Source organism: Aythya fuligula, chromosome 4 (genome assembly GCF_009819795.1).
Source record: "Aythya fuligula isolate bAytFul2 chromosome 4, bAytFul2.pri, whole genome shotgun sequence".
In the NCBI taxonomy this organism is placed as follows: Eukaryota; Metazoa; Chordata; class Aves; order Anseriformes; family Anatidae; genus Aythya; species Aythya fuligula.
The window spans coordinates 62,147,206-62,261,811 of NC_045562.1; the positions used below are offsets into that span (position 1 = coordinate 62,147,206).

At 41.7% G+C, this 114,606-nt stretch overlaps 2 protein-coding genes across 5 annotated transcripts; both read left to right on the plus strand.

Moving 5' to 3' along the window:
• Window positions 1–36,421: 36,421 nt before the first annotated feature.
• On the plus strand, window positions 36,422–71,484 carry BOD1L1 (biorientation of chromosomes in cell division 1 like 1). 4 transcript variants are annotated; one of them, XM_032187015.1, is made up of 25 exons: window positions 36,422–36,646; window positions 36,856–36,980; window positions 38,144–38,334; window positions 39,502–40,113; window positions 40,545–40,694; window positions 41,948–42,117; window positions 42,593–42,716; window positions 43,038–43,182; window positions 44,470–44,545; window positions 45,434–51,575; window positions 53,006–53,073; window positions 54,263–54,332; window positions 56,842–56,888; window positions 57,921–58,008; window positions 59,100–59,179; window positions 59,809–59,893; window positions 60,872–60,948; window positions 61,603–61,678; window positions 61,759–61,793; window positions 63,492–63,537; window positions 66,460–66,494; window positions 66,610–66,694; window positions 67,141–67,294; window positions 68,993–69,136; window positions 70,340–71,484. In XM_032187015.1, the coding sequence occupies exons 1-25, from the start codon at window positions 36,422–36,424 to the stop codon at window positions 70,446–70,448; spliced, it is 9,159 nt and encodes a 3,052-aa protein (XP_032042906.1). In that variant the 3' UTR covers window positions 70,449–71,484. The 4 variants fall into 4 exon arrangements, with proteins under 4 accessions (XP_032042906.1, XP_032042907.1, XP_032042908.1 ...); XM_032187016.1 differs by having other exon boundaries at window positions 60,875–60,948; XM_032187017.1 differs by having other exon boundaries at window positions 56,845–56,888.
• Window positions 71,485–88,514: 17,030 nt separating this feature from the next.
• Window positions 88,515–89,706, plus strand: NKX3-2 (NK3 homeobox 2). Its single transcript, XM_032185955.1, is given in 3 exon segments — window positions 88,515–88,832; window positions 88,835–88,882; window positions 89,143–89,706. Coding segments are annotated over 3 exon segments (930 nt in total).
• The last annotated feature ends 24,900 nt before the right edge of the window (window positions 89,707–114,606 follow it).

The following is a 114,606-nucleotide window of genomic DNA, read 5'->3' on the forward strand; positions in this document are numbered from 1 at the left end:
AATGGATTTATACCACAAAGCATAGTCCCACTTCCACTGCAGGCAACTGCAAAAGTACCTGGCTTGAGTAGGATGGCCATGTGTGGGAGGAATTAAGCTCACTGCAGCAGTGAAGTATCCCCCCCTCCTTCTCACTGAAGTGCAGGCGCAGAAGTTTCTCACTCAACCCCCCACACACCTCTGCTGGGCACCGAGCTTCGCATGCCTACCCTCCCCTACAATACCATGCCCTGGCTTATCCCAGGTACAAAGTGGAGAAAAAATACTTAGAGTGGGCTTTGGTTTCCTTAGTCTGTAGCTTCTGGATTGGGTGAGCTTTTCTGCTTGCAGTTGAGCTGACTTTCACAGCAAATAGCATAGATTAAGCTCTGTGCTCTGAGCAGGGATTTCTCATTTCATACATCATTTATAACTTTCTGCAGTGATTCCATAAAGTCAGTATCTCTCCATAACACAAAGATGAGAAGGATGGAAAATATAGCTGAAAAAGTGACAAACCTGCAAATTGCATTTATGTAGAGTTCCAGTGCCACAAAGCTTCTACAGCAATTTTATGGAAACCTAGCAAATTCAGTATAAATAAATTTGCAGTTTAGGAAAGTTATGCATTTATGGATTTCAGCACAGTGCCATATTACAGCTTAGCAAAGATGCTAAATGTCTCTCACACAAAATGGAAATTAAATCTGCTCTTCTATTTTGTCAGATCAGGTCTTTGCCTACAGTACGCTGGGCACAGATTTCACCACTTTTCCCTCACAGAAGTTGCAGTAGCAGTGAAAAATCACACAAACAAAACCCACTTTTGCAAAGGTTGCAAACACTAAGTACATCAGATTGCTCTATAACTGGCAAGAGATGTCTTTTTTCATTTTCTGTTTCTCTGTGATACTCCATCAATCACTGGTTACAAGAAAGCATACCGAGCTTACTATGGAAGAACCTCAGCTCATTTGGATGACATCCTGATTCCAGCGAAGCAAAAAAAATAAATAAAAATAAATCCCACAGTTTTTATCAGAGCCACAAACTACTCCTTTGCACTGAGCTCTTGTTTTCATAGTCAGAACTAGCTGCCAAAATGCTGGTCCTGATCATGCTTTCATAGCTGGATAATCAGGCTTTGCTATGATCTGAACTAACAAAGTCAGAGTGGTGCAAATGAGAAGAGAACTGGGGCAATCTGCTGTGAATTTCCAGACACCAAATAGGAACTGAAGAAGTGAGAGATTTTCTTTCCAGCCTTCAATTTCTAATGGGCAAATGTTTACAAAGAAGTATCCTATCATGCCTGCCACACATAATAATACCCACAAATATGGGCACATTTAACTGTATTTTAAGTCAATCAGAAATAACACCAGTAGTATGCACATGCTCACAAATACACATATGAAAACATAAAATTGAATTCAGGTTGAAATGCTTTTCATTTCAGCACAGTGTATTGCCATCAGATAAAGAAAAAATATATATTATTCTCTGTCTAGCTCTTCCAAAGGAAATAATACCAAAGGTTTAAGAACACGCATTGGCTTCCTTCCTGATAGTATTTAAAATGTTCTTTTCCAATGTAAGTGCAAAACCAAACATGTAGGTTGAAAATCAAGCACACCAGTCACGCACATTCAAAACTGACGTGAAAAACCTGGACCGGCTGAAGCCAGTGGCACAACTCCCATTGACTGCAGTGGGGCCAAGATTCCACCCAGTGCTCCAATGAGAACATTAAATTGGCCCCATCGTGTATCTCACTTGATGGACTACAGCAACGTACATGATTTATTAAGATCTATATTCAACAAGGAAATCAATTGAATTCTGGAAAGTATTTATATGAGTGTATCTGTAACAATTGGACCTCTAAGTTAAGGTAGTATTCAAAATCTTGGTTTTGGTGCTGCCTGACTTTTTGCTTTCCAAAGAAGTACTGCAGTAAGGGAATTTTAAACTCCATTTCCCACTTTATCTACACTAGAACAGTACAAGTATTACCTAATGTAGGAGCTTTTTCAAAGGCTCCTTAAAATAAGCAAATAAATCAGCCTTCAAATCTGAAGGTATTACAGCACAAAATGTACAGAGACGTGAGTAAATGATTCTGTTCTTATTTTTCTCAAACCAATTCCCTGTTTATTTTTAACCCAATTACAAGTGTACTGGCTGCCAGTAAAATTTGGATCCAGATTTTTCTGCTAACTAAATGAAATTGTTTGAATAGTAAAATCAGAATTTCTAACATCTCAATCATGTTGCTTTCTGACTTTTTTAATAACAAAAGTAATTGGGTACATTAAAACTGCAATTTTTTATAGTCTAAGGCAAACATTGTAATAAAATGCCTGTTTCTTTAGGGAAAATTCCAGTATAGGAGAATGAAAACAATAGGATTCTATTGAAATTATTTCAAAAACCTACATCAGTTAACAGCTTAATCTACTTTCTATACATTTTTTGGCATTTTAAGTAATTTCATAGAAGAACTGGAGTTTTTTATTCCATTATGTACTTGCTACACCTCTAATAAGGTTATAACTTTCTTGTCACTTCAAAGAGTTGTGGCCAATGCAGACAAAACAGATTTTTTAATTTGCTTTCCTATGTCAAAAAGCTGTAGCATTTTACTTATTGTGCTTTGCCCCATACCTTCAGTCACCCTCAAGTGTCTCACTAAGTGGGAGACAGCTGTTGTGCCCCATTGGGGTGGCCTCATTCTCCTGCAACCCTGCAAGGGCAGTGTATGACTGGCAAAGGGTGGGCAGAAGATACTGGCACCCTTTGTATTATCAATGGTGGGAGAAAACAGCCAAACCACAACACAAATCTGCAGATATCCCCTTGGGTGTCCTACTGAGGTCGCAATCCATGACTGTGCATCACCAGGGGGTGCAGGAGACCACCAGTGGCCATGAGGAGCTGGGATCAGGCCACCTGCACTTCTGAAGGCTTCTCTTCCCTAGAAGGGTGCATGGAAACCCTCCTAGCATGGGGTAAGGCTGCTCCAAGGTGGCTCCAGGCATGTACCATGCTCATGTCTGGGGGTGATGATTCAGGGTGCACCCAGGAGCTCGTACAGGAGGGAACCAGCCATGAACAGCAATGCATGGTGCATGAAGAGCCACAGTGGTGCACCACAACTCTCCGGAAGGCAGGACCTCCTTTCTGCCCCCTAAAGTGGCTGTCAGGCAGAGACAGAGTGTGTGGAAAGGATGGACAAAGCAACCACTGAGAAGGATTTCAACTTCTGAGAGAAAATACTTCTCACTCCCACCCACCCCCAGAACAGAATATTTCCAGGCAAATTGCTGCAGTTAGGGAATAAACTCTGACCACTGCAGGCAACTGTCAGAAATTCTAAGTAATGAGATTTGGTTATAGGCATTTCTTAATGTAGAACAGCAGTAGCAATGAATATGCTGGGACAATGCGGAGTTTTTTATTCTCTTTCTATGGAAGAAAATAAATGGGGAACTTCATATATTCACTGTCTCCAAAGCCAAGAAAAAATAATCATAACCACCCATCATAACCCCTTGCACAAGCAAGTTGTATAACTTCTTCTGAGTGCTTGATTAAATATTCTTCTAAAAGATGTGCTTTACTTTTTGCCATAAACACATCAAGAGATGCTGAATTTACCACATTCCTTGATAAATTATTCCTTTTCTCCCTGCTAAGAAACTGCATCTTCTTTCAGGATTCATTTTATCTAACTTCAATTTGCAGCCATCTTGTTATGCCTTTCTCAGCAAGATTGAAAAATCCCCAGCAAGACTCTTGCTGAAGAGCCAAGCTGCGGTTTTCTTATGCATTAAGCACCCCTACTCCAAGCCATCGCTCACCTTTCCCTTTGATAAGGAGTTCAATCTGTTCACAGCTCCTCACATCATGGCGCTTCACATTCGTGCCACGGCATCTTCTCTGCTGCCTCTCTTCACTGCCTAGCCCTTTCTGTCCTGCCCTTTAAATAATATTCCTGTTTTGCCTAGTGTGTGCTCTCTCGTTTGTGCAGCCGTCCTCCCAAACACCCCATCAGTATAATTTCTCAAGCAAAACTCACATGAAAACTCAGCTGTTAGCTGCTGAAATATGACCTTCTTCTGTGTCTTCCCTGCCTTCAGAAATGGCATTAAAGCAATAAACTTTTATAGCAATTTCAGTACTGAGGCCTATTTTAAAAAGCATCAACTTGTTTTAAATCTCACTGATGACTACGCCGTGCACTGGATCACCCCTTGAGGTACCACGGGAAATGCAGACCATTGCTATAATCACTTATATTCCTATTCCCTTCCCCTCCTTTTTCTGTTACTTTTCCCAACCGTGGCAACTTCCCACCAGTAAAGGGAAAGTTTTATCCATGGGGTGAACAAGTACTGCCCTCCCTTCCTCACCCACTTCCTCCCACCTTCATCCGCCTCACCTGGCAACAAATATTTAATGTGATACCTCACTCTGTAATATTTTTTCACCTGTGATTTTTTTTTTTCCACAGTGGAAAGAAAATAAAGTTTATTAGTTGGATCCGGTGGGTTTTTCTCAACATTACTAGAACAAGCCAATATTTTACTGACTAAAGGAAATTTATAAACAGCCAATTTCTAAATGAAGCAGATGGCTTATTAAAAATGAGCAGTCATTTCCTTGGCACACAACAACAGTTTTAACTTTTTGTATTATAATATTACTGGCTTTGTGTATGTTATGAGTGTAAAGAGTGACAGTTATCATAGACCTACCATGCTAAGCAAGGAAGAGAAAATATCAGTTTTGTCGTTCTGTTACAAAATGCAAAGATCCTATTACCTTCACTTATATGCATGTTACAGAACTAAGGAAAAGTTCAAGCTAGTATTGAATTCACAATCAAAAGTGGTTTCAATTACTGCCATATATTTGCAAAACTGGCTCAGACCTTCTGGACAGGAAAATCACACCTCTGGACTTCTGAAGTGTCCACTGCAGCCCCAGTGCTCCTTCTTCAGCTAACTCAGGGTGAGAACCCTCACCCAGGGAAACCTGACTTAGCCCGAGACACAGAGACTTTTTTTATGACTATAATTATGGCTTAGCAAGTGAACAAAAACCTCAGTAATTCTGACAGCCAAAACATACAGCCTAAACATGCAATCACGAATGAGACAGTCTTAACTTCATAATTGCAAAAATGAATAAAGACACATTTTCTTTTGTGAGGGACAAAAATCTGGAGGAATTTCTTTCACTTTTCATCAAAATGTTCCAAGAAAAGTATTTTTTCCTCTCCTGGCAAATGTATACATGCACATATACATATATACAGTTTAGAATGCTGTAGGTATGACATCAGAATACAGATTTCATTTCTAAAAGGCTGGGAGATTTGGTTTCTCTCCATTTATCACAACATCTTATCAGAATAATGGAAATGACACTCTAGTCTGCGTCAAAACTTCGCATGGCCAATATTTCCAAAGAGATTAAAACAAATTAGAAAACAAGCTTGCCTATTACTCATCCAAAGACTGTGGCTGTTTGTTTGAACCAAACTCCTGAGCTCAATCCTGAAATTTTTGAGATTTTCTTTTCTTCATCAGTGCACAGTATGAAACAAGCAGCTTTGAATACATTTGTTTTAAACTGTCACATAGAGAATATTAATACATCTATATCTAGATTAAAGGTATGATAATTCATCATCTGTAATCACTATTTGGATCTTCACAATTACAGAACAAGCAAGCATTAGCCTCTAGAAGTACATTTGGCAACAAGGTGATCATTGCAAAAACTACATGCACGCCAGCAAGCCAGCAGTGTTTTATGGCCAAGTATTTCCATGTTTGTTGATTATCTAACATTTAAAGCTTCCAGAGACTTTAATCAGCAACTTGCCAAGGCAGAGGAAAGAAGTATCACCTTAGTCACAAATCTATTTCCGTAACGGATAGCATACCCAATCTTCTCAGGTCATCCTACACCATACTTTTCTAGAACTACATTGCTGACACTATCATAAGATATTGGTATATTTAAGCTAAATCTGAGGATTTCAAAAGACTTGCAGAGAAAGAAACCCCAGGACTTTCTACAACTGGGTCTCTGCCTTGACACTATGAATAATGAATTTGCAGTAATTTCATTTAGAGAGAAGCAGAGAAAAAGGTCACTTCAAACATGGGAAATTAGGCAACGTGATTCTATGAGAAATTGTGTTGAAAGGATTTGTTTCTTCAAAAATAAAATAAGAGCAGCCAAAAATATTAATCTTGTTCCACAGATGTTTGATAAAGCAGAAGATATGAAAGGAGCAGCCGGCCTGTAATAGATACACTGCCACATCCAGCCCGTGATTCAGCTAGACAAAGACAACACATACACTTAGACTTCACTTTTCTTCAGCTGTTGCCTCCCTTCCGCAGGACGTTTCGGGTTGGCAAACACTGCAGCTCTCCAGTGCCACACCAAAGGAAACAGCGTGGGCTCCCACTGCTGTAGGATTGTGCCAAAAATAGCTGAAGACACTGGGGCATTAAATTGCCATGTTTTCCAGCAGAACAGCACGGAGCAACAGAGTACCAGGAGCTCCTGACACATCACTCATACCAGGATTTTATTTTTGGAGTGCCTTTAGCCAGCAGGACAGCACCTAAGGGCATTTCTAACATCCACATTTTCCCAGATCATCCTCTTTAACCAACAGTATTTTTAGAGGCCGATTTGTGCCTGCACTTCCTTTAGTAGCTAGCCTCTCCTGTGATAAAACATCATATTTTCTGTTTGCTAGCTACTCTCCACTCTAAATGTTGTGCATTGAACATGCTGGAAAATATTTGTCCACAGTAACAGCTATTGTCTTAAAATATTACCAATGTAGCAAGCACCTAATTGCTGTACTTGGTCTAAAAGCAGAAATAATATCCCGTCTGAGCTGAATTAGATGGCAAACAGTGACAAAACCAAGAGGGTCGGTGTGTGTGACAGTGCACTTGATTTATTGCCTCAGATTGTACTCAGTAAAAGGCAGTGTCAGTATTCATTTTCAGGTGACAAAACATATAAAGAGGTTATTATAAGGACTCCAACAAGCTTCTACATGCCTGATCTGTGAGAAGATAGCACTGTGAGGTGTCACACAGGAGCAGGGCAGACACACAGGAGATGGAGAATAACTGCCCACTGAGGAGCTTCCCAGCATGCAGCTGAGAGCTGCATCCCCCGAGAGCTGTGTACACCCAAAACACAGACTTTCAAAGCTATTATCTAGTCCTGAGGCATTTCAACTGCTGAGAATGAAGTCCCCAAGGCACGCAATATTTTGCTTCTAGGCAAAAAATAAATAAAATAAAATAAAATAAAATAAAATAAAATAAAATAAAATAAAATAAAATAAAATAAAATAAAATAAAATAAAATAAAATAAAATAAAATAAAATAAAATAAAATAAAATAAAATAAAATAAAATAAAATAAAATAAAATAAAATAAAATAATAAAACCATGTTCAGAAATGAAGAGCTCAGCACTGAGTGGATGCCTGATTCCCATCAGGACCAGCACGTTGTGCTCCCTTGTCTCCCCCTGTGAAGCCTGACCAGGTCATGCACACCCCAAGCAGAGCACAATGTGTACCGATCGGATCATTCACGCGGGCTGTCAAGGAAAGCACGCTCAGATCCCTGCCACTTACAGCAGCCATTGCTCAGAGCAGGACCCCCAGCAGCCCACTCCAGGATCCTCAGAGGTGATCCACAAGCAATAAAAGTCAACAGCAAAATCTCAGCAGAGTCACAGAGCTTCACATTTGTCTCTTTTATTCTCTCGGTGGGCCACTAAAAAGACACAGTTAGTCAGTGAGGTTGGATTTCTCCTTGCCTAATTCCAGATGCCTGAAGGTTAAGCACCTGTTCAAGAGGATGCTGTCAACACAAGGAGAGAGATGATTTCAGGGGACGACTTATCCCATGCAGGCAGCATCAGACAACTCATCGTCTCCTTCTCTGAGTGATTTGGGGTATGTCTGTACTGCAGAACAGCCTCTGGGAAGTGCTGAGGCACCTGGGGCTCTCTCCTAGCCCATGGGCTCAGGTTGTCCTGCAGAAGCAGCCAGAACACACAGAGGGACAGCAAAAAAGCTTCACCTGGAGATGTACTTGGGCTGCAGCTAGGGGAGACATCTGAAGATTGGGACTGCAGAGTGTATTGCAGTTTATATATCGTAACATAAACACAGACTGGATTAATAGCCTGCATGAGGACCCTTTCAGACAGATAATTAGGGGACATGAATCCAGAATTCAATGATACATAACTTCATGATACTTTTAATGGCAATTATGAAACAATGCCCCTGAAAAAACCTTGAGCAAATCTGTCCTCATCTTTCAGACTGAACTCATGCTAATGGCAAATACATGTTTGATTATGATGACATGTATGATTACTTTGTCTTTTAATTTAGTATACTACAGTAGCTTCTACACAAATACAGCACTTAAAATAGCTATATTACAATGTTAAAAATAGAGATGTACAGGAATGTGTGAAATGTGTGAAAGAGAGTATTTACTACTGTAAATATTTCCCAACTTCCAAATTGCTCCTCAAATTTCAGTATATTTTTGTTACAACATATTTATCTTTTTTAATTCAAGTTCCTAATTCATTTTCATTCAAATTTTACTTCATGGGAACTTAACATAATTAAGAAGAAAGCTCATCATAGTTGTCTCTCTCTTTTTTTTTTTTTTTTTTTTTTTTAACTAGATTTGGCCAAATTAGAGATGAAAAGAAGCAAAGAAGCTTCCTTACCATTCTGTTTTACCCCCTTTCCTAAAACTTTGGTCTTAAATGTCATTACTTTTCAGAACAGTTATATGAACCTATGTCAGAACTAGGAGCAAGCAAATGCTGCTTTCAGATTCATAGCATGAATTTAATATTACAGTGTTGTTACCTTTGTTAGTGCTTTGTTGCCAGGATTAAGTCTTTAACACTATGCTAACCTAACATTTTGAGAATTCTTCACAAAATGAATGGTAATTTGCATATTATAGACTTCACTGAGTATCACAAAGAGGTCTTGCTGTTTCTGCACTTGTCTCAAGTTTCTTGTTTATGAGGTTAAGCATGGAGCTATCTGCATTATATAAGGTAGGTTAGAGAGGAGATGTGCACCATCAAAAGGCGTATGTTCACTTGTAAATACTTGCTAAAGAAAAAAAATTCAAAATGTACTAGAATAGCTACTCTATTGTAAAAAGGGAATTTAATATGTTTTGCTTTATAAAAATATAAGATAAACTTAATAGATGTCTAACATACAACAAACGATGAAATATGGGCTGAAAACCAACTAATTTAAGCAAATACAAAATATTCTCCCAGAGCTCTCTTCTGTAATGCCAGTTTAGCTAAACAATTTATCTTAGTAAAGAGTGTTGGGACCTTCATGGCCTCTTAGAGAACAAAAGTATTTGTTCAGCTCCCTCATCCAGCCCATTTACCAGGTACAGCCCTGTCACTGAGCTTCTGGTCTCAGATAACCTCCATGTCCATACCACTGAAACACTGTCCTAACAGTCTTTTACCTAACCCTTGCCTGATATGAAACTCCTACAGGAGTGAGCCAAGAGAAATAGTGAGTTTCAAGATTCTTCTGTTAGTACCAAAGTTTGCCTTTTGAGGAAAGTTGGGCAGCAGTGGGAGACTCTTCCCCTTATCTCTGCCTATCTCTTGCTTATTTGGAGGCTGGATGACTCCTTGGTGAGCCTCTTCTCCAGGTTAGGTCCATTTCAGAGCTGTCAGTCTGGTGGCACCTTTGGACTCTATGGTCTCCTCCTCCCCAGAGATGCCTGCTCCCCAGTAAACAGGAGGGCCTTGGCAGAAAAATGATAGTTTGACAAAGTGCCTGGTCAGTTCTGTCAGTAGTGGTGGTGGTGGCTAATCCAGAACAAGCGCAAATTTCTGGTAATTGGATTGACTCTACAGAAAGGTAACACTCTGGCTTTGCTGCTTATATCCACCATCTTCACTGCATTGAACTTTATGCACAAGTGCTACACACACCTGGATTACAGTATTGCTGTCCTCAGCACATCAAGAGATATAAAAATCTCTCTCATTTTCCATAATCACTGTGTGTGTGCTGCATTCACCCAGGAGAAAAGCTGAAGCCCAACTGCTATGGAGCTGGGCCCCTTAGAAAATGTTGCCTACAGAACAATCCAAGTAGGAAGGCAATTGGTTCTAGCATGTAGGGAAACAAGCAATGCTGCATATGTTGCCTTTATAGCTTGAAGAGGACGTTTCCTTTTTGGGGAATGTAACCAGTACGAAGCCATGCAGGCCTGCCCCTGGGCTGGACCCACTATCATTTAATCTCTTTGAACCTTTGTCTGCCAGATGTTGTATGAAAAAAATAGGGTTGTACCATCTACCTACAGCATGTACCGTCTTGGGTTCACTGGAGCGGTGCTGATTTACTGTGTCTGGCCAGTGAATGGTACACGGAGCCAGGCAAGCTTTTGCAGCCACGCAAGAAGTGGGACGGGCAGGAACCCGGTGAGGCAGATCACTCTCAACAATAGCCTCTAATGCAGAATGAAGTGGCAGAAACAGTACATTATGGATATTATCGTCATTATCTCTTGCTACCTCTAATAGGTTTTTATATCATTTTGCGCATTTTTATGGCTTGCTGGCTCAGAATAGACATTCTTCGTAATTCACTGGAAGAAATGCTTGGTTTCAGCTCCCCTTGTTCTAACTGTCCACTGAATGGATGAAACAGGGCTGTGACTGCTGGGGTAGAACAACACTTTCTCGCTTGGTTCACACTAAGACATTTCTAAAGCATATTTTTTATATACAGAGGTATAAAGGAAGCTTCTTTTTACATTTCTTTTGGGCTACTTTTTTTTTTTTTAATTTCTTTATACTGATTAAAAAAAATGCAGCAAGGCATAAACTGGGCAAAGCCTGCTCCTCATGAAGCTGCAAGGAGAGATTCAGCAGTGAAAAATCTCAAAAGACTGTGTAAAATGGTTACACAACCCCCTGAACCAATACCTGTAGGGGTTTCCCAGAAGAGAGTTGATAGTATGCCTCTTACAAACTGCCTCAGGAAGTGGAACAGAATGGTACCTCATTACAGAAATATTATAAATTGTTCCAGCATTTTTTTATCATGTGAAAGTGAATCCTCTTCTATGCAAAGGCTCATAACAGGTTAGCAATCTGCATTATGATAGAACCCCCCCTGTAAACAGAAAATAATATAGCTGTCAGCGAAATCACCACTGCACTGGGGGGTGTGCCAAGAGCTGCACAGAGGCAGCTCCAAGGAGCAGGTAATGTGTGCTGCTTTCTAACATTTCCCTCAGTAGTTTATTGTCCTTCTTATGTATTTGCTGATACAAGCAATGTCCTGTGTTCCTGTGTGCTCTGCCGGGACACACACCCTGAGAAGGGTGCACAGGAAAGCAGGAGGGTTCCTCTCTGGGGATGCAGAAGGCCAAAGGGACCGTATCCTGGGCTGCACCAAAAGCTGTGTGGCCAGCAGGTCAAGGGAGGTGATTCTACCACTCTGCTCTGCTCCAGAGAGACCCCACCTGAGTGCCCACCTGAGTGTTTTATGCCATCTATTACTCACATTGTCCCTTGCTAACTAATGTAGTCCTGCTTCCAGCTGGGCTGAGCTGGGATTGCTCCAGCTTTTCCTGGTGAGGTCCAAGCAGAAGTGTCCTGGGTGATATGATAGGTGGCAGTCACACACCATTTGATCTCTCACTCCATCCCCTGAAGGACTGTATACGTGGACATGTGTATGTGTTCAGTGTTCAGCTTTGGTAGGAGTTTATACATCATCTCTAAATGTTATTATGCCACTTAGACAAGTACAAAGACTTGTACTCGAAGAGGAAGATAGTAGGCTTGGGATTATCCTCATTTCCTGTGGGTGTTCAGTCTAATCTTAGACAGGCTGTCAAGAAATCTCTATTTCCAACACAGTCAAATGTAACCTTTATCTGTAGGAAGTTCTGTTATGCCAGAGACACAGAATCCTTGAGCACAGCCTTTATCACGAAGCCTTAGCTAACACCATGTACAGGACGAATCCCAGCCATCAGAAGCCTGGAGGTCCAAAGCCTTGAATTTTATTTGGATTTCTACAGATTGGTTTGTGGAAGAGAAAAGCTATAGGTCATGCGGGTTCGTGTTGCTGTGGCAGAACGCTGTTTTCTGTGCTTGCTGGGGCATCCAGAGTGCCAAGCCTTCCCACGCAGGTTTACATGTGTCACTGCCTGCATGAAAGCTGATTCACAGGGAACGGGTTTTGAGGCTGAGGCAGTGTTCTCGGAATAACTGAAGATGGTAGAAAGCATTATATACTGCTTTGCTGCTATGCAAGAGCTTGTTTGAAGTATCTATTGTCTGTTGTCTAACCAGCCTCAATGGCTGCAAATGTAAGTTAAATAAGGCAGAAAAGAGAATTGATCCTTCAGGGACTATACAAGAGTGCCATGGGGAACACTGGCAGCTCCTTGATATACTCCTCAGGGCTTATGCTGTTAAATACTGCACACAATACAGGCTCACACTTTGCTGCTTTTTAAGGAGGACCAAAAGGTACACAGTTTGTTATCCCTCTTTGGCAATTGGTGTCACTATGATGCTTCCTACCCATTTCTCAGAGACAACATCCTGCTACACGGTGCTGCATTTATTCTGGACTGACTGTACATAAGTGAAACCATCAGCACCAAACAAGTAACAGATATATCAGTCAAATGCTGTTTTCTTCTCCAAGTTCTAGAAATTTGGTGGACATATACCTATATGATTATTTCTTTGGGATCTTTTATTTATTTTGAGAACTGTAAGCTTATGTGAGAGTTTGTTTTTCAGATCCATATTTGACTGCTTTGTTTTTTGTGGTGTTTTTTTTGTTGTTGTTGTTTTGTTTTGTTTTGTTTTCTATACATATTCATGTTTTGCAAAAAGAGATAGTGAAGAACCTCATTTTTTTTCTTTCAAGTTCCCCCTACCAGAGTGGATGCTGAAAGTTTGATTTCATCTGTTGAGACTGCTATTAACAATACATCAAGGCCACACACCACTGGTAGTTTGCTCATGAATACCACAAAAAGAGTAGAAGCACATTTTTAGACTGGTGGTTTCTCATACCACTGATTTTCTCTTCTAAAACTGAGACTAAATTCTGATGACAGGGATGTACATATGTAATTGCTAGACAACAGCTCACACGTACAAAGCGATGGATCTGTGCCCATAGATTTCTTCCAAATGCCAGTAAATGCACCAGCCTATGTGTATCTTTCTTAGACTTAGTGCTATAGTATTTTTCAGAAGTGAAAATACCCGTGAATGCTGTTCATAAATCAACCAGCTATAATTTTCAGCCTCAGTAGTGGTACAGAGTGATAGATACAATACGTTGCCAATCCAATTTCTTGATCACAGTTGACTGTCTTGGACAATGTTGTGAGTACTAAGAAAACAAAGCATTTCTGTTTCATAGTAATGCCATGGTACTTTAATGACAGTGAGGGTTGTTGCTGAGAATCCTGCTTATAAAACTGACTTCATACAGTTCCATCCTAGGATACATTTTTCACATTATAATTATCTAATCATGCATTCATTCAACATGAACTTTGCCTTCACATGAAAAGATACAATATTATACGGTTTAAAATAAAGGGTGGAACTGCAACCATGTATTTTAGTTTTGCTTGCAATACTAGAATACACACAGTCATGCCAGCTTTTGAGAGGAAGCAGGAATTAAAAATGTGTGTTATGAAATGCATTTCATGTGAATAAATGTCAGAACGGCATACAGTTTCACCCCTTGACTAAGCTAAAGAACTCATTTAATATAGTAATATGAAGCTATATATATTACAATAGAGAAAATATTAGGAGAGTATCAATTTCCGATTATTATTACCTGCTATCCTACAGAGACTGTCTAAAAATGAAGGCTTCCATTTTCTTGTTTTTCTATTTCAACCAACCATCCATTCAGTTTACTTTTAGAAATCATAGTTTGAGAAAGCTGTGCTGGGGTGGCAGATATAGCCCACGGATGCCTATGGGTGAGCTAGTAATGCAGAGTTGTTAAATCAAGAGAGCAGATCTTAGGAGCAACACTGCGCATTACAACCTCTGCATCACACAGCCCTGTGCCGTGACTGCAGAGATACTGCAGGGTGAGAGCGTACCAAAGGTACAGCCCTGTTTACAAGCCCTTCACAGTACTTTGCTAGTAAAAATTATGGCTAGATGACAAGGAAAATATATATATGCATATAATGTTGCACCATATTAACAAAATTTCCTGCAGCAGTGTATTTTTCCAAGGATTAGCAGACTCTGAAATCTGCTGTGCATTTTAAAGGTAAGGCATTTGAAGATGTACAGCAGGTAGCTAATTTGGGGGTCCTTTGCCTACATATATCTGGGAAAGACAAACATAAGTGCTTACAAGAAGCCCCATCTTGGAAGCTTTTTTCCACCAAAAGCAGGCATGTGACAAGACTATCTATGGACACTAAATGCATTTATGAGATGTGAAGAAGCTAGAGAAAATCGTTTGATTAGATAGGAAAGCACTCTGAGTTTAGCTGTTCCCTGCATGACCCTGAATCCTGTTAAATCTGCTAGGTAAGAGCACAAAGAGTTAAATAATCTCATTTACTGAAGCCTCAGGTGCTCAACTTGCTCAAGGGTGATACAAGAGAAACTGCCTAGCCAACGGCCATTTATGCTTACCTCCTCATCCACTTACACTGAAATGTTTTTTCCCCACTGCTGAAGGCAGTTAGGCATGATTTTCCATGCACCTGCTTTGGGGACTCGCACAGCTCTGTCACCAGTTCAGCTGCACAGGGGGAATGCTTTAAGAAACTTGGGTTTCATTGTTTAAATATTTTAAAGCGTTCATTCGTGTAGGTGAGATCAGATCTCATCCTCAGAGCGAGTGAGACCAAACAATGGCTGGTAAAAGATATGAGCATGTAGGAAGGAATGGACTTCTTCCCTACAAAGAGGAAACAATATAGACAGACACTGTTTTCTGCTGGAAAAAAAATGTGCCACATATGCAAAATTGGAAGATGCCTAGGGGAAAAGACAAAGTTGATATCAGTGTGAGTGGCATCTTGGGGAAAACCCCAGCTGACAGAAGGAGGCTGCATAGAGGGACAAGCGCTGGGAACTACTAGACAAGTGACTGGCACATATGTGGTTTCTGGTGATTAAAATGAGCCATTTAAAAACAGACCTGCTTGAAAAGCAAAAAAAAAAAGTAAATGACATTATACTGGATGGAACAGCTACCAGATGGTCCAGTTACCAGCAGCTACTAGATTTTGTTTTTGTTTTTTTAAATACACACATACACTCACACGAGCAAACGCTCATGGGCCAAACTGGACTATAAAAGCCATCTGGCACTGCTTGTGCAAGTTTACTACACTGCAAAACCTCATTCTCTCTGGCATTATTTGTGGTTAGAGGACTAATTCTAGTTTCAGCCAGGCAACTAGGCTGCAGTCTGGAGCAGGAGAATCAGAGGGCATGGAAACAAAGCAGGGAGCCATGCTCATCTGTGAAGAGGCAACTTCCAAAAGGAAAATGAACTTTACTTTCTCTGTTCCTAAAGTGAGTAATGGGATGGTAAAAAGAATATTCCCCTTATTCTTCACTGCAATTCAAGACCCATAAAAGCTCCCACCTTTTATATAAGGCAGAGCTCCACGATCCTTTTCCAGATAGGATTTTTTTTTTTCAGTTACCCACTACTTTCTTCTGTCTTCTCCAACTGCTATCCATTAAGACAGACATTACAGCACTTAATGAGCTCCTATTCTCCAGTCACTCATCTACCCCTAATTCAATTGCACTTCCCTGCTCTGGCACCTTAAGCAATGTGTGAGCATCTTCAGGTATACCCTAAAAACAAAGGAGACAGTATTTGCTACCCTGCAAAAATAGCATTTGATACATCATCACAAAGCATTAATAAAACATGCTTATACTACAACATCTCCTCTTATATCTTTTTTCTTAATTTTTAAGGAAGATTTTTAATGATGTATATTTCTCAAGGAGTTCTTTCTGGTAGTAACTGGGCATAAATTTTATAAAACAATCAAAGTGGTAAAAAAAGATGCTGAAAATCTTGTACATATCATTGTAGTAGAGAACACATCTTTGCCGTGGGGTCTAATCAGGCAAATGGCTCAACATTATCAGAATGCAGTTTCATGAAATAATTTCCTTAGCTGCAATGCAGAATTCTGGTATGGGCAGGTATTGTTTTTTGGTTTTTTTTTTTTTTGGTGGTGGTGATGGTTTTTTTTCAGTGGATGGTTGTTTGTTTGTTTTGATTTTGGTGCAAAGAAGAAAAAAAAAAAAAAAAAAACACAAGCAAACAACAAACTTCAAGTCTGTAAGTGTGCATCAACAATCAATAGAGAACTAGTTTTCCATCATGCTGTATGTCTGCATGACGTGAGGTGCCTATTCCCTCACAGACTAGACCTGTTTTTGAGGATGCAATAACTGTGCTCCAGCACTGCTGCTAGAGCAATGCCCTGGGCTCAAATCAAGGCTTAACACACAGTACAAACACAGCCCAAAGTAAATGTTTGGCCCACTTTACCTTACAGTCCCTGAAATTCACTGGCAAAGCTTTGAACTGCATGAGCACGCTATAGGTCTGAGGTACAGAGCATCCTGACAAAGCTTGGAGCATTGCAATCAATGTCCAAGGTACTAACATTGCCATACAACCCACTTGTGAGGGCAGAGAGTCCTGGTTTTATTGAATTTATCTATATAGACTTGCCCTTGCTGTACTTCACCAAGAAATTTCAAGTCACTTAAATTGCGGCTAAGGGCATTTACACAGGGGCTGCATGTGGTTCAGTTTGTTTTCAATATTCTGAGGTGGCAATGTAGAACTCTGAATTAGGAAGTTATAAAATTTATGAGTCTTCAATATAAGAAGAAAAAAGCTCGTGAAGAAGATAGTGGAAGCTGCAAATTCCCCTTTAAAAGGCTGCTAACAATTTGTAACCAATTCAACCCAAAATGTTCCTGGGAGAATACCACATCAGGTGAAGTGTTATAGAGGACCACTTATTGCTACATAAACCATTGTAAAATTAATTCAGGTTACAAATAAAACCCAGAAATGCTCTGATCACAAAAGATGACACCTGTAATGTATTTTAGCCATTTTCCCCACAAAAATACTCAGGAAAAGTAAACAAAGCTTTTATTCTAAGCCACTCTAAGCTTTCATTATGATAATTCTTTGGGATTTACGGAGACAGATATATCTCCAAAGGTCTGGGTATCGCTTCACCAAATTTTAGAGCAAAGCTCCGAATTCTACAGGACTATCTGAAACCCACAAAGACTTCACACTTATTTACAATGCCTTTGATGGAATTTCACTCATGGAAGATAGCTCTTCAAAACTTCTTGCTATAAGACTAGAGGATGACAAATGTATTTCTCTGCCTTAGTTCCCAAGAAGCTGCACACAAAAATGTTCATGAGTCACACTGGAATTTTTCAGCCCTTTCATGATTCAATTGCAATCAAAAAGCAGGCTGGACATCTCGGTTCTTGAACTTGTAGTAACCATTCTGCTTAAAAACAGTGGCACTAAAAATACACCTTGTAACAGATTTGATGTATTTTAATGATTTCTGGTTCACTGGGACTCAGATGGAAAACACAAATTTGCTGACAGCACTGTTGCATTTAGCTGGTCATAAGAATTAACAGACACTCTTTTTGATTTGCAAATTTTGGACAAAACTATCCATTGGGGTGTATTGCTAGAAACCCCAGTTATTAGCAAGCTCTACCAAAAATATGAAATCTCTCTTCCTAAAAAGGGTACAATCCAACACACCACAGTACTGCATGTGCTGTTCTTCTGCTCCTGAATTTCAGGTTACCCCATATGCCACCTCCCACTGGCCACCAAGTAGTGCTCCCCCTAAAAAAAAACAACATTCATACCCACAGTAACCCCCACAGTTCTGCAGTCATCTGTCTTGCCTTGTCTGCTTACAGTAATGGGGCATTCTGTGGAGAGGGAGAAAAGGGTTAAAAGAAAAACTACCTAATCTTCAGTCACACATTTGTCACCTTCCCCAAAATAGCTGTAGAATTTGAGCATAGTATGCCATTTGCTTCCCTGACAGGTTAATCCGTTTATTATTCATCCGTTCAATGAAAATACTGAGTCTCCATGCTAAGAACAAAACAAAACCTCCAAAAGCACTGGTTCTCTTTAAATCATATTCATAAACTTGTACAATTTGTCTTCAAATTCAGGTTTATTTTTGAACCCTAAGTTAGAAGCAGGACACCTATTCCTTCAGATTTAGCATTGTTGCCTCTAGCCACATTTATGGAATGTTTTCTGGGTTTTGCAAAATTATTAGCATTTCATTACCTGCTTCTGCAACAGCCATGTATCTACCGTGAAAATGTCACCCAAAAGTTAATGAACCTGATGCTTAGCCAAACTGCTTCTCTCCTGTGGGACAAGGATTTTCACAAAACTCTGCAAGGCTCATCTTGAAATGTTTCCTGAGCATGCTCCAAAACGAGAATGGATAGTAAGTCACTGAGCAACTCTGTTCCCTTTTCCCAGGCAACTGGTTCTATTGAGCCTTCTGCAACAACGTGTAGCTCAACTTCTCAATGGCAGCATTTCTAAATGAAAATCACAGCAGTGTTTCGAACCAGCCACACAAGTATTATGACCATATAGCTATTCAGAACAGTTACATTCCCTTCCTCTCTTCATTTCTTCATGAGAATCCACTGTCTACACTAAAAACACCTCTCTTGGTGCACAACATATTCTTTTCCTCACAGATTCATCATGTTAGGAGACTGGATTCATGATCCATCCAGGTAATATGCCTAGAACTTTCCCTTCCTCGGGCATTTCCCAATGATAACAACCTTGGATACAGAAGAATTGTACAACATCACAGTTGGAGCTATTGAATTTCATCCCATTCCTCTTACTCAGTCATCATTTCCATATTATTTCCCAGCCTTTTTCTCTATGAATGGTGTCTCCCAACTCTGGCTCATTAATGGAAAGTATTAATGAAGGCATGAAATGGGAAAAGCCCCATGAATAATATTTGATTCTCTCTCCTGATACTTCCTTTACCAGCACTGATGACTGTTGCCATGTTTACAGTATTGCATGTCCCTTAGGTAGTCACTACTCCACTGTTTTGCACTTTGGTACCGTGCTGAATGTTTGCTTTTATCAAGGGATGACATTAGAGAAGTCCAGAAGATTCTACTGCTAGTGAGCCTTTTTTTGTTATACCACACTTGGCCATTCTTAGGTCTGAATATCAGGAAAAAAAAAAAAAAAAGCCATTTATTGCACATTTAGTAGTAGCTCACAATATCCTTTGTGGAATCTGACAGTGACTCTAATGTAAAACACTGCAGGCAGATTCTGAATCTGATCTACTACCTAGACAGAATAACTGCATCAACAAAATGCTGGAGAAGGGTGACTAGATGATTATTTGTTTTTATTTTGTCTGTTGGTTGGTTGGTTGGTTGGTTGTCTTTTAAGAGATTGCAGTTGCACAAAGGAATATGTTCAAAAGGGAAGAAAAAGTTGCATGAAAGATGAGGGCAGTTGTTTGGGTGTTGTTTTGATTATAGAAAAATCACTCCATCTAGAAAAGGGATGTTCTGTGTTTTTACTCTTAGAGAAAGTGATTACAGCATTAAATGTCTGTAGGCTAGAAACTAGAAATAGCACAAGAGACTTGAGTTTAAGGGATGTTAATTCAACTGAATGCAAAATCTGCTAGACGATGGTGTCTGGATTTCATTTACTGATAACCAGTTGCTAGTTCAAGTGAGCTGTGATTACCATCTACATCAGGCACACGGTTCAAACAATATAATCCTTAAAAGAAAGAGACTATGTTCTCTGATGCTCTCAGCTCATGATTAGGAGTTGAGGTTGCCCATCTAAATGAGGTATGGAATTTAATAAAAGGTATTTTTCTGAAAAAAAGCCAGATTAACAACAAGGGAAAATTGTAATGGGACTATTGTTTTTGGGGAAGAGACCCAAACAAGTTTGTAGAAATGTCTGGTCACCACCAGAAAAGGACTAGGCAGCTCCAGAAAACCCCAAAGTCAAAAGGTCTGTGGTATGCCTCATTGGTCCAGAGATGTTAGTCTTGTCTCTTGTATACTCCACAAGTGTCCTTCCAAGGTGGTTGTTGGTTATTTGGGGTTCAGGAAAAAGTCTTTCTCTTTCCTTTGAAACATCCTGGTATCAACATAGGACAAAATAGGAAAGGAAAATGGGGTGGAAAAAAAGTTCCTCCTTCTGCATTACCAAATCCTGATCTCTGCCCTCGTAGATGCCTACCTGGGCCTACTTTCAGCTGGGGTAATCTTTTCCATGGTTTCCACAACATCAGTATGGGATAACAGCTCACAAAACTGCTGAAGGTTAATTGGTGTTTGAAATGCACCTTGGAAATATATTATATTTGCAGAGGTGTTGCTCTTAGGGCCAGGAATTGCAGAGGCCCTACAGGGCTTGATCAGGTTCAAGCCTTGAGGGACTGCACGGGCAACAGTCCATTTGTAGGATCATGACTATTCAGGCTCCTCCAGAGGGCTGTGATCCAACCTCTGCATCAAAGCAGGGTCAGCTGTGAGATCAGACCAGGTTGCTCAGGGTCTTATCTACTTGGGTCTTGAAAACCTCAGAGGATGGAGGCTGCACAAGATGTCTGGCCAAAATGAGCATTTTAAAACATCTGTTGTCTGAGTGCTGCCACAGAAGAGCAGTTTTCCTAGGCCTGAATATTGCACTGTTTTTAAGTCAGCAGGCATTCCTACTTATCTGTCTTGACAGAAGTCATCACCATGGCATCCAAGCACCTGGAACAATTACCTAAGGGACAATATGGAAATTGCAAGGCAGCTCCCAGCACAGCTGAGAGAATTCAAGGGCAACGCAATACCCAGTGCATCTGCAGGCTTGCAGGGCGTCCCTGGCTAGCAGCATGCTATTATCTCACCGTGAGTCAGGGTGATGCCACTCTGGTGTGAAACCTCCAGCTGCCTGCCTGCCTTGCACGCAGACTGCACTTCCCAGGCTGCACTTTTCTCTGTATCTGTCACTATAACTACACCATCTCCACAAGACCCTTACTGGACTTCCTTACCTGAGCAAAATTAATGTTTCATATTCTGCTTCCAACCAACAGGCATAATGAATCTGTGCAGGTTCATTTACTCCAGTGGACTGCATGCCCTTAGCATAATTGTTTAACTTAGCTGTAACTTAACTTAATTTTCTAATAATGCTCATCAAATTTCCTCAAATTGTCAGAATATGGACTATATTTAAACAGCAGATTTTAGGTATTAATATTCCAGAGCAAATGGCAGTTAAACAAAGAAAAAATATATATTATTTTCTTGCCACTGCCAACAGACAAGCAAGAAATGAGGTATTTTAGCTTCTTTGTGTCCCTCAGACTGCAAGGCTAAAATCCAAATACCTGTTGGGAAAAGACTTACTTATGTCTCTCACAATTTCAAAGAGAAATTCAAATTTCCCACAGAGCTTAGGCACAAGAATTCATTCATTTCATATGAAACCATGCTCTGCTGTACATTTTGGTATGCAAAAGAGGTCTCAGAATGGGGCAGGAGAAGGCAGTGTTGATACTGAAATAACTTATTGCTGCTTCGCAAGACTGGCACTTACACAGCAGAGAGCTCAAGGACTTGCTGACCTTGGGTATGTTGTTGGCCAATTGTTCCACAAGGAAGGGACATTAGATTGCTTGGACATAATAAGCAAGGCAGAGGCTTAACCACAGGCGTGCAAATACCTGTATTTTTTCTTGTTCGTATCATCTGTTTACAAGACTCATTTGAAATGTTAATGTCACATTCACTCCGGGTGCTAGAGCACAGAAATTTATGAGGTCTGAGCACTGGCATATTAAGTAATGTGTACAGTACACAGTAAAAAACTCTAATATACACAACTCAAATCACGTTTTGATTTTGAGGTTTGGGACTTCCTGCATGTAATTGAGAGCTAGGGATGAGAAAGGAACAACGATGGCTTGTGGAGCAATAGACTTCCTAAGCTGTGCTCTTAAAAATACTTTGATGACTAAGGAAGCACTTAAATGTTAGGGGAGATTTGGAAGGAGATCTTACCTAGCTTCCAGTCAGAACACCCGACGCAAAGCCGTAACAGCTTTCTGAATAAAGAGTTTATGTTTGCTCACAGAACTTTTCTGAAGTTCAGACGAAAAGTAGATATTGCCACCTGCTGACAAAACCGAGGGTAGCAACACAGGTCTGGAAAAGAAGCGTTTGCGGTGAAATTCAGGCTCTGCTGAAATCAACGGGAATTTTGCCATTGACTGCGGAAGAGTCCGGATGCCACCTGTGCTCTTAATTTGCCTGGCCAGCCAAACCAAGAAGTGCATTCATCAAAGCCCGAAGCTGAACACCTCTCCTGTGGAAGACAACAGCTGACAGAACGAGAAACATATTTGGCCAGCAGGTCTCAAGTTCTGTCAGCTTCAGTTCACAAGCTCATCTTGATCGAGTGATGGGGAGCACCTGATAAATGGGGCCATACAGCAGTGTGAGGACCCGTTCAAGGTCATTGTGCAGACACCTTGCAGCTCTGGACCGCAGCTGGAGGCACGCTGCTACTCCATCTCTGGTGGGCAGGGAGGCTCCTCTCCAAGCTTCAGAGAAAATAGAAATGCATCCAGTGTGGCCATAGCTGCTGGCACATGTAAGGCCTGAACTACAGCACACCTATTTCACTAGGCACAGAGGGCAAGAGCAGGGATTCAAGGACCCTTCAAGGACCCCCCCAGGGATTCAGCTCTAAGAGAGGTTGCAGCATTGCACAGCTCATTAGCTGCCAGAGGATCCACAGAGAAGGGGCCTTATAAATGCCTCCCCCACTGAAGCAGCTTCAAAACTCATCTAACATCTTAAACACCAAAGCTAACCATTTCTGTGTACATTTTAAGGAAAGCAGATTATATCCAAGAAGACAACAACTTATTTTACCAGGGCTATCAGGCAATCATTACTTTATGGTGCGAATTCCTTTCCATAATGACAAGAGAGAAAAATAAGCAATTAAATACTTGTTTTGTTTTCTCAAATCCAAATTTCAGGATTTTTTTTTCCATTCAGGATTGAACTGAAAGTGAAAATTCAATTCTCCACAAGACTGAAAGTCCAGCCTGATGTACTCAGCGGTTACTGCAAGAGTCCACTGGACAGACACAGGGTCAGGGCTATAGGAGTTTGCCTGTCTCACAGCTGATAACCAGAATCAACTACCACAAAAATAAAGTTACAGTCTGTCTAGGGAGACATGCCTGTTGCATGGCCCCACAAGCTCTTGTGTGGACTCATACCAAGCCATTAGCACCTAATTCCTTCATTAAACCATGCCACAGGAGCTATGGCCAACCTGTCCCAAGGTGTTCCTTCTGCTCTCCTGCCTCTCAGCCTTTTGTTCCTACCTCTGTGCCTGCAGCACAATGCAGTCTTTCCTTCTGGAGGTCTGCAATGTAAACTGAATCAATAAACTGATCTGGGCTTCTTTTCTGCAGAGAGTTCTGATCTGGTTTCTTTTCTGTTTCTTTTCTGCAGACTTTTTTTAACCCAGCTCTGTTCAGTGATTCGGCCCACTCCAGCAACCATCAGCAGATAGGATCACAGATAAAGTAGCAAAGCAGATGGAGGGATGGGCAACCTGAATTGGCAGGAACTCTGTAAATCCCATAGGCCAGCTTTAGTGCCAAAGCTAGAATATCATGAAACTGTGGGATCAAATATCTGGGGCTGTCAAATAGTCTAAAGCAATGCCATCAGATATGTCCCGCATTTCAATTAGGAATGCAGAGAGGTAGAGGCTACCAATAAACTCTTTCAGCAAGAATGTTTTTAGACTGCATATGAGGTAAATTGGAACAAATCCGTATCAGTTATATTACAATATACATCTCAAATCCAAAGGGAAGTGAATGAGGCATTGCAATGCCATGAGCTTCACACACATTAAGCAAAACCAGGAGTACCAAATTATCAGAAAATTTATTCTTGTTAGAAAAATGTTACTGCAATAATGCTCCAAGCAAAAAGAACTGTGCTCCAGGCATAAGTGTATGTACTGTACCTGAAGGCTTCCTACCACTGACTCTTTGTTCATGACATTTAAGCAAGTTATTTATTTTGGACGGGTATGTATTAGTCATTCATTCATCTGCTCTCTTGCTTCCTCCTGCCCTCCCGGCCAGTGGACTTATCACTCACTGGACAAGCTGGTGATGCTTGTGTCAGAATTGCCATTTTGCAGCAAGTGGCACACAAATCCCAAATCGGCTGTTGCATGTGTTTTTGATGATAGCCTAAAACCTCTGCCCACTTCAGAGAATCTAACCAAAATGCACAAGTCACACATCAGTGCACAAAGAGAGCACTTTGTCACGTAGGTGAATTTTGGGCTGAGGAAGGTTAGATGAGCTCTGGATTGCTGCCCACTTCATGTTGCGGGGAATATGGGAACACTTTCCTAAACAGTAAATTTTTCTGGCTCAAAAAACGTTCAGGCTACAGAAGTGAATGTGTTCTTTCATATAAATACAGGCAAGACTCTTCCTCTGAAGACCTGAAAAATAAGGTTAAAATATGCTTAGCTATTGAATTATAAAAGTATCCCAAAGGGAAGACTTCAATACAGCATCCTGGAAAAGTAAGGAAAACAACCACAAGGGAGCTATCACCCAGGGGGTGGGAAAAAAAAAAAAAAAAAAAAAAAAAATGATGACCATTGTTACAAATCTGGAAGGAATGAAATTGCATGGTCCTTGTTTGGAAAATTAAGGTCTTATATTGAAAAAATATATATACCAGGTGTAAGCATATATAATGGATCAAGAAATAAACATGTTTATAATAAACAGACATGTAAATGCTGTCAGTATAGGCAGTAGCATATCTGAACTGCTTAAACTTCATTTCTTTATGTCAAGCTGAAGGAACTGTGAAAGGAAGGTTAAATGTGAAAGCACAAGGAAATAAACAATTGCAAAGTTTTAATGAGTTTTGCGGTCCTCTAAAAAACATGAAAGACCACTGGAGATTTAAAAACGAACAAAGGCAAATAGAAAAGGAAATCAGGTGCATGTTAGTGGAGATAAGAGCAGCATGCAGCCAAATAGCACATACTTAACAAAAAAAATCATTTCATTATATTTAAACCTTGAAGACAAACTTTGCTCTTTTGCACTATCACAATATGAAGCCTAAAAGTAAAAATGTGCTTTGAGACTTTAAATAGATTGTGTCTCCCTGGCAATTTTAATTAGCATGCTTCTGTTTATACAAATGTGTCTGTGGGGAGCTGGTTTGAAGAATGAAAGAACAAGCCTAGATGAATATATTGAATAATTTTAGCATCCATAATTTTAGTTTCCTTTGTCTGCCTATGAGCAAAATGATCCAAAAATACATTAAATTAATATTTTAAAATTATCCAAAATCCCTGTTCATTTAATGTACTATTTACGTATTCCTAGTTTGCTCATATGCTAGTGCAAATAACCAGCTCAAATAGCATGGCAGTTGCACAGAGCAGTATTTCAATAAAATGTAATTGTAAGAAGCAAGTTCTAAGTGCAGCTAAACTAGAGTTAAAAAAAAAGGGGGGGGGGGGGCAGAGGGGAGAGAGAAAAAGAAAAAGGGAAAGGGAAAGAAAGAGAAAAAGAATAAGAAAGGGAAAATTGGTAAAAAAAAAAAAAAAAAAAAAAGAATAAAAGAGAAAGATAGAAAGATAGAAAGATAGAAAGAAAGAAAGAAAGAAAGAAAGAAAGAAAGAAAGAAAGAAAGAAAGAAAGAAAGAAAGAAAGAAAGAAAGAAAGAAAGAAAGAAAGAAAGAAAGAAAGAAAGAAAGAAAGAAAGAAAGAAAGAAAGAGAAGGAGAAAAAGGGAAGCAGGATGTAAGCAGGGCAGGAAGGAAGGAAGCCTGGTCAGAAAGAAGGGAGGAAGGAAGGAAGGAAGGAAGGAAGGAAGGAAGGAAGGAAGGAAGGAAGGAAGGAAGGAAGGAAGGAAGGAAGGAAGGAAGGAAGGAAGGAAGGAAGGAAGGAAGGAAGGAAGGCTCTTTGAAATAGCTAGTCAGAAGACTCTCTGCTGTTTTGTGGCAGGAAGAGAATTTGAGAATAGCTCTGTAGAAGAAACAGCTGTGGAAGCTCCCTCCCTCCCCTCATTTACTCTGTTTTAATATCAGAGGGGTAATCTATAATATATGTCCCAGGAGAATCTAGAAATTCTTTCACCTACCCTGGAGGTTTGGATTACTTGTCTAATAAATTATTTTAATCTGTCCCCTAGGCAAAGTGAGAAATTTGGCATATGGCAATTCTGTCCTTCCCTCTTCTGCTATATGTTAAGGTAAAGTCCCACTCTGATTTACATGTCATACTATACTGCTACAATTAATCGAACTGCAGCAGTCAAGGCATAATGTAGTGCTATATATATTTTTCAGGAATGGTTGATTTCCCAAAGTTTCAATATTAACAGCTTTGATTGAGTTCTGCAAGTTCATGTATCTTTCTCCTTACTCCCTGCCTCTCTTGAGATATTTTATTGCAGGCTTTCTTATAAGGAAAGTTCTGCTATGTTGTGTAGGATTTTAGTTCATGCAGAGTGTGCATACAACTTATTTGCAATAATCTTGTCTCTTTGGACTCTTTTTAACAAGCAGTAAATCGTGAAACTGTATCTCAAGACTACTCAGAATTTTGGCTGAAACCAGGAGGTACAGAAGGATATTTTGATTGAATGCCAATAAATAAATAAATAAATAAATAAAAATCCAGATCTTTCCAGGGAGATCTTTGTGCTAGCTTTTAAATAAAGTTGACTTTAACAATCCCTCATTATACACAGATAAAATAACCCAAGCTCATGCCATGAAAGGCACACAAACCAGAACACAGAGATGTTCTGCTCACATGAGCAGACCCTGTGGGACAATCTAACAGATTTGCTTGGAGGCAGAGACTCTGTGGTACCAGTCTGAGAAGCACTCTCAATGGCTACACAGCTTCATGGTCTTCTTTTTTACACAGCTTCTTTTTACTTTAGAAAAGAAGAAAAAGGCGACTAGAGTATTCTTGTCCAATGTGGGCAATTATTCATCCTATCCCAGTAGAGGGACGGAAGCGGGTGCTTTTTACATTAATGTACAGAAGCAGATACAAACAAAATTCTGGAAAACCGCAGACTTCTATTTCTCACACACGAAAACAAACAGAGCTGGGAAAGGACTTAAGACTTGCAGAGAGCCAAGGAAATAAATTTCCATCCATGCGTCATGTTCAGACTGGGAAAGCCATTTCATTTTAGATCATTTTCTTTGATATCAGCATCAAAAATGGAAGATGGAGAGTGGGCTCTTGCTCAACAGTCCTTAGGACACAGGAGCAAGGAGAACTCAAGCTGCAGAGGGGAGCAGAGGGTTACTGGCATATGGTTTCCGTTTAAATTCCCTGAACCTTTAGTTGTTTTTCTAAACTTGCCTTTCTTGAAGTTTGAACTTCTAAGATGTTTTGGAGATGTCTGAGCAAGCAGGTGCTTCTGCTGATCAGGTTTCCTCTCACTGATCCACTGTCACATAACACCATAGAGGAGAGGGGGGCCTTGCCCCTAATTTTCCCAGCACCTTACTGATAAAAACCTGAAGAATATGCCTTTTAACCTAATATATAATGAAGATGAAATTTAAACTGCCTTTATGTAAAACATACCATATAGCTGGTTAAAAGAGCCTGTGGCAAATGAAGATAACTTTAAGACATTTCTAGCTACAAAATAAATCAGCTGCAGTGCAACACTGCTCTCTTAACAATTACTCTTACAAAACAAGCTGTGGTTGGCATTAACAAAGGAACCCAGATGATGACCAACAGGCAGCTCCAAAAACCATGGGGTAAAACAAAACCAGAACAGGTCAGTGAGACAACACCTGCAGAGGAGGCTGCAGATGTAGCAATCTTGCTCTGTGTGCTTGGAAGGGGCTGCAGACAAGCCAGCCAGGTGCCAGCAGAGGGCTGTGCTTCAGCAGCCCATCCTTCCTCCAGCCAGCACTCTTAAAACAGGAGAAAAAGGCTCCTGCAAAGTTGTTTTCCTTCTTTACAGCCTTTATAGCTCCTTTTTAGTGAGCACAAAAATGCTTAATATATTTTTTGAATCCCACTCCTGGAGCAAACATCACACTTCTCTATTTGAAGAACGTTTCAAACCTTTTTAGGAGCAAATAAAAGCAACAAAATACCAATATATTCAGATTTCTTACTCCTGTACACATTCATGAGAGTAAACTTTAAAAATATTCACTTCCTACCCTAGGATCGAATTTGGAACACTTGAATGTTTGGGACTGCCATTCATAACACTAATAACACTTTTCCCTGACTTTCTATTTCCCTGCAGTTAAGTGAATGAAATAGAAAACCTTGCATTTCTCCCATGCTTTAGCATCGGTGAGCGGGTGCACTAGTCTGGGATTGTTTCCCCTTGTCTGCCTTCTACATCAGTACCTATTCAGAAAGCACCTGGTCTCTGAATGTATTCAGAGCCAGTTATCTCCATATACAATATATCCTAGCAGACCCAGGATTCCATTCTTTTTTTTTTTTTTTCTTTTCTACTCAGGAAACAATTATTTGACTATTTGTCTGTCTTTCTCCACTCCCTGCCCCATAACTTTTGAAACTGTTGGCCAATTTGAATGGAATCCAGAAGAAAAGCCCATATCTTAAAGACATTAAATTCCCATCACCTTTGTCAATAGGTGAGGAAGACAGATTTTGAACTAGTGCCTCTGCTGAAGGAAAGGTACTAGCCTCAGCAACAGCAGTCAGCCCGTCAGGATGCATGCCAGCACACAGATCCTTGCTAGACCTTTGGTCAGAAGAAAAATAAGTTCTGTAAGGGAGATAAAGGAGAGCCTTAGGGCTGTATGAAGCTGAGAGTACAGGGCTGTATGAAGCTGGGAGTACAGGAGAGACAAGGAGTGGAAAATTTAGGACTTAAACTTGATGTAAAAGAAACAATATTATTTCTGCTGTTTCACTCAAGACTTTTTTTGCCCATGTCCCACCTACTTCAGAATGAGTCCTGAGGGCTGCACATAGCCTTAAGGGTAACACCTAAGGGTATACCTCTGGAAGGCAGGTAATACCTGGCCCCCTGTCCAAGCACACTACCTGGGGAGGCCACCCTCAGATGGACAACTTGCTTCCCTCTCCCTGCTTGATGGAGAGCAAGGCAAGGATCCTAGGTTACGGTACCCAGCAGGGTCTGTATACCCAGTGGCTGGTGGGCTGGGAATAGGGACACACCACCCACTGCACCTGACCCACAGCCCCCACTGGCAGCCAGACCCAGCGTGTGTTCTACCTAACGCCTCGCTTCCTACCCGCCCTTTCTCTACGAGCTCCCATCTTACCAACAGTTTCGGCCAGAGCTCTCTTATTTGCACAGCTGCATAGTGAACCAAGCACAGAAAGTAGGCCAACAGCAACAAAATGACCTGTCTTATTCCTCCCCTCCAGCCCCATCTCTCCTAGCAGAATGCAGTTTGAAGATGACTCAAAGTCCCTTTCCATCTGAACGGGTGGCACCCCAACACAAAAGAGCAAGTCAGAAGTCAAAACTTCCATTTCCCATTTTTTTCCTTTTTTTTTAACTATTTTTTTCTAAGCATTTTCAATTTTCCACAGAAAATATTATTTTTGTACTAGATACAGTAACTCTAATTTTCCCTTGAGGATTACAACTAAGGTTGCAAAAAAGATGGCATGACCAATTTTGAGCACCCTATTATTTAGCAGCAAAGTCCTGCTTTGATCCATCTCCCTGCTGACTTCAATGGAGCAGCACTAGGTATAAATTAAAGCAAAATTCAGTCCATCAGCTCTACTTTAGGCTTCATGCATCCCATTTAAGCAGTGCCTCCACCTTGATTTCACCTTGCTGCAGTCAGCAAAGAATGCTGATATAAAAGGTGCCGTGCTTTTTTGTGTATCCACTCACTATGCTTTCATGTTTCAGCTGTACCATTTTACCTTACCATTAAAATTACATTTGGGCAAAAGTGAAAGAGTGTATAATCTCTTGTGCTCTCTCTGGAGGAAAAGCCTCCATTAACTTTTTCTTTGTCTCCCTGTACACAAATAGCAAAAACACGTATTTTCCAGTCAAAAACAAGCAGCAAAGTAAGAAACCCATTACAGGGAGTGCAGTCATTCAATCTAACATTTTTCATGTGAATGGAGAAATAAAGTAGGATTTCTTCAACAGGCAGGAACCTTGGTTTAAAAAAAAAAAAAAAAAAAAGATATATCAAGATCATCAATCAAGTTAGCAGAAGTTAGATGTCCAGTCCCTTAGATGCCAATAACAATCCCAACCATATTGCATCAATTAGTCACTGATTGTTTGTGAAGAAGAAAGCTTTAGTGCTTCTCTCCCTTCCCTCATTACCATGGAAGAGTGCACCACAAAGAGCCATATCACAAGTCGCAGCCACGGCCACGTGGATGTGTGCTCCCCTCACAGTCAGGTCAAGACTCCATCTGCCATTGAAGAGTTCTTTCATGTTACAGAAAAAAAAAATCAAATAACTCTGTGGGCTAAAGCTATTTGTGACAGTAATCTTTTTTTGCTCTCAAATGTCACCCACTAAGCATGCTTTATTCATCTCGTCACAAAACTTGGCGGCACAGGAACTCATTCTTTGGCCTTAACAGAGACACAAAATGAGAACAAATGGAAAAGAGGCCTAGCTGTACCTGCAAAATAATGTACTTTAAAAGCATCATGTGCAAACTGGATGTCACATTGAAGTTTTGAAATTGGAAAAAATAATCCTAACCTTTCAGATAAAGTTACAGTCAGAAGTGTAAATCACTTTTACGTGTTAGAGCTAGATAAAGATGAGCTCATTTCTCTACACGTCAATGAAGAAGTATTAGAAAATGTAGTTCCCTGAAATGTGACTTCGAATTTTTTTCAAACTTTAACCAGTCTACCTTTCCAGCAAATACAACCAAAAAGTACCAGTTACTGAATATGAAAGCCTTAGTATTTTTATAGTACATTTCAGCTTATCTATTGGAGTAGCCATGCCGTGGAGCTACAACGTGCTGTCTCTGTTGAACTGTCATTGACCTTTGTCAATCTGCTCAGCTCCAGTTTGAGGGCCAGGATTTCAATGTAGTTTTAGTTTTGTTCTAGGGATCTTTCACAAGTTACTGAAAAGTATGAAAGGTGTCATCACCAAGGTCATGACAGGCTAGTTTAAATAAATTCCACTGGATAATACACTTAACTCACTAAACTTCACCTTTTACAGAGGTCCTACTCATCAGTGCCACATGAAAAAGATAAATGTATTAATATGTTTATATATGTACTTGAACAAACACAAATAACACCTGGGAAGAAACATGTCTGTAAAGCAGGAAAGAGCATTTCAGTTATGCTTTATTAAACAACAGAGTTTATCCAAATGTATATTATTTATGCAGAAAAGATGACAAAATAATATCCTCCAGTCTTGGAGGTCCACAAGCACTTGACACACCAAAACTACTGCTGTATTAGGGGAAGGACATCTACCTGATCACATCACAGCTAGAGGTACAGAGCGTGTCTTGGCTACATTTTAGTCTTACAAGCAGAGCACTTCATGCTGCAGCTCAGCTGAGGCCACATTTGCTGTTATGTATCAAGCATAAAACCTCAGCAATGCTGGCAGCATTTCTCTGCTGTTTCAAAATAGGTCGGACTAGACTGTGATTACTAGTGTTGCTCGCAGGCATAATAATTTTGACTTTTTGGATAAAGTTCACCATCGGCAAGCATCAGAAAATGAGATTTTCTTTAACTAGAGAAAATCATGAAATACACTGTTTATGCGCAGGGAGAAGTAAATGTGAAATCTGCATCGGGAGTAATTTATCACTGTAGGTTCAGGGTTCCACTGTACCACAATAAACAATATATAAATTACACAGCAAAAGAAAATACGCCTCCCAAAATGGAGCAACAGTGGTAACACAGATGGTGCAAGGCACAGACATTACCACATACATCTAAGATGAACTGGGCAATTTAGCCAGGGCAGACCTCTGGTTGGTGTTAGACTGTTTTACAGGTTTTAATGTCCAAGAATCTTCTCAGGTATTTCAGTCATTCCTGATGAAAAAAGTCTTTACTTTTTCATAGAAAATCTGAATTCCTCTAAACAGCTCCCCTTTCTGCATACCCTCGTTCACACTACAGAGATTTAACAGGAACATTATTATCCTTATAAGATTTTCAGCCTCATAATTCAACACTGCCACCAACTCTTTATAGAGTACAGAACTTTGCAACATAAAGTTCTTCACATAGGAATGAAGTATCTTTGCAAAACCAAACTTGCTCAGATCAGTAGTTTGCTCCTATGTAAAGGAGAATTTTTACCATAAGGATTTTTACCTTTGAAACTTAGGTTCCTGTGCAGAGCCTTTACATGGACAGTTTAAGGTTATTTCTTCTGAGTTGAATTTCTGAGTCTCGGACAAAGCCTTTGGAAGGAAGGCTTTAAGATGCCCTCAGCTAACTACATCAGCAAAGAATTTTCTCATGTTAACAATGTATACAAGCAACAGCCACCTGGATTTCAGCTACTTCATAAAATTAGATTAATTATCTGCATATACTGCATAAGCAAAAATTTTTAGATGAACAAATTGCACAAAAAAAACTGTTTTACTGAAAAAAAATACCATCTAGCCTGCCAAGTTCTCTTATCACTTTTGTCAGATATGCTATGAACTGACTTCAGTAGTTTAATTTTATTAACTCGTGAATCAGTTTCAGATGTTGGCCATTGAATGCTTGTTAAAGTCATTCACAGAATAGCATTGTCAAAAAAAAAAAAAAAAAAAAAAAAAGATACCTATTGCGGACCTTTTATTTTGACATATACTAGTATGAAAAACAGTACTTCCAAACCCTACGCATTATTTTATTACTATTTAAGAGCAGATTTTCTGCTTCAGAGTTTGTGTACTTATTCTATTACTCTACTCCATTATTCTGAGCTGGAAGCACTTTCCATGGATTTTGTGACTTTCAACAAGTGGCTTTCATGCATTTGTCCAGTCTCCTCTTGCAGCCATGTAAACTTTTTACTCCCGCAATATCACACGCACCTCCTTGTCATTTTTCTTGAACCTCAGTATTTCTTCAACACTTAAATTTTGCCAGAACTTTATGAACCACAGCTGGAACTGAGAAATATTTGTTAAGTGGACTACTTTATTGAGTAAGGAGATATTAAGAAACTTGCTAGGACTTTTCATATGAAATACATGTAAAAAAAAAACATTTTAAAATGAGACTGTATGAGAAAGCACTTGTAGCCATTGCTGCTTTGTAAATTCCCACAATGGGGCTTGCATGTTGCAGGATATGTAAAAATTAGAAAGTAAAGTGATTTTTTCAAAGAAGAACAATTCACTAAAAGTTCAAAATAAGGTAAAATGTACTAGTCAGAACACAAAGCATAAAATGAAGATCTTCATACTGTGATTAGTGATCACAGATGTTAACATTATATATAATATTCCAAATTACTTTAGAAATAGACAGAAGTACAATTCAATGTACAGAAAAAATTACAGTGCAAGGCATAAGCCAAACACAACATTACATGTAATTAAACTTTTTAAACAAGTAAAAATATGAGGAATGAGGGGAATATGGAAAAATCAAAAGTTAAGGAGAGGTACTCTTATTCCAGAAAATAATTGTTCCAAGCATAAAGAAAGCACGTGGAAATTCATATGGTAATACAAACATATGTTAGGAACATTTGCTGGGACTTTGAAGGTAAACAAGATCATTCAACTCAGAACAACAAAATACTGGAGAAAAAAAAAAAATCCGCTTTTATCTTTCAGTTTCAGTCCAAACTGTTTTTGCTTAATTACCTGATGTTACCTGATCTTTTCCGATTTTCTCACAAATGAATTTTTTTTACTAGCACTGGATATCAGGAATCAGTAAGTGAGTAACCACAATAAACTACAAGAATAAATACGGAGTACAAAATAAACATCTACAAGTACTGGATAATACTGAACAATTGAAACAATTACACTTCAATACATAAGTTCCTTTGTGAGTCCACTGCAAATGGCAAGATGGCTTAACTTTTATTCATGCATTCATAAATAACGGTATGGCTATATTATAGCACAGACAACAAATAATGTACCTTTTCATTAGCATTCAAGACTTTATATAACCATTTTTCAGCTAATATAAGAACAAAAAGCATTCTTAAAACTAAGAGACAAATGAAGGCTAACTTCAGTTTAATTCAAATGACTTCTATTTTCAAGAGTCTTCCAGTTTCTTTTACAGCGTCTGCCCAAAGGACAACATACAATTGGACCCATACAACAACAACAACAAAGCCATTTAGGATTAAAGTTCTAGAGTGCTGGATTACCGAGGTTGGTAAATAACATATCTGAAAAGCCTGCAAAAGTCAGTAAGTTGCATGCAACCTGGGATAGTACTTAACTTATAGCACAGAACAATCTTTCACATTCAGCTATTGAGTCAGTTTGAGTATGGACTGCTTGTTGCAATAGTTTCAGACCACTGGGCATAACTGATCCCTAATAGCCCTTAAAGTCCCAAATCTTATTAATGGATTCCTGCTCTCTAGTATTCTTCACAGCACATTCCTTGACATAGCTGGAGACAAAGGCCACAGGTACTCCAGGCTGTCTGTGATGTATGTGTGAATGGTATGCTGTTCTAGGAAGCAAGAATCTTACTTGTGCTGTTAAAATACTTTTTTTTTTCTGCATTATACTTGAAAAATAAATAACTAAATGGAAGTTGCAGTGCTTTTTTCCTAACAACAACAACAAAAAAAAAGAACATGAAAATGTTGCTAACCTCCTGGTGATGTCTGAATTTTTCATCTACTCTCATGGTCACACACAATTTCTAAAATTAGTAATGCATTTACAAAAATGATACCCCTGACTTCTGCACTTTCTGGCTGACAACTACATGGCCTTTAGTCACCACTGACAAAACTTTACTGAGAAAAGATATAACAGGGCCAGCAGGCCTCACATAGGCATATGTGAGTAGGGACTGGACCAGGCGCCAAACTGCAGATTTCTGGACCCTCCTAAATTTTGGTGCTTTGATCCTTCCCGATGTCCATGTATGAAGCATGACACTAGAAAGAAAAGCCAGATTTTAATTACTCCAGCACCCATAGATAAAAGTCTCACAATACTCTTAAACATGTTAGATGGAGTTTGTTCTGTGGAGTTCTACAGCATCTAGAAGTATATATTTCACAGCAGGGAAGCTAGGGGCAAGTTTTATACTTCTGACATGTTTCTAAGTGTGCAGTAAGAGTCCTGAGGCTCTTGCTTTTACGGTCGGATTTATAACGATTATTACAGATGGCAATTTCTACCATTTGCACGAGATCTCCACTCCTCACACCACAAAACTTGTGTAAGCGAAGTATTAGTACTGCCGAGTCTCCTTTTTTTTAGGTTGCAAGCCGATCTCTGGTGTACTTTTATGTATTTTTTGTACTTTTCTTGCGTATCGTGGGGAGGACAGATTAGCCTCTTACGCAAAGAGTGAGGAACCAAAGCACACCCGGCACTCTCCCTCCGTTCCCACGTCAGGTACAAGGACGTCACCCTCCCCATCTCCGTATTTACTGCTCCCTCACAGAAAACCGCTAAAATCCATAATTTAAAACCCCTGGGCGCGGCGCGGAGCCCTCACGCGTCTCCCTCACCCCCTTCGCCCCGCCCCCTCCCCAACGGCCGCCCCCGCCATGATGGCGGCCGGCGCAGGAAGGGGCGGGGCGGGGCGGGGCACGGCCGGGAGCGCGCAGCGCGGCGCGGGGCGGGCGGCAGGGCCGGGGCGGCGGGGGGGCGGCGCACGCAGCGCCCGCCCGGGAATGGGGCGGGGGGGGCTGAGGGCCGCCGTTCCCCCCCCCCGCCCCGCCGTTGCCCGCCGGTGGCCCCGCCCCCTCCGAGGGCCCGGCGGCGGTCGCATGGCGCCGCCGCCGCTTCCCTTCCCTTCCCCTGCGGCCGCCTCTCGCTTCCTCCCTCCGTTCCCTTTCGCTTCCGGGGTCAAAGCCGCCGCGGCCGCCGCTCGGGAGCGAGCCCGGTCCCGCGGCCCGGCCGGCAGCGCCGGCAGCCGCCGCCATGGCCAGCAACCCGCAGCCGCAGCCCCCGCCGCCGCCGCCCCCGCCGCCGCCGCCGCCCCCTCAGCAGCCGCCGCCGCTGCCGGGGGCCGGGGCGGCGGCGGCGGCGGCGGCGGGGGGAGGCGCGGCGGAGCCCGAGCTGGTCTCCATGATCGTCAGCCACCTCAAGAGCCAGGGGCTCTTCGACCAGTTCCGCCGCGACTGCCTGGCCGACGTGGACACCAAGGTAACGGGGAGGCGGCTGAGGGGATCGCCGGGGCTCGGGGGGGGGTCAGGGGGAGCGAGCGAGGGGCGCTGCCCCGCCGCCGGGCTGCCCCCTCTGCTGATGTTCCCCTCAGCACACCGTGCTCGGGGCGGGGGCCGTGTGTCGGAGCCTCGTGTGCCAGCTCTCAGCTTTGTCTCTCCCGTCTTGTCGGGCCGTTTTCCCCCCCTCAGCCCGCCTACCAGAATCTGAGGCAGCGCGTGGACAACTTCGTTTCCAACCACCTGGCCACGCACACCTGGAGCCCGCACCTCAACAAGAACCAGCTGAGGAATAACATCAGGCAGCAGGTGCTCAAGTAAGTGGTGCCGCTCGGCCGGACACAAACGGTGCTCTGTGGTGGGTGGCTCAGGCGTTATGTCAGCTGTAAACTGTCCCCTTTCTTTGGAGGGACCCCCGAAGAAGGTTCTGTTGGTGTTCATTAAAGGTGGTGGTATTTCCGTTAACAGCTCACCATCAGCATTAGCCAGAGTTAGGCTGCAAATGTTACTTTGCCTGGTCCAAGTTGATCCAAGGATGGAAAGCTTCGTTTTGACTTGGGGTATAAGATCCTAGTTACAGATTAACTTCCCTGTCTCTTTTAAGTCAGAAATTAATAAAATTATTAGTGTCATCTGGTTTTGAGCGAAGGAGGTTAATAGGATTTGACTGATCAAGCTCTGCAGAGTGCAAAGTTAAATTCACGAAATAAGAAATGGGATGTAAATCTGTTACGAGAAGAGCTTTTGCAGAACGGCTGTCATATCAAACTGATGTCAAACGCTTACCTCATGTTTGATTATTTCATTAGAGTCCCTTTAGTTTTAATTGTTATAAAATAGTCATAAGAATCATCAGAAAGTTTCTTCAAGGAAGCATGAGTTTGGCCACTGAACTGGGTCAAATAAGGTCTTTCTGAACAAGTGTGTTCTGTTAGGTATAGTGATACCTTTGGTGACAGGTACAGAGGATCTGGGGATTTTTAAATAAACAATGAGTTTAAAAGGCAACATAGTCTTTCCTGGAACATACAGGGTTCTAGAGAAAACACTCAGGTAAAAAGTTCTCTGTTGTCATTTATTTTTTTACTTAGCATTAAGGGTGTTCTATAAAGCTGTAAAAACTCTGAGGTGTCACCTTGTATTGTGCAAAAGGTAAATTAGGGCAGTGATGACTGGTCTAGTATTCATCTGTCCCTCATGCCTTCTAGAATGTGTTTGTTTTATGCTAAGGGAGTTGATAAGATCAGGTTTCCTTTTTCCCACAAAAGTCACTTTTATAATTAGCTAATACCTGTAGGCATCACCTCTAGTGATGTAACCACGGGCCGTTTGTTATGTTAATTCCATGTGATTGGATCAAGCATTGATGCTTCTCTTGAAGTGTTTAAGAGCGTTTACATTATTTAAATGAGCATTTATCATTAAGATGTTCTCAAAAAAGTCATTTTTTTTATTAAGTATTAATGTAACTTTGTTCCAGGTCTGGAATGTTGGAATCTGGAATTGACAGAATTATTTCTCAGGTTGTGGACCCAAAGATCAACCATACATTCAGACCTCAGGTGGAAAAAGCTGTCCATGAATTTTTAGCTACACTGAATCATAAAGAGGAAGCAGGCCCCAGTACAACTCCAAGTGAGGACAAAGTAGATGCATCTGTTACAGTACAAGGTATTCTACCATTTCTCTTAGCAATCTATTACCAAAATATTTATTTTTTTCAGGAGAAGAAGCATTAGTTGGGTTTGCTGCTAGCACAGAATTGTTGTCATCCATGCTAGTAAGCTGAGCTCCAGACAGCATACCATAATACTTGTCTCTTGTTGTTTTTACAAAGTTAGAAGGCAAGAGAGGTGCCGTGTACTGCTCTGTCACTTCTATCTGAGATTACAAGGGATCAGTTTACTGTAAGAAGAAAAGTTGACCTCAGGGTTTAGCCCTGCATGTGTTATGTGATCAGATGAGACATGGGTGTAAAAGAAAAATGATTTATTTTTTTTTATGCATTCATAGATGAATAAAGCTTGTCTTTAAGATGTTTAATTGTCTTAATGCTGTTGCAGTGTACAGTGAAACTTTAATGGCTAAGATTCTCTCAGGAGCTTAGGTTCTGGTGTAAATCAGCCAATCCTTAGTTTGTTTATAAATGCAGTACTTCCTTTATGATTTTCATTTATGTTGCCTGGTATCAGCTTCTAAACACTCCTGCAGGTAATTGTCCATTCTTTCCCTTCCTAAGAGACTCCACAGCAGTCCATCTATTTGTAACCAGAGCCTTTATTTAAATCCTAGCCCTTTTCCTGTGAGGCCCACTTCCTTTAATGTAAGTGGGTTAACAAGCCAGCTGCAGCTCCCAGTACTAGTCTGTTTAACCCTTTCTCATCCATCTTCAAAGATGTTTCTAAGAGGATGGGAAAGTGATAGCTGGCATTTTGATAGCTCTGTTTTTATATAATCGATACACTGAGTTAATTTCTGATGTCATTTCTGAAGATACCAAGGGGTACAAATGTAGACTTCTTGCTGCAGTATTCAGTTTTGTGCTTGTCCAAGGCCTATTGATGGTAGAGTTGAGCATCCCTCCCGTAAACGACCCCTGCTTTCACTTGAAGAGTGTAACTGGTACTTTTTTTTCTGAACGACATTCTCCAGATGCAAAATTAGTTAAACCTTTTAGTTATTACTGTTTCAAATAAATAAAAATCACTCTTTTTCCATTTACTTGCTTAAAGTCATTCTGTCTAAATGTCCACTTCCTTTCAAATATTTCAAAAGCTTCCTTTGTGGAAAATCACAGAAACTGAGATGAACTAAAACTTTTATTTCTTACTCTTCAAGGTGTCTCTACTACAACTCCTAGTGGCAATGTAGCTAATGATGCAATGTCCATTTTGGAAACAATAACTTCTCTTAACCAAGAAGCAAGTGCTGCCAGGGCTTCAACAGAGAACTCAAATTCCAAGAACAATGACAAAGTTGCTAAAAGACTCTTATCTCAGCACAGTGTTGATGGTGGTGCTGAGAGAGAGAAAAACACAGAGGACTTGCAAGACAGAGAGAAAGCAACTTCTGATGTTTCTGGAGAAGGAACTGAAACACCTGCGAAGTGTGAAGATTCAAATGAGCTTCCCAGCCAAAGTGAAGAAATAAAAAATTCAGCAAAGGATACTAATAGTTTGACTAATACAAGTAAAGAAATACAACAGGAAAGTGAAGAGCAAAAGAGTAAATTAATAGATAAATGTGACAAGAAACCAGACAGCAGTGAAAAAGTTGAAAGAAGAAAAGAAAAGAAAGAGAAACCTGACAAGAAGTCTGACCATTCAAAGAAAAGTGATGATACTACCAAGGCAAAAGAAGAAAAGCAAGGGAGAGAGTTGGAACCAGCGAAACAGTCAGTCCCAGAAAAAAATAGCAATAAACATAAAACAACTGAAAGCAATAAGGAAGGTATGATGTGGACAATGCTCATTCTTAAAATATGAAGTTGTTTTTGTTATGTGTGTTTGTTTTGTTCTTTTCAAATGTATTCAGGAGCTGAATCAGAAGTGTGTGGGGAATGTATGTTCTCTGCTAGTTCTGGCAAACTTAACTAGCTAGCCACAGTTATCTCTTGGTTCATTACCCTTAACCAAGGTACCCAAATTAGCAATCTGATCATTTTTGATTCTTCAAGTGTGTGTATTATTGGTCATCTGTGTTATTCCAGTAAGATCTCTCAAATTTCCCAGTCTGCGTTTTAAGGTGTTTATTTATTTATTTATTATTTCTTAAGACAGCTTTGTTTTCAGTGGCAAAAAAAAACCTGTTTTGGTAAGAAAAGATTCTCAAATATAGTATGCTGTATTACAGCCTTTTCTCTCTATTCTTTCCTTTGCAAGAACATACATCAATAGATTCGGATTTGGATGTACTCAGTGACATCACTGTCAGCTCTGTCCATACCAGTGACCTTTCTTCCTTTGAAGAAGAGAGTGAAGAGGAAAATGTAATTTCTGACAGTACTGAAGAAGGGGAGATCACATCAGATGGTAAAACAATTAGAATGTTAATTTTGGTGGTAAAATGGCAAGAAAGAATATGCAATAATTCTGTTATTTGAGTGCATCCTATCCCAAATTTGACATTTTGCAATATTTTCTATTGTCTTTATTTTGAGGAAAGACTTTCAATGTGGAGTGGTAGTGTTTGTGCAATCATGAAAGATGAGCACTAAACATATTTTGAGTCCTTTTTTAACAGCATGATGTATTCTAAGGATTGTGAATCTTACTTGTACTACAGTATTCCAAAGGCAACAGAAACGCATAGCATTTGGATATGGATGGATATGTGGCTTTGCCATGAGCTTTTCACCCTCCCTTCTGCCACAAATTCAGTATATCATTGGAGTGTTTTGTTTGTGATCCTGCAGTAGTGGGTGTAGCAGACTTTGTCAATTTAGGTTGTTTTCAGAGCTTTAAGCGTTCTGGGATTTCTAAATTCTACCTGGCTACAGTAGAAGGAACATGAATGGATCTAACTTTTAAGAGTTTGGGAACACCAAACCTGTTCACTGGCTGCAGTTCATTTTTTGAGTTCTCCTTGAGCAGACCTCAGATTCTTTTGATTTCTGTAGATATGTGACTTCTGCGTTCATTAATAACTAACCACTTCATAAGACAGTGTCTTAGTACCTGAATGAGTTGTGTCTTGTATACTCTGAGCTTCTCTTCTGCTCTATATTACTTGGCAGTACTGTATTACTTGCATATTCTCTGGCTTTGGTGTTATCTGTAAATGTGACAGATTGCATGAAGTGAAATAAGCCTTAAGTATATTTCAAGCATACAAATACTTTGAATTGTTTGAAGTACAAATATTTTTGCTCTATTGCAAATCATCATGATAGAAATCAAACTATTTCAGTTTTACTTTAATTACATGTATAAACAAATGTGTTCCGTTTATATATTTCAATAAGCCTACTTATTTTTTAAGGTCTTAAACATTGTACACATTTTTGGTGTTAGAATGAAGCTTAGTTTAATACACAGAAGAAGGTATATTCTGACTTCTTATTTAGTATCTTGGATTTTTTCTTCGGCTGAATAATGTACACAAATACTCATTTCATGTTTTCATAATCTAGTGATACTTTGCACAATATTTGATTTTTTTTTTTGACTGCTTCCATGTTTAAAGAAAGTAAGTTACTAAATTTTGTGTCTTGCTTTTACAAAAATTATAGTGAAAGTACTGCCCTATTTTATCAGTATATCTCTACATTTCACCAACTTTCCAGATGAGGAGGCGAAAAACAATCAGAGTAAGACAAAGCCTCATTCTAATGAGATGAGTGATGGGAAAGCCAAGCCTGTTCGTCATGCTTATGTTCGAAAGCCTTTTTTGTACTCCAAGTACTTCAGTGACTCTGATGATGAGCGAACTGTAGAGCAACGTCGACAATCCATTGTAAGTGTGAGTTTTGTTACTGCTCGCTGTCATAAGTCCTTAAACTATTCAGCACAGAAATTTCACTTATAACCAGTGGTGGTTTGTGAGGGGGAGTTTCCTGCTTCTTTTCATTTTGTTTTTGTTGCTTGTGTCCCTCCTTCATCCTTCAATCAGTATTGCATGATCTGGAACACCACACTGCAGGGAAGTACTCTACTGGGTGAACCTAGAAGGCTTCTAGCAGTTGGGGAAAAAAGCACACTGCGGTTTTGACATCTTTTCCTTCACTCTCAAAGGAACGGTCTTTTGGTGTTGACAGGATTTACTAAGTGCATGCAGCCTCTTCACAGAATAGGTGATAGGTAGATTTTTCCTTAATTGAGTCATTCAGTGTGGAGAGTAAAAAAAGTGTAGGTTTTAGATGTATGTTTGTAGTCAAAGAACACTCTTTGACCTAATGATAATTTGTTTTCTCTTGTTTATATATCTCTAGGCCAAAGAAAAAGAAGAGAGACTCCTAAGAAGACGAATTAACAGAGAGAGACTCGAAGAAAAGCGTAAACAGAAAGCTGCAGAAAAAACAAAGTCACTAAAAAGTGGAAGTCAGAATGCTAAAGGTATGAAAATTACACATTAGCCTTTTATTTCTTTTATTTTAAGGGAAAATGATTTCAGAGTAAAATAATGTCAGTAGGTCTTTTGTCTTCTCCCTTGAAAGCCCATTGTTTTAATAGTAATGTGATAGGAAAATGGATAATGCAAATTATTAACACAAATGTCTCCAATTTTTCATATATCCGTGATTATTTTACTTGAATACCCATATACATTAGCATTCTCTGCTACACGTTAGTACTTCCCACTTTCAATCTCATTTATAGCTCAAACAGTGATATAAAGACGTACTTATGCCGTTCACCATTTGTGTATAATTTTAGGAAAAAGTGGCTTGAATGTAGAAGAACCTTCAGCAAGAAGTCTCGACACAAAAACTACTGGTACCAGCATTAAGGATGTGCTTAAGGAACAGAAATTCTTAGAAAAAAAAGTAGCCTTGAGCAGAAAAAGAAAAAGAGATTCAAGGTATTCATGTATTTGCTCAAAAGGAATGAAGTTTTTAGAACTTCATTTCTGTAGATGTTCTCTTCAACTTTGCAGTTAGCCTTACCTATTTTAACAGTTTTATCCTAAGACATCCAGTGAAGTTTGTTACTAATACCTCATCAAGTTGAGGTAAAAAAAAAAAAAAAAAAAAAGTTACATCTCCATAACGTAGTGCAGCTCAGACAGGCTTCAGTAGCAACCTTTGTGTGACTTCTCATCCACACAGTGATGATAAAGACGTGAGAATGGAAAGTTGTTAGATGTTTGTGTGTCTAATATAAAGTTTGTGCGTCTAATATAAAAAATTAGTGTAATGTATTTCCATTAACTTTTATTCTTCTTATCTGGCTGAGTTCCTAGTATATATTTATTGTTTTGTGTTCTGTCATAATTTTTTGCTAACTTTCCATTAATACATCATTTCTTGACTTCACAAATGAAGATTAGAAAAAAAAAGAAACTTACCAGATTGAGAGTAATTAAGCTAATTGCTTGTGTATGTATTTATGGTAATACATAAAAAAAAAAAATAAGAAAGAACCTGTCTGAATTTAAGAAAAGATTGGACTGTGAACTTAGGCACATGGTCTGAACTTTTGGGTAGACCTGTGCGGTGTCAAGAGTTGGACTTGATGATCCTTAAGGGTCCCTTCCAACTCAGGATATTCTATGATTCTATGATTCTATGAAAATACAATTTGTGTGTATATATTGTAGATATACGGAAATACATTATGCAGAGCAGCATGAGCTGAGATATACCCTGCAGTCCTTCAATATGAGTAACTTAAATAATTAATTCAGTCTTCAGCTTGCCCTGGTCTTTAATTTGGTGTTTTAAGTGGATATATACATACATATCTAGATACACATGTATTAATATTAAATAAGACAAGTTTCTGAAAGACAAAAACAGTATTTTATTTTTTTTTAAGTTCCCTTTCCTGTGATAAAGGGAGAATGCGTTTTTCTCTGTGGTAGGGTCTCTTATTCATTTTACAGGGACAACTGTAGTACTAATACTGTCATACTAACATTCTCTGCTTTAAAGCGCGGTTGTCCAGAGAGTGCCTGTGAAGTTAGTACACATAGTTTTCCAAGAAGAAAAAAAAGCTTGGGCATACCATTTAGTCAGAAGTTGTGTGACTGTGTTCAGTGTTTTAGTGTGTTTGTCTCTCGCCTTCAGCTTTAAAAGCAGAAAATTTACAAACTAATGTTAGTCTGTTATTTTCCTTTTTTAATTGCTTGTCCAAATTCCTGTTTCAGGCATGTTGAAGATAACTGGAAAAAGAAATATGAGCCAACTGAAGAGGATTCTAAGGAAATTCAAAAGACAAATGAGGTATGTGTCTCCTAAGCTATTAAAATTCATTTCAATAAACGAATGTTGTGATATTTCTTTTTAATTATAATAGGGCTTGTTCATACATCCATACCAAACTGTATACTACTCCATTCATTCCTGTGAATGATTTTTTTTTCCTGCTACTACTTTGAGTTGGGTTAGTGATACAACATTACCATGGTAGTGTTTTCTGAATTCCAGTAAATATTAGGTTACATAGTGTATGGTGCTGGCCTATTTTGTAGTAGGAGAAAAGAGAGATTTTGAGCTGTATTCTGTAAAACATGTTGGATTTTCTAAAAGAGTGAGGTACATCTTACATGCAAAGACTTGAGGAGTTTGATCTATATAAATTTATCCTTGGGAACTTATAGAGAAACTAAATATAGTCTGAATAGTACAGAAAAGACAGCTTTTAGGTTGAGAGGTTTTTATCAACAATGTTATTACCAAAAAAGTGATAGCTGGAAGTCAAGCTGGCAATCTAAAACTATCTTTTGTGGGTTTTTATTTTTTATTTAAACAGCATAATGGCTGTTTGAAATAAATTATGGAACATTTGAAAGGGTTAATATTTTGAAAGGGTTTTAAATTGTCCATTTAAAAGTCTATTTAAATTGTTTTAGAAAGAAAGGTTACTTTATAAAGAAGTGATATTCAAAGTCAAGCAGACCATTAACTTCTGTTTCTTTTGGCTTTCCCACAATGGCAATCAGTGGAAATAAATAAGGCAAATATCCTTTTCTTGCCAACAATATTTTAAATTAATTTTTATTACAGAAAGTGGGTCCCCTGCTCTATTGCTCTTATGGATAGTTTGTCTTCTAGAATTCTGTCAGGCATATAGTGGAGGAACTGTGTAACATGTTTAAATTTCTTTTACAGACTTGTGAAAAAAATTCTTCAAAAGAATTAAAGCATAATCATGGGAAAAGTGAAATCTCTAAACCGCTTAGAAGACTTTCAGAATCGGTGCATTCAACTGAGGAAAGCAAAAATGATTCTAAAGTGGAAAAGGAACACAAAAGAAAAACCTCTACCTCTCTTCAGGCTGAAGGAACCCAGCAGGACAGTGAAACGAGGGATCCAAAAAAACTGGATAGAGCAGAAGTTAATACCGAAGAACCACAAAAGCAGAAAACCACATTTAAAAATGAAAAGCACCCCAAAAAAGATAGTGACGCAGAAATTCAACATACAAGAAATTCTGCCAGAAAAGAAGCCAAGTCTTACAGAGATAAAAATGAAAAGGAAATAACCGCTGTAGAAGATAAAATTTCTTTAAAGCACAAACATAAAGGAGACAATGCTCATAAGTCAGGTGAAGATGTTGAACTCCATTCTTCTGAGAGAGGTTTGAAAGGTGAGGATGGTGCTCAGAAACATAATCAACAAATAAAGGTTTCCGCAGATGACAAACCTGAAAGAAAAAGTAAACACCGAAGTGAGCGGAAAATATCAGTGACTGGAAAAGATGGAAAAAATATTTCTGAACACACTTTAAAAACTGAAGAGTTGCTGCGTAAGGAAAATAAAAAAGACAAGCATCTCTCAACAGAAAAATCAAGAGCAGAATACAAGTCCAAAAGGTCACTGAGTGATTCTAGGCCACAGAAGGATTCCCTAAGTGCCTCAAAGCAACTTTCTTCTGCATCACAAAAAAGGAGTGAAAGTTACTCAGAAGATAAGCATGAAATAAAATCAACTAATTCTGAATGTAATTTGAAACAAGAAGATGGTGTTCATAAAGACAGACGAAGATCTAAGAGCCTTGTAGAAGACAAATCATTGTTAAAGTCTAAGTCAAAGAGTCATAATAAACAACTCAAAGCATCTGAAACTGAATTACAGGAAAATTTAGCAAAACAAGAGACTAGTCAGAAACAGGACAAAGAAAAGAGCATGGAAGAGAATGATTCAGATAAGCAACACAAATCCAAGAATGAAAAAGTTTTTGAGGAGAGTGGTGCTGATACTGAAAATGAAAGTGGCATACAGTCAACTCAGGGATCACAAAAAGACTTCAGTCACAGAGTTAAGTTACATTCTGGAGAAAGAGGATCTGTTAAAGAGAAATGTAGAGGTGATAAAGATTTAAGTAACTCCAAACTAGAAAGAAGGTTCTCTGTTGAAGGTCACAAAAGCAGAAGCTTAAAGCACAGCAACAAGGAAATAAAGAAGAAGGAAGAGTGTGTCAAATCGGAGGATAAAGATATTAAAGAAGTGGACAGTGGGCATGAAAAAGTGTTGGGCATCACAGTAGCAATGGATAAAAAACAAAGTAAAAAGATACCCTGTGAAAACAGAAAAGGCAGTGTATCAAACCAAGATTTGTTGGGAGAGGAAAAGCAGTCAGCTGGCACAACTGTAAGTAGCCATACTCCAGCCCCTCAGAAGTCAAGTGTAAATACTGATGGTGTGTATTCTGGTCATGAGGGAGAGATGATGGAACTTGACGTGGAAGAAGCAAAAGTACAAGAAGCATCTAAAACTGAAGGAAAAAGCATTCTAAATTCACTCCAAGCTGCAGATGCGAAGTACACAGCAAAAGAAAAAATTGCGCTCTCTGTTTCAAGTAAGGAGTTAAAACACAGTATGGCAGATCTTGGAGCTTGTGAACCACAGTTCCTGGCTGCAGTTGAAAAAACTGTTAAACAAGATATCCCTAATAAGCAAGATGGTGCCTTAGACGCTTTGTCCAAACAAGTTTCCAAGGATCAAGGACCCAATAAACAAGGAGCTTATAAAATGAGTGCTGTGCGTGAAACAAGTCGTAGAATCTCACTGAATGCTCACAGTAAAGATGAAACTTCAGAAGACAGCAGAAAACCAAAGAATTTTAAAACTGTGATAAATTCTAATTCAGATAATGTTTCTTCAGCAGGTAATTCTTCCAGAGAAGATGCTGCTGATGCAAAGTCCATGGATATTGATATCTCAGATTTTACAGATTCCTTGGATAGTATGTCTAAAGAGGAATGCCATAATTCAGATGGGACTTCTTTGTCTGAAGATGCTTTCATTTTGAAGAATGATGCAGCACGGGTTGTATACATGGAACAACAAGATAGCGCAACGCTGAGTTCTGTCATGAAAGATGGTGATGGCAACAACACTATGACAAACAGTAGAGAAAAGGATAACGAGGCACCACAGCCTGATGAGCAGGCAATGGAAGACAGTACAACTGGCTTACCTATTAAAGAAGGTTATGACAAATCAGCAAAGTTAAAAAGCACTCAAAGAAGAGAGTTGAAAACAAAAGAGGAAAGCTCGGTGACTGACATGACTGAAGACTGTGGAGGCGTAAAAACAAAAGGACATCTCCTAAAAAAAATAAAAAGAAAAGAAAGAGAGTGTTTGCAAACAGACCATTCCACAAAGGGAGAGAGGAGCACAATGGTGGATAATGTGAAAAAGAATGAGGTGCATGATGCTGATGACATGATACAATCTTCCTCTGTGTTAGTGCCTAAAAGAGTTCCTGAAGAAACAGTCAAAGGTTCTGTTGTAGCCACTAGGCAAGAAGGGAATGGTGTGATTGGCATGGAAGATAAAAATGAAAGCAATGCAGTAGGTACCAGTGCAGGAAGCAGCAAACTTAGTTTGTTGTACAGCAGCCTGCAAACAACTCCAGCCACTGTGATAGGAACTAGCACAGAAAAGATTGAGAGCACTGTAATGGCCACTAGTACAGGAGAAGAACGAACTGAGAGTGCATCACATTCTGAAAAGGAAAGTGATGCTACAACCACTTGCGCAGAAGAAGAAAGTGAGGTGGCGTTAATCTGCACAAGCATAGAAGCTGATGAAGGTTTCACAACGGGTGTATGGGTAAAAAGTAGTGAGAGAGGCAGTTTCATCACGGGAGCAGATATCGGTGAGTGTACAGTTGCAGCAGCAGAAGAAGGCGGTGGCAGTGTCGTCACTGAAGGGTTAGCAGAAAGTGAAAGTTTCCTAACAAGTACAAAAGAAGAAAATGGTGACTGTACCATGGTTGATGCAGAAGAAAGTGGTAAGGATTCAGTCAATGCAAGTGGAGCAGAAATTGAAGATAGTGTGAATAGTGCTGGGACAGAAGAAAAAGATGATGCTGTGACTAGTGCGGGCTCTGAAGAGAAGCGAAAGACCTCACCTTGTGGAGATGCAAGCAAATTAGAAAGTTCTGTGTCCTGCTTAGGTGAAGTGGAGAGCGATGGCGCTGTAACTAGTGCAGGGACAGAAACAGGTGAAGGATCAACAAGTGGTGACAGTTCAGCAGAATTCAGGGGCAGTAAGAGAGCTGGCCGAGTAAAAGAACACGAAGGTACTGTGACTTGCACAGGTGCAGAAGAAAGAGGTCATAACTTCATTATGTGCTCAGTGACTGGTACAGATGCCCAAGGAGAAAGCACTGTAAGTGGGGCGTGTATTGCAGTGGTCACAAATAATGAGGCTACAACTGGAACTAATGGTGACAAATCTGAGGATACTATAAATGGTGAAAGCACAGTGACCAGTACAGGCATAACTCCAGAAGATGATGCTGAAATTTCAGTAGTCTGCACTGGACTGGAGGACAGCAATGAAGGGTGTGTGGTTTCTTTAGATGCTGAAAAATGTGAAAGTCTAATGGATAGCACAAGAACAAAAGAGGAAGCCAGTATCGCTATGGTTAGCATTGGTTCATGTGATGATGAAGGTTTTGTGACTAGTACAGGCTCAAAAGAAGAGGATGAAGAAGATGAGGGTATTGTGACCAGTACTGGAAGAGGAAATGAAGAAATTGAGCATGCTTCTCCTTGCACAGGAATGGAAAGTGAAAATGCGCTGATCTGTATAGGTGCAGAAGAAGGTGAAAGTTCCATTATCTGCATAGTTACCGAACAAATGGAAGCTGAGTCAGGAGTGGCTGGCACAAATGTAAATAAGCTTATGGTTGACAGCGTGACGGGTGCTGAGAAAGAAGCTAGTCATGGCACAACCAGCAAAAATGCCAAAGGAATTGTTGAAAGTAGTGTAACCAGTGCAAGTGCTGCTGATGAGGGTGCCATGGCTGCACATACAGGAAAACATCAAGGTACTCTCATTCCTATGGATGCTGAAGAGTGTGAGGGCCCCATGACTAGTGCTATGGCACTGCAGGATAAGGGTCAGCCTGGTGCTGAAGAAGGACATGAGAACGCCATGACTTCTTTTGGTAGCAGAGAACCTGATGGCTCCATAAGTAGTGCCATTCCAAAGGAAGATGACAACTCTCTTATTTCTCCTGACAGAGAGGAAAAAGTTAAAGGTGATATTATCTCCACCAGTACAGTGGAAGAAAGTGATGCTCCCTTACATTCAGCCATGGATGCTGAGGAAGGTCCGCTTGCTGTTACAAGAGCAAATGAAAGTGGGCAAAGCTCTATGGTCTTAGCAGACACCGAAGACACAGAGGTGCCCATGCCCAGTACAGCTACAGAATTTAAAGAGAGTGTGCATGCTTCTAGCAGCAAGCAGGAGAAAGATGAGTGCACGATGATTTCCACTAGTATCGTGGAAGAATTTGAGGCTCCTATGTCAAGTGCCACTATTGAATACGATGGTGAGCTCCCCTCTGTGAAAACAGAAGAAATAAGTGAGAATACTATGGTTTCTATAGATATGGAAGTATATGATGTTCCCATGCCCAGTGCATCCAGTGTGGGAGGAGATGATGATGAAAGTCGACCAACTGCTAGCAGTAAAGAAGAAAAGGATGAGTGTGCTATGATCTCCACAAGTGTTGTAGAAGAACAAGTAATCCTAATGTCAGGTGAGGTCACAGAAGAGGCAGTTCAGCATGTCTCAGACACGGAATCAAAAAATGAAACAGTAATGATCTCCACAAGTACAGCAGAATGTTTTGAAGCTCCTATGTCTAGTGTAGCTGTGCAAGATGAAAATAAACTCACTGCTTCAGAAACAGAAGGGAGATACGAAGCTGCTATGATCACAACAAGTATGACAGAAGAATGTGAGATAGTCCTGATCAGTGCAGCACCACAAGCTGAAAGTCAGCTTCTTGTGGCAGAAGGAGATGAAGAGACCATTCTCTCTCCAAATGCATCAGAGGAATGCAAGATCGTGGAGACCACTGCAACTGTAGATGAAGGGTTTGGACTAGCTGCTTTCAATACAGATGCAAAGAGCGAAGGTTCTGTGATTTTTGTGGGAGAATGTGGAGCTCCTGTGCTGAGGGTTGCCACCAACAGTGAAGATCAACATGCTGCTTCAAGTATGGGAGATAAAGAGGAAGGGGCAGTGATCACTCTAAGCACAATGGAAGAATGTGATAGTCTCTTCACTTTTGCAGTCATAGAAGAAAGTCAACTTGCTGCTGAGAGTACAGAAGAAAAAGACAAAAGTGAGGACATCTTTAATACTGCTAACCAAATTGAATGCATCCTATCAACCACAGGCCCAGAAAACAGCAATAATTCTTTGCTTGTCATTGGTAGAGAGAATGAGGCCCCTGAGAGTATTGTGCAGGAAGAATCAGCAGCATCTCAGACTGCTGTAGACAGTGAAGTCACAGAAACGGATGAAAATTCGGTGAACCTCATGAGTGTAGATGAAGCTCTTTGTGTGGAGATTAGTACAGAGACTGCTGTGAGTGCAAGTCCTTCGTCAGAGGCAAATGAGGATGACGAGCAAGCTGAAGATGTGTTGCAGGCAGATGATACATCAGAACTCTCTTGTATGATTTCAGAAGCAGCAGTAGAGCGTGAAACTCTACAGAATGTAAACTGTAAATTTAACTCAAACTTGCTTTTAGAAAGCGACTTTTCTGAAAGGACTCCACTGCCTAGGCCACAGGCTCTTTCCTTAGTTTCTGCAAGTGAAGTAACTGTAAATAATGACCACGGTGAAGTGACTGTAGAAGCAGAATTAGGGGAAAAAAAGAACCTGCCTGTGTTGCATGTGGAAGAACTACATGGCAGTGATAACAAATTGAACTTGGTCAAAATAGATGATATTGGAATTGAAGTTACTTTTCAGAAAAGTAATACAACATTTAATTCAGGTGAGGATTTGTGTGCTTTTTTCCTGTCTTGAGTTTATAGTTGTCATTAATAAATGCTGAATTACTAATAACTTCTGTTCAAATATACCAGACTTCTATGTAGTTTGCAAAACTCTATCTTTAAGAATTGGTGGCAAATACTTTAAGCATGTGATTCTGAGAGCGTTGGTGTGACTGAACAAAAAATAGTGCAGAAAGATAAAATGTATTGAGTTATGATCTAAGTTATGATGATGTTTGCAAGGGATAATTATCATGGAGCTACAAGTAGGTTTTGTTACTAGCATGTTCTGAAATTCAGGAGTACTTTTATAGGAAAGAGAATGTATTTCATTTAAACATATGTTCAACATTCTAAGAATGGTAACTTACTGAGTTTTGAAGATTGAGCAACTATTCTTAGTCGTAACTGCAGATTTTCTCAGGGTAGTTTCTTAATGGTAATACTTCAATTCATTCTCTTATGCTGAATTTTGTCTTGTCTCTACACTAATAGACTTGAAATTATCCTCTTTCGTGTTTCTGGAGGAGTTAGTGATCCTAAATAAACAAATGTTTTAGGAGAGCAATGATTTTAGGTGTCTGTTTTTAATATAGAACTCAAGATACGATAGCATATGACGCTATTATGATTTATTTTTAAGATCTATTTTTCTGGAATTTAACATTTGAAGTGAACTTGCATGGTTGCTAGTTCCTTAAAATACTGCATAATGAACATCCTGCTATTTTTAGCCTTTCTCCTTTTTGAGCCTCCAGAGTAGTTGAAGCAGTAAGTTTATGAAATAATAAGTTCTGTAAATGCCATAATGAATTCAAAATTTTAAGTTTGTTAAAATTTTGGAGAAATTAAACTGTGGGGAAAAAAAAAAATGGGAAAAAAAAAAAAGTAGAGAAATACGCCTGTCCTCAGTTATGCCAAGGGACATGGAATGATGTTGGTTAAACACTTCTTTCAAAACCTTTTCCTTCTCACGTATGTCTCGAATGTTAGTTTTTCTGTTTTGGTGTTTCACTGGTTTCTTGTCATCCACTGATGCAGGCTTTGTAAGTACCGGGGTAACAGTAGTTTGTATTTAATACAAAGGTAACTTGCTGTTCGGAATTTTGTGAGAAAATCTGTTGATGTTTTCAAAGGAAAAGCAAGAAAAGCTGAAGTCTGAAGTCCATAAATAAGCTGTGGTAAATCCTGGTAACTTCTATTCTGCAATCTTTTTGTATTTAAGGAAAAACAGAGAAGTACTTGTGTTCTTGCAGATGTCAAGGTTTCTTTTAAGCTGGTTTGCTACAGACAGGCAACTATTGTTTCCATTGCCTACAGGAGGGGGTTGAATTCATGTGCTGGTTCATGAGGGATAGCATCCTACTGTAGCATGAGGTAACTATGGCATAATGTAATTAATAATTTTAACGTATTTGTATTTCATTAGGCAATAATGCAGCTTTACCAAAGTTGGCAGAAGAAGTCGAACTTGAAACTAACTTGAAAACTGAAGAGGTATGTGTTTTTTGTTGGTTTTTTTTTTGGCCGTTTCTTGTATGACTACATAAATTTTCTAGGGTTTCCTTACTAAATATTTGATTTCTGTGCAGCAAGGATTGCATTTGAACCTCAAAACATTTAGAAGGTCACTTTTTTGGAATATTTAGCTGCTCTTCTAAGCAGTTGGCATTTAAATTGTGTGATGTCCATGTTACTCTGTGGTAGAACCAATTCCCTTCCTCAGCCGTATTCCTTCCATGACAGTGACATCCGAGTTTGCGTTTCCTTCAGAACTAGTTATACTGTACGTTGTTGTTTCTGATATTACTTGTAAAGTATTCATGTATACCTTGTAAAGTATTCATATATGCCTTAACACTCACAGGTGGCAGTCAATTAGTGTTTTAAAATAGTAAGCATACAGTGCTGTTCATTTTATTGTATCCCTCGGTTCAGAGCATGGCTCAGAGACTTGAAAGCATTTCTGGAAAGGCCACCAGGCACAGGGCAGACAAGTTAAGTGTTTCTGAGCAATGGTTTCAATGCATTGAAATGCACTTTGTGAAAATCCACATCAGCTTCAGTCTGGTGGGATTTACAGAGTTGAGTTCAGTACCGCCTGCTGTACTGTTTACCAGTGTAAGATGGTGGTCCTACAGGCAGTATGGTTATGTTCACATGACAGTGTACCTGAGTTTACAGTGTTGGGATCTGACTGCATGCTGCATAAGTGTACTTACCCATGCATTTGTAATATACAGCTGATCTGCAGCTTTTATTAAAAAAAAAAAAAAAACAACAAAAACAAAGAAAACAGGCATGAGTTGGAAAACGTTCACTCAACTTGGTTAGATATGTATTTTTCTGTATATGTGTGTATGTTTCTGGAGTACTTGTCATGACCAGAGCTCCTTTTGGAATAAGAATTTGCACCTTCCTGAGATTTCTTTTGGGATCTCCTTGTTAAACTAATCCATTCTTATAATACCATTGTTAACTCTAAGGTCAAGCTCATGGCACCGCAGTGTTCAACAGTAATGTAACTGAGCTCTGGCAGTGTCTCCTATTAATATTTGTACTGCTGTCTTAGCTATTGAAGGCTTATCAGTCCAAAGGCAATAGTAATTACTACGTGAGGTAGGGGAGCAAAACAAAATTGTGCTGGATGCCTGTAATATTTTGTTTTCTCTGATTTTGCATTTAGCCGCAACAACCTGAAAGTCCAAGGAGTGAAGAAGTATGTGTGGATCTTCATATTAAAGAGCTACAAAAAGGTGATGTTTATGCTGATAGTACATTATTTTTCATACTGGTTTGATTATTACTCATAAGGGGAATTTTGTAGATTTGATATAGACTTTGTCTAGAGGTCTTGAAGCAAAGCCTGTGGAAATCGTCACTAAATGCTTCTTAGGAGCTCATGTGGCTTTGCATTTGGTTTACAGGAGAGAGCGGGAGGATCAGCCTTTTCTTCCAATATAATACATTAAAAGAAAGGTGGAAAGCACTTAAAGTTAAAAAAAAAAAATTCAAAAAATGTGGATTTCAAAAGAATGTTAGCACTCAATAAATAAAATAATGTTTGATGCTCAGGAACAGAAACTTCTGCAACGAGTGGCTTTCTTTCTGAAATTAGAACAACCTTGTTTCTGGTGTCATGACAGCCCCTTGGGGATATGATGTCAATTAAGTAATGTATGACTAGGCCACGGAGAGTTTACAGAAAGTTAAAAATATATATATATATAATAATAATAATGGGAATTTTTTTAGTCTGTTTTGCCTTCCATCAGATTAAAACGTTTCTGGCTAACCACTGAAATCTATCCATCCACTAAAATTTGAATAGTATTCATAAGTAGGTAGTCACCTAGCTAGAAATCTCAGTCAACTCTAGATCTGTGCTCAGTAATTCCTTTTCAATGTATTAAATTAGTCTTAAATGCAGGAGGAAAAAAAATCCCTCATTCCTAGAAACACATTTTCAAATGTGTTGCAGTTGTTTGGCTTTCCTATTAAAGCAGAAACACACCCCAACTTTGTTCCCATCCTGATGGATTGCATGCTCCAGATGCTTTACAAAGATGTTTACAACACTACCAGATGAGAGTTAATCTTCAGTTAATGGAGTAACAAGCAAAACTAAAATGAATTCCAGGAGGTACCAGTGATATTGCTGTATAGAGTCCAGAGAGGTTAAAGATGCATTTCCTCTTATGGAAATTGCAGCTGAAAGCATAAACTGAAAGGGTGCTCTATAAAGCTTACTTGTATATGCATAAAAATTTACCATAAAAATTTGCCTTGTGAAGCCTTAGATTCCTTTTTATTCTTGGGGTAGGTCAAATTCATATACCTACTTTAATGGTGTAGTGTATTCATCCAGGTATTAAGAGACATGCTCAACTCACAAGAAAGAAAGTGTAAATCCCAAGAATGGCTTAGAAGAATGTGGTCTTCAGGACACCAGATCTGTGCCACTTCACATCACGCAGTCACCCAGACAGACACTACTTAAATTTTAAAATGTGCACATTGAACTGGCTGTAATAATCTTGTTCCATGTAAAATGTTTAACACAAATCCATTTGTTGTGTAAATCATGTTGGATATGACACACACTGAAGAAAGAATAATGCTTTGTAGCTCTTGGTAGAGATTTTTTTTGCTTTTTCCCCACACGCACAATAATCTCTCTTTTATGTATATATATATATACATATAGCTCAACGTACGTAAAAGGAAGTTGTTTAAAAGACAAATGTGTGTCCTGTCATCAGTATGAACAGCAGACACAGTAGTTTAGTAGTCCAAGCTTCCTTGGAATGTAAACAAATCATTGCTGTTTGAGTGGGTAGGATCTAGCTCTTCATTTGACACTGCTTTAAAAATTGGAAGATATTGTGCAACTAAACAGTATAGCTGTGCATAAATTGTTCCTAAAACTTACAGGTTTAAGAAATCAGCTACAAACTGTATAGAGTTTTATGTAAAAATGGCTTTATTGGATCGTGGGTTTATGTTCTAGCTGAAAGAAAAGCTGGTTGGAAAGTGTTAGCAGCTTTTTAAAATAAAAATACTAATTCATTTGCCTATGTGAATCAGATATAAAGGTGGTTCTTTTTGTTTTTTTTTTTTTTTTTTTTGAACCCTCTCACAGAGCAGCCTTTTTTTTTTTCTCTACTTATATCTATATGAAGTGACTTTGAAAGGTATGGAATTTTTCCAAATTGCGAAGGACTCATTAGTTTCCATAATACGTAATTATTTTCCACATTTTTGTGATATGTAAGGTTTGGCTCTGGAGTACAGCACAGTCTAGCAATCAAACAGCTTCTGTATGTGCGCTGTCTCACTGCTACAATTGTGCAGACTTTAGTTCTCTGCCAAGCCTGATGTTACAGCTTAGTTTTCAGCATAGCTTACTTCATCCCATGATGTAGCATCTAGGTCTGCGATGTTGGTGACTGACTCATTCAAATGTCAGAAGTGTATTTGCGACTTCAAGGTTCCTGTATGTTTCACAGAACACAGCCTCGTGAATGCCTGTATTTTAATCTTAACATGATTCTCATCTATCTATGCTTTAGAAATCCATTTGCTTTATTTTTGTTTGATGATATACTGTTAAAGGGTAAGGTGCTTGGGTAAATGATATTTTCAACACTGAAAGCAAGTTATATAGTGTCACGTATTTATTTAGAGCCCTTTCAGAGAGGTGAAATAGAAGATATGAAGATATTTTGCTGCTAAACTTTTTTCTATTTTTTTTATTATTTTTAGTAGATTTGCAGCAGAGGAATATTGCTACAGGAAGAGAAACTATTCATGTAAGTTTTTTTGCTTTGTTTTGTTTTAAAAAAGTTTACTATCAGTTTATGCTGCTTTCTTCTTGCTTGCATTACTTCTATTTACATTAAAACTTCTATTTACATTAAATATTCTCTAAACAAAAATATTATTTCTTGTATATGCAGAGCCTATATATGTGTATATATGGAGACTGTGCAGCTGTGTAGGTTGATGCCTCATTACTCTTTTGAATTTACAAGTAAATAAATCTTTTATTGTTGTTTAACGTTTTACAGCTATTTCAAGAGTGTTCTTAACTGTTAGAAGGTAGAAGCTTGTTCCTCTTCTTGAGAAAAGAGGGCAAAATAGGGATTATAGTGGGGCCTTTGATTGGGACTAGAAAGCTGCTCTTTTAGTGCAGTCCACTGTGATCTCACAAGAACGTGGAACCTGTAATTATAATAAGGATAATTGAGAAGATTTTGAAGTGTTTCTTATGGAGCAGTAGCAAGACAGTTTACATAGGTGACAGGTTAAAAAATGTGTCTATAGTTTCTTGAACTTGAATATTCAACTTTTTTTTTTTAACTTTGTAATATATATAGTAATATATATAAAACATATTATTATACTATATATTATATATATATATATTACGATGTTGTTTGATCATGTTTTGGTTCTAATGAGATACGGATTTTGTTTCTGCTTGTTGGAGAGTGTCCTTCGTTCAAATCCAAATATATTTTGAGTATATTGCTATGATACATTGCTTTTAAAACACATAGTAGGATGCCTAATTAAAACTAAGCATTTTTTTATTAAAAGGATCGATTAAAAAATGTGCAAATACTGCAAGCCAGAAGTGCTTTCATAATAGTAGTAACATTCTTTGTGCTGTAGAAAGAGACAGGTTTTGTAATTCCACTACTTACCATGTTAATGGATATTGTATTTAAAAGTAGTGAATAGGAATAACTGTATCCCTTCTATGTTTATAAACTTTATGGGAGAGGAAAAAAGATGGAAAAGAAGGTAAAGAGTTGTCTTTCTTTGTATTTTATGCATAGGTGGAAAACATGGATACCAAGATAACTGAAGAACATAGATCTAAAGGAATACAATGTAAATCTTCAGGAACGGTAGATAAAGGAAAATGTAAGTGATACAGAAATGCACAAATATGTGTAAAGCTTTTCTGTTGCAAAATAAAGTCCTGCTGTGATCAGGCCATAAAATTCTCTCTTGAAGGAAAGACTGGAATGGGGAATTACAAAATCCAAAAAAAATACATCTTTCCAAAACAGCTCAACATATTTGAAATAGCTTCATATACTTTAAAATAATAGGGTAGCAAATTCAGTAGTATACAGAAGAGTATTGTAGCTTTTTTGATCATAGGGGAACAAACTTTCTTTAATCTATAAAATAATTGCTGACTTTATCCTTAAACAAAAAAAAATGGAAGGAAAATAAAGCTAAGGAGAGCTGATCATTAAGGAAATACCTGGCCATTCAATGGACATTGTTTCTTTCTGTTAGACTGGGAAAACCAAAGTTCGAGAGTAACCTTTTTGTGTGTCTAGAAGCAAAAGTTGAGAAGGAAATTAGTCCATTGAACAGCATAAATATTTCTAAGCTAATACATTTGTTCAGCCATTTTGTTGACATAATAATGAGATGATAATAGCTATTTAATGAGACAGTAATAGCTATTTAAACTCTGCCTTCAACTGAAGCAAAAACTTACTTCAAAAAAAGCTTACTAAATTTTTTTGATTTTTTTTTTTTTTTTGCAACAAAACAATAAAAAAGGTACATTAGGCTAACTAATTATGTCATTTCTTTGATAACTGTTTTCTTTCTGCTTTTAAGAACGTTGATTTGATGAAGGAAGCAATTTGAAGCCAGGCAGTATTTATGATAGTGTCCCACGTTTCATTAACAGATTTCTCTGGTTGGATTAAAGTTACGGTTGATGTTTAATTTTTTGATACGGTATCAGTAAAATTTCAATTTTGAGCTCATATTTCAAAAAAATAAGAAACATGGAATTCTTTGTTGTAATTATTTTGTGTTCCTGTTCAAAGAGAGATCAGCATAACTTCCTGTTCATAGTTCTGTAAATAAGATGCTGCTTTTTAATATTATTCCAATAGCACTAATGGTATTGCCGGTGTAAAAGCAACATCAAAATCTGACAAATACTTTTTTTTTTTTTAATGCTTGAACTGTTGTTTGTTTTTCAGGCAACGAGCCGATTGCTCAGGATGTGAGAAAAGATGATGAACAAAGTCAGTGTTCCGAAACAAAACCTATTAACACCAAGGTATTTTCAAGAACACTTTTTAATGTTCTGTAATTGTAATGTAAATAAGACTTAAGTCTAAGTTTTTATTTCTATAGCAGTTTACTTTAGGAGGTATTTCCATTATTAAATGATAATTAATTTTGCATTGTGTTGAACGCAAAATGAATATAGAATACTAATTCTATATTCTTTCATGGGGTCAACTGAAAAAAAAAATTGCAGAGGTTTCTGTTGTTGTACACAGTGTAGTGACCAAATATTTTTGATCTGTGATGAACCAATTTGCCCAATAGTTAAGAACTTAGGATCCCATGGAGCACTGTGGGAGGCCAGCTCTCCAGTCAGTTCAGCATCTTTATGTTTGTACTGATCTGAGATCAGCAAGTCCTTGACCCAAGTCCTGTATTTGCACAAATCCCCTCCAGGTCAGAATAGGAACTTAAGGAAAAACGGGTGTTCATTGTAAGAGTACATGCAGAATATTTTGGATTATCTTGCCCATTGATTTTAATGAAGGCTCTCAGCATCAACATTTTTAAGAGATTACAAAATAGCTGGGTTTTTTTTGTTTATTTTTAAATCCAGGTAACTGACAATTTCTTTAATTTGTAGTAAGTTGCTTTTTTCTTTGTTTCAAAACAATGCAGGAAGTTACTTCAGGTGATACAGCAGAAGTGTCCAAAGAAATTGATGCAACGCATACAATTCCTAGAAATGCTGTGGAAGTAAAAGGTAATGAAAATACAGTCTTTGCAATTTAACCCATACTGAATGCTACTTTCATCTGAATGATTCTGGGAGCAATAAGAAATTCAGTCCCAGTCAAATACTTGCATATAGAACAGAAAGCAACTAGAGAATATTAGTGCTATCAAATACTACATTATTCTCAGTTCTTTTAATGGTGAGTGCAAATCTCATGTTCCTGGTGATGATAGCCTGACCCAGATAAGGAGTTACAGGGATATTACGCATCCACTTCAGTATACAGCCTGACTAGGGAAGCCGATTGCAAATACATATTTGGACAGGGGGAACAGCATGTTCAGAACATGTGAAAAGAATAGCTTCTTCCAACTCTAACCAAAAGTAAGTAAGGGTTTATTGGGGCAGGGGGGGTGGAACACGTTCACAATCAAAAACAGTCCTGTCTGTTTACAAAGAAAAAACAACAAAGAAAGAGCTTACAAGCTACACTGTTGTAATTGACACATTAAATAACGCTTTTTAAAAAAGTAATAAAAATAGTGTGTCCGCAGGGCTAATAGTGACTTTGATGTAACTAGAGTCTGCCTTTGTGTGAATGATGTACCTTTCCTAATACCAGTTTGAGCTAATAGTTTTGTCTCTCCAGTGAGCATGTTTTAAAAAAAATCTGAAGCTGTTTTTGCAGGGAGCTTATATCCTCACTATGCTGTATACAGCTTCCAATTTCATGGGATGTGGAAGAAAATTATACAGTGGTTTGTTGAACTTTTTTCACCTTAAATTAAAAGTCACTTCTAACTCATCTAGTGTTAGGGAAGCATTTTGGCAGTTTAACATATTGTTGCTTCAAGGCAAAGTGTTGATTTCCAATGAGTGTTGATAGGGAAGCTGAATTTGGGGCAACAGAATGCTTTTAGTCCAGAGACTGGCTTGTACCTTTTTTGTTGTCTAACAAAACAAAAATGCACAGTTTCTCTTTTTTTTTTCCTGTGTGTTTGTGAGAAGATGAATCCAGCATCGAGCAGGAAATGTCTGAAAAGATGAAGCAGGGTCTAGAATCAAATGAAAATTCTGTAGAGGTGAGTGGTGTTATTCGTGATAACTAATTGGGATAATATAGGTTCACGCTGAAAACAAGTACTTTGTATTTTGCTGACAGCAATATTAAAATTTTGACTTCACCAACACCATAAATAGCTGTGAAAAGAAAACAGGACACCTCTAGACTGAGGGATTGTACACTCCTTTCTTGTAAATGGAAGAGTCTGTTGCTAGAGGTTTTCAGCCTCTATTTATTACTTGTAGATGTCCTTCATAGTTTAAACTTAAAAGTTTTTGTTTTTTTAACTAAAGACCCTCTGTATATAGGTATATAAAGGTGTGTGTGTTTATATACATATATATATATATATATGTATGTATGTATGTATGTATGTATAGGTTTATAAAGAACTTTACCAACCTGTATACTGGGATAATTAGGACTGTTAAATACCACTTCCTTACAGCCACAGAAAATTTAATACAATCAGGAGTTGTCTTGTTTCCTTTCAGCTATGGATTTTATAAACAGCAGCATCTCTTACAGAACCTGCCTCGCCTATATTTTTAAACAGACAAGCATTGCTTCTGCAACTAGCACATTGTGTTAGCAGCAGTCTTTATATTATATTGATCAAATGCTGAATGTCAGTTACAGTAACTAAAATACTTTTGTCCTTTATTTTTCATAGGAAAATCAGCCTGTCATAGTGAAACGGAAAAGAGGAAGGCCTCGTAAATACCCTCTTGAAGCTGCGCAGCCTGGTGGTAAGTAATTCATAACACCTGTGTGGGAAAATAATGAAAATAGTAACGTTCAAGTTCTGAATTCATATTTCTTCCCTCAGGTGGGGAGTCAAAAGCTGATATGAGCAGTGGGAATGTAAGTGCCTTTATTTTGTTTGGGTGCATTTAAACATATTAGCTCAAGAACCATTATTCTGTTTAATAGTTAATGGTATTTCAGAAACATTTTATGGAAAACTTGATAATTGATTTCAGTCTAAGCATACAAAAACTATGAAAAATATATCCTGATATAACTGAGTTTGGTAAGCAAAATATACTTTTATGTCTGAACATGTTAAATAACAGGATTAAACAGTACAACGTAAATAATATAAATGTTACACTGTCTAGCAGTATACTTGTGCATGTGATCAGAACTTCATCCTGCTTACATGCCTTTTGATTTGTGCTGAGAGTTATTTTGGCCTAAAGAAAACTTCAGTTTTTCTTCTCTACATGAGCCTGTTTTAATAATAGCATATATTAACTATTAATGTCTTAAAGTATTGTGCAATCCAGTTGTGTTATCTACATTACAATGCGTACAGTAAACTCAGAATACGGAGACGTGCTGATAGTAATCTAAGAGCTCCTGAAACATCTCTGTCTACTAAAGCTCAGCAATATCTTGATTTCTTGACCCACATGACGTGCAGCCACTGCCAATTTTTCTGTTCAAAGTGTTTCTGCAGTCCAGTTGGATTACAGCACAGGGTAGTAATGGATTGAGGATAGAAATATTGCTTGGAAAGAGATGATTAAAAAAACATAAATAAAATAAAAAAATAAAAATTAACACTTAGTGAAGCTGGTGTGTTCTGCCTGCTTGCCTGGTGAGGCAGGAACTGGGATGGTTGTCAGAAGTCTGGGGAATTTAGCAGGTGTTCTCATCTCTGCTTGTCCTGTCCATGCAGTGTTTCAGGCAGCCCTTTCAGGGTCCTGTCCCTTTTACAGGCCTGGTAAAACTTTGTTTCAAAATTCTAGTAAATCTTTTTCCTAATCATTATTTTTCAATATCAATTTAATGAAAAGTGATTTGAAGTGATGTTTTGATTTCAAATGAGAAATAAAACTAATTTTAAATCCCCTCTGGGATATATATACCCTATCATATTCAGTACTGGAACTGAGTTGTCTTGTTCTAGTTCAACCGTTGAACTGTCTTGCACCTCCAGGTGATGACCTATAGATGTGTCAGTCAGTTACAGGCTGGCTGCAGGAGGAACAGCTACTTGCCATCCATTTGAGATAATGGTTCTGTAAAGTGAATAACTGTCTTTGCAAGGCAGTTTTTCCAAGGTTGCATTGAGAATCTGTTGCTACTTCAAAGATGGTATAGACATCTTAGTGTAGTCATGTAACAGTGAAAGCAACTGGATTTTGTTGACATTCATCATAGGAGATTATGTAATTTTATATAGCTTTTTCTGTATTCTGAGTAAATACAAAATTCTGGTGACTACAACTTGCAAATCTGTGTGTGATTACATAAAGTGACTGCACTAAACTTTTCTATGTATCATTGAGAATTAAGTTTTCATAAATATATTTCACTGTAATGACTTCCAGTGTAAATTACCACATCTGGTTACTGAAACTACTGTCATTTCATTTGTTTGTGGGCAATTAGGTACAAACTTTCTGCATATTGGTTAGAATGTTTGTGTTTTCTGGATTTGCAGTTATGTTTTACTAATGAATGGAAATTTCTATGTTTATGTAATACAAACCTGGATTTTCCTGTTTTTGTGTGTGTGTGTTTTGTGTGTTGTTTGTTTGTTGTAAATTCTAGCTGCAGCCTCCAGCCTTTGCAAGTAAAGGGAAAAGTCCTCAAACAGGTAAGCAAATCATGGGAGAAATGCAAGGGGGTGCTCAAGACCATCAAATGGGTCCTTCTTAAACATCATCTCTCGCAGTCAGTATTATCAAGTTGTGAAAATACCTGAGTAAACAGGACAGTGAAGACTTATCCCTAATTCCTACTGAGGCTTTAATTTAAGAAAAGAACAGCATGTCGAGAATTAATTTCAGCAGTGCACCTACAGCTTCAAGTGTTGAGTAATGCATTGCTGAATATTACCCAAGCATTTGTGTGTGGCACATGGTGCTGTTTCTACTTATTTTCTATCATACAATGAATATCAAAATAAGTTTTCACATTAACTGTTTTAGAATGCTTGTAGGAAAAAAAAAAAATAAGTTACGTTCAGTTAATTACATTATCTGTCAATAAGAGTCTGAAAAGGTCAGTGGCAGCTTGAAGGAGTACTTCTTTTCCTTTTCTAAAAAAAAAAAAAAAGTAAACATTTTCTAAGATGATCACTTAACTTTACTTGGTAATATGCTTCTAGTGTTTCAAACTAAAGTCAAATATAAAGTGAGATATTTTTATATTTCCCTTCCCTATTCAAACACCTGCAATGTAAGAAGTAAAATGTTGCAGTTTTTCTGAATATTTTTAATAATTTATTCATGAAGCAGATAATCAAAAAAAAGTTTGTAGACAAATACAAACATTCATGCAAGAAACCTGAGAAAGCAGATCTTCAAAACAAACCTTCAGGACTTTCCAAAAGCCTAGGTTTCTACAGAGACATTAATCTTGCTGCACTGTACATATGGACTATTTCCTATTTTCACTGCATTTCTTAAATGTCAGCTTTAATCCATATGCTTCAGAATTGTCTCTGGAGGGCTAGCTGGTGTGTGGTACTTGGTTTCTGTCAACTGCAAAAAGAACAGACAAGAATGTGAGAAAGGTGTAAAACTACATTTTGGCTTGCTTTTTATTAAAAAGGACAGACACTTGGACTGTGTACTTAAAACTTAATTTAGTGTGTTAAGTAACATTTTGTTTTTGAGGTAAAAGGCTGTTGATGTCACAGGCAATATAAAGTGTATGAAGTGGATGAAATATCTTGTGAAACTTTTCATCATATGTTAGCATTCATGTGAGGATTGGAAAACCTTTGGCAGGGAAAGGAAAACAGTGGAATCCCTTTGTGCAGTCCATTTAGTCTGGTAATTTTGGGATGTTCTGTACAAGGTTTTGCGACAGAGATGGATTCGTGGGAAGCAGAGAAGTCGTTTTCAGTCAGGACAACTCATACAGTTGGAGACAACTGGTTTCTGAAGGCAACGTCCTTCCTTAGTGTGCTTTTCCTCTGTACATGCTCAGCAGCAGAAAAGCTTCTCTGGAAAACTCTTCTTGAATAAGGAGAAGTAACTGATGCTGAACTTGAAACTAAAATTATTTTGCACTAATTAATGCTTGCTGCTGTAAAGTTGGTAGGATTTTTTGTTATTGCTAATCATTTTTATACTTACTTTGAGGTAAAAGTACCACATTTTGTCACCCTAAAGGGAAGATTGTTTCTTTTTTTTTTTTTTTTAAAAAGAGCGTCTTGTAGTTAAATGAAATCTTCTTCAATCACGAAATATTTTGCTGTAAACTTGCCAAAACTTACCAGAATTTTAAATATCTGTCTTCAGTACACAACAGAATTACAAAATGTTTTTTATATATTAGACTTAGTTTATGTAAAACAGTTAATGCAGTGGAGAGTCCTATGTTTTATTATGCTTCTTCATCAAATAGTTACACATCCTTGCAATTCATTTTGTTTGCTTCTGTGTAAAAGCTTTTCCTCATAACTTTAACAGCACAACTCAAAAAAAAAAAAAAGTGTGAATTTTAGAATATGTTTCTGCTTTGAGATCTGGTTTTGATCCTGAGTTGACATTCTTCTGTTCTTACTCATCTGGTCTAATTAGTGATGGATTTAGAGTTTGTGGTCTCTTTTTTTTTTTTTTTTTTTAAGCTTTCTTGGAGGAAAAAAAAGGCAATTTTATGGCATTAAAAAAAAGGTATAAAAACATGCTTTTGTTTAGGCTGCTACTCTCCTTCCACAGCTGTGGATTTTTACCCATGCAGTATTGCAGATAATTCCATTTGGCAAACCTCAAAATTCATAAAATTATTTTTCTTACCACAGAGTTAGAGTAGAAGCAGTAGCCATATACCATAGAGAGAGGGCAGATTGGGACAACACAGTTCATAGGGTTTGTAAATGTATTTTAACATGCACAAGCCGGTCTGTAAGAAGCACTGAGTTGAAAAGCTGGGCTACTTCAACAGAGGAGGTCACCTAATTTGTTTGCTAGCTATTAGGTATTATATATACAGGTTTTCAGTGTTGCCTTTTTGAGCTACAGCCATCTTGGTGCTTCACCGTGGGTGTAGTTGAGCACTAGAACAAGGTTGCCCAGAGGGACTATATATGTAGTCTATGGTCTTAGAGACTTTCAGAATTGCATTGAACAAGATCTTGAGCAGTAAGATCAGGTTTTCAGTTTAGCTGTGCGTTGAACAGGAGGCTGGACTAGATGACCTCCAGAGGCCCCTTCCATGCTAAATTTTTCTGTGGTGCTGTAACTGATTGACAGTAATTAAAAGGGATAAGTAACTTCAGTTTTTCCATTAAAATTAAAAAAAAAAAGCATATGCAACAAAGTAATAAATATAGTATCAGTCTTATAAAAGCCTTACTGCTTAAAAAAAAATATTAATAAATCATTGTCCCAGTCTGTGTATAACAAAATACAACAAAGCCAAGCCAAATTCTAATTTAGAGACTTTAAATGTTTTCTGACATCGTGTTGTTTAAGCAAAGTTGACAGAGTTCAAAAGAAGTTTGTGGTTTTTAACTGAGTAGCAAAAGATTTGAAGTTCAGGATTCAGTTTTGTTCTTTCTTTTTAGGTACAGACTTATCAAATAAGAAAGAAACAACAAATGTAAGTGCAAGCATTTTAATTTTCTAAGTCTGTAAGCAGTATGTAATGAAAAATGTCTGTCTTCTATTTAAATTAAATTGTTCTTGCCTTACTTGATTGTATTTTATTTCTTCAGGAAGATGAAGCTGGGAAAGCAGATATGGCTGTGCGTAAAAGAGGGAGAAAGCCCAGGCGTTCTCTGGTTCAGTCAGAGGAAACTGGTAAAAACATGAAACCATGCTATTCCTAACAGAATGAGGAGATATTACTGTGCTTTTCTGTATACTGATAGCAACAAGATAAGCTTTATTCAATTTTCCTTTCTTGAGGAAAAATCATTGAGTTACAGCTAGTGTAAATATTATGTAAATATGTGTAAATTGCTGTAATCTCATGTCAAAATTGCTACATCCCAGATGCTTCTATAAAGCCTCATGAATTTTCTATGAATTCTGGCTATGAGCTGCATAAGTAAACTGTTGTGAATGTGTTAGCAAGATTAAGTCAAACAAGTGTGAATTAAAAATGTTGAAGCATAAAGGAAATGGAAAAATACTTACTTAAAATGGGATTTGTGAATAGAATACCTTTTCTAAACTAAGTGTCCATATCCTTTTGGAGGGCTTTTGGAAAATTATAGCACATGTGTAAAATTTTACATGGGCAGAAACGCTGGAGCCAGAAAGAAAACGTCGAAAATTAACATCTTCTGAAGAGGAAGTAAGAGAGCAGGAGGAAGGGGAGGAAGAAGAGGAGGAGGAAGATGATGAAATGCATTCTGGGTCCACAACTAGACCAGCCACAAGATTAGAGGCTCAAAGGTAACTGTAGAGACACTGATAGCAGATTCTTGTTTCTACATTGTTCTCAGTTGTAGATTTTGTTTTTGTTTTTTAATTGATTTGAACTTACCAAATAATTCCATATCTAATTCCAGTGCCATTTCTCTAGGGATGTAGAGACAAAAGGGGAGGTTTCATAGTAAGGGGAAAGAGCCTCTTGTTTCTTCTGATAACGAAGAATGGAAAAGTCTTATTTGGAAGTGGAGTCAGGTCTTAGTATGGCAGAGGGTAGCTCTCATTCTAATAGTGAATAACAAATCAGGAGGGGCAAGGTTTTTTGCCTTGATTCAGTGTTACTAGGAGACAAGAAACTATTAGGGCCACAAAAGACACACTTGAATTTGCTAGATGAGAACTGATCCTGCTGGCAATCTTCGTCCTAGGGATGTCTCAGAAGATGTGTCTGAAAGCACTTAACTCCAAAAGGTAAAAAGGGACCTCTGGTATGAATCTGCCATTTTTACTGTTTGGTATTCAGAGTTGGAACAAGGCAGAAATACATTTTTCAATGTCCATTTCTATTTCCAAATGTGACCCAAGTTAAATACATGAATCAGCAGTACTGTAGGACTTAATTTATCTGTTAGCGATCTCCAAGCTCGGGAAAATAATCTTACTGCAAAAGATTGGTGTACCAAGAATGATTTCAAGAAGTCATTCTTTAGTATATGTACCTTTCTGTTGGCAAACTTAATTATATAGAGGTCATCCTCTTGACTTTGCTTTGTGGAATCATAGAAGCATGCCAGTTTTGGGAAGTTCTAATCTGCATAGATACCTTCCAGAACAAATTGGATTCCAGGCATTGTTTTGTGCTCATGGTGAGATTTCTGTAAATCCACCAGATTTATGTCTTTCCTGAGTATTTTGTATTAGGTGTTAGCCTTTGGGGCTTACTTGAAGCACTGTTCACAGAGTAAACTCCCGAGTATTTTGTATTAGGTATTAGCCTTTGGGGCTTACTTGAAGCACTGTTCACAGAGTAAACTCCCTTGAATTTATAATTTTAGGTAGTAGTTACGTGGTCTTTTCTTTTTTAATATAAACCTGTGAAGATTACTGCTTTGCAAGCAACAGTTCTGTTGTGGTAAAGGTAAAAGGACTTATTTTTATCTCACTTAACAGTTAACTCTAAAATTGTAATAAATGTTTAGATATCAGTGTTTTCATTTTAATTGCTTTTGGAAACACTTTCCTTTAATTTATCGATATTTTTGTTATTTCAGTAACCACCTTTTCATGTTTTGAACTGATGGGTATGAAGGCTAATATGAGTTCTTTCTCTACACTGGATAAGATAATTACCTTTCCTTTCACAGCTTGTTCCCCTTGCTTCTTTTATTGTTATGCTGGTACTCAAAGATTTTTTTTTCGTACATGGGCATTTATGTACCAGAATTACTGTAGATTTGAAACTAGGGTTTTTTACTTGGTTATTTGTTAAATATTGTCAGTAAAGCAGTCTTTTTGATTCTATGTTTTGGTACAAAAGTACATGTCTCTGGTTGGTACTTTGTCTCAAATCATGCAAATGTTTTTTCAGTTTCTTTCAACAATTTTGATTTACTTGTTGCAAATGCTGTGCGGTCTTAATTTTCCACACTTGGAATGCAAGAAGAAAGTGACTTGGTAAAAGTATTTTGTTATATATACATTCATCATTCTTTTGTATTACAGAAAGCAGCCCAGCAAGCCAACCACACGTGCAACTTCTAAAGGCAGCAGTCCAAGTTCAGTTTCTCCCAGAAAACAACAGAAGCTAGCAGTGAAAAAAAGATCTCCAAGTGATACAAAAATTACTAAATCTCCTCCATTGACACAGTAAGTATGAAAGTTAAAGCCACTTTAGTTTGGGTATTCACTATATCGATCCTTTCTTTGTATGTAACATACTGGTTCAAAATCTGAACTGCAGTCTTAACGTTGCTCAGTTCTGGTCTTTTGTTTTATACAAAAGCTTTCAAAGGATTTTTTATTCTGTTTACATTTTTTCTTTTTTCTTCCTTTCTTTAACATTTGCAAGACTAGATTTTCTGTGTGTGTGTATATGTGTGTGTGTGTGTGTGTCCTTGGAAACCTCTTGGGAGAATTTGAATATGCTGTTAAGCAATATTTTAACTTGAGCTCTGGTTCTTTCCTGAATGGGGTGGGGGAGAGGGGAGGGCAGCTGTAGTTCAGGTTAAAGCAACATGCTATGTCATGGATCTAAAACTTTGAAGATATTTCTGAGATCAACTGGTAAGAAAGGAGAAACTTTGAGGCCTTATACCAAGTTCTGAAAATACTTCCCTTTCCCTCCTTCCCTGGTGCACTTTTTTTGAAGTTGAGATCACTGTGTACAATCCAAAGGGAGCAACAAACATTGCTATTCATCTTGTAGTTTACCTGTAAAACAGGCTATATGCCAAATACATTCAATTGTCTTCCACTATGAAGCGTATGAGTTATGTTTTCAAACCAAACATCAAGAACAGTGGCAGATGTGTATCATGCACTGATAGGTGTCGCAGTTCACCTGATGGTTATGAATGGCCAAGAGTTTAAGCTGCACTTATAATTGGTTGCAGCTGAAATATGGTGGGCTTATATATAGATGCTTCAACAGAGATAAGGATACGTGGTGTCAGCCCTTTATTCCCTATTGTGTATGCAAGGCTTGAGCCATTATTACTATTCTTCTATCTTTGTGAGATGGTAGCAGATAGTGTAGTTTGTTATATATTCTGTTGTAATCCACCAGTCAGTCCAAAAGAGAAGAGGAAGGAGCCCTAGATTCTCCATTTGGAGCACTCTCCAACATATAGAACTAGTATGCAGTACCCTGCTAAGATGTGATGGGATTGTGCAGGGACTCCCTCGGGTCTGTGCAACTAAAACTGTAATGTTATATTAGTAAGCTTTTAAACAATATATCCTGATAATTCATCAGAGATGGGCAATTAAGTTCTGTCCCGGATTGTGCCTGACCACCCTTCTTGTTTTTCAGGTCCTACCATTGCTAAAATAATTATGATGTTTTTTTAGGTTAAAGGTGCAGTCTACCAAGCGTAAAAGGGAAGGCAGCCCAACAGCAGTACGGAGAAAAGGCCAGCAGAAAACAGAGGAGACACCGGTAAAGAAAGCTAAACGATAATCTTTACCAACTAGTACTCTTTGTGGAAGAGTCAAAAGGAAGAGAAAAAAATCTGTGCTTCTATTTTTTTTAAAGCAAAGGGATTTGCACGTGCTTGTTTCAGAGCTCTAAGTTAATCGATGCAGTACTTCTAAGTTACATTTTAAACAGCTTTATAAACTATTGTTTATACAGAATATTATGTACATTTATTTCAGATGAAAAATAAGTTTACTTTGTATCTGAATGAAAAACAAAGTAGTTATATATTTTATCACTGACTTGGAAAGTTGGGGATTCCCAATGTGACATGCTAATGCAGATGCTTCCAACCCACGAGGCACCCTTGGCCTACTAATACACTTTGTACATAAACTTGTAAAAATAGGTTGTATTTTACTCTGTGTATGAATCTAATCAATGATGGACATTTTATTTATTATATGGAAAGCATTGGTCTGTAAACTTTAGTATATACCTTAGGTTTTTTTAATTATATATTTTACATTCTATGCAGATGTCAGTAGGAAACTTTCCCTCCACTCTACTGGGGTTGTCTAAAACCTGAAGTTCTCTAAAATATGCTCAGACAGTTGGTAAAGTATTTTTCTCGCATGCATTGAAGTAGTTTAGCATAGTGAAAGGGGCTTGGCTCCTTTCGGTTCACATTTGTGACAAAGTATAAAACTTAAAATGTAATCTTACTGGATTATATTTTCACTCGTGAATTTACTATCAACCTCAAGAAATAAATTGTACTAGGTTACATTTATTCAGTCAGCCAGCTCTACCCTGAAACGAAACAAATTGTTTTATTTTGCAAGTAAGCACCTGTTCTTTCAGTATTTGTCTCTTTTAACAAGGAAGAACCCATTGAAATCAAATGTCACTTCTCCTAACGATAGAGCTTCAGCATTTTATGTTACGTTTTATACACAGGTATTAAAAATAGAACCTGGTATTATTGCCAGAATCTTTTTTTAATGTATATTAACTCTGGTAAGAGCAAATGTTCAAGTGAAGTTGTATATAAAGTTAAACTTTTCTTATGATCAAATGTGTCTCTTGTAATGATGTGATGAGTTGCCAAACAATCTGAGATTATTTTAAGTGTTTTGTTCATATTCTGGTTTATAATTACAAAGGATTCTGGGGGGTTGGAATTTTCCTTTATTTTTTTTCTCTTTTGTGGGTTGTTTTTTTTTGAACTTGTTGTAAGGCAGATGTTTCCGTCAGATATTCTGCTTGGTTTCTTACTGAGATTTTTGTATAAAATTATAAAATGTTTGCCAAAAACCTGAGTTGCCATATTTTATTATCTTTTAATCACATCACTTTGAAAACTTGTTTTTGCGAATATGTTTGGTTGGAGCCATATCTGTAAGTAATGCTGTACCTGATTGGTGTCCTACAGGTAGGACCTTCAGGTAGGGACAGTTTACCAGGCCTAGTACACTATAGAGGCAGGTGCACATTTTTTTTTTTTTTACTTTTTTTCCCCAAAGCAAACTTGAGTCTGAAATACAAAACCCCTCTGCTCTGAAAGTTAACTTCTTTTGATCTCCACCTCAACTCTGCTGAAATATATACCTTGCTAACATATTACTAATATATCCCTGTACATGACTAACAGTGATGTATACATTAATGTATACTAAGTGTAATGTATACCCACTTCTTCACAGGAGTTGAATGTCTTCCTTTTCTTCCCTTTGCCCCCTGCAGCATACATAAATTAAAGTTGTAGGCTTCTTCTCAGCCTTCATTCTGTATGTCTAAACAAGCTGAGCTGTTTGTAATCTTTTTTTTTTTTTTTTTCCTCTTTTTTCCGATCAGTTCTTTCTAGGCTTTTGATCATAGCTGGAGTTCTCTGTATCTCTTCCTGATATTGTTTCCTTACACCTGAATTCAGCAGTGAGGCTGCTCGTGAGGTTCCTAGCAAACCTCCCACTACACTGAATGTCTGCTGCTCGCTCTCTCTCTGCTGGTAATACTTCTGCCACAATGCAGGTTACATTTGCCTTTTTCACAAGCACATCTGTTCTTGTGGCTTATGGGTATGAAGCTCCTGCTTAAAAGTGTCAGAGCCTCTTGACTGTCTTTTGCCTGACAGAGCAAGTGAATCTGAGCAGAGAAATACAACCTTGAAGATCAATGACAGCCTTTCAGGGCTAACCTAGAAGCTTTCTTACTGTCCTTCCCCACACTATATATTTAGGTCAATATTTAGGAAAATCCTCTCATCTGTGGAGTATATCTTTGATCATTCATTACATTATTTCATAGTCTGAAGGCATTAAAGGAGTTCTCTTCCTGCAAGAGGGCTGCTTTTACTTAATCTCTAGAGGAGGAAGAAAGTGCAAATTCCCCCAACTATTTTAACTTTGGCAAACTCCACTTGCTTCATGATGGACTGCTGGCTAGCTGTCGGTATCTCTTCTTTTTTTTTTTTTTTTTTTTTTTTAGTCCAAGCTACTTAAAAGTTCTTTACATCTCTCTACTGCCTTAAACCTAAAATGCTATGGATTCACCTACTATATAGTTTTTTAATCACTTGTGTAGATTTGGGGTGGAATTAGTTTGCTTGTTTTAACCACCTAAAGGATCATCAGTAAAAGGTCAGTTGCAGTTGTCATTTTTTGATAGGGTTTGGCAAGCTAGTAACTCTTGCAGCTGGTGACATTTCCATCTGGAACCTGATCCAAAGTCAGTAGGTGCACTCAGCAGCTGGAGCAAACTTTTTATTGATGCTGGCAGATCTGTGAATGCCTCGATTTTTCTATTCCAACAGCATCTCTAGTAACATCTCTCCTTAGTTGTGGTTTGCTTTGTTTTGTTTTTTTAATCTGCTACATCAACCCAAAGTACAGACATTCACTGTTTCTTATCTCTGTATGTTCTAGGGGCATCACATGTTCAGATCTGTAGCTCTGGCTCCATTCCCTCAGAGGCTGAGGAATTCCCTACAGAACCTCAGTAAAACTTTTTAACCTAAAACTTTGCAATCCAGAGCAGCAAATGTTTCTGGCCATGGTGACAGTATCAACAGATGTCCACTTGATGCAAGTCCAACACAGGCTCACGTGTCTCAATACTAAAAGTGGTCAAATTCTGATACCTGCCTTGAGTTGTGCAATGGGAAAAGATCATTTGCCACTCCAGACTTTTACCGCTCCTTGCTTTTGGAGGAGGTAGTGGGACCTCTGTGGTGCTGAGTGAGTCACTGCCCCGAAGCTGGGATGTGCTGAGCGACTGCCACATTTCCTTCTAAAGCAGTGTTTGATTTCCTTGGAGCTCTACCTGTTTATATTGTAAAGAGTGAATTTAACTGGTGGATTTTAGCTCTCTTCCCATTGAAGTCATTCCATGTGAAATGTTTTCATTTTTAAGATCTGATGTAGACATCTTAATGAAGTAAGCTGAATGCATATTCATATACTCCATATAATTAATCAAAGCTCTTAATCCTGGCAATTTGTAATATTACCTTTGGGGATTATCGATATTGCTGCTTAGTCATTTTGGATACCAGCTCAGAAGACTCTTATCTTCGTGACTTCAACAGCTTTCCATCTATTTCACTTGCTTGTAGCTGCAGTTCAGAGGAAATTGCCTGTGTCAGCCTTCTGCAGGTTTTGGCAACATCTTAAAGATACCATGCCTGTTTATTCCAAGAGATTCCTTGTCCCAGCTGTGTACGTCACACTCCATTACTTCCATCAGCTTCTCAAAAACTCTGGGTCTGCTTCAAGCAGGGTGTTTTTTCTACTAAAACATCAAAGTTTAAACACCAAGGAAATTCCATCTACATTCTAGTCTTTATTTCCAGATTCCAGTGTTTCACCAAAATTCCTCTAAAGGTTATTTCTGACTTAAATCCATTCTCTTTCAAATCTCAGCTCTTAAGCTCTTTACCCTTACTGGCTTTATGGGGGGAAGAAAAAAAAAAAAAAATCCAAAAGGAAAGCATAATAAAAATATAAACATCTCTGAGGGAGTCCTTAGATAACTAGTTTAAAGATTTAAAGCTAGGAATATAACGCTTGCCAAACAAATGTGGAAGAAAAACATAGTTTGAAATGGGAACAACTTACTAGAGCAGGAGTAGATTTTTGGAACTGAGTGTGCAATTAATTAGCCAAAGGTGTGGTTTAATGGTCGGAGTAGTCAGGCTGCCACTAGAATGCACCTCTCATCTTCTGTCTTCTTCTGCCCCATGGACGGTACTTTCTTCCATGGCAGCACCGAATTGTACAGCCACAGACTGCTGGATAAGGAAGCCTGAAATTTCCTCTACAAAACTGCAGGTTATTTTTTAATGTGGTCTGTTTACTAAACCAGCTGTTGGTTTAGTGCAGATACTACTGCCTGCACAAAGATGGCCATGTGGCCAATAGGGGTGTGGAATCACCATTCCTCTGTATTATAGGTTTGGGTGCAGTTGCAGTTGGTCATCTAAGTGCACCATTAGTTAGCTCTAGCATGTATTTGCAGTAGCTCTGTGTCAAATAATTGGTGCATAAATGGACAGTGAGCTATTTTGTGGGTTGTATGCTCCCCTAGTAACAATGCACAGGGGCTTCCTGTAGGAAGTGTGTATTATCTACCCAACCTAGTAAGGGTTCCTTGTTCCAATGTGTCATGTTCCAAATGATCCATGTTTCAAGAAGAGATTACACAATTGCTGAAAGCTGAAGACAAACTTAGTCTGGCTGTAACCTGCCATGTCTCTTCTTGGCAGTGTGGGTAATTCAGCACTGGGATGACTTGCAGGGTCACAGTGGGTTCCCCCATAGTAGAATGCTTTAAATTCTGATGTGGGAAAAGATTTTTCAAGGTTCTTTAGGAACTGAAGTCCCATTGCTAAAACTGATGTAAAATGTAGGGTTGTGCTCAAACCTGAAATTGGATCTAGTGTTGAAACATCTGAATTTAAGCCAACTGGCTTCCTAAGGAAATTAGGAATCCAAGCAAAGCCTCAAAGCTTTCTGTATTAGGAGAGGTAGGTGCCTCAGATGTGACCTACAACACTGAACAAGCTGTGCTGGAAGGTGACGGCACTGGCCTGTAGGAAACATGTAGGACGTGCCTGTAGTGCTGGATGGTAACTTCCATCTGCTTAGGTTTCACCAAGGGTGGACATTCATTGGTCTTCCTTCCAAAGGCACAAAGTTTTTTTTTTGTGCTGCAGTGAGAGCATTGGAGGACTTAAGCCCTCATGTCATGGAAGGTGAGGCTGTACGGTATCAAAGTGGGTACTACTCTGTCTCCTGTTAAGATACTTAATGTCCAATGACATGTCAGTACTTGAAGCAGGAGCTAGAGACCAGGTCTCACTGTCCATGTTCCAGATGACAGTTCCCTTCCAGAGGATTTGAGGAAATGGGTCTCAAAGGCATGCATGTTCCACCATCTCATAGGATGTTTGTCACAAAGCAATGCCTAGGCTTTTATCTCCAAGGTAAGTTTCACGTCTGTGACTCTCGAGCAGGGTGAAGCATCTCCGTCCACCCCAAGTGAGGTGTTAGAACAGGCTTTGAAGTGTTGTTTGTCCAAATTGCATGCTGAGGTGGTGTGGTGTCCAGCAGGTATCTACTGCTGAGAAAGGTACCACAATATTTGTGCAAGCCCTCTAATAGCCACAGGCCCCCAGAGTTATGGTGGGAACAGCAAGGGGGAGATGTTACAGACTTTTTGATGTACTTCTTTTGGCAACATCTCACAACCACTGAAACTTGCAACTTGAGTGTGGGCATGAGGTAGAAATGATGAGAGGCAACTGGTGACCTTGACTGTGCAGGAGGACAGACCGGGTTATTCTGCCAGTCTCTGCTAGCCCTGAGATCTTGATCTTTATTAGTACGATACAAAAATCTTAGGCAGGGTATGACAGGTAGAGCAGACAGAGACTAGGAAGTCGAGTACAGCAAGTGAGTTTGGGGGGACCCATAGCTACAGTGCCACCCCCATGCTTGCTGTTAGCTTTTCTTTGTTGAGTGCTCACTGGCACTTGCATAACCCTGCTGAGAATTACAGTGAATGTAAGACCCAGCTGTACTGTCGATGTGCATCTCTGCCCATCGACAGCTCTTATTAGCAAACAACTCCCAGACTGAGCCACATTTTAAACACAGCTCCTTTGCTGATCACACAACAGGTCAGCAGGAGCACTGACTGTGCCTGTGTGTGTACTGGGGATGTAATTGAGAATAACGGAGAAATATCAAAGCAATTGATTTTATTGTCAGCTAGACAGCTTAACCCTCTAATTCCATTCCTTCCTTTTCTAGATTTTATTGTGACCTGTCACACATGCTATGCCATAATGTCTGTCAATTAACATTCATAAAAATAAATGCTAGGGAGTACATGAGAATGTTAAGGAATACAGGAGAAAGATACCCCAGCACCAATTCCAGTATATAAACTTAAAGAGGTTAAAATTAAATAGTCATTCCTGCTTCGGTGCCCAAAGCAAGCAGAGAACTGGAATGCAACTTTCCTTTCAGACAACGAGAGCTTCACTCTGCTTTTTCTATAAACAAGTGCTAAGAATTGCTCAGTAATACAGTGCTTACTTAACTCTATTCAGACAGGATTTTTCAGGCTAAGTAAATAGGCAATATAAGGCCACTTAAAATAGACAAATAAATAAATAAATACACTGAAGGTGAAGCATCTTTCATCTACTTCTGAACTCAACACTCTATTCAGCCCTCACCTCCAGCCTCCCCCTGCGTGGTGCAGCACTGGCTGGCACGCAGAAGCCTTTTCCTGGGTTAGACTTCAAATATTTTTTCTAACCTGCAGCTCCCTGTTGTAATTTATGCCTTTTTTGTTTGCTCTGTGACCATCTCTCTCTCCAGCAGGGCGCTACCCCTTGGAACTTTTTCCTTTGCCTAATCTGGTTTTGTTACTTCTCTGCTTTCAAAAGTTGTTAGCCACTTTCAGTGTCTCCTATGACTTCTTTCTCCACTGAAGAAAAAATGAAAGAGAAAAGGAGGACCAGCTTGAAATATGAAATCTCCTGGTTTTTGCCCTGCAGTCAGGCTTTGTGGATATACATTCGTTTCCTTTAGCCTGGAGCTAACAGACCCAGGAGCCCCTTCAAAAAAGGAAAAAGGCAGCTGTGCCGTATAACACATCCACAAAGCTTTACTGTTACAGACACATTGCTAGCTTCATTTTTCTTGCACGAACAAAACACTGTCCAGTCACCGTTACAACTTTGTAATAGATGTTCAGACAATTTTATTGTGTTTTCAGAATTAGGGAGGTTCTGCTTCTGACAACAGCAAAGGGATCTGGGTGCAAGTGCAAAGTACTTAAAGTACAAAGGGATAATATTTGCTGCTGTGATTATATACCACAATGGCAATAATCCAAAATAGAATAATCCATCACGAGTGAATACAAAGACAAGCAAATGCTACCACAGCAGTGGATGTAGTGTAGAGATAAGCCGTAAGACAGAGGTAGGAAACTTCTCCATTCCCCCACAGCAGTCTCTCTTTTAAGAAAATAATATTTTATTTTATTTCACTTTTCTAAGCAATTCTTGGGTCTTGTCAATTCGATTTTCTATGATAATGGGATTGTTTGAAGATAATGCCAGTGAGCAGGCATCTTTGCCATCTCTTATTCCTTTGCTCCTCTCCCTATTCTCACACCTTTCTTAAAATTTGTCTCAGCTTTTATCACCTCTTTTTATTCTGAAAGATAGGAAGAACAGGAATGTGATCAGCAGCCTTTAAAAAAGGGGATGAACTCCAATCAGTTGTGTTTCCAACCAAGGGCATCAGAACCAAAGCTGTCCATCTGCACAAGCTCTTCAGCGTTCATTGACCAAAGATGAGGGATGGTGTGGAGCCAAGATCCACGATGTATGCGTTAGGCCAACATTGGCTCTGTTTGTCCAATGTCTAAAATGCTGTGTCTTCATCTGCCTGGGACTTGGTAAAGGTGAATGTATTTTGACATAATAGGGAAAATTTTAAGCATATTCTAAGAGGCCAAAGTCCTTACAAGTGAAAGGTGAGAATCCCTGTCCCACTGGATACCTTGGAAGTGTTGTCTTTCTGCCAGGGCAGAAACTGCAGGGCTGGGATTTTGGGGGGATTTCTCCTCCGATGGGAGCCTCCGGGATCCTTTATCGCAGTGAATGTGGAGTGGGACCATGTCCCTTGGTGCCCAGCATGTCCCCGGGTGCTGTGTTGGGAAGGACACACACAAGGGCTCCCATCGCCGGCCCAACGATGGGACGGGGAGCCCGGCCCCACACGGCCTCAACAGCCGCACTCGCAGCCTGCTGCGGCAAAATCGCGGCTTGGTGGGGAAATATAAATACATAAATAAATAAATAACCCCCGGAAAGGTGCTTCCCAGGCACGGATGGCCGCAGGCAGCCGCTAGGTGGCAACGGGTGCCCGCCGGCAGCAGCGCCCGCCGCCCCCGGCCCCGGTGCGGGGGGGAGGCCGGGCCGAGGGGAGCCCCCCTGGCCGTGCCGGGGCCCTGCTCCACACCAACACGGAGCCCTCCAAGCCCACCGCCCTGCACCCGCAGGAGAAGTGCTTCTGCAGGAGCACAGCCACTTGTAACCCCGTTTACGTGAGCGTAGTACAGGGCACAGCGGGCTGTGGGGTCCCACTCCATCCCCCACCACGTTTCGAGGTGCAATGTAAGCATAGCAAATCCCGTATCTATCACGGCTCTGCATTTATCGGCACTTCGGGCTTTTGGAGGAGCAACACATTCAGCACGTTCCCTCAAGTGTGGCAAGTTGGGTTTGGGGGTTTGGCAATAGCTTTCTTCTCCAGTCACCGTTTCCTTGCCCAGATCTTCCCATCCCTCTCTTTTTCCACCCTCACTTCTCATCTGTTCTCCCTCCTTTGCTCAACCCCTCCATGTCTCACACAGGCCCCTCTCAGTTCTCCCTTCTTGTCCTCTCCCCTTTTTTTTTCCTTCCTGTCATCAGCTTGTTACCTTCTCTCAGGCCAGGCAGGTCCTGATCACTCCCTCTGCCCTTGTCCTTCTTTTATTTTTCTTAAAAGTCCTTTTTTTTCTGCTCAATTTTCCCTTCCTGCCATTCTTCTTGCCACAAACGAGAACTTTTATGAGTAGCCTCTCCCATTTTGATGGTTGTTATTGGAAGGGACAATTACTGCTCTTTCACTAGCTTCAGCAAGAGGCTTTGCTAAGACCCCAAGCTTTAAACAGGCCTGGCGCTACTCGTACTCCACAAAACAGAAGCTCTCATTGGGCCACAAGTCCTGGCCCAATGCTCACTTGCTGGCCTCATTATATAGGAGAAGGCCCTGGTGGCCCTCCTGAAGGTGGCAGACTGGTGGCTGCTCCCAGCTGGACGAGCATGTCATGCCCTTACCCACAGCTCTGCAACCAGCCGCAAGAGTCCTGGGAAGCCACAGACAGGTGAAACAGCCCAGTCCTATTCCCCCAAACATCAAGCTTCTGCATTTTCACCCAAGCTGCTCTTTATTCAAAAAAAAAAAAAAAGAAAAAAAAAAGAAACCAGATAAGTATTATTTATCATCACTACTGCATGACTTCTAAGGCAACAAGCCTGACTGGTCTCCTCTTGCATACCTGGAGCAATTCTTGCCAACTTCCTGATAAGCAAGTATAACACTTACCTGAGCTATGGGAGCAGCCGGGCTTTCGCACAGATCCCAAACCCTGTAGAAGCAGAACATATGCAGACCCACAAGCCTGGGGTGCAGATAGATGTGAAGGAGGAGGCATGCGATCATCCAGTAATCCACAGATATCAGAGAATTCAGAAGCCTGGACTGCTTTGGTGACAGGCAGCAGATGTTCTGCGCTGCTTGGAGAAAGTCCTGTCAGTAGCGTGGGCAGAAGTTCTTCCTCTGTGCCTCGGTGCTTTGAAAAAAAAAGAACAAAAAAGAGGATCACAGGGGTCTGGCTCAGCAAGACACTGAGATTCAAGGGACACATGACTTGATCAGCCGGCTTTGTAAAGCAGCTGTCTTGTACTGAATCACTGGTACATGGACCTACTGACATCCAAACAGGTTAGATATGGGCTAAAAAGACTTTACGTTCACTCTTAATAGCTGTTCAAAGGTAGGGTGATAAGAGAAGTTGTGAAAATATCAGGCAGAGCAATTATAATCCCCAGTTCATTAGCCATCCCTACTTCTCATATAATTCTGATGCGACCAGAATCGCCTTCCAGGTTCCCAGGACCCTGCAAGCAAGAACTGGGCTGGAGCCAATGTCCAGCACCAGCAGAGCTAGCAGATAGAAAGGCAAGAGGGAAGACTACAGCCCATTCTAGAAGGAAGCCATCAAACACTCCCTTTGCATCTTGGAGGAAAAGCATGGGGGATTTTGGTATGTCAGTTGGGGTCTGGGTGCTAGGACACGTGATAAGGCACACACAGTATCAAAGCTAGCTTAGGACAGTATTTTCATAAGCTGGTCTTGTCACAGGGCTTGGAATAACACTTTTTGAAAATACAAGAGCATGGGGCTGTGATATTCACCACAAAAGCCACTACCACACACCCTGCCCAGAGCACTATGGCTGCTGAAACAAAAACACACACACATTCCTGTCGTGACACTGGTTGTGGATGGCAGGCTACTTTTCAGCTCCACAGCTGGTAGCCTTGTCTTCTCCTCACCAAAAGGGTCTTGCTGCATCATTATCTTCCTGCCCAGGTGTTCTGACATTTAATATGCTCTCTGTAAAAGCACCTGTTACCTTGTACCAAAGCAGTTACACGACCTGCCCAGGCCTGCTTCTCAGAAACCACCATGACTGAGAAAGAAGCTCTAGGAGACACAGCAGTGCACCTGGCCAAATGCAGACCCAGGAACAAGGCATTTCAGGCTGGGAGTTGGAAACTCTTCCATGCCGCGTGCTGCCATAGCCTCCCCGGTCTGTCAAGTCTCCTCTCCAGACGTCCTGCCACTGTCCCAGCATCTGCCAGCAGTTCCCAGGGCTTCAGAAAGTCAGAACACCTCACGACCACAGAAGTTTCTTATAACTGGAGGGGTCAATAAAATAGCTGAATTAAATCCTGTGGGCAATATGGTGTTGTAATGAGAAGATCCTTTACCTCCAGATGGTTTCTGCTCCCTCCACGATAACTATGGGCAAAGTATGAACATCACCATGGGCACAACTAATAGTGTTCATATTATTCCTCCTCACAAAGAGGAGCAATCATGATGGTACAAAGAGGTTAGACTGCAAGGATGTTGTTGTGTATTTTGCAGAAGACTATGGCAGTGGTCTGTTTTGGAGCTATGAAGAACAACTTTGTTTTGTTAGGAGATGCATTTCCTGCAAACGAAGCACATCTGACACAAAAGAGCATAGGGACTGAGTGATGAATGCACTGCCCCTGCATTACCCTTCTCTGGTCAGAGTCCCTTTGACACAGAAGTGTTGCACAAAGTATATATACACTGTGTGAAAGAAACACAAACTCATCAGAAGTCCTCCAGAGATATGAAAGGACAGATGATAGCAGCATTTTTGGCTGAAGACAGGGTTTTAACGCTTCCTACAGGCAGCAATCTCTGATGGTCTTATGTGGGGTTGGAACAGCGAGAGCGTGTAGAGAAAAGCGTGGGTTTTTAATCAGCTCTCATAAAAAACAGACAATGCTATAAAGCACCAGAATGCCACACCACATACTGCCCTCTTTCCCAAGCAGGGAAAGCAGAAAGCTCTCACTCTTCCTGCCAAAAATAACCTCATCCATAGCGCAGGAAATCACAACTTTCCATCTTGAAAGTATTACCAAAATGTCCTTCCAGCCAGCACTCCTCTGCCTTCCCTGCTTCATTCTCAGGCAGATTTCTGTGTCCTTTTGTTATTAAAAAACCTCCTGGATAAATAAAAGGACTTTCTTGGTTTTCCAAGGGATTCACAGCTGACATTTTGTCTACCCACATGTCTGGTCCCACTTAGGCATAGCCCCCCTGTAGTGCTGGGGACTTCTTCAACCATTTCATTTACACTCAGTCATTGAATTCAGTTCATAATGAATTGGGTGTGAACTGGTTTTGTCATATTGCTCATTTTTATTCTTTGTCACATGTCTTAGCATTTTTTTCTTCTGTTAGGTAAAGCCCCAAATGTCCCTGGCTAATAAATTATAGAAACTGTTACTCCTATGGCAGCAACACCCTGAGGACCCACTCATGCTATGGTCACTCAACGCCATAACAACGCCCAGCAGGAGACAGCTTGAAGCCCAAAATCTCTAATTTCAGTTGAGAAAGCACTAAGAAACAAATGGAGCAAGGAATTCTGAGAGGGTAGAATGAGCTTCATAAGGACAAGGAAACGTGCATATTTGCAGTCATCCATAATTGACATGTTCAAAGTCTCTATTCTCTAAGATGCACACAGAAAATACGGATAATAACTGTACTGCCTGCTGACAATTTGTGTCATGTTCGCTAATTTTCTGGCGGCCAATTAAATTTGCATATGACCTGAACAAACCAGTGCCATTAATTCGTTTATGAAGTTTATGTAAGTATTTGTATTATCACTGAGCCAGCCAAAGAAATCCATGATTTAATGTAAAAGCTGTGTTTAAATGAAATGTACAGTCACTGTTCATACAAAATGATTGCCAGTGGAAACAACTCCCACCGTGGAGCTGCTAATTGCCCTAACTTCATGAACCAAACACTGGATCCAAGGTCTCTGTGCTCCAACAGCTTGACCTTGCTGCTCCACGGTGGGTTATGGGGTGTGGATCACTGCGTGAGTGAGCTGCCCGTCTCCCCCTGCTGCACGGCATGTCAAGCTGGGTGTCCTGCTTTCAGCCAGAGGTGTCAGAAATCCCTCAGGCAGGCTGGGATCCCTTTGGAGAACTGAGACACTGCAGGGTGAGATGTTTGGTCTGAAAAACCTGGCTTCACCCTCTGCTCGGCAAAGAGATTGGTGCACTCCCAGAGGTGCTGCTGGTGCTCATCCTGGGGCTGAGGGCTGCAGATGCTTGCCCAGGAGTAGAATAGCACAGCCTGCCTGCCCAAATCCTCCTGCAAGGTGAGGTGGCTCAAGGGCATCAGGCACCAAGGGTGCACCAGGCCATGGCAGCATAAAGTGTCAGGACTCGCCAGGGCTCCTCCTTTTGCCTCATTTTGACAGAGATCAGTGTTTACAAAAGATGCTCTTGATAGGAGACTGTACCCCTCTCTCCAGAAAAAAAATAAAAATAAAAATAAAAATTAATTCTGGAAGGTAACTGCATGGACCTGGATCAAAAACAGGACAACAGAAAAGTGATTCTCACCTCTGCAACACGTAATGTTTGGGCACCCAAGTTCTCTATTGGAATCCAGGCTCCCGAGTCTGATCTACTCCTCAGAGCAGGCACCACAACAGCCAGCACTGCAAGCTGAGTCTGATTACAAGCAAGAATCTGACCACAAAATGAAAATAAATAAATAAAAATAATAATAATAATAAAATCTGTCTCCATAGCTTAGGCTTTTAACTGAATGAAAATGGTGTGAAAAGAGGGAATCGTTTATCTTAAACTATTTTTTTTGAGTAATTGGTGCTTTGTATAAATGTATAATGTATAAGCCCCAAACAGTCTCAGATATTAACTTTAATTGGTGCAGAATAAAAAAAGGATAGAAAAAATAATATTAAAATATTATTGACTTGCTACCAATAAAGACATGACCCTTAGACAAAGATTGGTAATAACCTTATAATTATAAACAGTTCCAGTATCCTGAGAGGCGTCCAGGTTTGCTTGATTTACGTACCAGAAGAAACAAAAATTGTTTAAATGTTGCCCCGCTAATTTAATTAACAAAAGTCCGTCATATGTGAGAAGTGAATTCAACAAATAAAAATATGGGAAAAATTATTACTTAGTTCTACATTGAGGAGCAATGGTAAAGGAAACCTGAACTTCACGTGATATTGCACCCAATAAACATCAAATGATTAATTGTACTTTGAGTGTTCTTAAAAGCCTAAAGACTTGCACACCACAAATGCATCTAGTGTGACTTGGTAAATATTCATTAAAATGCTCCAGCAAATAGTAAGAAAAAAAAAAAAAAAACAAAAACAAATAGATGGACCAGACACTGGATGGTGACTCATGCGTGACTTGTGCGTGTCATTCTGCATCTATTTTTCTATCAGAGTGCAAGTAAATTCCACTTTTATTGAATATAATATAATTTGAATATACATATTGAATTTAACTTTATTAAAACGGATGAGAAGCTAAATACAGGAACAAAAAATCACGACGTTTATTTCCCAGAAAAATTCAAAAGCTATAATTAATGCCTACAAGACGAATCCGGCCATTTGGATACGACGGCTTGTTTTTTATTACTAAATCAATTTAATCCTGCCCGGGCTGCATTTAACTACGTCAGAAGACGAGGAATATATGACCATTTACTTGAGTAGTAGGAAAATCGGCGTAAAAACAAGGAAAGAGTCTAGGAGAGGACTGACTTCAGGAGATGGTCTTGCCTGCAGACAGCTGCGAGCTGCTCCCGGTATGTGCAGCTGGCGGTGGCCTCCTGGCACGGCACTGGGCATCGACAAGGCATCTTCTCTTTTTTTGGGGATCTCGAGGATTAAATAATCCGTACGGTTTTTTCCTTCTGGGGGTCTTGCAAGGAGGGATACCTCGGGAGAAATGCTGCCACGCGGTGCTGACAGCGAAACGCTGGCAGCTTTGCTTCCTTGCTCGGTGCCGGGCGTGCCAAACCCTGGCTTTTTATCCTAAAGGTGAAGCAGCAAGAAGGGTATCTGGGCCGGTTTTCCCAGGAACAGCAGCTCTGAGCGATAACAGTGGGCCGAACTGTGTCACCCCGCGCACACGACCCAAGCCCCGAGCATTTATTCCCGTTCGGCTGTAAGAGGCTACAGGAATGCTCGAATCGCAGCCTCCCAGCCCTAAAGGACACGGGCTTTTCCCCATAAAAGGACTATGGGAGAAGAAGGGGATTGCCTGCCAGCTATTAAAACCCTCTGAGCTAATTTGCTAAGAGTTTGTCAAGTCGGTAAAATTAAACCCTTCGCTGTCAGCGTTATATTTGCACATTCTCCGGGCTTAATATTCGGTTGGGTTCCAAAAATCATTTTTTTTTTCTTCACCAAATTATAGTGGCATATCCTTCTGTCCCTGCAGTCCATAAACATCTCACTCTCGACACCTCAGCAGGCTCCTGACGTAATTTACAAAGCGATTTGGGGGCTGAGTGCTGCAGGAGAGGCTTACGCGAGGTCTCCCGGGCACATATGGACGAATCCTGCCTGGGGCTTGTCTCAGAGGCACGCAGTTACAGCTGCGGTTACATCGGCCTGGAAATAGGCTGTTATTATTTAAGAAATTGGGTCGAAACCCGTTCAAAAGCAGACGACCTGAGATTTTCCTGCAAAACCAGCGAGCTGCCCAGGGCACCTTTACATTCGTTTGGTGCGCAGCCAAGGAGAAGCACGGCCGAGGTGAAAGCCACGAACCACATCTTCCCCGCCAGCAGCAGGGTCGGAGGGGGGTGAAACCCCCTTGCAGGAGGAATCCCCGTTTGTGCCATGGCCATCTTCCACCCGCGCCCCTGCGAGACCCGGCAGGAGGCTCTGTATTTCTGTAAGCACGTCGGGAGGTAAAATAGGGACGAGTCTGGTGAAGAAAAAAAAAAAAAAATCTGAATAAATACAGCAAAGGTACTGTGTCCCAACTGTGGGGCAGCCCTGGGCCATGAAACTGAGGAAGGTTTTTGGGGCGGGTGGCAGGGACAGAAGCGAGTCTGCCCGGCAGGAGCAAATCCTACCCTGGAGGAAAAGCTGGAGCATCGCCTTCTCCCCGTGGGAGGCAATCCCACCCGGGAGACCTTTTTTATATATTATATATAGGGTGAGTGCCCTTGAGAGAGGTTTTGCAGCCGTTTTTTTTCCTCTGCGTGTGTGCCGTCGACTCTTTCCTGAAGCGTCGTGGCATCCTGGCAGTGCTTCAGCGAGCGGGTTGCATCGCACCTGAAAAGAAGGATGGCCCAGCTGATTGCATTAATAATAATAAATTAAAAAATAATAATAATAGGAAAAGGGGCCGAGGGCAGGGGCAGCGGCGGCGGGCAGTGCGGCCGGGACGCCTCTAGATGGGGCAGCCCGCCCGCAGGCGGCCCCGGGCGCTGCGGAAGGCGGGCGGGGAGCCGGGTCCCCTGCAGGGCTTCGGCTGTATCCCGGGGGGGTCTCCAAGGAGGGTCCCCCCCGGGGAGAGGCAGAGATGGGGCAGAGAGGGGAGGCTTCATGCTCGGATTCCCCTCCGCCGCAGCCGGGCGGGCTGTGCATCCCCCCGGCGGTCTGTCTGTCCATCCGTCCGTCCGTCCCGCTGCCCGTCTTCCCGGAGGGTCGGGGGGGGCTCGGTGGGACCACCCAGCAGGCCCCCGGGCTCCGCAGCCCCCCGCCGGCCTCCCCCCGCCGCTGCTCGCTCCCCAGACGTTTCCTCCCCCGAAATGTCCTTTTTTTTTTTTTTTTTTTTTTTTTTTTTTTTTTTTTTTTTGTCCGGGAAGAGGGCGCAGAGATAGCCCGGGGAGGCTGAGGGAGGTCGTGGTGGTGGGGATAAGGAGTGAAAAATAAAATTAAAAAAATAAATAAAAATAGAAAGATAAAAAGAGAAGGGACGGCGGGGAGGGAGGCTCGGTAAATCAGCGAAGAATCGCAACCACTGTGAGCTAACCGCAGGTATTTCCAAAAGCTTGGACGCGAAGCCCCGTAAAGCAGGGGCTTGGGGGGGCTGCAAGATGGCTCATCCTCCTCCTTCTCCTCCTCCTCCTCGCCGCTCCCCGGCCCCATAGCGGCTCTGCCCCTACACCTGAGCGGAGCCTGGACGAAGGAGCGCACCCCACTATTCCCCGTCCCCTCCGTGCCCCAAAACCTCCCCCCGGCCCTGCTCCCCCACCTGCCCCGCCTGCCCTTCTCCTCGTTCTCACCCCTGTGCACCCACACGTCCCCTCTGACGCCCCAAATTTCACCCCTCGTCTCTCCATCACCCCTTAGACTACCCGCACAAGGCACCTTCCTACACATAAGAGGATCGATCAAGGCTCCCCTCTTATTTCCTTCCATCTCTTAAAAAATCCCCTCGGATGTTTTCCGGCTGCATCGTGGCACAGACGGCAGAGCCGGCAGCTTCCAGGGGAAATACCTGGGTGGGAAAACGGGAAAAAGAAAGGAGCCCCCCCAGGGTTACCGGCAGGGAAGGACGAGCCCTCTGCTCCTTGAGCCAGGCGAAGACCATCTCCGGCGAGGCGCTGCGTACCGAGGCGGGGTTATCTATTGTCTTCATTTATTTTTTTTCCGCTAAGAACGATGTGGGAAAACATTTCTCTCTCGCCAAAGTCGTTGAGAACCGATTCCAGCGGAGCCGGAGGGTGCTGGAGGTGGGCGCACGGCCGGGCAGGAGCAGGTCAAGGGCGTGTGGGTGCGCTTCGAGGGGCGAAGCCGAGCCCGGGGGCACCGTGCGGACTCGCTCTGCTCCGCTCCCCCTTGCCCCAAAATCCCCGGGTGCCGTCCTCCCGCCCAGCAGCATCCCCCCGACGGCTCGGCCCCGTCCCGCTGCACCCCCCTCCCCACACACACACCCGGCCCCGCCGCGGGCCGCAAGGGGTTAACCCCCGCGGCGCGCGTCTCCCCGCGGCGGGGAGCCAATCGGCGCGCGGCCTGCGCGCCCGCCGCCCAATGGGAAGGCGCGGGGCCGGCGCCGTCGCGCGGCGGCGAGGGCCGGCGGCGCCGGCGGGAGAAAAAGCAGAGGGCGGGCGGGGGCGGGACAGAGCGGGGCGGAGGCAGCGCCCGCGCCGCCAGGGACCCGCGGCGGAGCGCGGCGGCGGCGGCCCCGGCGGCCCCGTCCCTATGGGCGGGCGGGCCGGTAGCGGCGCAGAGAGGCTGCCCCCGCTGCTGCCCCCGCTGCTGCCCGGCCTCCCGGCGGCGCACCAAGGCCCGGCACCGGCAGCGGCACCGGAGCGGCCGGCGGCGGCGGCGATGCGGTCGCCCAGCTGAAGGCGCGGCGCCGTCGCTGCTCGCTGTCGCCCCGCCGGGCCATGGCCGTGCGCGGCGGCAACGCCCTGACGCCTTTCTCCATCCAGGCCATCCTCAACAAGAAGGAGGAGCGCGCCCGACACGCGGCGGGGCGGCCGCCGGGGCCGCCCGGGGGATGGAGGCTCTGCGGGGCTGCCGAGGGGCCGCCGCTCCCCGCCGGGGCCGGGGCCGGGGCCGGTGCTGCCCGGCCGGCCGCTGCCGCCCCGAGGACGCCGGCGAGCTGGGACTCGGACTCGGCGCTGAGCGAGGAGCCCGAGGGCGAGCGGCGCTCGGAGGAGGAGGGCGCCGGGGGCAGCGGCCGCCCCGCCGAGGCGGCGGGCGGCGGGGGGAGGCCGGCGGCGGCGGAGGCTCAGCCCCCGGAGGCGGCGGAGCAGGACAACGCCGGGCTCAGTGACAGCGAGATGTCGGCGGCCGTCTCAGGTACGGGCCGGGCCGGGAGGAGGGGTCGCTCTCCGGTGGGTCGCGGGTGGGAGGCGGCCGCGGGGCTCTTGTGCCGAGGGCCCGGACCGGAGGGATGGAGGGGAAGGGGTCGGAGAGGGGCCGAGCCCCCCTTCGAGCCCAGAAGGCCGAAAAACCCCCGGTGCCGTCGGGCCCCCGGTGCCGTCGGGCCGGAACCGGCGACCCCAGCAGCGGCTCCCGGGGCGCGGGGGACCGGGGGATGGGGGCGTCCCGGTGGCTGCCCGCCGTGACCGCCGTGCTGTCGCCCTGCCCGCAGATCGCAGCCCGCCGGAGGAGGAGGACGGAGCGGGCAAGTGCGGGAAGCTGCTGCCGGCGGAGGACGAGGCGGCGGCGGCGCCGAAGCCTCGCAAGAAGCGCTCCCGGGCCGCCTTCTCCCACGCGCAGGTCTTCGAGCTGGAGCGGCGCTTCAACCACCAGCGCTACCTGTCGGGGCCCGAGCGGGCCGACCTGGCCGCCTCGCTGAAGCTGACCGAGACGCAGGTGAAGATCTGGTTCCAGAACCGGCGCTACAAGACCAAGAGGCGGCAGATGGCCGCAGACCTGCTGGCCGCCGCGCCCGCCGCCAAGAAGGTGGCCGTCAAGGTGCTGGTGCGCGACGACCAGAGACAGTACCACCCCGGCGAGGTGCTGCGGCCGCCCTCGCTGCTCTCCCTCCAGCCCTCCTATTACTACCCCTACTACTGCCTGCCCGGCTGGGCACTGTCCACCTGCGCCGCAGCCGCCGGCACCCAGTGAGGGGCACCCAGCGTGCGCCCCCCGCAGCACCCCGGGGAGCCTGTCTCCCACTCCCCCTGCTTCCCATCCACAGCCCCCGCCGCAGCTCTCGGTGCCTTGGACAGTATTTATTATTATTTTATTGTTATTTTTATTATTAATATTATTTGGACGGTCCCTCACCCGCTCCTCTCCCAGCGTAGGACTTCTCGGCCACCCCCTCGCCCCGTCCCCACCCCGGCAGCCGAGGACTCTTGCAATTCGGCACGACTAGTTCATGGTATCCATGTTGTCAGTGTATTTGGTGTAGACTTTTTTGTTTTTTTGTTTGTTTGATTTCGCTTCGGATCGGTAGAGACTCGATCTTGTGTGGGAGAGAGAAAGAGAGAGAGAGAAAAAAGGAAAGGAAAAAAAAAAAAAAAACACCATCAACAACAAAACGCCACGAAACCAAATGCAGCTCCAAAGAGGAGATCAAGGACTCCCTCGGTGGATTGTAAGGAAGCTTTTTTTTGACGTCTGTTTGAGTCCTTGGTCTTCCGACTCGTTGCAAACTGAGTGTGCCTTGTATGGTGCTGAATGTAAGGAAGCCTCTTTCAGATCCCCCCTGCTCTTGTTGCCCATGTTATTCCTGTACTCCATGATCCCTGGCAAAGGATAAATATGTCACAAAAGGGTGAGACTTATATCGCAACTCCAGACTTCTTTTTTTTTTTTTCTTTTGTTTTGTTTTGTTTTCCTGAGATCTTTCCGTGTTCGGGGAGGGAGGAGTTACGGATTTTTCGCACTTTCCAGTTGTATTAAAGTTGTTGTTATTATTATTTTTATATTCAATGTGAATATTTCTAGTCAGGCTTTAAAAAAAAAAATCGATGTAACGGGAAATTTTAATACCAACAGTGCCTTTCACAGTTCTTCTGCAGCCCTCTCCTTCAGGGGCGGGGATTTCTGATCTGCTCAGCAATGTAATTACACTTTCTTTCATTCAAGGTAACTCATCGCTTTTTTTTTTCTTTATTTTTTTTTCCTCCCTTTCTCTTTTAATGGCACTGTGCACTCAACTAGAGTATTTACTTCAAATGAATTGTGAATGTTTGTAAGCTACCCGCTGTACTTTTTTTTTTTTTTTTTAATTTATAAACTTTAGTTTAACACCTCGCTCTGCCGCGTGTGTCGTTTCTGAGGGCTGGCACGGATTTCCCCGGCAGCTTTTTCCCTCTCAGCTCTGCCCCTTTCCCTCCGTGCCCTGCTCCAAGGGCACCGGCAGTGGCTCCGGATCCCCCCCGGGGGCTCGGGCGTGCAGGACACGATGCTGTTCGGTCTGTCCGGGTCAGAGGGGAGCCCCCAGAACCCCCCAGCTCCCGGAGAGGAGGCTCCCGAGCGTATCCCGGGGAGGATGCGGCGCGGTGCGGGCACCCCGGGACCGCCACGTCGGTTTTCCCGTGCCAGGGGCTTGCCCGCATCCCTCGAAAACCCAGGCAGCTCCTGGGGGAAGCGGATAGTGATCGTAATTATTATTCCTCCGCGTCTGCGGGTTATTCCCTCTCTGCTGGAGCCTGCAGCCGGGCTCGTCCCAGCAGCCCGAGGCCGCACGGCCACGACAGCCGCTTGGGGCAGCCTCCAGCTTTGGAGAGGATTTCCCGGGGCCGGCCCTACAGTGAGCCGGAGCCGGCCCTACAAGGATCCCGGGGCCGGCAGCGTTCTGCTTGGGGCAGCTTCCCCCCCAGGGGGACGGGACGGGCAGGGCAGGGATGCGCAGCCCCTCGTTTTTCCACACGATTTTGCCTCGCCCCTCTCCCGGGCACCCCCCCGGCTCCCCGCAGCGAGCAGCCCCGGGCGTATTTGCAGCCCCACTGCCCTGCTGCCGAGCCTCGAGTCCTCCGAGCAGCCCCAGGAGGCCTCCGGGCAGCTTCCTCGGCAGCCGCCTCGCCCCCCCAATTGTTATTTCTCTCTGCCCAGGCTCTGAGAGCAGCGCTGCGGGCTGCGGCTCTCTCCCAGACAGGCTCCCCGCGGCGTGGGCAGGGGTAGAGGTGCCGGGGGCGAGCGGATCGATCCTAAAGCTGTCGGTGTCTGTGGCACGGAGGGCTCTGCTCTAAGTTTGGGGTTTTAGCTGTGCCCCGCCGGGTGGGTTGGAGCTGAGGGAAGGGTGGTTTACAGCGAAAATCTTGGCGGATGCGGGAGGAACGATATTTATTAGCCCCGATCCTGAAATACATATTTTTTTCCTTCCTTCTTTCCATTTTTGTTTTTATTTTATTTTTTATTTTATTTTTTAACCATCTTCTCCCGCCTTTCCCACCGCTTTCCCTCCTGGGAAAACGAAAGCTGTAGGTGGCTGGAGCAGGGATGGCTCCGAGGGGACAATTTGCAAGAGCGGAGGGGCCGGGGGGGGACACGAAATTTCTGTCGCGACCGGGGGGGGCTTTCGGAGAAGCTGCTCACTGCCCCTCTGGGGCTCCGGGATGGAGAGGGGGGATTATTTCGAAGCCTTTCCCGTAGGTGACCGGGTTTTGTTATTTTTCTCCGTGCTCGCTGACGGATGGAGCACTGCAGGGAATCGCCTGATGTGAAAAGAAAGCGTCGGTCAGGAGAGCTTCCCCAGGGCCCTTCGGGTTGTGGCAGTGGGTAACAGTCGCGGGACAAAGCCGCAAGCTATTTTTCTTTGAATCTAGTAAAATTAAGATGCGTTTTGTTCGAGGCAGAGATCGCTGAACAAGGTGATCCGGGCGAAGTTAGCCAGGAAGATAGGATGAGGTTCGATATCGAATATTTCGGTTTCGTTACTGCAATCGTTTGGCGTTGGCAAAATCCGGTATTGGCGGAACATCAGTGTTTTACATCGAGGAGGGTTAACTGATAATTTAATGCAATTTTACGTGAGTTTGGAGGCTTTTCTATTCCTGCTTCTACCGATAATTTTACACTTTGAAATATAAAGCAATCGCTCCGAGTCTTTTTCTCTTTTCTTAATGACAAACCCCCCAGTAAACCGCGCGTAACTCTACCAAGGCCAAAGGAATCAGTCCGGATTTTCGACGGTTCAGTTCACAGCAAAACCCGGGCTTTAGCATGCTCTCTCCATCCCACCCCCCGACCACATACTCGGCTCTGGAGCACATCCACTGCTGCACCACGACAGTAACCTCCCTATCGATATGTCCCAGCCTCTCTCCCCGAGCCCGGATCGGTGCGGGAGCCGTGGGAACACTTTTCCATCCGGCCACCGGCAGGCTACGGTCAGAAAAAAAACAGTCGCAACAGGGAGAGAGAGAAACTACCGCAGCTACGAGAAATTCGATTGTTGAAATGTAATGTAAATTGTGTATATCTTTGCATATGTCTCCACAGGCGCTCGTGTTTGTGTATGAAACGCTCGCACAGGCGCAGAGACCAGCTCTGCGCCCAGAAGGCTGCCTATATTTAGATCCCTCCTGCTCGCTCGCAGGGCAATAAAACAGGAAACCACGTAGGTTTCCCTTCTCACACGCGCTTCTCAGGTAGAAATCAGTGCAGAAGAAGGAGGTTCCGGGCTCGGGTGCTCGGATGCCCGCCGTGCCCGCTGCCTGCTCCCGACGGCGCGGCACCTGCCCGGCCTCCCGGCGGCAACCGGCAGCGGAGGGCAAAGGTGGCCTGGGGGTTAAGGGCCTGTTCTCGGCCGGAGAGGGGTTTTGCAGGCCCCGTTCCGCTCCGCTTCTCCCGTCGGAGGGGAGAGAGGAGCCCCGAGGGCGGCCACACGCCTGCCGTCGAGGGTGGCGGGGTGCCCGGCCGGGAGGGACCTTTCGCCACCGCCTTGCAGCTGCGAAGGTGCGAGGATCAAGCGGCTCCGTGAGACGGGGTTGAAGGTGCCCGAGCGGGCGAGCAGCGCTGGGAACTCTGCCCGAGAAGGGAGCGGGGACGCTGGGCACCGGGGCGGCCCAGACGGGCATGAGCGGGAGCCCCGGCGCCGGGCAGAGCCGAGCCCTTGGAGGGAGCTTGGAGGGTACAAAGCCAGAGCCCTGCGTTCAGGGGAGTCCAGAGGTGGTGACAGCGGTTGTGGCAGCGGGGGGCTTGGTTTTGGCCGAGGTGATGTCACAAATCCTGAGCGCTTCTTCCTCGTCCCATCCCCGGGGCAGCCACCACTGCCAGCCTTGACGAGTCCCTTTCTCCTGTCCAAAAGTCTCCCAAAAATGAAATGCGGGCTGTGTCCTGCCATTGCCTGTTGCAGGGGGAGCGGCACCAGCAGCCAGGGAGCAAAAGCAGCGCGTCCCCTGCTGAGCCACAGGGCGCCGGGACCCCGCACCGCACTGCGCCGGGGCAGCGCTCTCCAGCCTCAGCAGAGCTCCCCCACCCCCGGGGGCTAGCAGAGAGGCCGGTGGGCGAGGGGGCTCTACCTGGATCCCCCCCTCCCGGCTCGGCTGGAGATGTCTGAAGGGCCCTGCGCACCCCGGGTGCCGCATTTCCCCCCGACGGCTGCCGGTGCCTTGGCGAGGAGTGGGCGGAATGTCCCCCGCAGGTGGGATTTGCTCTTTTATTTATTCCTTTATTTAGTTTTATTTTAAGTATTGGCATTTATGGTATTTTCTTTGCAAAAAGGAAGGAGCCTGGAGCTGTTGGGAGGAGCCCACGGAGCCGAGAGGGAGGGCACGGCCGGGGGGCGACAGTGGCGGTGCCCGGCGCGATCCGGCACCATTCCGGTGTAGGGCAGGTGGGGGGGCAGGGCTGCCCCCTCCCACCCTGCCCAGGGCTCGGCCGGGGCCCTAGGGACCGAGCAGAAAGCCCAGGGGAGCTTTAGTCCTGGAGCTGGGAGCTCTTGGCTGCCCAGAGTCCGTGGAGAGGCTGGGGAAGAAGGATCCCAGCCTCCTCGCCGAGAGGTGTGACCCCATGGCTGGTCCCAAAAGGGATCCTGGAGAGCAGTTCCACTAGCAGTGGGCTCATTGGAAATAAGAGCGGGGACTGCGGAGATGCGGCTTTCGCATCCCTTGGGCTCTCAGGTGCGCCCGTGGCTTTTAGCCTCAAGTGAGGCTCAGTAGCAAAAGAGGCCGGCGTTTGGGCTCCCCAGAATCTCCGCCGGTTAGGGACACCGCTGGTGATAGAATATAAACCTATGTATTAGGGCTCGTGGATAATTCAAACATTTTTTCAACTATTATTATTGCTCTTATTTATTTTAAAAAGAACCCAAGGCGGGGGCTCGGAAGGCTCCACGCAGCCTTTTCTTGCACGGCCGACTGCACAGCAGCCCAGTGCTCCCCCCCCCCCCCGCGAGCGAGGACGGCCAGAGAACAGGGAACAGGGCTCTCCTGGGACACAAGCCCCGAGCTGAAAAACGGTGGCAAGGCTGGGAAAAAGCACAAGTGCCTGTCCTGCAGCTTCTCGGGGCCGGACGGCAGCAGCGGGCGAGCGGGGGCTCGGTTGGACAGGGGCAGAGGGGCGGCGGGGTGGGTAGGGGGGGGTTATTTGGGGCTAAACTGGGACGAGAACTCATGGGGCAGCAGGCGGCTGCTGGGCGGCGCGGGTTGCGGCTTTGTTTCCTCGATTGCTCTGTGGGGAAAGCAAATCCTGCAAGCGATGATGGCTCAGGAAAAAAAAAAAAAAAAAAAGGAATAAAAAATAATAAAAAAAAGCTGGTTCAGAGGCGAGCCCTGCCTTTCTGCTCCGGAGGGAGGTGGCTGCTTGACGACCCCGCTCGCTGTCGGTGTTGAGCTCCCCGCTGCAGCCGCCCCATAGCGGGACCCCCCCGGCCCCAGGCTTTTCTCCGGGGCAGGGGCAAACCCAAACGCTCTGCCCGTGGATCCGCGCTCCGAGCAGCCGGGGAAAGTCTTTGTGTCGCAAAGGACTCGAGTGATAATTAGGGATGAAATGCGCGTGGAGAGGACTAATATTATTTTTGGCTTGGGTGGGAATAATACAGATTTGCAACCCGTAAGAATAAAGCCGGGGTAAGACTGGGAGAGGAAGGAGGGAAGGGAGGCGGCTCCGATCGCCGCCGGCAGCACCGGGTGTTGATGGCGAGCTTCGTGCCGGGCTCTTCGGCTTGGGACAGCGACGGGCAAACGCTGCCGTGCTTGGGGTCTCTGGGGAAGGCGGCCGGGGCAGGGCTGGTGCCGGAGCAGGGGCAACGGGGCCGTTTGGCTCTCGGGAGGCTGCCGCGAACGGATTTACCGAGTCTGCGGTGCCCAAGGCGATCAGAGCAAACAAATATTGTGCCTCGGCTAACTAAATAATAATAATAATAATAATAATAACAAAGGGTTCATTCTCAGCTCCATGTATTCGGTTAGGAACAAATTGTAATCACAAACGGGGAATTTCTGCGGCCGCACCGCGTTTTCCCAGCGAGCGCACCGAGAAGGGAATATCTGCGCTCCTCTGCTGCTTACAGGCACCGCTCTGCAGGGCTGCGGGCTGTCCTTTTGTCAAGGGTCTCCCAGGTTGCTTTAATTTCTTACAAATCTGGCTAATTTATCGGATTTAAAAAAAAAAAAAAAAAAAAAAAAAAAAAAAAAAAAAGATTCCTGGAAGAAAACGACGCTTTTCCTCTCTCCCAAGGCGCTTTTCCTCTCTCCCTCTGGTGCGCCGTGGGTTCGCGGAGCCCGGGGAGCTGTGCATGGATGGCCGTGTCAGGCTGTTGGGGATCACCTTGGCATGGTTTGCCAACAACGCCTCCAAAAGACGGTGAAATATCCGCTTCGCCTTTGCGAACAACTGATTTCGCCGAAAAAGGATTAGAAGCGAAGGGAGAGGGCGCAGGGAAAAAAAATACACACAATTCAATTTCCAGCCATCGCCTTAAGGGGGGAGCTTTAAAAGGAAAGAAACGACATTTTCTCTCGGAAAAAAAAAAAAATACGCAAGCCTCACAAAGTGCAAATTGCTTGCGAATTGGTCTCGCCTCGGGAAGGATCCCGTGTGCGAGGAGCCCCTTGGCCAGGAGGGCACCGGGGGACTCGGAGGGAGCGGGATGCCGGCCGTGCCTTCCTGCTGGAGCAGGGGGCTCAGACGGGTCCCCCTCGGGGACGGCATCCCCCAGCAGCACCCCACGGCCTCTGCCCTCCGGGGGGTGCCCGCAGCACCCACGGGCGCCCCGAGGTGCTGCCGGCCTCCCTCAGCCGGCGGGGAGGGTGCCCTCAATGCCAGGCCTGTACGCTTGGAGCTTGATTCCGCACGTCAAGGGTAATTTCTCCATACAACTTAATGGACGCGGCTTGACATCCATAATGATCGCTAATCATTCAAATTATTTTTGCTAGCGCCCAGACATGTTCCAGTTGTTGTGATAGATCGCGTTTCACCCATAATGACGGACAATTACCATTTCTAATTCGCCGGCTTTTGACACCTAAATCCACCCACCATATGTGGCTGAAACGCTCGGCGGCGAGGCCCCGATGCCGTTTGCACCGAGCCCCTTCTCCTCGAGGGAGGGCCGGCCTCCGGCCTCCACGGCCTCCACGGCCTCCACGGCCTCCACAGCCTCCCCCTCGGCCCCCTCCCGAACCCAAGCCCCTCCGGCTGCCTCTTTAAGGGGCGATCGGGAACGAACGTCGGAGAAAACCCGGCTGGAAAACCCCCAAACCCGAGGCGCCTCCGTGGGCTGGTTTTCCTGGCTCTCCTCGACGTGAGGATGCGCAGGGGGACAGAACAGCAGGCTCGGGGGGAGGATCAGTGGTCAAACGAAGGGGCCCGGAGCCACTTTCCGTTCAGAGCATCCCCGTACCGCCGCTCCATGTCCTGGAAATGCGATGCTCCCGACGGCCCCGGCCCCTCCGCACCCCGGCTGACTTTTTAATCTATTCCTTTATTTTTCACGAACACCTCCGTGCCAAGCGCTGCAGGGCGAGAAGACCCCCTCGCCGCCGTCTCTGTGAGCCCTAAATATTTCTGCCTCCCTGACGGTGGAAAAGTTCCCTTGGGCAGGGATAACAGCCTGTGGGTATCCCCGGCACAGTCGCCAGGCAGGGCAGCGAGGAGCAGAGGAGGGATGCGGATGCTGCCGTTCTCTGTCTCCCCACGAAATGCTCTCGGACGCGGCCCAAGGCCTAACCAGAGACAGGGCCAGGCAGAGCCACGCGTGTTTGGGGCAGACCCGAGCCAGGGCTGCCCGCCCGTGACACGCCCGAGACGCTGCGGGATCGCCCTGCTCCTCGTGGGGCATCCCCTGAGCGACCCTACAAAAACACCCGCGGACTCGTCTCTCCTATTCCCTGTTTCCCTCGTTTCCCCGACTCGCAAAAACTTCGAACCCACGCGAACCCGACAGCTCCGCTTTAACTACTTTTTTTTTTTTCATTGTTCATTTTCTCTTTTTCTTGCTTCTTTCTATTATTCTTTTTGTTATTTTCTTTTTATTTTTTCTCTTATTTTTTCCCATTTTTTCTTTTTTTCCCCGTTTTCTTTTCATTTTTTTTTAGTTTTCTTATTCCCTTTTCCTTTTTTATTTTTATTTTTTTCCTTTTCATTTTCACTCTTTCGTATTTTTCCTTTTTCTTTTTTTTTCTTATTTCTTTTTTCTTGTCTCTTTTTGTTCTCTTTTTGTTCTCTTTTTTTTTTTCTGTTTCTTTTTTCTTTTTTCTTTTTTCTTTTTTCTTTTTTCTTTTTTCTTTTTTCTTTTTTCTTTTTTACTTCCTTTTTAAAATTTTCTCTTTATTTACTTTTTAGTTTTCTTTTTTTTCCTTTTTCTCTCCCTTTTCCTTTCCTTTTCCTTTCCTTTCCTTTTCCTTTCCTTTCCTTTTCCCTTTCCCTTTCCCTTTCCCTTTCCCTTTCCCTTTCCCTTTCCCTTTCCCTTTCCCTTTCCCTTTCCCTTTCCCTTTCCCTTTCCCTTTCCCTTTCCCTTTCCCTTTCCCTTTCCCTTTCCCTTTCCCTTTCCCTTTCCCTTTTCCTTTTTTCTTTTTCTTTTTCTCTTTCTTTTTCTTTTCCTTTTCCTTTTCCTTTTCCTTTTTCTTTTTCTTTTTCTTTTTCTTTTTCTTTTTCTTTTTCTTTTTCTTTTTCTTTTTCTTTTTCTTTTTCTTTTCCTTTTCCTTTTCCTTTTCCTTTTCCTTTTCCTTTTCCTTTTTTTCTTTTTCTTTTTCTTTTTCTTTTTCTTTTTCTTTTTCTTTTTCTTTTTCTTTTTCTTTTTCTTTTTCTTTTTCTTTTTCTTTTTCTTTTTCTTTTTCTTTTTCTTTTTCTTTTTCTTTTTCTTTTTCTTTTCCTTTTCCTTTTCCTTTTCCTTTTCCTTTTCCTTTTTCTTTTTCTTTTCCTTTTTCTTTTTCTTTTTTTCTTTCTCTTTTTCTTTTTTTTTTTTTTTTCCCTATTTACTGCAAGACACTCCCTGACGGCAGCGCTGCTGCCCGGAGCTGCGGCGAGGCAGCGGGGGCCGAGGGGAGCGGCAGGGCCGGGGGGGTGCAGCCAGTGGGCAGAGGAAGGGCTGCCCTCGGGTGACAGCTCGGGGCGGTCACAAGGAACTGTCAGCGACAGGAGAGTGCTGAATTTTGACAGATTGTCGCAAGTCCCGCCTGAACTTGGCACTCCCGAGGTGACTCCAGCAAAACGGCCCCGCCAAGAGCAAGCCCGGTGAGCCAGGCACTGAAGTGTTTTGGCCACCACAATGGCTTTTAACGAAGAAAGCTGGAGATTTTCTCCTTTTCCATGAGTTTTCAAATTAGCACTTGCGTGGGTCGCCTGCCTGAGTTTTCTTCGTTCCCAGAGAGGTATTTTGCTGAGAAGGAGCTGGCTTCCAGTCAAACATCCATGGCGTGGCTGAGGTGTATTGCAGTTTCTCCAAGAGCTAAGCACATCTCTCACACTTTTTACAAGTCAAATATCAGGTACCGAGTGACCAGCTTCTGTGAGGGAAGGCAGCCCCAAAGCACATCCCATGGCAAGGCACTGGTGCAGCCAGGGAGTGCTCAAGCAGGATCCCTGCCCTGTCTCCTTGTCCCCATACCGCATGGAGGAAGTGTTGTGTCCCCTCCCGTCTCTTTGCTACCTGCTGTCGGGGTGCTTTAACCCTTTTTTTCTGGAGGGTCCCCACCAGTGCTTGCACTGCCTGGCTCCTCAGCCAGCTTCTCATCCTTTCTCCTCTCACTCCCACTTGATCTTCTCCTTTCTAGGTCAACTGGAGAAGTGCGTAAGCTTGAGCAGCACACAGCACCTTGGTAGAGCAGCATCGCTGCAAAAATCAGTCCCTGTTCAACTGCACTGCTTTAGGATGGGGTCTGGCCAGGCCGTGGAGCTGAGGTGGGAAGAGGGGTTGAGGCATGGAGCAGTGCAGGGTCAGGCTTTCTTGGGGAAAGTCATGAATCTCCCCATTTCTGAATTGTTTCTGTGATGTGAGATGGGATGGGATAGGATCAAACTGCTACAGCATGGGTCTCACCAGGGATCCCTAGAAGACTGGTCTCATGGGACTCACTGCTCTGCTCCCTGCTGCCAGCAGCAGTGCCTGACCACCCCACCTGCTCCCATCCACCAGTGACTGAGCACTGACTCCCCCCTAATCACTACAGTTTTGTAGGACAGGGCCCTGCCTCTGTATCTCCCTGGCAGCACCAAACACTGTGTGCTTACCTGGCTTTGGAGTGTGTGGGTCAGAACAGGGCCTACAGCCCCACACAGAATTTCGACTTTCTTCTCAGCTGTCTTCCTTGCTCTTTATTTTTTTTTTTTTTTTCCTCCCAAGGACAGGCTTTTGTGCCATCAAGTTAGCATAAGGAAAAGTCAGAGCAATTCTAAAGAGTCCTTGCTCAAGCAATGAAGCTCATTGAAAGTGTTTCTTGGTTGGAACCAGGAGGGTCCATGCAAAGGACCAGTCCCGTGGCCTTCCCCAGGAGCAGGGCTGGGGCTCAGGTGCTCAGCAGCATGAGGGAAGTCATCAAGAACACTCCACTAAGAAGCCCCAAACTCAGCAGACCAGGGAGTGTTAATTGCCATCATTGGGTTTGGACATAGTGGTGTGGTTAAAGGGTCATTAAAGTCTTTGTCCCTACCGAGACCTTTCCAGGTGTCTGGACTCCAAAAATGGTTCATTTCTGCCAGGTCTGAGCTGGGGCTTTGGCCACAGGTTTTAAATCGTGTTTGCTCTTTCATCACCCTCAACCTCACATGTTAGTTGTAGTGAGCTTCCAAAAGCAAGCAAGAAGACAAAACCATGGCATTTAAGAACTAATAAATAAACTTTCCTGTATGCCTTTGATAAAGACTGAGCTCTTACTATGACTCACTCTAACCAGCTATAGTGAGAAGTGATATAAGTGTTTTGAAAAATAAAATAAAATAAATTAAAAAAAAAAAAAAAAGAATAAAAACAGCCTAGATCTCTGTTCTCTGCTAAGATAAGCCCAGAGAAAAGAAAAGCAAATTCACAGTGGTCAGTTTTTGTTGATAACTTTGGAAGGCATATCTTATTTTATGTTCTAACATAGTATTAAACTGTAGAGATCCCAGATATCTGCAAGGAAGTAAGACCAGTTCTGCAGCAAATACTGTTTGTTATCCCTTCTGCAGGGTATTTTCTATATATTCTGGGAACAAAAATGTCTCTTAATTTCCTAGCAATATTTCCATGGGGCAATCAAGGAGAGCACCAAGTCCTCTGTGCTGCCTGCTCCTGCCCCACTCCCAGGAGATGCAGCTGAGCCAGCCTGCAGTCCCCTGCTGCCCTGGCACATTGCGTCTGACACTGCCATCTTGTGTCCTAGAGTTTAAGCTATTATTTACAAAATCAGAGTCAATTGTCACTAAGTTTCAATTAAAAGGTGCAATTGCAAAGAAAAAGTGTTAGGGAGTCTGCAGACAGTCTGACACGTGCTCTCAAAAGGAAATGCCAAGTGCTGGTTTTATTTAAGACTCTGAATTTCAGTATGTTAGCTGCTAGCCAAAGAGGAAAGGTTTAAGCATATGTGAGTCTGTTGGACCTGGAGGAATGAGCAGGTATTTCTGTGTCTATCATGGTGTGACTATCATGGTGTGACTCAGCCTTTGCTGATCTCTTACGTCTCTCCAGTGGCACTTCCAGTCACGTTCACCATTCCCCAGGAAGAAATCATCTTGATCTACCATTGATCTACCCTTTGTGGACAAGAGCATGAGGGTCATGGCAATACTTTCCCACACATTTTCTACCTTTGCTACCACTGCTGAAACCTCCAACAGATCTCTGCAGACTCAGTGACTGCTAACCATGCAGTTCTGGTGTATGACTTCAGTGGGTGTAACTGCATGAAAGAGAGAAGCTAAGGAAAATAATTCAAACAAGGCAAGACAAGGAAGCTGGTACCCTAGCTTTAGCATCACTCTGAACACTGATGCTGAAAAGAACTGCCCTGCTGTACACGTGAGGTGAACTGAGGGTGATTTTCTTGTTTTATGCCCACTAGTAAACACCAAAACATTTGGGGGAGCTGGAAAGGGCTGGCTGAAATGGGGACAACAGAGACATATTGGGAAATGCAGAAAGCTTGTCAAGTTGTGTCTTTTCTTTTACATTATCTCTCTTTCTATATATATATTTCTCCTTACAGAGAAGGCCTAATAGCATGTTAAAGAGAATGAACCAAAGTTTATTTAATGTTTCCTGACTTTTTTTTTTTTTTTTTTTTTTTTTGGTATGCTATGACTTGGATTACTTAAACAGAGTTTTCTTTTTTAATTAAAATAAGTATAGATTACAAATCACTGTATCCTTTTAAAAGTATTAAAGTCACATAAGAATGGTGTAATTAGAGTAAGTGATGAAAACTTTCTGGTAAGGACTTCAAAACACGTCAGATTAATAATGAACAACTTGAGGAAGGTGTTGCAAATAATGTTAATTAAAAATGTCCACGTGCAGTCCCTTTGAGAGCATGTGGATAAATATCTAATAGTTTATATCGGGGTCTCAGTTTATACTGAAAATGAGGAAGTCTTTATAATTCATAACTATTTGGAGGTTTTATGAACAGTCTTTCTCATATTTCCCACTGGAAACCATTAGATAATCTGTTTTTATTATACAGAGCCAAACATTAGGCTTAATATTTTTGTTTTAGAACAGACCACAGAATCATGGGGATATTAGCCATCTCATAATTTTTAGGGGTGCCTTAAACCATGTACATTTATTCCTGTCTTGAGAGTTTCTTAATGTTACAATCTTTGATTCCTGTCCTCCTAAAAATGTTACCCAAGATACATATAAAACAGGCATTAAAGCAGTTTCCTACTCCATGTTTCTTCATTAACCATCCACCTTACCACCCACCAATCTACTGGATTTAAGAGCCTACATAACCGAGTCCATAAATTAACAAAAACTCCAGGCAGTTGGAGCAACCAAGCAGTAGATGGTACATTTGCCCTAATGTTCTCATGTTAGCACATTAAACAAGCAGGCAGGGAGCTTTTAATAATAATAATAATTATTATTATTTACAGACAAGATGCATGTCTTTCCTTGACCTTCTTTCTTGCAAACCAGTTAATTTTTGGGGCTGAATCTGAATTAACGGAGATAACAAAAAGTCTTGGATTGAAAGATTATTCTGAGTTTCTGAGGAACACTATAAATAGGAAATAATGAACTTCAGGCACAAACAGAACTGGTGTTCGGTATTCTAACCTATGAGTTATTCAGCATTTCAAACTGACAGCTTGTAAATGTAAATTTTATTAAACACAGAGCAATAAATATTTCTAAGTTTCTGTCATTTTGAATTTTAGTGGCTCACCTTGAGGCCTCCAGCCTTTTAAATCACAACTTGTATGAGCACAGCTCTGTACCAGTCACTATTCTTAAATGCCTGCTTTTAAAAGCCTCATTATTGCATTTGCTCACAAAACATCCTTGTCAGAATCCAGGTATGCATGTCTCATGTCAGTGATAGGCTGACAGGCTCATGCCCTCTGTTGTGTTTACATTGTATGTTGTATAAAGCTTTATTCATTCTCAGAAAATAAAACAGGGTTAGCCGTGATATCATCCTTCAGACTAGCCAGATTTTCTCCTTTGATCTCACAAAAATGCTTTGCATGTGCATGGCAAGAGTCTGGCTCAAGGATCCTTGTTTTGCACTTGAGACAGTCACTGAATGATTCAGGACAAATGAAAACACACCAACACATACCAATTAATGCTTAAAATCCATCAGGAAATATTTTGGGAAAGTTCTTGCGTGACACAGTGAGATCAGTGGAGACCTCTGGTAACACTTCAGTGCATTAACAGAGCTTGAGGAGGAGGCAGTTTTGTGTAGGGAAAGGATCTCAGGAACTCAGCCAAACAGCTCAGACATTTATGAGAGCAATTTTTTTTGTTGTTGTTTTCAGAAGATTACAGCTGCCACTGAAGCACCAAAGCAAAGTGACAGAATTGCACAGCCTCCAACAGGTTTATGATTGCCAGTGAGAATCTAAAATCCAGCCACTTCATTTGATGTGCTCCAACAGTCACACATAAAATGCACATCTGTGTGTGTGGCTTGGGAGTGAGTGTGTTTGTCCATGTAAGGGAACACTATCAAGACAAAATTCAAATTTTCTTATAAAAATGGTTACTCTAGTTAAAAGTAACTATAGCAATCACACCAAACATTTCAATTTGTGTTGCATGGTGAGAAAAATTAAAGACTTAGCACACCTAATTGTATGTCTGAATCTTGGTTTTCTTAGCACTCTAGATGCGTATTTTTTCACAGTATTTAATTTTCACTGTATTTCATAGTATTTCACTTGCAATGAACTGTACAAATTCTTAATTTAATATATTGCCAAACTGAAAATCAATCAATCTATCTATCTATCTATCTATCTATCTATCTACTCTATCTATTAATCAGCAAGAATTTTCCCCGAGGAACAAGTTAGCCAAACCAACAGGTTTAGATTCTATTAGATTATTCTATTATAGTCAACAACTATTAGATTCTACAGGGATATGTGATGAAAGCCTCAAGACATTGAAAAGAATGCCTAATATCATTAGTAACACCTGCATATCCTCAAAACCTTAACTGCAGTCTACTTGAGTACAGAACTAGTTATGTAAATCATGTCACAATCTTTACTTTTATTTTTTCCTCATGTACTACCCCTAACAATCTCTTACTCACTGACCATTTTCTATACTCCTCTGGCTGCTAACAGTTTGGCTGACATAGATCTGAGATAATCATATCATAAAGCTAATCCAGCTCTGTCAAGAACACCTATAGTTTTGGCAGCAGTAATTTAAGAGGCCTCAAAGATATGAAATTTCCTGGGAGGAAATTAGTTTGGGAGCACTTAGACTAGCATTGAATGAAAGCATTTTGGGTGAGTTTTGGGTAAGTGAGTTTTGATAACACACTAGAAGAGAGTTTTGAAAATCAGTTATCCCAGACATTATTTTGCTGGTCAGACTCATGTATTATTAGCAGTTCATTCTCATTTTAGTTTGTTGTATGCGATAAGAAGGATAGACAGAAAGTCTCTGAAACTCTAGCCCTCTGTCATTCCAGCTGAGATACATTATCTCAGAACTGTGAGCTTTACTGTGTTAAATAACACCAATAATATCCAAGAGAGTATGTTTACTACAGCTATGACAGGCCAGCTGCTGAATCTGACCATCCTCCCCAGCTGCCCAGCCAGGACATGAGCTGCCTGGCTTGCTGGATAGCCAAGATGGCAGAAGGGATGGATATGTGCCCAGCCTTGCTGCTCACAGGAGGCTGAGGTGTGACGGAGGTATGGGTACACATTCATTTTTCCCAAACCTCTTGTGGTGGTGGTAACCGTGGGCAGAGGTGTGGTAGAAAATAATGGAGGGAGTGGGGATGATAACATCTCGAGCTGCTGCAGCTGTTTGCTCTCTGATGTGTCAGAGCCCTCTGTCACTCTGGTTGGTGACAAGAATGCCTCTCGGGCACAATAGACATTTCAGAGCTGATTAAGACGTGCTACATTTGGTTATTGAAATGGGGATCACTTTCCTGGCAAAGTACACAGGGGTATTTAATATTGCCATCATCTTTGCCTCCGTTTGCTGACAGGTTGCACTGACATGGCTCGGTGGGTGAGTGGCTGGATGGTTTGTGGAGGTAACATCAGGCCCATCATCTCGTGTATTCTCCAGCAGCAACACAGCGTGAGTGGGAGGCTAATAAATGACACTTTACAGACATTTCAAACTTGTTTTGGACTGGAATAATTGTCTAGTCAAGAAAATCAAGCTTGGGTGTCTGCAGTTGGTGAAAACCTATGTCTCCATGAAGGTGTCACAGAAAAGTGTGCATCCAGCTAAGTAATTAGATGAAATAATTACTTATATATATATATATATATTTATATTAAATAATCAGGCTGAGTTGTACAACTGACAGACTATTCTGCTTGTATAGGCAAGGCAGCCCAAAACTCGTTGTCAGGGATGAGGATCTCAGTTCTCTAGGTGATTTACACAACAAGTCATTGGCTCATATTTGTTCCATAAAAATTACAACTTGCAAACTAGGCATAAAGAAAGAAACAGGAACTTGCCACAGTCATAGAGCAGAACCAGGAAACAACGAAGCAGTTTTATTCAACAGGATAGACGACTGTACTAGATCACCAGTACCTTCCAGTTAAGATATTTATAGACAAGCAGGTGGAGCTGTGAAGGACAGGAGCAACAGGCTTTTATCTCTTCCCCTCTGAGTCTCTGGGTAACTGGACTTGCAACAGATTTTTCCCATACAGTATGGGGTCTTCTTGAAGAGCAATGCAGATGCATAACCATGAGCATAACAAACATCACTTAAAGTCTGCAGAGATCTCTTTCTGAAAAATAAAAAAAAAAGCTGCTGGAACAGAGGTTCAGGTATTGCCAAGCAGATCATAACCCAGAATATTTTTTCTGTGCTATTCAGAGACTAGTAAAAGAAAGCCTAAGAGTCTAGGGAACCATTTAGTTTAGAGCACACTGAAAGCACAGTTGGCATGTGCTGCAGTGAACACAGAATTGCCTGTTTAGATAGAGCAGTCATGACTGTAACACCTGCGGTTTAGTGACGGAGATAAATGTATTTCTGGAGAGTTCAAGGTAGGAGGCCTTGAGCTCTAATCTTGCCTTTGAGGCTGACATCATGTAGGACATTTAGCAGGTCAGTTAGGCTTGGCAGAAAAGGGATGGTAGTGAATTTCCCAGGTCAAGATTCATTCAGCTCATGTATGTGCAGTTCTTGGGACAGATATCAATAAAGAATGATAATTGTTGGAGAGGCCAACTACAAAAATGCTGAAAAGGACAAATTCACTATCAGGGACATTTTAATAATCATTTGCAATTAATAAAACAGATTTTTTCTTCTTGTAAATTGTTCATGAGTAGATCATATCTTCACAGATTGATAGACTATATAAAAGCATTTACTGATGTACTTCCAAGGGACTTCTCTTGGCATAAAGCGTAGTGTGAGAAAAGAAAAATTAATAAGGACCCCTAGGCAAGTAGAAAATAGGATACATTGCAACACAGGTTTATTTCAGGTAGATTGTGTCAGATTGACGTGACAGTTTTCTTTGCTGAAAGATTTTTTAGACAAGAGGTATATAGTAGGTATCATCTATGTGGACTTTACTAAAGACAGGGTAGCTACTCATCAAGTTAGAAAGGTGGAAATCAGTAAATTATATGTAAGATGGGTGGACTAGCTAAAGGGAAAATGATTATGGTATTACTGAAAGAAGTGTCATGTTGGAAGGGCTGGGCTACCTCAAGGAGCTCTATGCTTCAGCTGCAATCTTGCATTTCTTGATGAGCTGACCACAAAAAAGAAGGATTAGTCTGAGTAACTGATAAGAGAATGTTCAAAAGCTATAGCAGTGTTTCAAGATATTGGGCCAAAAGAACTGGTTGACTGTGGGATAAGATTCAGCCATATATAAATGGCTGCACTTGGAAACTAGCAACTGAATCTTCAGGAGAAGATAACACATCATAACTAACAATTAAACAAGGGAATGCATTGGCTGCTAGATCTATTGGAACTGTATGTCACCATTGTGATTTATCTGTGAAAAAACAAATGCAATCCTAGCATTTATTGGCTGAAGACTTAAGACAGAGAGAAGGGAGTTGGACAAAAGACTGCTAAGATGTTATCTGACTCTCTAACATGCTTACTTGGAGGGACTGGTAAATGGGACTAGAACAAGTGCAGGGAACTGTTAAGATGATCAAGGGATAGGGGACACTGAAGGGAAACTAGAATGGAAAAAAAAGACTGAAGGAAACTGAAAGGCAGTGTTTTGGTTAGACCGATAAAATTAAAGATTATAAACTATAAGACTGCTGAAGCTACAGGATGAAAAAAGCATCAGGCAAGAACTACAAGACAGTTTAAGCACCAAACATAATGACAGAGAGCTCTGATCAATGAATTTAGCTTATGGTTTAATTTGTAGGCACTAGCTCAGGTTTTGTAGTGTACTGAGTCTGGCTGGGATGGAGTTAATTTTCTTTATAGCAGCCAGTACGGTGCTATGTTATGGATTGTTGACTAAAACAGCATTGATAACACCCTGATGTTTAACAGCATTTGTACAACATCAAGGCCTTTCTTTTTTCCCATTCTGCCACTGTAGCAAGTACACTGGGGGTGAGCAATAGGCTGGGAGGGGACACAGCCAGGCCAGCTGACTCTAGCTGACCGGAGGGATATTCCTTACTATATGATGTTCAGCAATAAGAGCTGGGGGAAAGGAGGAGGAAGGGAGGACATTCAGGATTATGGCATTTGCCTTCCCAAGTAACTGTTACATATGTTGAGGCTCTGCCTTCCATGACATAGCTAAACATGTGTCTGTTGCTGGAAATAGTGAAGGAATCCCTTATTTTGCTTTACTTGCATGTGCAGTTCTGCTTCACTTACTACACTGTCTTTATCTCAGCCCATGAGTTTTTCTTGGTTTTGCCCTTCTGGTTCTTCTGATTCTATAAGAGGACACTGATGATTCAGGTGTTTGCTTCCAATCCTGCCTTCTTAGATGCTAGAAAAGAGGCTGAGAATTATTTTCCTTAATTATTGTAAGAGGAAGAAAATTTTCATGGCATGGCCTTTCACTAGACTGTCATCAGGTCAACACTGTGAAAAGGACAGCTTTCTCCGTTATTCAAACAAGCACTGTGGTTTGTAGACAAGGAACAAGAGTTCCCCGTGATCCCCGGTGTTCAGGCAAGAAATTCCAAATTTGTGTGACTCTTTCAGTAGCAGTTAGACCTACTTTGTGTGAATGTAAGTTCCCTCTCCTCCAGATAAGTTCTTGTTCTGAAGGTCTTTTTGACCTCTTTTGTTTCTCTAGCTGTTGTTGTAATTTAGCCTGCCTTTAGCTGAATTTTCTACTCTGAGTTGGCTAGCGTGCTTTCCTTCAACAGCGAGAAAAAATGTTTACCACAGTGAAAATGTGGTGTGGCTTCAGTAGCAAATTTGGCTAATGGAAAGACCAGAGAACTTGTTTGTGAGTTCACACAACTGGAGAGCAAGTTTCCAATGTGGGTTTTTCGGGTTAGCTGTGGCCAGAATTACTGTTGGTGTCTTAAGTACTGGCCAGGTGTTATTTAGCTATTTCCCTTTTCACAGTGCAGGGAAAATTTAGCACCTTACACAAAGAAAAAAAAGAAAACAACAACAACAACAACACTGTACTATTTAATTTACTCTTCTCTCGCCAGCACAGACTGGGTAGCAGGAGATGTACTATTTGGGACCAAATGCCTTTTTCACTTTTGCGGGAAGGAAGATGAGGTTAGCCTTCTCTTAAACATTTAGCTTGGCCTCCATACTCTTGTGCCTGGTGAACCTCACTGGTCCTGTTTTACTGGTTATTTTGTGGGGAACATCTGGCTAGCGGTTCTTCCCTGTTTTATTATGCAATGTAGTTCATAAAAGTTGCGGCCTTCAGTTTAACCATATTCCTGTGTGGAAAGTCTTGTTCACTTCAGCGTCTGGGCCAGAGACATTTACATCACTGTAATCAACAAGCACTTAAAGCAGTTATTCCTTAAACAACCTTGGCTTAGCAGAAAGCAAGATGGAAGAATGCCCTTCCAAAAGCAAGGATTTCCAACTTGAGTAGGAACTGTTTTCTACATGTATTAAAAACAAATGATTATTTGCCATTTCCATTCAGTTGCCAGTCTAGTCAGCTGTGTTAATCACTCAGCCTGACTCAAGGCACAATAATCAAACAGCACAGAAGAAAGATGATCTGGTAAAGACATTAGAGATGATACCAATGAAGAACAAACCATTTGTTGCTGTTGTTTGTTTCTTTGTTTGTTTTTGTTTTGTTTTTATTTGGAAATCTCTACTGCAATGAACACTAACAACTGCTTTCTACTCTGGTCTGGAGCAGGGTGCCAAGATCACCATAATAATAGATGTTATTTATTTTTTATTGATGCACATTCCACCTATTTCTGCAACATGTTCACTTTTCAGGAAAGACACTTCCCTCATTCAAACAGATGTAGTAGGAATTCACATCTTGAAGATTAGGAGGGTCTATGGATTTCAGCTGCAAGTGACTTGAAACAGAAGAACTGGTCTGAATGAAGTATATTAGGAAATGAGTGTGTGTACAAGCACAATAAGAAACAGCAGAACAGCAGATAAAGGAGGGGCTTGTACTGGTAATAGAGGACGAGGTTCCCGCACAGTCAAACTGATAAATGTGTTGTTTCCATCAAGATCTGAAGACAACAGCATGACTTGCTAGCTAAAGACCCTGGATTCTTGATTAGGGTGGCAGCAAGGTTGCAGAATCTTACACATGCTGTTCCTTTTTCATCAGTCCAGATTTCTACCTCATTGAGCTTGATTCACAACTATTACCAGAATGTGAGAAACATCCACAGGTCTGACACAGGGAAGGATGATGCAAATGATTGATTCTTACTATGGATATTTCCTATGGAAGTAGTGATCTTAGTTTGCAGCAGCAGCAATAAAAATAAACAAACAAAGCTTTATGGACTCTTGAAAGTCTCAGTTGAAAGTGGAAACCTATGTTGACTAAATTTAAGCCTTCTGACATTTAGTTTACTCTTCTCAGCAACCTCCCAGGGACTTCTGCAAGGTGTTTCAAAAACCCAACTGATCAAGAACCATCAGGTTAGGGAATTAAACAAACAAGTTAAGATTGCAATGACAAAAACATTTGAACTTCTCTCTAGAGGGCCTGCTGGAATCGACAACCTATATCACTCTGTAAAATAACCACAGCACAATGCTAATGTGCTTGCTGAACTTTGACAAATAAGATATATAAAGACATGTAGCCTGATTGTCTTCTCTGCTATATAAATCAAAATTGTCAAAATGATTTTTTTTTAGTATAAATCAAAATAACGGTATTCTTTTGTATTTCTATTTTCAATTAAAGATTTGACAGCACCGGGCAACTTTAGTCTCATACACTGATTTTCCTATGGCCATAAAGGATTTTGGTACCTCACTGTTTTCCATGCACTTAACAACTGCAAGAAGGCTTTGGGAGCTGAGTGTTCTACTTATTTTACTCTGCTGTCTCCCCACCTTTCATGGTGGTCAATCACAAACATCCATTTTTTACCCATAACAACTTTTTCTTTTTATTTGCAAAATGATGCTTTAACATACAAACATTTATTTAAGCAGATCAGTTATGCAGCCTTAAGACAATTTTAAGGACATGATAAAATAGTTCTGTATTGTTTACTCACTTAGGTGATGAAGATAACTTTTAATAAGTTCAGATGATTTTCTAGAGGACAAATTAATGTATTGTAGGAATAAAATTATGTTTAGGGAGATGTATTATAGCACAGATGTGTCTTTGTTGTATTTCAAGTGAAATACACAGAGTCTAGAACATTCTCCGACTGTCCGACTGTCCTGCTTTTGCACTTGTGGCCCGAAATCACTCTTAATTATCTTCTCTCAGACACAAAAAAGCAGTGGGGAATTTTTATTTTGCCGGGGTTTAACAACCTTTCTTCTTCATGCCTTCTCCTCAGCCTCTGCCCCTTCACCCTGAGGGGAGCAGCATGCATGCCCAATGACTGCCATGCCACCCCTGCCTCCTGGCAGGTGCCCTGTCAGCACAGGGTCACCATCTTCTCACATGGCCCAGCTCCTTCCCTTCTGGGCTGGGAGCCCGTATTTCCCAAAAGAGAGTTCTCCAAGGGTTGGGGCTGCCGTAAGGTCGTGGGACCTGAGTGGAAAAGTTTCCCCCGACAGAGCTACGGACCTCTGTGAGGAAAAACTTAAAGCTAAGCTCCTGGTGGAAAAAAAATGTAATGAAGGATGAGGAGCCTGGCTGTGTTTTCACTTGCTAACCCGTGCTATGAGAGCACTGATATAAACATCTTTTTCTGGAGGAAGGAGGAAAAAACCGCCCTTTTTGTTCATGAGTTTTAGGTAACTTAATTGGGAAGCTTTGAATTTATCTGTTCTGTTCTTTCTTAAGGTGACTGAGGCAGAATCAGCAGGGTTGTGGATAGTTCCACCAATATTTCCAGCGGTTTACTGAAGCATGTGTCTGCCCTGATGAGAGATGTGGAACTTTTAAATGCCTAATGGTAAGTGTACAACAGCTCTGTGTCAGAAGTCTTCAAGGAAAATTCCACATTTGTTGTCCCCATTGCTCTTTCTCCTGAGAGCTGCCATTCAGCTGGGCCCTGGTGCTGATCTTGCTGAAGTTCTTACTTAGGATAACTTGCAGTATAATTAGGCCAAAAGATGATCTGAAATGGAAAATAGTTGATGAGTAACACGCTTAATTTGTTTTCAAGTATAGAGAGAAAGTGACATAGATGTGTGTCTGTCTGGTTTTCCATTAGAAATTAGTCTCTCTCTCTCTCTCTTTAAGAATGTCACTGGGAAAGCATTTAGCCTCAATTCTGCAGATGCATGGATACATGAGTAATTTTTTTTTTTTTTTGCATCAGGAACCTTGATCCCACTGAGGATTCAGTAAAACTGTGTACTTGTAAGATTGAAAACTTCTGACATGCATTGCAAACACAAAACCTGAAAGGGATTGAAACAGGAATTATTTCTATTCAGATGTTATACAAAGCTGTATTAAATATTTATAGCTTGTTAAAGTACGTCTATACTTTATACACCTTATGCTGTCTCTTTTGTTCAACTTGCTTAAAGCCTGCACCAAGAATTGTTATCACTTGTCATACTGGAAGGATATGGCAACTAGGGGAGCGTGGTGATCTGGCATTATCGCATGTTTTATGACTTTGGAATAAAGAATACAATTCTTAAATTTACATATAAAACCAAGTTGGGAGATGTAGCATGCATTTTGGAGGACAGTACTATGAATAAAATTATATTGACAAATTTTATAAGTAACCTGAAATATAAGATGAAATTCCATGGGGACATGTAGAAAGCACCACAGTTAAATAGGAATAAAACCATAAGCGTATGAAATTCTGATAACAGGAGAGGATTCAGAGGTTGTGGTGTGTTTTTTTTTTTTTTTTTTTTTTTTTTTTTTTTTTTTTTTCTTTCAGTAAATCAGAAACAGTATGAGTCAGCAATGTCATACCGTGAAGAAAGCAAACATCATACTGGGATATATAAACAGGAGTCTCGTATGTAAGACACATGAAGTAATACTTCCACTCTACTCAGCACGTATAAGGCCTCAACCAAAGTACTGTATCCAGTTTTTGGCACAACACTCAAGGAAAGTGGAGAGGAGCCAAAGGAAAAGAACAAGAATAATCAGAAGTCTAGAGAAGACAACACAGGGAAAGACTGAAAGAAGAGGAGTTGTTTAGTCTACAGAAAAGAAGACTGAAGACATACTAACAGTTTTCAAATATGTGAAAGATTGCTGTAAAGAGAAGGTTATAAACCATTGGCCATTGTGCATAACAAAATAATGGTTTAAAATTTGGTTGGGGTAAGGTTTTACTACCACTTATCTATAGGGTTAAAAAAAGTTCTGAGTAAGTAGCCTAAGGAAACTGTGATGTCTTTGGTGGCTTTTGGAGATTACAGAAACAGCTGTCAAGAGTGGCTGAACTGCAAGTTGAGGAAAATAGGTTGGCATAGGTGTGATGCTTGCTATCATATTTGTTTTCTATGCTAGTACATTTTAAAATAAATATAAATATATCTTGTTGCTGTGTGAAAGCCCAACCAAACAACAGAACAAAGAGCCTTAGCCATGTAAGATGATTGAGCTAGAATGAAAACATCGCTCCATTGTCAAATTCATTACCTTTTAAGCAGGCTCACAGACCATGTTTTTTGTGCTTCCAGAGGAAATATCCAAAGGACTTGCTTATTTTTTATTTTCCTTTTGTAAGTCTTAAAAGTGACTGGCCAGAAAATGCCCTTCGCTGGAGGCCTGTAGGGTAACAAGGTATGCGAGGACTTGGCAGGACATGGGGTGGCCATCCCAGTGGGACAAGTGACATGAAGTAGTCAGTGATTTGGACTGGTGGTGCTGCTGGTTGGGTGCAAGACAGTTGAAACCGTGCTGGTAGGTGAAAAGCAGGGAGTTTGCCTCAATCCAGTGCTTCTCAACTAACTTCCTTGGAAATCTGTCACTCCTTATAGATTAAAAAAGAAAAGCCAAGAATAAATTTTGAAAGCTGTGGATGAAATTAGGTAGGAATTGTGGCGGTGGGAAAGAAGTGTGATGCTACCAGTGCAGAACGTTGTGATACGATCACTTAGACCAGGAATTAATTATATGAGCACAGAACTTTGTGATACGTGACCATCACTGAGACCAAGAATTAATTATGAGTGCAGAACTTTGTGACACCCGATGAGCCACCGACCCGAGACCCCTCGGACCGGGCGCGGGGGGATCCCACGCCAAATGGCGGCAGCGGGCGGCCAGCGGCACGGCGCAGCTCGGCCCCCGGCCCCGCGCACCCGCCCCGGCCCCGAGCGGCGGGGAGGCGGCTGAGGAGGCTCCCGGGCGGAAGGCGGGGCCGGAGCGGGC

Bases quoted from the DNA above. Each gene is read 5' to 3' on its own strand.
- BOD1L1 (XM_032187015.1), top strand. From the start codon at position 36,422: ATGGCCAGCAACCCGCAGCCGCAGCCCCCGCCGCCGCCGCCCCCGCCG. The intron at 59,180-59,808 runs GTATTTTCAAGA...AAAACAATGCAG, and splicing joins CAAAACCTATTAACACCAAG to GAAGTTACTTCAGGTGATAC. The intron at 66,495-66,609 runs GTAAGTGCAAGC...TTATTTCTTCAG, and splicing joins ATAAGAAAGAAACAACAAAT to GAAGATGAAGCTGGGAAAGC.